Raw genomic sequence first — 143,226 nt, forward strand, 5'->3', positions numbered from 1 at the left:
CGTGAATTGAAGAGAGATGCTTGTAAAATTAATAGTCGAGAAGTAGTTTTTTGAAGTAGCATTCAACAACTTTTGGCCAAAGCTCATTCCATTCAATTTTATGCATTAAAAAATAGTAAATTTTTTAGTAAGTAATTAATTGATATTGTATTTGGCCTAACTTTTCCTTAAAAATGTAAAGAAGTTGAAAAAAAATTGGGTCAAACGCTATCTTAATCTCCCACAACGGCAGTGTAGAAGCAACTGAATTTGGGAGAAAAAATTGGAAAATATTTAAAAAATAAAAAAAATTGGAAAATAGTTAAAAGTTTTTAAAAATATAAAAATTGGAAAATAGTTAAAAAAAATCGGTGAGGTAGCACTCAACCAAGCAACACTAAAAAAAATTATATGCATTAGCGTAAGAAAAAAAGACAGACGGACATAAAATATTACTCTAAACGTTAATGTGCGTGTGTGTATATTTGCGAGGTTGAAGAAAGGAAATAAAAATATTTGGTATCATTAAATGACAGCGTGAATAAAAATATTTGTGAAGTTGTGATGATTAAACGATATTGAAATTAAATATATAAGTGATAAAAAGATAATAAAATTCCCTTGAAAAAAAAATTAAATGGAACCTCCTTAAAAAATTAAATGGAACGGTTCAAAAAAATAAAATAAAATAAAGTCAAATGGAAGAAAAAAACATATTGAAATATAATATTAAAAAATAAAAGAAAAGGTTCCCGGGTGAGTTGAAAAGAGGTGCTTGTGAAATAAATTATTGAGAAATAGTTTTTTAAAGTAACATTCAACAACTTTTGCCTAAAGTTCATTCCATTCAATTTTAGGCATTCAATAAAAGTATTTTTTTTAGTAAGTACTTAACTGATATTGTGTTTGGCATAACTTCTCCTTAAAAATGTAGAGAAATTGGAAAAAAGTCTGGTCAAACGATACCTGAATCTCCGACAACGGCAATGTAGAAGCAACTGAATTTAGGATTATTTTTATTCTTATAAAATAAATATAAAATAAAAAAGAAAATAATATAAAATAAATAAAAAAGAAAATAATTAGAAAATAATTTGGATGAGGTGGCATTCTCCAAAGTTAAGGAATTATGGAATTACCAAATTGCCCCTCCTAGGGGCAAAATTGGAAATTCATATGGCATTAATTTTATTAAATTGTTAATAGAGAAATCAAATCAAACAAAACCAAAAACTTACACCGCGCGCTATCCAAAATATTTGTATCAACTTTTTTTTATTCATATTTTCTATCAAGCTTGTATTCTAAAAGATCAAGTTGTATTCTAAGTTCCCTTAAATATGATGAAAGTAGTGACCACACTTTGTCTATTCTGTAAATTAGTGTGGCCATGCTAAAAGCGCAATAATAGGGACCAGTTGTACCTTTGGGGAACAACGATATTTAAAACTTTACCTGTAAATACAACAAAAGAACCATGCATTTCATTTGCATATGTTAGTTAGCATGGTCAAGTTAATCAGTATATCATGATCACAGGTCGCGAGGTAGATTTGTAGCTAGAGGACATATCAGCTTTGGAGATATCGATTGCTTCTTATCTCTTTTTCCTTTTTAGTACCTTTTCCATAATAATATTTTGAATAACATATACTGAATTTTCGTGTAGCATGGTAATTCTAATTTAGAAAATTATATACTTATCTATATATACTATTTATTAAAATTGATGCCATGTGAAATTCCAATTTTGCCCCTATGAGGGCAATTTGGTAATTCCATAATTCCATACCCTTGGAGAGTGCCACCTCATTATCCAAATATTTTATTTTTTATAATTTCATTTTTTATTTTATATTTATTTTATAAGAATTAAAATAATCCTAAATTCAGTTGCTTCTACATTGCCGTTGTGGGAGATAAAGGTATCGTTTGACCCGGCTTTTTTTCAACTTCTCTACATTTTTAAGGAGAAATTAGGTCAAACACAATATCAATTAAGTACTTACTAAAAAAAATACTTTTTTTGAATGCATAAATTGAATGGAATGAGCTTTGGCCAAAAGTTGTTGAATGGTACTTTATAAAACTACTTCTCGACAATTTATTTCACAAGCACCTTTTTTCAACTCACGCTAGGAACCTTTTCTTTTATTTTTTAATATTATATTTCAATATGTTTTTTTTCTTCCATTTAACTTTTTTTTTGAACCGATCCATTTAATTTCATTATCTTTTTTTCAAAGGAATTTTATTATCTTTTTATCACTTATATATTTAATTTCAATATCGTTTAATCATCACAACCTCACAAATATTTTTATTCACGCTGTCATTTAATGATACCAAATATTTTTATTTCCTTTCTTCAACCTCACGAATATATACACATACACATTAACATTTAGAGTAATATTTTATGTCCGTCTGTCTGTTTTTTTGTTACGCTAATGCATATAATTTTTTTAGTGTTGCTTGGTTGAGTGCTACCTCACCGATTTTTTTTAACTATTTTCCAATTTTTTTATTTTTAACTATTTTCCAATTTTTTCTCCCAAATTCAGTTGCTTCTACACTGCCGTTGTGGGAGATTAAGATACGGATTGACCCGGGTTTTTTTTTCAACTTCTCTACTTTTTTAAGGAGAAGTTAGGCCAAATACAATATCAATTAAGTACTTACTAAAGAAGACACTTTTTTTTAATGCATAAAACTGAATGGAATGAACTTTGGCCAAAAGTTGTTGAATGCTACTTCAAAAAACTACTTCTCGACAATTTATTTCACAAGCATCTCTCTTCAATTTACGTTGGGAACCTTTTCTTTTATTTTTTAATATTATATTTCAATATATTTTTTTCTTCCTTTTAATTTTTTTTTGAACCGTTTCATTTATTTTTTTTAAGGATGTTCCATTTAATTTTATTACCTTTTTTTCAAAGGAATTTTATTATCTTTTTATCACTTATATATTTAATTTCAATATCGTTTAATCATCACAACCTCACAAATATTTTTATTCACGCTGTCATTTAATGATACCAAATATTTTTATTTTCTTTCTTCAACCTCGCTAATATATACACACACACACCTTAGCGTTTAGAGCAATGTTTTATGTGTGTCTGTTTTTTTGTTACGCTAATGCGTATAATTTTTTTTGACGTTAAATAATGTGTATGATTATTTTTACAAAATTTTGATTTTAATTAAAAGTAAAATTGTAGATGTCTTTTCTTCAAAAAAGGTATAGATGCCTAAAAAAATTATACTTATACATATATATATATATATATATATATATATATATATATTGCACCTTTATATTGTAACAAACTATGCATATCTTTTTCTTATTCAAAAAAATTAAACATATTTGTTTCCATGACACCAACAATGTAACAAATATAATATCATATAATATAAATTCTTATATTTTTGAAAGACACCAAAACTATGGTATTCTTATAACGAAATTTGTTATTGAGTATAATTGAAATAGAAAAAATCAACTATTTTGATATTATTTATGTTATTATTCCAGGCTCCTTAAATTGTTTCTCCTATTCAAATATTTAACAAGTCATTTATATGATGATACAAATTTGTATTCATGTTACACAAAATAAACGTTATTGAGTAGATATAGTATTTGTAAAATTTAACATTTTTAGCCTTCAGAAAATATTTTAAACATCTTTTTATTTATTATGTTAATTCATAATAAATTCAAAGTTTTGTCCTCGTGAGCTTAGCTCAGTTGATAGGAACAATGCATAAATATATGCCAAGTCCGGGGTTCGAACCCCCGGACACCATAAAAAAATAATAAATTCAAAGTTTGTAGAATATTTTGCCAAACAACATTTAACTTAAAAATAGCTTTAAAACTAAAGAAACCAAACAATTTTAGCTTCTTTCTTAAAGGCCTTTATTTTAAATTTGTTTTGAAGTAACTTTTAGACCGTAAAAAACTTTCGCCAAACGGTATCTAAGTTCAGCGGGGAACACTCTTTCACTTTCTTCTTCATAAGAGGTCATTTTCTTCCTTTTTTTCATAGTTCTGAGACCATGCATGACTTGAGTTGATTGATTTTTATGGTTTGAGGGGTTCATTTTTCGACATTGGTTTAGTTTTTGCTTCATCATAGGTGGTTTTTTTTTCATTTTTTTCACGATTCTGCATTTTAAGGGTTTTTTTTTTGTTTTTTTTTTCAATTGTTAGTGGATTATGTACCAGAAATTGTTATGTTGCTTGGCTGTAGAAAAATCTTCCTTTGTTATGTGGAGTATAGTAGAGGTCATGATGATTGAATTTTAGCTCATGATAAGGTTTTGACACAATTGTTATTTTAGCTTCTGGTACTGTAGTTGAAAAAAATTGATGCATGTGGGTTATTGTAATATTTGCGAGTAATCCTAAAGCTGTTTTCTTATTTGGTTTATTCTTTCCTATATCATTGAGCCGTACGAAAGTTGATTGGTGTAAATTTGTTTTGGTCATATCATTGAGGTCCAAAAAGTTGATGATACAGAAATTTGTGCATTTAAGATCAGGTTGATTTGATGATACAAAAATTGATCACATAGAAATATGTTAACTTCTTTCGATATCAGAATGAACAAAGAGAATAAAATTAAATGATGTATTATTGTATTTCTATATAGGACTTTCAATATCAAGGAATTATGACTACATTAAGGATCTCAAAAATGATTTGGACATTTGGAAAATTGGATTTGGAGTGCTGGATTCTTGGAACATATGAAGCTCATTATTTATGATGCAAATGTTAGATGAGTTAGTTAAGATTTGTTGTAATTTCCTTTATGATTTACCAATGTTACTTATTAGTGTACATTTTGATTTATTTATATTTTTTGGTTTCTTTCTCGGATTTAGGGTGATCGAGATCATGTAATAATTCGATATAGAGAATTGGAGCATTGGAAGGCTTTGATTGAGGAAAACAAGACTTATACTTTGTATAATTGTCATGTGTTTGATAATGACATTGCATTTAATCCCTTTAAGGTTGTTTTTGGTTCTGGTACAAAGGTGCCGAAGTATGACAAGTTAACTATCGTTCTTACTTGTGAATTTCGCTTTAAGTCATTTAAGGAAATTCAAGATGGAAAATTCAAAACTGACGCTTTATATGGTATAGTTATGTGCTTTAATTTATTTCTATGTTTTTTCCGATTATAATGTTCTTATAGATGTAATTTTTTTTAAGAAATCATCGAGATTGAGACTAGAAAGAAACCGTGTACGAACATTGTGTTGAAAGATAAAAGGTATTATTTTCTAATTTGTCAGCATCAGATGATAGGATTTTGTATAAGTTTGATAATGACCTGAAAGATGTATTTCCTTATGCAGTGGGAATATGGTTGATGTAACACTATGGGAAAAATACTTCGTAGCTTTATCATTTACCATCTACTTACCTTGAGTTCTTTGCTTCCATTTTGTAGTCAATGGCAACCCAAATATATGTAACAATTGGTCAGGTTCGATGCTGCTCATCAACCTACATCATCCGGTTGTTGAGAAGTTTAAGACTTAGTAAGTTTGCATTATGATTTCACAATACAGTGTTAGAGTAACTTATTATTTCACAATCTGATTTGATTGTTTTTTGACCATGTTTCTTGAATTGTTGTCGTGACCTTAACACTTCTCAAGCTCTTCAGTCATAACTTAAGTCAGAGTTCGGCTTCTTCTCAACGTACTTCGTACAACGATTTTTCCAATCTGTCTCAAGTTAGGCCAATTGTTGAATTTATAAACTTAGTCAAGGTCTGCTTTTTTTATGCACAAACATGATTTGAAATTTTTTACGGACAAATTAAAAATACATATTGCATTATTCTTTATTTCATGTGCATAATTTTTGTTAGGAAACATATTGCATCACTATTTGGAAACACAACTAAATTCAATCCTAACCAGTTTAGATGGTATTATGAGAGTTGCACCAAATGTTCGAAGACATCAATGTCAAATGGTGCTAGCTATAAATTCACATGCAGGAGCGATGCTTAACTTCCGTTTGTTTCAACAATGTTAATTGGCCAACGGAGTACATATATACCACATGCATGCATTTATCTAGACTTTATAAGAAGATAATAGGAAGATAAATTAGAAGTCATGGTACATTTTCTTTAGCTTAAAATCAGTTATGCTACCTTCATTTTATAAATTATATGTAACTATATTCGCATACATTTTATCCATGTTAATATGCATTAGACTAATATTGCAGTTATTTCCCTGTTTAGCATTTCCCAAACGAGGTGTCAAGAACAATTTTAAAAGAAAAGCGCAAAACAATCACTATCATTGATGACCAGACACAGAGAAAGTATAAGTGTCGCCTCATTACCACCGAAAAAGCAAGCTATGAAAAATACTTGGGTGGGCAGTGGTTCAATTTCTGCAGAGAACGTGTGATGGAAGAAGGTGGTAAGCTCATCTTTGATCTCGAAAAATCACCGAAGAACTTGCATGTTCGAGTTGTTCCAAAGTAGATCTTTGCAGCTGAACTATTTGAACTTCTACTATTTTGGCGTATCGCTTTGGACTGTAATCGTAAACTATCTTGACTTTGGGATGTCATTTGTTCTTTTCATTTTGTCTGATGTAAATATTGGCAAAAATCCCTTTTTGGTTAGTCTATGACACTTGCAGTCTCTTTTATAAACCTAACTATTATGTAACGTTAATATGCATATTGTTGGTTTCTTCATTGGTTCCAATTAGTATCATGTTAATTATAATGTTGTTTTCCTAATCTCTTGAACAAAATGAGATTTGTGCAATATGCTTGCTTGATTTTCACATTTATGAACGACAACAATTTCTTAGAAAGATGCAGCTATTTCCCTTAATTTTCTCATTTCTCCTTTATAACAAAGTTTTTTAAAAATATAGTAAAAGTGATTTATTTAGAATATCCGAGTTTGTGCAATATTTATTAATTTGCTCATTTTTCCTTTGGATTTTTTTTTACATGATACGTTATTCAACCCGTGCGAAGCACGGGTTTGTAACTAGTTTACCTATTACTCCCTCCGTTTCAAAATGAGTGTCGTTTTAGGTGTTTACACACATATTAAGAAATGCAATGATTAAAAGAAAGAGAATGGTTATTTTACCAAATTATCCTTATTAACTATTGGTTAGTTTTAAAAGTAATACTTTGGAAGTAGCGTGCAGAGTATTAATTGGAGGGTACAATTGAAAAGAAAAAGTTATTATTGCATTGAAAACAGAAAGTGACATTCATTTTGAAACAATTTTTTTTGGCTAAAGCGACACTCATTTTGAAACGGAGGGAGTAAAAAAGAATGGCATGATCTTCCCTCAAAAAAAAAAAAACAGAAGACGTGTGTTATTTCTTTTAACTCAGAGACGTCCGGAAGTAATCTCTCAAGATATCGACATCAATTTAGAGGATTAATGTTTCATACATTATTTCACACATACATATATGTAATCGACTCCTAATCGCATGCTAAAAGGAATCAATTATCATAGTTGTACGTCTTTAGAACTGCCATAGGATGAAGCCGGTGTATCACTAAGTATGTGTTCAAAACCGCGGTAGGATGAAGCCGAGATGCGTGTTTCTCAAACTCTAGAAATTGTAACTTCACTTTTTCACATCTAAAGACCTTCTAAACGTGCGATAACATCAAAAAGAATCGAAACCAAACAGACAATAAGAGATATCATCTGATTGAAAGTCAGAGCATAACCATCTCCAAGACATAGATCGTGGAAGTGAAAATTACTTCTCCAACAAGACATTTTTCATGCACAAGGCCGAGATCGGCCGAACTATGTATCAATTATGTTAACCACCCCATGCACACCCCTAGTTATTAGATATGATATTTCAATGGAATGAATGCTATTGTCAATGACATTTAACATTTTTACAGCCATTAAAATGACGGCTTATTTAACAGACATAAAATGATAATTCTAATTAAGATTCTTGCTATACAATTAAATTGATAATGATTAACTTTTGTATGAAATTTCGATTCCAGTAAAAGATGTTGCTATTTGATTAGCTATTGAATACTTCATTTTCGATTTAAATAATTTTGAGGAATTTTGTTGCTGTCTTTGCCGATCTAGATTAACTGCTCAGTAGCCAACATGAAGAGAAACCCAATCCAACCCTGACAACAGTTTTCAGTAGATTGTGGCGGGTGAAGCTATGATGGTCCATATTATTCTTCAACAGGTTTTACCTTGTAAGGCACGGCTAGCATTCCTATTTGTATTTAAGGCTCTTAAAAAAGGTCATTTAATTCACAGGTTTAATGGTTAGGCAAAAAAAAAAAGAATTTCCTCTGCATTAAAAATCAGGATGTCAGCCTGAGTTACTGAGTAACATAGTAAAGATAAAACAAGGAAGGAGAATCACATGTTTTGAAGAGAAAATCACAAGGATTGTTGCTCATAGATAGAACCTGCCTAATTATTAACTCAATTCCTGCAACTCATCTTGCTACTTGTTGCATTATTGACATTGCCATTATTAGTGGTCTGCAGCAATGCACCAGTAAACTTATGAGGAAACATAAAAAGAACTGAAACTGTATACTTCATTACATCTCCACGTACCACAATAACCATTTATTTAAACCAACAACTCAATACTTCCATTATTGGTGCTAGTAACAACAAACACAGCCAAGGGCTGTAAGTGAAGAAACCTGTATAGCTGATCCTAAAGTACTTCTATTTCGACCAAGCAAATCTGCTGCAGTCAATTATTTTCTCATCAAACATTATTTAGATCTTTCACAAGTTTCAACTATATTCTTAGGATTTTGGAGAAAGAAAGGGGAAAAGAACACTTGATTAAGTAGTCATGTAATGCACTATTAGTATCCTACATCCGTGACTTAGCTTGCTCCACTGAGGCTCCCTGCAATAAACACAACAAATTCCATTAGAGAGCAACAGACCGTTTACTAGTATACAATTATCCATAGTGAAAGTGATATGATTTGTCTATAAAACAAAGTTCTCTGAGTTAAAAAAACCACACAGTAACCCCTTATTTTCTTATGTTATCTTTGTTTTCAAAAGGTCTCACTTGAAACAATAATTATCTTAAACTTGTATGCAGATTAATCATACATAAAGGAAAAATTAAACAAATTAATCTTACTACTAGCATGTTATTCAAGGTCTTTTAAAATAAAGATACTAAATAAAAATAAGCTATCTTTACTAGTCAGAAGAATGAGTGTGCTGTTAAGATGAAAACAAGGAGTGGTTATTTACTTTATCCCTCGAAGGGTCGAAGGCATGTAAACATTTGTATACAAGGTCTCACATGTGCAGATGCCCCACCCCACCCATTGGGAGATCCTAATTCAAATGAAAGGGAGTGACTAAATTTATATGCTCGCAAAGTATCTTGTCCGTAATTCATGTCGGAATGGGTAACAATGCTTCATGCTTCTATGGCTCTTCTCAACACACATCAGATCTCTTAAGACAAGGCTCTATCACCTTTTCTACAATAGGAGCTATCCCAACTTTTCCTTTGACGAATGTTTCCTATCTTATCTCTTGTAGCTATCCATTTATCGTCGTAACATTTAATACAAGGATAATAAGACAAATTAAACTAAGCCTTATAATTAGAGGGATTTGGTCGACATCAATTCTACTTGCCAAGGATTTAAAGAATCATTAATTTAAATAAAGGAAATGGATTTAGCCTTTATTTTAATCAATACTATAGAATAATAGTACCAAGCATAGCTGTATGTTTTATCAGACAAATTTCATCAATACAAGTGCGGTTTGTCAGTGAAGTGTCTTGTCGGTCGGAAAATTACTTTGCTAAACAAGAGTATATTTGCTTGAGTTAAATATTAGCATATCACTCTAGCAAGATCCGCAGTTGAAAATTACAATTAGTAGGTAGTCCTACCCAGCCAGTGACCAATTGATAATATAGTTGGCTAATGAATCCTAGAATAGCACGACAAGCATGTATGCATAAACTGAAATAAACAAGCATAGGTTACTAACCAGAGGAATTCCTTTCGCAGCTCTTGCAGCCAAGTAGGCACAAGGCTTGAAGAACGGTCCATACAACTCTGACCATTTCTCCAATCTTGAATATATGTATTTAGATCCAAGAGAGTCGGCCCAGAATATGATACCTCCCCTGGAGAATTTCAATCCCAAAATTATGAACAATTATGAAGTTTAGGAAAACATGCCAAATAATTTCCAAGACAAACCTGTAAGGTGGAAAACCCATTCCCATGATAGCAGCAATATCAAGATCTGCTGCTTTGACTACAATACCTTCATCGAGGACACGACAAGCCTCATTCACCACAGGAAAGAAGATCATCTCAATGATGTCCTTCTCTTGTAACTTGACAAGCTGTCCATATTCAGATCCACAGCATCAGATCCGGTGGAATTTACCGTTAAAATTTACTTTAAATTTTGTTTCCTCACTAGTCACTAGCCAAAAAATATGGCACGGATTATGAAAAGAAGAATGAAAATACCATTGGATCAACGGAGACACCGGAAATGCTCCTAGCTTTCTCAATAAATTTCTTTAATTCAGGGTCAGGACTGGCCTTGCGTCTATCATCATACAAATAAAAGCCTTTTCGAGTTGTTTCGCCTGTTAGAAGCAAGTGTTATATAATGTGAGTCAGTGAATTATTTAGTAGAAAAACACCAGGGAATTTATTTTAACAGGTTATATTCCACAGTTATATCTTCAAACTAATGCAGAGTTTATCTTCTTTACCAGCCCTCTTATCCTCTTGCAAAAGAGGGATAAGCATTGATTTATAAGTTCGCTCAGGAAAGTTCTGAACAAATTGGGAGCCGGTTGCAACCGCCACACCGAAACCAACAAGGTCACACAATCTGCATTAGTAAATATGTTACAAACTAGACCTTTCAGGAAGTAGCTGTGGGTATCAAGAACTTATCCAGGCATTAATACCTTAAAGGCCCCATGGGCATTCCAAATTTGGTTACTGCTTTATCAATTTGGTAAACATCTGCGCCACGTTCAACAAGCAAGAGAGTTGCTTGTGTATATGGGAAGAACACCCTATTAACAGCAAATCCTGTACAGTTTCCAACCACCACCGGAGTTTTCTTTATCTTCTTTGAAATATCTAACAAGTCAACTATTACTTGAGGAGATGTCCGCTTGGTACGTACAATCTCCAGAAGTGGCATAACATGTGCAGGACTGCAGAAACACAAGTCAAATTCAGTTAGAAAGACACAGCAGCGGGAAAAATATTTAACAAATACAGGATACCACCTGAAGAAATGGGCTCCAATAATTCGATCTTGAGACTTGGTCTTTTCTCCGATCAGGTCCAAGTCAATTGTGGAAGTGTTACTACCAAGTATACAATGAGGTGGACAGTACTTTTCAAGATCAGCAAAGATTTGTTGCTTCAAGGAAACATTCTCAATAACAGCCTGCCCAAATATGAAGCACAAACAGATTATACTCTGCTGAAGATTTAGATAACATATAACCATGACGTAAATGAATGTCAAACTCAATAGGCAAATTTATATGCGAGTTCATTCTAGCACCTCTATCACCATGTCTACATCTCTGAAGCTATCATAGTCGAGGGAACCTTTGACAAGAGAGAATGCCTTTTCAAATCTTTCCTGGGTTAAATTACCTTTCTTAACACGGCTCTGTAGGTTTGCTGCACAAAAAGGAAAAAACACTACATGAGAAAAGCACAACTTATTTCTTAATCAAAGGTAAAGTGTGATAGTGACTAGGGAAAGCCATCTGATGTAGTTTGTTCTCACCTTTAATCCTATTGATACCAGCATCCAAGAATTTTTCATTTACTTCTTTCAATATGACAGAATAATTACTAAGTATTAAAGCTGTTGCTATTCCAGAGCCCATTAGTCCTCCACCAAGGATGGCAACCTTCTTCACGGATCTTGGAACCAGACCACGATCAGTAACCCCAGGCACCTGTTCAAGCCAAGAAGTATTGAGAAATTCATATCTACAGAATATATACAAAAACTCAGTACACAAAATCAGGCTAGTGCTTATTTAAAAACACTACTTTGAAATTTAGATATGCATTATAGGCACAGATTCAAGATGGGATTCACAAATTTCAATATTTAAAATTGTAAACAGAATTATAGAAATGGTGCAAACATTACCATTTTGAAACGAGATACAGCCTATTCACACCAGGCCTAAGCATTGCAATCATTAATTATAAACTAATAAGTTACAAAAATTTATGAAGTTCATGAACAATTCTAAATCTTATTACTCAAATGATCTCACTTTCAACAGAAAACAAAATTTCATTCCTTTATATCAACTACCGTACAATTTAATATAGAAGGTCCTTTATGGGAAATAAAAGGCCAAATTCAGTTCTTGGCCATAACTCTCCTATATATCCACCTGGTTTTATAGCCCCAAGTTAAGAGATCAGACTCAGTCCCAAGTATATTCCCTACATATATAATCTGGTGTTAAAGTAACCACAGCTCAATAAGAAGCTAAACTGAAGGCTTCAAAATATAGAAGAACAAAAATTCCCTGTGGCTTAATTTGCAAATTGTGCTCCACAGGGGCTAGGGGTGACCTTTACCTGCAGTGCAGGGATTTGAAATCCACCAGAAGCACTTTGTGGTCAGGCTAATCCAAACCTTAGGCAGAGACTAGTTCCACAGTCAACGGGGGTGGTGGGAATTCATCATATCTTTATTTAACATAAGTAAAAGTAAAAGGATTGAAAAACGAGTTAAATATTATTTCTTTCCAAAACTCCTATGTATAAGTTCATATTGTTTTTTAAGCTAGAACAATAAACACCATATTCTTCTTTATTGCAGAGATATTTTCCCACTTGAAGGGGAAGAAATGTGTAAAATTAAGACACAACTTCAACAAACCTTAGATGTTCCTCTTTGAGCAAAAAATATGTGAATTAAGCTTTTGCAAGTATCTGATTGTACCAGTGCGTCAAATGCTTCAGCTTCCTTCAAAGATCAAAAACAATGTCATGCATGTTTCTGAAAAGTAATATGAAATGAAAAATTATATACTAGAGACAGATATAACCTTCCAGAGACCAGCACGGGGACCAGACACTATTCCTGCTTCAATAACATCAATGCAAACCAGAGGATGCTTGAGATTGGGAGCTTGTTTTCGAGCTTGGGCACGTGCGAATTTCAAAATCTCTCTAGCCTCCCCAAGTGGTTCTATTTTTTCAGTCTTGTAAAGACTGGCAATCCATGGTCGTCGACAGTCCAAAATATCCAGGGCCCACTGGCGTGCAGTGTTCAACAACTGATCAGGTGACACCAAACCATCTACAAGCCCCGAACTAAAAGCATCCTTCCCTTTCACTGGCTTGGAAGTCTTAATTTAGAGAAAGAAAGAGGAAAAAATTAATTGAAAATTGTTGGACAGCCATGTCTTAGTCACAACTCTCAAATATTTTCTGTAAAATGAAAAATGCAACTGCATTCCAAATGGAGAACTGAACCAAAAACCTGTCCTGTTTAATGAAATTTGAACATAGAACAGTCAATATATGGTTTGGTTTATTGCCAAGTCCAACCACGAAATTGGATAGATCCGGTTTTATTTCAGTTCTTCATATTCAACAGAATCACAAAATTATATTTAAAGAGAGTAAAAATTGTGGCATACCAACATCATTTCAAGTGCCTTTGTCAGACCAACAAGACGAGGAAGTCGCTGTGTTCCTAAGACAATTTACAACCCAAGGTTAACATTACTAGGGAAAAAAATAAATAAAAAAACAGTTATCCATAGGACATCCACTGCTACTCATGGTCAAACTTCTCTCTGTTTTTATTGCTTTTTTCAAATTATTTGATGTCTATTTAACATAAGAATCATGGTATCAAGCCATCACCTCAGGTACGAACTTTGACTTAGTATAATAATCAAAATTTAAAAGCATATGCCTATAAAATTCGAACATCAAATGAGTTTCCTCGGTGACCCGGTCATTCAACACATCATCCAGTAGCAGTTTACATGTAAGTTCATAAAACAAGGAATAAACAAAAGGAAAAAGTCATATGTATAGAGACTAATGCAAAATAAGTCATAAAAGTTGATCATGATTTTTCATAGTTACCTTAAATCGTTAAGGATTAAACTTAAAGATTTATGATGTGCTGTTCTGGAAAAATATCCCTCCTTATAAAAACATTGCTAATAGCGTAAATGACGATTAAGTGATAAGATCTCATTTCAATTGTTTGCTCAATATCTTAATACACTCAATTTAAATTTGCACACAAAAATATAAGTAGACTTGATGAAAATAGAGAGTAATGAGTTCAATCTATTACCTCCAAATCCAGGAATTATCCCAAGCTGAAGTTCAGGCAGACCTAGTTGAGCAGTTGCAGTTGATAATCGTGCGTTGCATGCCTATATTAGAGAGAACTGGTAATATTTTGTTGAAAATAATGAAAGAAGTTTTTTTTTCTTAACAGTTAGTGATTCTTACCATTGCAACTTCTAAGCCCCCACCCAAGGCAAGGCCATCAATGGCAGCAACTGAGGGTTTCTTTGCCGCTAAAAAATGAAATAAATTGATTCAATGATTCAGCATAGCACAAAATGTTAAATGAATTGTAAATAAAAAATTGATGAAAATCAAATACCTTCTATTGTATCAGTGATGATTTCGATCGATATCCACCCAGGTTTTGGACGCTCTGTATGAATGTAGGGGAAAGAGTTAGTATGAGCTTAACTACATTTGAAAGACACCACTCCACTCGAAAATAAATTGAAGTACCTTTTGACTCTTGAAGACCACCAAATGCAGAAATATCAAAACCTCCAGAAAATTTTCCCTTTGCACCTAATAAAGGAATACAAGATTCAGCTATACGCTACAGCTATAAACAAGTTGACCGAGATTATCTCTGGAGAAGCACACAAGTAACTAGATGTTTCATTTTCTTTTCCTTCTTAATATATCATCTTAGTTCTTATCTAATTACTAAGTCGATCTCATAAAATTGAATATATTTAAATGCAATCCCTTCGCAATTTTTTGAACAGTATCCAACTTGAAAGTTGTTCAATTCAAAAGCACATCGCAATACCTGTAACAACAATTGCCTTGACGTCATCTCTTTGTATAGCCTGATCAAAACTCTCCTTTAAACTTCGCAATACTGGCAAGAGACATGAACATAAATGAGCAACATAGTATAATCCTAAGTAATAAAAAGCAACGTATGAAGAAAATAGAAAATGACACTGAAAATTCTGGACAATGAAATATTGTGGTTTCACGGCATACTGCGGTATTTGGAATTTCACACTATCACATGCTCAAAATTTAGAAACATCAAAACTGAAAGCGACAATGTAATCACCAAAGTTAACTTCAATGGACATTATTAGAGAAAGAACAAATTGAATAAACTACAATTTACTGTAGCCGTGATTATATTTGGATATAAATGTGAGACACACAAAAATTCAACTCTACATCCTCTGTTGTCAATCGCCATCCACCTCATTCATTAAATAATAGAATTACACAAACGAGCAAAAGAAAATGAACAAACAAAAATGTTTCTTAATTTCGATGCTATAAACAAGAAAAACAACATCAGTGTATTGTTGGAAATTGGAATTAGCATCATTAATCTATTTATAACTAATTGACTTTTTATGCAAGGAAGCCAAAAACACATCAAGTTGTATAGTATCTTATAATACTCTTAGGCCCTGTTTGGATAAACAACTTATTTGCAGGTTATAACACAGACGCTTATCATGATAAGCACTTATGTATAAGTTATTTCTATAGCAAAAGATAAAATGAAGTTAAATTGTTTTCACGTAAGCTGTATGTTTTCATAAGCTTTCTTGGAGAACTTAAGACAATAAGCTGAAAACAGGCAATGAACAATGTCATAAGTTGCTTTCATAAGTGATTCCGATAAAACTTATGTAACCAGATCCATTCAAGCTCATCTTTTCCTTTTAATTTTTTGAACCTTTTACATGAAAACCAAAGGGAATACCTGTGTAGCATTTTCTTATATCTATAATAAAATAATGATTTTCTTCATTCATAATAATATCATTTCTTTCTTTTGAGATCAATTCAATATCATATTATTGTTGTGTATAATATCCGTTCTGCAAAATTCAAATTAAAAGAATGATGAATTTCACCTCAGCGACATAGATGGATGATAAACACCGCCTCAATTATTCATGATAATTTGCACGTGAAGAAGAAAATGGAAGAAGGAAAATGAGGAATGAAAAGTAGTATACCATCAAAGGAGAGAGAATTGACGGGAGGATTGATGATGGTGATGATGGCAACTCCATCAGCTCCAACATTCATAACCGTGTGCCCTTTTCTGCTACTCATTTTGATTTTGATTTTGATTTTGATTTTTGATCTAAGATGCAAGTACGTAACTAATAAGAATTGAATGCGATGAAAATGCTTTTGTTTTGGTTTTTAGAGATTCAAGTTTGATTTGAAGGAAGAGAACAAGTGTCGTGAACGGACCATTCACAGTGACTATTATCAACTACAATTCAGGAACAACGTATACACATATAACATCATATTTATATTACTATAATTCCATTTTTCGAAACTCGGTATTATCTTAATATCCGTTATTACAATTTGCCCATACTTTGTTCATCCGCAACTCTACACGCGCTTCTCACCCCGTGTTGTCCACTCTATCCATTTTCTTCTTCTTTTATGGGTTTCTAAACTGAACATAGATACTCCTTCAAAAAAAAAAAAACTGAACATAGATACATTTTTTTACTGTCAATGTTAGTATTGTTATTTTAGATTAACGTGTTTTAAATCCATTTGAGTGAAATTTGATCGAAGATTGAGCTGTGAACGCATGGTGGAGGGTGGAGGGCGGAGGGAAATCTTTTAAAAAGAGTGATGTATCTACTAGAAACACATGTATTTCACAACCTAACGGTAATTTATAAGTAATATTGCATTGCTTAGAAATAAAGATAATGGTAGTTTATAAACAACATTCATACCTCTCAATCTAATTGTGCATCTTTTATAAACAATAATGATAGTTTATAAATTCTATGGTGAAGTTATGATAATTAATGACCTTTTTAATGAAGTTAAATAGTCTATCATTGAGTATTTGTGTATTTAATACATGTCACGTCAGATTATATGGTCTATTGAGCATTTGCCCATAAGGTGTATCATTATATCTTTACTTATTACAACTGTTTCCCTGATTAAATCAAAATTAAACAGATTCTCATTTGTGCACTAAGATTGAAATTCCCCTTAATTTTTTGTATGATGACTGATTTATAATATGGTAAAGTTTAGTTTTAGAGTGGTCCACCAGCAGGTCATTAGCTGACATGACATCGACAATTATACTAATGGCTAAACAAAGTGTCTTTTATTCTGCGCTTGTGTTTAAAAAGAAGAAAGAAAGGAAAGAATAAAAAACAAAAGAATAGATGAAGACAACCGAGAGATTAGAGCAATAGTTGACGTTCCTCGTCTAATTTCAAACGAGCAATTAATGTAAGACTTAATAGCAGTTTTAGCCCCCTATGTCTTAAGAAGTTACGATTTTGGCACCCTAACAAAATAAAATACAAAACCGCCCCCTAAGTATTGTCCCATTTGCAGTTTTGGCCCTGTTTTATCTTGGTTTTTCGGGTGTCAAACATTGATTACGTTTGAACCTTTTAAACCGGTGATATCTTATTTTTTCTTGGGAAGGGAAAAAGTAAGCAAAACCCTTGAGAATCGAGGTCCGGGAGTTGTTTTCGCTACGGGAAGGTGTTAGGCACCCATAACGACTATAGTATCCTATAGGAACCGTCTTTAATTTCTACGCGCGCGCTTTATTTTTAAATGCTATTTTGAAAGTGATATTTAAACCTAAAGTTTGCTAAGTGAAGAATTGGAGGGAGGAGAATGTGTTTGAATTTTTATTTTATTTGAATTGAAGGAATTTTGATTCCTTGCCTACGTACCCGTTTAAGGGATCAAATCCACCGTAGTTCTCTTCCAAAAATGTTTTTGTTTTTGTTGGTTGATTTTAAGTTTGAAAATTGGAATTTTGAAGAATAGAAAGAGAGGCCTCAAGGGCATGAGATTGTAAAAGGTGGGGGTTGAATTAGTCATTTGCAAAAGAAGTCAAATATGATTATTTTCATTGAATTTTTTATTAAGAAAATAAAGAGAAAATGCAAAGGAGTTCTGACTCCTATATTTTTTGGAAAAGGTTTTCAAGTGATGTTGTTCAAGTTTTTTGGAAAATTGATTTTCTCTAAGTATGAATCCTAGGCATACATCTAAACATACAATCCTAAACATACATCTAAACATGCATATTCTAGCTATATACCTAAAGTGAGGTGTGTGCATGTGTCGGTGCTTGTGTCGGTGTACATTATTAGAGTCCATAGTCCTTTACATCATTGGCCTAGATACATTCTATGGTCTTGCAAGAAATTAAAATTGCATAAAGGAAAATATTACAAAACTCCTAAGTATTACATTCTAGTTTTGGTGAAACTTAAAATGCAAGAAATAAGAGTGTAAGAAATAAAAGATGAAAATATGATATGAAATGCTATGGAAATGAGACATGAAACAAGAAAAGGTTAGTAACACATGATAATATCAAAAGAAATAAAGCAAGAAAGACACTATAGCACAAAGCATAGAAAATAACCCAACATAAAGGCAAAATGAGTGCAAACATGACTAAAATTTGCTCATAGAATGTAAGAGCCATATGACCTATAATTCTCACATTCCAATACATTTTTAAAGGTTTAGAATCAAATTTTGGAATAGGAATTAAGGCAACATGGTTAACTTGACATTTTGGAAGCAAGCTTAAGCATATTTGCATTATTTAACTACACCTCTAACTTGTAAGCTAAGTAACTAATCAAGATTCATACTCATGCATTAATACCAAACACAAACAGTAGCTAACACTCTATGAAATCAAGTGGTACAGGTCACAAATATTCATCAAGCAATTGGGATTAAAATCAAGCAAATTTTCATTCATTTTTAGCACAAAATATCACAAAAATAGTAAGAGAACCACCACATTATCTTTTACCAGTTTTTATTATGTAAAATTAACACTACAAGGTCACAAAATTACCAAGAAACACTCATGAATTTTTTTGGAATTTTTAAAGAATTTTTAGACACAAAACATATGAAACTTCACAATTTTTTTAGCAAAAATAGTAAACGATTAACAAGAAAATACCACACACTTTTTAATCAAAATTTAACATATGACAATATCACAAAAAAATATCAAGAAAATGATCAAGAACACATAGGAAATTTTTTAGGAATTTTTGCTAGAATTTTTAGGCAAGGCAGTGGTGCAAAAAGCAAAACACAGTGTTAGAATAGTAAAAAAACAAGAAACAATGAAGTTGTAACGAAATAAAGGCCCAAGCCCAAGGTTAATGCTGGGTTTGGATCATCCAAGTGCCTCAGAGGCGTTGGATTGATCCAACACCACCAAAACCCTAGATCTAAGGGCTAAAAACACGCAGATCATGGTAAGGGAAAGCAGGCACACTGAACAGGCAAATCTGCGCCGTACACGTCATCATCAAGTGAATCAAACGGTCAAGATCAAGGAAAAGGTTGAACCAAGGGTGAACCAGACTGGTTTATATGAACCGGTCCGGTTCACCTCTTATATATACTAGAAGCCGGTTTATTCATCACAATCCACCTCTCTTTCTCTTTCTACACCCAAGGCTCTCTCTTCTCTCTAGTTGCAGACCGATCAGAGAAGGATCGGAGAAGACGATCGGAGCGAGCTCTGGTGCGGTGGTTCGCCGGTGGCGCCACCGTACCGGAGCGTTTTCTTATAACTTTTCTACATCAAACTGCTCCTCGTGTTCTCCTCTATCCATTTCTGAAGCTAGTTTTTCGAAATAAACGAAGCAACGCCCTAGATCTACAAGAATCCAACCGAACAAAAATTTCCAGTAAACAAAGAGAGAATAGGAAAGGACTTACCTCGAATTTGATTTGGAGACTGGAGATGAAACGAGAAGAAAACGTCAAGGATCCTTTGGATCTTGCGAAGTGTAGACCGATCTCTTTCTTCTTCGTGCTTCTAGCTTTTGTATGATTCACGAATTACCGTTTTGACTTGGTTCTGATTCTTTCTTTCCCCTATTCCTTCGATTCGAAGTTGTTCCGTTGTTTTTGCTTCGATTTGTTGGAGTTCTGGTGCTTGATTTTGTGGCCGCAGAAACTGAGATTGGAGTTCGTGAATTGTTGTTGTGTATGGACGATTCACGAATTGTTTTGGTGTTGATGTGACTTCTGTGAATTCGGTGATGATGATTTGTGTTCTTGAATTTGTTACTGCTTGTGATTTTGTGCAGGTGACGTGAATCTGAAACTAGAATTCTGGAACTTTTGGTTGAGCTTGAAGATGAAGATTCATCTTCATCCTTCAATGTTCTTCGATTTTTCCAGAATTTGTTATTGGATCTTGCGGTTTTGATTCGTTTTGGGTGGAGAGAGAAAAAGTAAAGGTGTTTTTGATGAGTTGTAATGTGATGAATGGATCTGTTGAATGTTGACCATTGAGTCAGCTTTTATAGCTGATGTGTAACTGCTTGGACCTGTTAGATGATGACATGTGGCATAACTTTGTAACAAACTTTTGTGGACAAATGAGAGCTTGACACGTGGCACCTGGACTAATGACTTGGACAATTAAGGACTAAAATGCAAATTTTAGGAATTTAGGACTAAAAAATAAAAAGTAAAAATAAAATGAATTAAAATTGGTAATTTGGAAAATAACGTAAAGTGAAACGATTAAAATTGACAAAACGGACTAAAACGAACCAATGGCCTAAATGAGGTACTTTAAAGTAACCTCTCTCTGCCGAAATTTCGTGTGAAATGACCAAAATGCCCCTGGGGCTAAAACGACTAAAAAATGACTTAGATGCAATTTTAAAATGGATTTTTAACAGGGAATCGAAACAAAAGTTTATTTAAACCAACTTGAAAGACTCAGAGGCAATTTTTAAGATTTGAACAGAGCTTTGACACTTGAAAAGACTAAAATGCCCCTAGGGGCAAAACTGACTCAAAATGACTTCAAATGCAATTTTTAAAATGGATTTTGACATAGAATGAAACAGAGACTTATGCAAACCAATTTAAAAGACTCAAACAATTTTTCAAGGCTTAAAATGAGTTGAATGCAGGAAATGACTAAAATACCCTTCTATGTGAATTTTGCAAATAGAATTGAAATAAAATGCAGAGAAAGATGCAATTGATCAGAGACAGTTCACATGACTTGTAATAAAAGAAAAGAAGAATTGAACAAGTATTTTTAGGTCCAAAATTAGGGTATAACAACTGCCCCTATTTAAGTTTCTTTGCCCGGAGAGTCAAGAGACGAAGTCTTAGAGTTGACGGGACGAAGATACTTAAATATTAACATTTGCACTGCTTTTGGACATAAAAATACGCTTTCAGATTTTCAAAAACATGAATGCCATGCAGTACTTTGATTATGAATGCAAGACAAACGACTGGAGTCTATGGAACATGTCATGTCACTGGGGATTCAAGTGGACATTGACAGGGTAGACAAACCAGGGGATAGAAAATAAGGTACAAGCTGTTCTTTGGGTCGAACTAGCCACTTGACCAAGGGATGCAAGACAAGAGATAGGTTCAAGCTATTCTTGGGATCGAACTTGGCACTTGACCAGAAACATAGACATATAGGCAGATACAAGCTGCTCTTTGGATCGAACTTGACACTTGATTGAAGATACAAACAGATAGGCAGACACAAACTGTTCTTTGGATTGAACTGGCCGTTTGGCTGGAGACATAGACAAAAGGGTAGATACAAACTGTTCTTTGGATCGAACTTGCTTGTTGGATTATCACCACATCATGTCAGTAGGTGCAAACTGTTCTTTCAGATCGAACTTGCCGTTTGACCGATAACAAAGCATAAGCTGGGTACAAACTGTTCTTCAGATCGAACTTGTCGTTTGTCCGGAAGTATAGGTATATAAGCAGGTACATGCTGTTCTTTTTGATCGAACTAGCCACTTGACCAGTAACAAGATATGTTGGAAGTCTGATTTGTCAAGATACCTATTGAGGATAAATTGTCATTGACTTGGTTTGAAGATAAACATGACCATTTTTGTTGGCCCAAAAGCAAATTGAGAGTAAATTGACGTTGATTTGAATTGAAAGTTGACATTGAAAGAGAGATTGAGAATTGAGATTGATCAGAAACATAGACATTGGATTGGAGATTGGAAATTGGAAGAGACATTGGAAATTGAAATTGGATTGAGACATAGACATTGACATTGGATTGGAGAGTTGCACTTGACATTGAGATTGGACTGGAATTGAATTGAGAATTGAAATTGACATTGACATTGAGATTGGATTGAAATTGGAGATTGACATTGAAATTGAAACTGAGATTGCTTCGAATTTGACATTAAATTGAAATTGAGATTGGAAATTGCTTCGAATTGACAATTGAAATTGAAATTGAGATTGGAGATTGCATCGAATTTGACAGTTGAAATTGAAATTGAGATTGGAGATTGCATCGAATTTGACAGTTGAAATTGAAATTGAGATTGGAGATTGCATCGAATTTGACAGTTGAATTTGAATTTGACAGTTGGAATTGAAATTGAAATTGAAATTGAGTTTGACAGTTGACATTTGGATTGAATTTGACAGTTGGGAGTTGGATATGCAACATGTATGTATGGTATAGCAAGATTATTGGATGTATGAGCACATAAAAATGCATGATCATGCATGTATGAATGCTTGAAATGCATGATTGGTTTGTAATTTGACAGAGAAATTTCACAAGGGCAGATGAGACATTGGAAGATTGGGCACGTAGTAGCTCGTGCTGCAACATATTCACAGGGGAAAACCTCTTTGGAGAGACCGTCGTTGAGGGACGTATCGAAACCATAGCTGAGGGCAATATAAACTTATAGAGGAGGGGAACCTTGGAAGATTCTTGGATACAGGTCGCCGTTGCTAGGCGTGTCAGTGCTGGGTAAACATTGGATGTTCGCATCTGTGGTCAATGCTTTTATTTCGTTTTCATTCTTTCATTTTTCATTTTCAAACCCCATTTTTGCCTGAACCGCCCTTTCGGGTTTTCGATTCACCGGGGAGTAAGATTCTTTTCATTGCCCCATTTTTGCCTGAATTGCCTTCATAGGTTGTCGATCAGCGGGGTGCTCATTTTTTGCCTAAGCCGCCCTTTCGGGTTTTCAACTTAGCGAGCTTTTCATTTGTATTTTTTCATTTTTCATTTTCATTCTGTTTTTTCATTCTTGCCATTGACCACAGATCATCCTGGGGAGTAACCTGCTTGTAACATGTATTGAAATAGACATTGACATTCATTTGTTCATGCATGTTTCATTGAGATGTACCCTATTGCTCAGGTTTGTTTTCAAAATAGACAGAAAGAGATTTTTCAATTTTCAAAAATGCTTGTTTCAGATATTGACATTATCAAATGGAAAAGAAATATTTTGTATATATATTATTGAAAATAGAAAGAAAAATGGAGTTTCAAACAATAGCACATGCTCAAATTGATGTAGAAGAGTGAAAGTCAGCCAAAGGCATGACTTCACGGATTTACAAAGCTTGGAAAATGGTAATTTTATTGGTTGATGATACATTGAACACGATGACCGCTACATTTCATAGAAATTTTGAATTCACAAGCACAGAAGCTTCTGATGAAGATGATCATTGACAGTTGCAGATGCCCAAAGGGGTGATGGTGATTTGCCAGATATAGTTACTTGTCTTTTATCAACCTCATTTTTGCATGAACCGCCCTTTCGGGTTTTCGGCTCATCGAGGCGCTCATTCTTGCCTGAGTTGCGTACATTCTCAGCGAGCTTTTTCATACTCATTTTTTTTTGTCCCTAACTTTTGCCTGGATCGCCCTTTCGGGTTTTCGATCCACCGGGAAGCGTATTTTTGCCTAGGCCGCCCTTTCGGGTTTTCGACCTACCACGCTGTTCTTTTCTTTCTAGACAAAGTATTTCTTGACTATATCGGCATTAACAGGATTTGGAAGCTCAACACCATCCATGTGTGTAAGAATCAAAGCACCTCCAGAGAAAGCCTTCTTGACAACATAAGGACCTTCATAGTTAGGAGTCCACTTGCCCCTTGGGTCGGGTTGCTGGCTTATCCTTCTTTTCAATACAAGTTCGCCTTCCTTGAATTCTCGAGGTCGGACTTTCTTGTCAAAAGCATTCTTCATCCGCACTTGGTACAACTGTCCATGAGCCATAGCATCCATACGTTTCTCTTCAATCAGATTCAATTGATCGTACCGACTTTGGCATCATTCAGCCTCAGTTAACTTTGCCTCCATGATCACTCGAAGAGATGGAATCTCCACTTCCAGAGGGAGAACTGCTTCCATACCATATACCAAAGAGAAAGGAGTTGCTCCGGTTGAACTGCGCACTGTAGTACGGTAACCATGCAAGGCAAACGGTAGCATTTCATGCCAGTCTTTGTAAGTAGTGACCATTTCTTCTGAACAATCTTCTTGATGTTCTTGTTAGCGGCCTCAACGGCACCATTCATCTGAGGTCTATAAGGAGAAGAGTTGTGATGTTCAATCTTGAATTCTTCACATAAAGCTTGCATCATGCTATTGTTCAGATTGGAACCATTGTCAGTGATGATCTTGTTGGGAACACCATATCGACAGATGATGTTATTCTTGATAAACTTGACAACCACTTGCTTGGTCACATTTGCATAGGAGGCAGCCTCAACCCACTTGGTGAAATAGTCAATTGCCACTAGAATGAAACAATGTCCATTGGAAGCTTTTGGTTCAATTCTTCCGATCATGTCAATGCCCCACATAGAGAAGGGCCATGGGGAAGATATAACATTGAGGGCATGTGGAGGCACATGAATCTTGTCAGCATAGATTTGACATTTGTGGCATCTTTTGGCATGTTTGTGGCAGTCACGCTCCATAGTTATCCAGTAATAGCCAGCTCTTAACAACTTCCTTGACATGGTGTGACCCGAAGCATGGGTCCCAAAAGTACCGTCATGTACATCATGCATCAATTTCTCAGCTTCTTGTTTGTCAACACACCTCAACAAGACCATGTCATAGTTCCTCTTGTATAGGATTTCTCCGTCCAGAAGGAATCTACTAGCCCATCTTCTCAAAGTCTTTTTATCCCTGTTGGAAGCACCAGGTGGATATTCATGATTTTGCAAGAACTGCTTGATGTTGTGATACCAAGGCTTTTTATCATTCACATCTTGATCAGCCTGATCTGGCATATTTTCAATAGTAAACACATGAGCGGGTCTGTCAAGACACTGTACTTTGATTACGGGCACGTCGTTCCAGTGATTCACACGAAACATGGAAGACAGAGTAGCAAGAGCGTCAGCCATCTGATTTTCATCCCGAGGGATGTGGTGCAGCTCGACCTTTGTAAAGTATGTCAACAGACGTCTTGCATAGTCACGGTAAGGGATCAGCTTCTCATGATGAGTCTCCCATTCACCTTTTATCTGATTGATAACAAGTGCAGAATCTCCATAGATGTCAAGGTGCTTAATTCTCAGGTCAAGGGCTTCTTCAATGCCCAAGATGCATGCTTCATATTCAGCTATGTTGTTTGTGCATTCAAAGGTTATTCGAGCGGTGAAAGGAATGTGGTGCCCCTGCGGAGTTACAATGATGGCCCCAATTCCTTTACCATAAGCATTAACAGCACCACCAAACACCAATCCCCATTTGCTATTGGGGTCCGGCCCTTCATTGATCAGTGGTTCTTCACAGTCTTTTGCTTTCAGATACATAATCTCTTCATCAGGGAAGTCAAATTTAATTGGCTGGTAATCATCAAGAGGCTGACAAGCAAGATGCTCAGCAAGGACACTTCCTTTGATTGCTTTCTGAGCTTTGTACACAATATCATATTCAGACAACAACATTTGCCAACGCGCAATCTTTCCAGTAACAGCAGGCTTTTCAAAGATGTACTTGATTGGATCCATTCGGGATATCAACCAAGTTGTATGATTCACCATATAATGACGCAGGCGTTTGGCAGCCCAAGCTAAAACACAACAAGTCTTTTCAAGCATCGTATACCGAGTCTCACAGTCGGTGAACTTCTTGCTCAGATAGTAGATAGCATGTTCTTTCTTACCAGTCTCATCCTGTTGACCGAGAACACAACCCACTGAATCATCTAACACTGACAGATACATAATCAAAGGCCTTCCTTCCACGGGCGGGACAAGGATAGGTGGTTCCAACAGGTATTCTTTAATGCTATCAAAAGCTTCCTGACATTCATCATTCCATACAACAGGCTGATTCTTTCTGAGCAATTTGAAAATTGGTCCACAAGTAGTGGTCATGTGAGATATAAATCTTGAAATGTAATTCAGACGTCCGAGGAAACCTCTGATTTGCTTCTCAGTTTGAGGGGCCGACATCTCTCTGATGGCTCGGACTTTGTCAGGATCAACTTCAATGCCTCTTTGACTGACAATGAAGCCTAGCAACTTTCCCGATCTTACACCGAATGTACACTTGTTAGGATTCAATCGCAGCTTGTACTTTCTCAATCTTTCAAACATCTTTTTCAAATACACCACATGTTGATCTTCATCACTTGACTTCACAATTATATCATCAACATATACTTCAATCTCTTTGTGAATCATATCATGAAATAGAGTTGTCATACCTCTTTGATAGGTAGCACCAGCATTTATCAAGCCAAACGGCATCACTTTATAACAGAATGTTCCCCACGGAGTGATGAAGGACGTCTTTTCCCTATCTTCGGGAGACATTCGTATCTGGTTATAGCCAGAAAAACCATCCATGAAGGAGAACACTTTGGATTGAGCAGTACTGTCAACAAGCACATCAATATGAGGCAATGGGAAGTTGTCTTTTGGACTGGCTTTATTCAAATCTCTGTAATCAACACACATTCGAACTTTCCCATCTTTCTTTGGTACTGGTACAATGTTGGCAATCCACTCGGGATATTCAGCTGTCATGAGGAAACCCGCATCAATTTGCTTCTGTACTTCAGCCTTGATCTTAAGAGCCATGTCTGGACGAACCCTTCTCAATTTCTGTTTGACAGGAGGACATTCAGGTCTTGTCGGTATCCGATGTTCCACAATCTTGGGATCTAGACCCGGCATATCTTCATAGGACCATGCAAAGACATCTGGATAATCATGGAGAAGCTGAGTGATCTTCTTTTTCACCTCTGGCTCAAGTGCAGCACCAATCTTGATCTCTCGCTTGTTCTCTTCAGTACCCAGGTTGATAAGTTCAATCTCTTCCTGGTGAGGCTGAATGGCTCTCCTTTCTTGCTCAAGCAGTCGAGTGATCTCATACGGTATTTCTTCATTATCTTCCTCATCTTCAGCTTCATATACAGGGAATTCAAAATTTGGAGGAACCATAGGGTCACTGTGTTCAACGGGTTTATTATGGTTCAATATGCATAATATGATTGGGATGATTTTAGAAAAAATGTTTTTTCTATGCAGATTTTTTGAAATTAATAAGAAAATATAGATGTTTTGGTTTTTTCTGGCATTACCATTATTTCCAAGGAAAAGGCACTAAAAAGTGAAAAACAAAGAGTCGCGGAAAAGACGACAATTTTTTATTGATAACGGCAATGCCGAAACAAACACGCCCTTACAATGATATCACTTTCGCCTTGGGTAGAGCGAAAGGATTGTTATTTTGAAAACAAAGAAAACATGAGCAACAAGACACATTACATGGAAGCATGCATGACTAAAGGAACATCAATGGCCTTCCAATTTCTCACAGTGCCTCCTGATATAACAAATGTAGGCACGTAACTACTCTCATCAGTATCTTCAGCAATAGCATTGATGAACCCAGCACTGTAGAAAGTTCCTGTTGAAACGCCTGAAGTTGGGGAGAATCCAAGGCCCTCTTTACGCTTGTTTTCCAAGATCTGAATCACTTTGCCCCAGCCAGCAGCTTGCCCTGCTTGAACAGCCTTCTGGGCGTCCTTCAGTGAAGCCATAGCAGTACCAGCTCTTCGAGGCTCTGTTCCTTCAACAGTCAAGCCTTGAAATGACGTCCCTTCAGCGGACCCTGCTTCAACACAAGAGAAAGATGACACTTGGCTAACCAGATATGCTTCTTCACCATGCACAGTGACAATCTTACCGTTCTTCATGAACTTGAGTTTCTGATGCAAAGTAGAAGTAACTGCCCCAGCGTCGTGAATCCACGGCCTTCCGAGGAGACAGCTGTAAGACGCATTGATGTCCATGACCTGGAAAGTGATCTGAAATGTCTCGGGACCAATGGTAATTGGCAAGTCTACTTCCCCGAGAACATCTTTGCGAGATCCGTCAAAAGCTTTAACCAAGTAGCTGCTTCCCCTCAGAGAGATTCCATGATGGCTCAATTGTCTTAGTGTAGACTCGGGCATTACATTCAAGGAGGATCCAGTGTCCACCAGCACATTGGATATCATGTCAGACTTGCAGTGTACCGAGATATGCAGAGCCAAGTTGTGGTGTTTCCCTGCTTTGGGGAGTTCATCATCACCAAACCCCAAGTTGTTGCAGGCAGTAATATTACTCACTATCCCATCAAACTGATCCACAGAGACTTCATGATCAACATAGGCCTGTTCCAGTACCTTCATCAACACTTTCCTATGAGCTTCTGAGCTCAAGAGCAGAGACGAGATGGATATTTTTGACGGAGTTTGCAGCAGCTGGTCAACAATTTTATAGTCACTCTTTTTAATAAGCCTTAGAATTTCGTCCAGATTAGACTCTTCAATAGATGGGCCTGATGGGCCGGGGTTCTTGTCAATGGGAGGAGCAACTGGTGGAGTTATTGTGGCAATGGGTGTAACCACTTTCTTCTGGAATAAGGGTGGACGGACTTTTCCGCTTCTCAGGGTTGTAATTTCACTAGCAACGTTATCAACTGTAGCTGGGGATACCAGAGGCACCTCCACTCCATTCTCAATCATGGTTGCATTGTATTTGTAAGGAATTGCTTTGGTAGAGGCATAAGATACCGGGCCAGGTAATCTGATCACTAAAGGTTCAACATTCCTTGTATGAGATACACTTTCAACAGGAGAGTCATGAAACACTGGCACAATCACACATACATCACTGGCAATCAAGTGCTTGTCATCCATCAGGCTCTGAATATCATCTTGCACCAGACAACAACCCATAGGATTTTGGAGACATTCTGAACAAGAAGCATGATCGTGATTGAACAAAGAAGCTTGACAAAGCTTGGCATGTAGTGGTACCAAGGGAGTAACGACATTGCGGACATCCAGCATGGGATCCTCTTGAGGAACAGGGACTTTTTCGAAAGCCTCGATCATATTGACAGCAGCATGGTTTGGAAGTGGATTGTCAAGAATATGAGGAACACTATTTTCAAAAGTCAACCGTCCCTTTTCTATCAGATCTTTCACAATATACTTCAAAGCATAGCAACCTTCAGTATCATGTCTTTGAGCGCCTTGATGGAATTCACATGTAAGATCGTGCCGGAACCTGGGAGGCAAAGGATTAGGCGGAGGTTTGCCTGATCTAGTGACACAGTGTCCCTTAGCAAGTAAAGTTGGGAGCAGCTCAGCATACCGCATAGGTATTTGTGGGAAAGGAGGTTTGGGTCGGGGACCCTGTTGTTGCTGCTGTTGCTGTTGAGCAGGAGGCTGTTGTTGTACTTGTTGAGCAATGGCATTGACGGGTACTGGTGGTTGACCCGGTGGCAGAGGATATTGCTGGTAGAATGGCGGGAAGAAAGGATGTTGAGAGTACTGCATGTATTGATAGGGCAAAGGCATCTGAGTAGCAGCTACAGATGGGTTGGCAGATACCATCCCAACTTCAGATTCTTTCCTCTTATGGTGGCCATTACCGTACTTCTTTGGTGCACTGGCCGAGGATTCACCTTTCTCAAGAACAAAGATGCCTTCTCTGACAGCCTCCTCTAGACGAGTTCCCATAGTGACCATGTCGGAGAAGTTGTTTGGAGCAGAGACTATCATTCTTTCTTTATATTCTTTCTTCAGAGTCTTCAGGAATGTCTGTGTTAATTCTTCCTCATCAAGCCGAGGAGAAACACGGGCAGCTGCCCCTCTCCACCTCTGAGCATATTCACGGAAAGTTTCACCTGATTTCTGAGACAAAGACTTAAGAGAGTCCCTGTTTGGCTTCAGACGGGTATTGAACTCATAATGACTTTCAAAAGCAGCATCAAGTTCCTCAAAAGTATGAATATTGTCTTTGCTCAAACCAGTGTACCAATCTGCTGCATCTTCTGCTAGGCTGTCTTGGAAGCAGTGTATCATCAGTGCATCATTATCTGCATAATTGGCCATCTTTCGGACGTACCGAATGACATGGCTATGTGGACAGGAAGATCCGTTGTATTTGTCAAAATCTGGCACCTTAAACTTCTTGGGAATCTCAAATCGGGATACCAAGTGTAGATCACGAGCTTTAGCAGGAGCACCATTGTTTCCTCGGCTAGCCTTGACCTCACGGAGTTCTCCAGCCAATTCCCTTAACTGTCTTTTCATAGCTTCCATTGCGGGATCTTGTCCACGCGGAGTATCGACATCAATCACCTGTCGCACAGTGTGGACAATAGGGTCGGTAACAACAGTAGTCACCTGAGGCATAGCAGTGGATACGGGGATCTGTCCCTGACCGGCGACACCAGAGACACCAGCGGCAATATTAGGAGAATAGTAAGCCGAGAGGCCATAAGGACGGCCATTGGGCATAACAAACCGAGCATCGGTAACCACAGTAGACAGTGGGATAGATGGAATTGTTTCAGTAGCAGCTGGAATAGATGTGGCTGGTTGTTCTTGTGCAGCCAACAGAGCAGACATAGTGTCATGAGCCTTAGCCAAGTCTTCTTTCATAGCAGCCAATTCGGCACGGAGCTGAGCATTTTCTTCTTCAAAGTTAGCCATAATCCTTCTCTTGTGAAATCTTGTTTGATGAACTCTATCTGGTTGATAAACTTTGCGAACACGAGCCACTTTTCAGACTGCGGCGGACAAAACCAGGAGGCAATGAGCACGAGGGAAGTTTTTTGTGACCAATGAATGCATATGATGCATGAAATGTGTTAATGCGTATGCAAAAAAGACTCTTTTTGTGTTATCAAAGGGTTTTTAGACAAATTAGAAGTTTGTAAACATTACTAAACAACGATTAACATAAACGGGAAACAGACAACCAACATATAGTTTTACAAGACGATTCCCTTTGAAATGCTAAGCCAAGGGACAGACTTTGAAATGTAAAACAACATAGATAACTGGAAATAACAACAGGAAAAAGAAATCCTCAAGCATAGGAAATGGAAGCGTCATCCTCAGACTCAGACTCATAGCTGCAGTATCGTGCATAGAAGTCACGGGCACCCCTAGCCCTCTTGGAGTCTCTCATAAGCAACCTATCTTTCTCTTCAATCTCTCTCCTAGCCTTAGCTAACTCTTTCTTCAGTGTCAGGACCTCATGAGTCTGATGCTCATCCTTTCCATCCAAAGTCATGATCAAGTTCTCAGCCTCATAGTATCTAGCCCTCCACTGATGCTTCTCCCGACTCTCCATAGCTAGATGCTCCTGATACATCCCCTGGGTAGGTGGGAGTAGAGGCAAAGGCATGGTGGGAACAGATGCAGACACATATCTCATAGGGGGGTAAGGCATACCAATCTCCACAGCTTGGTTTATCACCCACTGTGTATAGGCCTCATGAGCAACACCGGACCTTACACCCATATGCTTCACCTCTTTCTTCCGAAGCTTGGACCAAGCTCCTATGAAATCCTCTCTTATGCCTGTGGGAGCATTGGAGTAGTGAAAGAAGTAAGGAGCTGTAGCAAAATTGATGGGCTTATCTTTCATCGGGAAACCAAATTGTCGCAAAGCAAGTTCCGGGTTATAGTTGATTCCACCCCGGGTACCAAGAAGAGGTACATTAAGAAACTTACCACCACCCAAGATGATTTCCTTAACTCTAGAAGCGAGAGTGAGCCAAATCACTTCATTAGGAGTGAGAGCCATAATCCTCTGTGAAATAGACCAATTCTCCGGATTGTCGTGGAAAGACTGCGGAAGGTGCGAAATAAACCACCTATAGAGGAGAGGCACACAACAAAGAATGTATCCACGACCTTTGTCGGAACGATCGTGAATAGCATGGTATGTGTCAGCCAGCAAAGTAGGAACCGAATTCTTGGAGTGGAAGATCATAATAGCATTCATGTCTACGAAGCCATCAAGATTGGGAAAGAGAATAAGCCCATAGATGAGAAGTGCAAGAATAGCCTCAAGAGTGTCCTGACAAGTGGTATTGAGGTTGGCTTTCCCAAGAAGGTACTCTGAAGTGAACCCTCGGCTGCGTGCCTTAGTGACAAGATTCTTGGAGACATCGGTGGTCTTGAGATAGAGATCTTTAGCAATAACCAATGGAGTAGGAGGATTTTCAGGTCCTGAGAAGGGTACCCCCTTAGAAATAGATAGACCCATCAAATGAGAATAAGCCTCTAGAGTAGGCACCAGCTGAAAGTCGGGAAAAGTGAAGCACCGATGCTCCTGATCATAGAATTGCACTAGAGTGTGCACAAGCTTCTCATCCACATTCGTCTGGAGAATAGTAAGTAAAGCCCCGTAACGACGTCGGAAACCAGTCGGATCCTCAACCTTGAGTGCCAAATCTCTCAAACTAGCCAAATCCACTTCCTTGAACTTGTAGGAATTAGTCCTCTTCATTCCTACAATGTTTACAAATTCAATTTGTCTAAGCCCTTCGATAACAATGCATGGAAAAAGGTTTATGCATGTATGCATGAATGCATGAATGCATGATTATGTTCAAGTTCAGAGAAAACATGGTGGGTTTGAAGTTCAAAGTCGAGGAGTCATGGGTGGACACGGCGTCCGGTGAAACTAGGGCTTTAGGATAATAGTAACCGGGTTCTAAAAAGGTTCCCAAGTTGCAACCTCTCCGACGTATATCATGGTGTCACGAGACAACACTCGCTCCAAGATTATCCGCGGAAGGTCTAACTTGAGTGTAGTATCGCGTGACGACTAAAACTCGAGACAACACTCGGTTTAGCCTCCGCACTACATCCTAGAAAATGGCCATGGATGGGTTCGGTTATCTACGGTTCATAGCGTCATAGAACAATTAGAAGTAAAGTGCCTAAACGCGACAACACGCGCCGACAACATCACCCCCAAAATGCCTTAGCTATGTGGGATTGATCGCATAATCCAAAACACGAGGCAACCCCCGGAATGAATTGTCGATTATATCCCTCCTAAATCCTAAGTTCACTCAGCCCGGGTGCAGGACTTTTGATATTCTCACCCCACACGTTTGCAAGAATTTAAACATTTATCCACATAAGGAAGCAAGTAAAAGAAGCGAGTAAAAATACAAGCGCAAGCGTGGAAATAAAGACTAGGCGTAACTCTCGAATCTCCCCAGTGAAGTCGCCAGCTGTTTTATCTTGGTTTTTCGGGTGTCAAACATTGATTACGTTTGAACCTTTTAAACCGGTGATATCTTATTTTTTCTTGGGAAGGGAAAAAGTAAGCAAAACCCTTGAGAATCGAGGTCCGGGAGTTGTTTTCGCTACGGGAAGGTGTTAGGCACCCATAACGACTATAGTATCCTATAGGAACCGTCTTTAATTTCTACGCGCGCGCTTTATTTTTAAATGCTATTTTGAAAGTGATATTTAAACCTAAAGTTTGCTAAGTGAAGAATTGGAGGGAGGAGAATGTGTTTGAATTTTTATTTTATTTGAATTGAAGGAATTTTGATTCCTTGCCTACGTACCCGTTTAAGGGATCAAATCCACCGTAGTTCTCTTCCAAAAATGTTTTTGTTTTTGTTGGTTGATTTTAAGTTTGAAAATTGGAATTTTGAAGAATAGAAAGAGAGGCCTCAAGGGCATGAGATTGTAAAAGGTGGGGGTTGAATTAGTCATTTGCAAAAGAAGTCAAATATGATTATTTTCATTGAATTTTTGATTAAGAAAATAAAGAGAAAATGCAAAGGAGTTTTGACTCCTATATTTTTTGGAAAAGGTTTTCAAGTGATGTTGTTCAAGTTTTTTGGAAAATTGATTTTCTCAAAGTATGAATCCTAGGCATACATCTAAACATACAATCCTAAACATACATCTAAACATGCATATTCTAGCTATATACCTAAAGTGAGGTGTGTGCATGTGTCGGTGCTTGTGTCGGTGTACATTATTAGAGTCCATAGTCCTTTACATCATTGGCCTAGATACATTCTATGGTCTTGCAAGAAATTAAAATTGCATAAAGGAAAATATTACAAAACTCCTAAGTATTACATTCTAATTTTGGTGAAACTTAAAATGCAAGAAATAAGAGTGTAAGAAATAAAAGATGAAAATATGATATGAAATGCTATGGAAATGAGACATGAAACAAGAAAAGGTTAGTAACACATGATAATATCAAAAGAAATAAAGCAAGAAAGACACTATAGCACAAAGCATAGAAAATAACCCAACATAAAGGCAAAATGAGTGCAAACATGACTAAAATTTGCTCATAGAATGTAAGAGCCATATGACCTATAATTCTCACATTCCAATACATTTTTAAAGGTTTAGAATCAAATTTTGGAATAGGAATTAAGGCAACATGGTTAACTTGACATTTTGGAAGCAAGCTTAAGCATATTTGCATTATTTAACTACACCTCTAACTTGTAAGCTAAGTAACTAATCAAGATTCATACTCATGCATTAATACCAAACACAAACAGTAGCTAACACTCTATGAAATCAAGTGGTACAGGTCACAAATATTCATCAAGCAATTGGGATTAAAATCAAGCAAATTTTCATTCATTTTTAGCACAAAATATCACAAAAATAGTAAGAGAACCACCACATTATCTTTTACCAGTTTTTATTATGTAAAATTAACATTACAAGGTCACAAAATTACCAAGAAACACTCATGAATTTTTTTGGAATTTTTAAAGAATTTTTAGACACAAAACATATGAAACTTCACAATTTTTTTAGCAAAAATAGTAAACGATTAACAAGAAAATACCACACACTTTTTAATAAAAATTTAACATATGACAATATCACAAAAAAATATCAAGAAAATGATCAAGAACACATAGGAAATTTTTTAGGAATTTTTGCTAGAATTTTTAGGCAAGGTAGTGGTGCAAAAAGCAAAACACAGTGTTAGAATAGTAAAAAAACAAGAAACAATGAAGCTGTAACGAAATAAAGGCCCAAGCCCAAGGTTAATGCTGGGTTTGGATCATCCAAGTGCCTCAGAGGCGTTGGATTGATCCAACACCACCAAAACCCTAGATCTAAGGGCTAAAAACACGCAGATCATGGTAAGGGAAAGCAGGCACACTGAACAGGCAAATCTGCGCCGTACACGTCATCATCAAGTGAATCAAACGGTCAAGATCAAGGAAAAGGTTGAACCAAGGGTGAACCAGACTGGTTTATGTGAACCGGTCCGGTTCACCTCTTATATATACTAGAAGCCGGTTTATTCATCACAATCCACCTCTCTTTCTCTTTCTACACCCAAGGCTCTCTCTTCTCTCTAGTTGCAGACCGATCAGAGAAGGATCGGAGAAGACGATCGGAGCGAGCTCTGGTGCGGTGGTTCGCCGGTGGCGCCATCGTACCGGAGCGTTTTCTTATAACTTTTCTACATCAAACTGCTCCTCGTGTTCTCCTCTATCCATTTCTGAAGCTAGTTTTTCGAAATAAACGAAGCAACGCCCTAGATCTACAAGAATCCAACCGAACAAAAATTTCCAGTAAACAAAGAGAGAATAGGAAAGGACTTACCTCGAATTTGATTTGGAGACTGGAGATGAAACGAGAAGAAAACGTCAAGGATCCTTTGGATCTTGCGAAGTGTAGACCGATCTCTTTCTTCTTCGTGCTTCTAGCTTTTGTATGATTCACGAATTACCGTTTTGACTTGGTTCTGATTCTTTCTTTCCCCTATTCCTTCGATTCGAAGTTGTTCCGTTGTTTTTGCTTCGATTTGTTGGAGTTCTGGTGCTTGATTTTGTGGCCGCAGAAACTGAGATTGGAGTTCGTGAATTGTTGTTGTGTATGGACGATTCACGAATTGTTTTGGTGTTGATGTGACTTCTGTGAATTCGGTGATGATGATTTGTGTTCTTGAATTTGTTACTGCTTGTGATTTTGTGCAGGTGACGTGAATCTGAAACTAGAATTCTGGAACTTTTGGTTGAGCTTGAAGATGAAGATTCATCTTCATCCTTCAATGTTCTTCGATTTTTCCAGAATTTGTTATTGGATCTTGCGGTTTTGATTCGTTTTGGGTGGAGAGAGAAAAAGTAAAGGTGTTTTTGATGAGTTGTAATGTGATGAATGGATCTGTTGAATGTTGACCATTGAGTCAGCTTTTATAGCTGATGTGTAACTGCTTGGACCTGTTAGATGATGACATGTGGCATAACTTTGTAACAAACTTTTGTGGACAAATGAGAGCTTGACACGTGGCACCTGGACTAATGACTTGGACAATTAAGGACTAAAATGCAAATTTTAGGAATTTAGGACTAAAAAATAAAAAGTAAAAATAAAATGAATTAAAATTGGTAATTTGGAAAATAACGTAAAGTGAAACGATTAAAATTGACAAAACGGACTAAAACGAACCAATGGCCTAAATGAGGTACTTTAAAGTAACCTCTCTCTGCCGAAATTTCATGTGAAATGACCAAAATGCCCCTGGGGCTAAAACGACTAAAAAATGACTTAGATGCAATTTTAAAATGGATTTTTAACAGGGAATCGAAACAAAAGTTTATTTAAACCAACTTGAAAGACTCAGAGGCAATTTTTAAGATTTGAACAGAGCTTTGACACTTGAAAAGACTAAAATGCCCCTAGGGGCAAAACTGACTCAAAATGACTTCAAATGCAATTTTTAAAATGGATTTTGACATAGAATGAAACAGAGACTTATGCAAACCAATTTAAAAGACTCAAACAATTTTTCAAGGCTTAAAATGAGTTGAATGCAGGAAATGACTAAAATACCCTTCTATGTGAATTTTGCAAATAGAATTGAAATAAAATGCAGAGAAAGATGCAATTGATCAGAGACAGTTCACATGACTTGTAATAAAAGAAAAGAAGAATTGAACAAGTATTTTTAGGTCCAAAATTAGGGTATAACAGGCCCCAGACCAGTTTTGACCAAGTCAAAGCTGACGTAGATGCCACGTTTGTAATTTTTTTATTTTTTTAGTTATTAAATTTAATAAAAAAAATACACACATGATGTCCACGTGTGCATTGACTTTGTCAAAATTGGTCTGGAGGGGCAATACTTAGAAGGCGGTTTTGTATTTTATTTTGTTAGGGGATCAAAATCGCAACTTCTTGAAACATAGGGGTCAAAACTGCTATTAAGTCTTAATGTAATTTATAATTTGTCCTTAAACTGATTTAATATTACAAATTTTTATGTAATTATTTAAACAAAAATAGTCATTTGATAGATAATAGATATATATAATATATAAATGTAAAAGAGGTTGAAATTTACGATCACTTTGTATTTCTAACATATACTATAATAATATTCATTCTCACACAACTTGCATGAATCAAAAAGTCACAATACATGAATAACGAGAAAAATATGTATTTTTTTGTAAAATATAGTTGTGATTTGTTTGTGCAGTGAAGAATGACAGAGATATGATTTATTTATTTTTTTGAAAGAAGAGATATGAACTTTTTGTAAGATATAGTTGTTGTTCGACGTGTAGTAGTATTAGTTGTTGTTGTTGTTGTTGTCTGTAATTAAATGGATGACTCCAAGAGCCGTTTCATGTCTAATTCATAAGAATGTGTAATAAAAAATATCAGAATGAGAGAAAATACATTATGTGATTTATCTAATATTTAATTTTTTTTTTAATTTTACATAGATGATACGTTAATTGTGTTTTTATATTTTATTTAACTAATAAAATATGCATTTACTAAGGTCTGGTAGTTTTTTTTAGGCAAATGAGGTGCAAATTAGAAGCCTTCTCATCTGCAACACCCTAAATAGATCAAAACAAAATAGAATACAAATATTGGGGGATATAAATATGAACAGTCAAACCATGTAAAAATATAGTAATCGATCTAAACATGTATACAAATAGTCCAACTACATCAAAACTGGTCAAAAAACCCTGAAGCCAACACACACATCACAAGCACTGTCAGGCTAACTTATATATTGGCACGAAACCAGATAGAAAAGAAAGCGACATGTGAGCATTAAGACATTTTGAGGACTAGAACGAACCTAACCGCCATAGTGAAAACCCTTGAAACACCAACAAATCATTGCAAAATAGTAAGCATTAATGACCACAAATCTACCTGAAACACGAAAGCACATGTATGTGAAATCCAAGACTCTTTCAAGCAAAGTGGCTGATGAGAGAGTAATGACAGTTGCTAATTGTTTATCTCTATTCGGTTTCGAAAATGATTCTCTTTGTAATTGATTCAAGCAAGTTCTGAATCAATTCACAACAACATTAAATGTTGTAATGAGCAATTTCTTAACAAAATTTAAGTTGATTACTTTTTAGGTTATTCTATATTATTTTTTTTTAAAAATAAACTACCTCACCAAAATTGACATCGGGGAGAATCAAATTTTAAAATGAGCAAACTCCAAGGTCCCAAACCAACACTATCATATCAACTTAAATAGGTTTATGTCATTTTGTCTATCAAAAAACCAACTTAATTGTATTATTATTAATAAAAATAATAATACAATTAGTTGTGTATCCGACTGAGAGTCAGTCAATTTTGAGAAAAAGAATGGTTGACACTGTTACCTTGTGTTGTGTGTTGTGATGTTTGTTAAAGTCATGTCTTTTATGAAGTTAAGTTTCTTTATTTATTTTGTCTATTGAACATGTAGCCCTAATGTTATTAAACATTAATAAATTTACTTTTATAGTATTTTTTTTTAGTTATTTGTAAATTTGCAACTTAAACTTTTTATCGTCGCCTTGACACAATTTTATGTTTTTTGTTCAAGCTTTGCCACTGCGTACAAACGAAACAATTTTATACTCCCTTCATTTCTAAATATAAGTAAAATCGACTTTTTAGGTTCATTTAATTAATGATGTATGTGGTTCATAATAAGATTAAGAGGGCCCACCGTTATTGTAGTTGGACCAGAACATCAAAATTCCTCAAGATCGGTTGTGTTGTCATTATGTAATACCAGCGGAAAGATAAGCATGTTGCGCTAACGCGTCTAACTTATGAATGATATTATTATTTATTTTTATGAAATTTTAATTTTGATTAAAAATATAGGGTTAATTATTTAAATTGACCATGTAATGTATGCGATGTTCGAGAAAATATAGGATTTTTTAATTTAAAAAACAACCTTTTCATTAAAACAAAAAAGATGAAGAAAAACAAACTTAAGGCATGTTGTCATTTGAAGTATAAAACAAAAAAAAAATGGCATGTTCGCCATTTGAAGTATAGAACATAAAAAAATATTAAAAAAAGGTATGTTCTCCATTTCATTTGTAGAACACACAGGAGAGATGCAGGACAAGAATTTTTTTTTCTGCCCCTATCACAAAAAAAAATGATATATCTGCCCCTAGTTGAAAATTATTGTTGTAAATACCCTTGTTCTTCAGAGCACTTGGCGAGCATGTCATTTTTCCAACCATCCTCTGCAAGCTTGCAGGCTTTCTCTTAAAGAAGCTTATGTGTTCAAAGCCTCTCATTCTCAGAAGGTTAAGTGGTCAAAAGCTATTTGGTCTTCTGACATTCCTCCCTCTAAATCTTTGGTAGCTTGGAGATTTATGCATGGAAAGACTCCCACCGACGACCAACTTGTTTTGAGGGGAATGTCTTTAGCCTCTATGTGTAGTTGTTGCTTTAAGGCTCATGAAACTGCCACCCATCTTTTCTTTCATTGCAGTTTTGCCCTTAATTTATGGAGTTGGCTAGCTTCTGTTCTTAATAAGAGGCTTCAATTCAACTCTTTTGAGGATGTTTGCCATTTGACGGATGGAAGATGGTCCCCACAGTGCAAAGTTGTTATTCAAGCCATTCTTGTCAATATCTTTCATGTTATTTGGTTTGTGAGGAATCAATCAAGATTCTCAAACAAGAAAATTCACTGGAGAGTGGCTATTAATTTGATTGTTGCTAATGTTTCTTTGTCTGGTAACAATACAAGCAAAGCTGCTTGTAATTCTATAACTGAGTTTAGTATTCTTAAAACTTTTAATATTGCTATTCATCCCCCTAAGGCCCCAAAGATCATTGAAGTCTTATGGCATCCACCTATTTTTGATTGGATTAAATGTAATACAGATGGTGCAGCCGGTGGTACCCCATCGAAGGCTGCGTGTGGTGGTATCTTCAGAAACAACGAAGCTGAATGTATAGGTTGTTTTGCTCAAAACTTGGGTTTAGGATCCTCTTTATTTGCTGAATTATCAGGAGCCATGCAGGCTATTGAGATTGCTCATAGTAAAGGCTGGCTTAATTTTTGGTTAGAGACTGATTCTATGTTAGTCCTGCTGGCCTTCAAATCTATCTCTTTAGTTCCCTGGAGAATCAGAACTAGATGGGATAATTGCCTTTCTCTATCAAGGCAGATGAACTTTTTGGTCACACATATTTTTAGGGAAGGCAATTGTTGTGCTGATAGATTAGCAAATATTGGTATGTCGTGTAATTCTATTTTATGGATGAATGAGATTCACTTACAAGTTAGAGCTGATTACATTAGGGATAGGTTAGGCTTACCCTGTTATAGGTTTGTAAATGGTTGAAAGGTTAAGGCTTTTTGTCCCCCTTTCTTTTTGGTTTCTTTTTTAATATATAGTTGATGCTTTTTGCATCAACAGCCTTATAAAAAAAAAGTTGGCGAGCATGAATTATTTAAGGTTTTTTCTTGTTCTTTCTTTGAAATGGCGAGCATGTTAATTTTTTTTCCATGTTCCATGTCTGAAATGGCGAGCATGCCATCATTGTTTTTTTGAGTATTTTTTCTTGCTAGTCCTTTGAACATATTAAACATCACTGAATTAACAACCATGTAAAAAAATTAATGCTCGCCATCATTATATATGGAACATATTGAACATATTTTTTGAGTATTTTTTCTTGCCATCATTATATATTAAACATACTGCTCTTTATTTATATATGGAACAGCATGCTGGCCATCTGAATTAACAACCATGGAAAAAAACTTAATGCTCGCCAAATTAAATACATCACCCATGCTCGCCATTTCAGACATGGAACATGGAAAAAAAAAATTAACATGTTCGCCATTTCAAAGAAAGAACAAGAAAAAACCTTAAATAATTCGTGCTCGCCAACTTAAATTAGGAACACACAGTTGTACAGAGAAAGCCTGCAAGCTTGCAGAGGATGGTTGAAAAAATGACATGCTCGCCAAGTGCTATGAAGAACAAGGGCATTTACAACAATAATTTTCAACTAGGGGGCAGATATATCATTTTTTTGGTGATAGGGGCAGAAGAAAAAAAAATCGCAGGACAAAGCCTGCATGTTTGCCATTTTATAATCAGAACATGTAGAAAAAGTTGAAAAAAAAGGTTACGTTCACCAAATCAAATGAAGAACAAGGGCATTTGTATCAATAATTTTGAATTAGGGGTAGGCATATCAATTTTTTTGGTGATAGGGGTAGAAAAAAATTCTCTAGCTCAGTTGGTAGGAAGAATACACAAAGTTAGAGTTCGAACCTCAACTACCAAAAAAAAGAAACTCTGAATATTTAAGTAGAATCAATTGTAAAGACAAAATCAATTTTATTCGACAACAATCAAAATATGTGGAATCATTTCTAATCCCTTGTAAGTGGAACTAAAGATTTACAAAGGTGGTCCTGTAAGTATAGCTCAGTTGGTAGCTACAGGGATAATTTGTTCAGGGGTCGGGGTTCGAACCCAAGATTTCTCACTTCTCCACACATAATGTGTGTGAATCTAGCTACTAACTACTCACTTTACAAAAAATTAATTACAAATGTGGTTTTTAAAAATAAAAAAAAAAGATTTACAAAGGTGTGTGAGTGAGTGCCCACGTCCCATCCAATTTAAGCTACCATACACTTTACTTGACCTACTATCAATTCAGTGACAGTGAAGAGAAGGGTAAAAAGTAAAACAACAATTTTATTCTATTCTCTCCGAGTTAAAATCCAAGAACCAACAGCAAGGAGAATCTAATTCTTCTTCTTTCTCCACACACACACACAGTCACCTGCAAGAGAGAGAATTAGGTAAAGAAAGATGAGCGAGGAGGCGAAGAAGCACAGCGCAGGTGGAGGAGCAGCTCTAATGGCGAAATCCCTCACCGAAGATCGAAAACCACTCGTTACATCTCCACTCTCTGCATCCGCTTCTCCTGCAACACCCGCAACGAAGAAGGTCATTATCAAGAGTGCCGATATGCTCCCTGACATGCAAAAGGAAGCCGTTGATATCGCTGTCGTTGTTAGTCTCTCTTACTCTTCAACATTCACTTCTTCTTCCTTCTTCAATTTTTTCTAATTTTCATTTTTTTTTATTTTTTGCTAATATTGTTTTGAAATTGAATTAGGCATTTGAGAGGCACAGCGTAGAGAAAGATGTTGCAGAGACTATAAAGAAGGAGTTTGACAAGAGGCATGGTCCTACTTGGCATTGTATTGTTGGTCGCAATTTCGGTATTTCTTATTCCCCTTAATTAGATCTATAATCTATTTGTCTATGCTTAACTTACTCACTTTTTACTTCAATTTATTGTTTTCGTGTTGTGAATGCTGTTGATTTTTACCAATTTCTAACTCATAGTTATGATTTTGAAAACCTAGATTTTTTCTATTTACTACTGTTTTCTTATTGTGGTGTGTAGTTAACAAAATGGAAGGTCTAAGTGATCTCATTTTTTAATGTAAAAAATTAAATTCTAAGGCGTGTCTGGTGTCTGACTTTTCAAATTATATGCACTCCATTTTTTAAAATTGTTATTAGTGTATATGTGTTAGTGTCGTGCATGTGTATCCGTGTATGTGTTTTATAGATTGAATTTTGGAGTTGTAAACTTTTCGAGTTATTTCTACCTGGAGATGAGTAATTCTTGAGTGGGGTACTTAGGGATGACAATGGAACACAAACCAACTGAGTTTGATCGTAGTGGTATAGGACCACTTTGTATTCTTTGTTCTTTGCAGGGGGTTTTGGTGTCCTTTTCCTCTTCCACGGAATAGCTGCCTGTGTCAGTTTATCATTCCAATTTAACGACATACCTGTTTGGTTTCCCCTCAGTGAAAAAACAGTATTTAGTTTGTTAACTTTGGGTCGGATTGAGTGTGTGTGCTTGGGATAGAATAGGCTTGATAGGGAAGAACCTGAAGAACTCTTAATAGTGTTATGAAATTGAGTAGTAGCTATGACTAGTACACCAAAACATTTTTCTGTTCACAGTTTACTAGATTGTCCCTTTTCGACATCCAACATCTTGCTGTTCCCAATTCTATCTTTATGAGAATATCCATAGTCCAAACGCCATGCTAAATTGTGTAAATGTTAGTATGCTAAAGATTTCAAGTTGAGTTAATCCGTGGCACTTTGTTATTTACTGCATTTTTATGTTTTCTTCTCTCATATGGTCTAAATTTCTTTATGAAAGCAAATGTATATGAAATTTATGATTTGAATTTCAACTTATGCCTGCGATATTGCTGAGCAGAACAAACATGTGTGTCGATTTTCTGTATGAAGTCTAATACATCTGAGAGGAGGGTTTAGATTTTTCATATATTTTATACTGAAGATTTTTTGCTGCTCTGCATTGACCAATATACTATTTTTTTTTGTGATGTGGAAAAGGAAGTCAACTCTGAATCTCTTAACGTCTTTACTAGTGTGAATGTGTATATAAAATCACTGCCCGCACTGTTGAGTCTCAAATTTGTGTTATCTGCCTATGTGATTTCTACTCCTGTCATTCTGCACATCTTAACCATGCAAAAGCGACTTAAGCTTAACTTATATAAGTTTGATATTATGAACGGAGTTGTTTGCTGAACTTAGGAGTCCGATTGTATTATGAATAAGTCAATACAGTATTATTAGTTAGCATCTCACCTCAATACATTTTGTGTGTGTCAAGAGTCCTCTGGCTCCCTGGTATTTTGAAACTGGAACGGCTAATAACGGTAATCACATAGACTCATTACTCTAAGTATATTACTTCTAGAAAAGAAGGGTCAAGGGAGTGTGATCTCTGGTATGGCAATTAATATTCAGATCTTCCAAACATATGTTTTCTTTTGATGTCAGCCTTAGGGAATTTATGGCAATTGTATACCATGAAGTGTAGAATGAAAGATATAAATATTTGATGGGTTTGATAGGGATGGAGAGACTGCAAAGGTTAGCAGCCCAGCACAATCAAAGCTTGGACTAAGCTCGGGTTTCAGATACCATGGTGATGTTCCAGAAGCCATAAAGTTTTAATGCAAATTTGATGTCATTTGTGTTGCACAGCCAAACCATCACAAATATCATGCCATTTATGTATAAGATCACTTTTAGTTATCTTCTTTTTTTGACAAAATTCAGACTGCTATATCAAATGAGGATATGATTGTCTGGTCCTGCTAAGCCTAATAATATAATTCTATATGGTGTTTTCATTCTTCGAACGACAAACCTAGTTAATGATTGAATTGTGTTCATGGAAATTTCTTTCTTTTTGCAGGTTCCTATGTGACTCATGAAACAAACCACTTTGTTTATTTCTATTTGGATCAGAAAGCAGTTTTGCTTTTCAAGTCTGGCTAGCCTTATTCTGATGGAGGCAAAAATGTTGACAGCTATGAGAATTGTCTTGTGATTATGCTGCTATATTAGCTCTTGTATGTATTAAATCCACTAGCACAAACTCTTTACAAGACATTCTTGTGCTTGTATATCTAATTTCATGCAAACTGGGTTCTCAAGTTTGGATATGAATCAAATTGTCGATGTTCTTTCTGTTTCCCTTTGTGTTCCATTCCATTCACATGTATTGGGAATTCTTTTCTGTTACTTCTATAATTTTGTTTCCATTCAACATAAATTATTATCTTGCAACTATTTATGGTTTTCCAGATTCTAAAACCTGTGTTGACAGTCAAATTGACATGGACACACTCTAGTTTATGTGAAATGGTTTGACCTTGATCCTTACCTTCTTTGAATAATATGATCTAATGAAAAAAATTGCAAGTGATTTTCACAAAAGCTGAATTTCAACAAAATCACCGTGCCACAGTGGTTTTGGCAAATCACAACAAATCTAAACATGAGTAGCAAATCTAAACATGAGTTTTACTATTTTATGTATGTTTGGGGTCTAAATTTACATTTGCTCCAAATACAACAGCACAATTATTCACGAGAATACACATATACCGTAAAAGACAGAGGCATTTCGGTTCCCACACTGTAGAACCTTTGTATTTTTGTCTTAGGTACGAAGACGAGAGAAAATAAATAATGAATGGCAAATGTTAACTTATGCCCTTAAAGCACAAGTTAAAAGATTAAATATAGAAACATTTTATTGGAGATTGTGCATTCTATGTTTTAGAAATTTAAAATCTTATGTTTTCAAGATAGAAATTATGTTTTACTTCCATTTTTAGTTTCTTAACTTGTGCCCTAAGGGCACAAGTTAACACAACCCATAATGAATTGCTAGTATTTTGAATGAGAGTGGATTTAAGGACTCGTGCAGAGAATAATGATAAACAGCATCAGATTCCAAAATGCTTAATTAGATTTATCTCTGGTTGGTTCTCTTTCTGTGGTTCGCAGAATCCCAGCTTCAAATTTCAAGAACTGATTTGGCATGCACAACAGTATTATTCTAAGTTTCATAATTTAATTGGCACATATGAAAGTATTATTCCAAGGTTTTTATTCCTGGTTAGTACTGTACTCCCTCCGTTTTAAAATGAGTGTCGCTTTAGCCAGAAAAATTTGTTTCAAAATGAATGTCACTTTCAGTTTCCAATGCAATAATAACTTTTTCTTTTCAATTGTACCCTCCAATTAATACTTTGCACACTACTTCCAAAGTATTACTTTTAAAACTAACCAATAGTTAACAAGGATAATTTGGTAAAATAATCATTCTTTTTCTTTTAATCATTGCATTTCTTAATATGTGTGTAAACACCTAAAACGACATTCATTTTGAAACGGAGGGAGTAGTATTTTAAAAATGAAGAATGAATTTTGAAACTGAATATTTGTGTGTGAATGTTATGGTACATTGAATTCACAGTTACTATTACTATAATATACATTTACATACAAAGTAAAAATGGATAACGAAACTCTCCCAATTCCAATTAAACGGCTTTCTTAGAACACTCATGCTACTTCAAAGTTATATCATACCTTTTCCATACCATGAGCAACTCCCTGGTCTACCTCAAAAATGTCTCTCACACACCCTCCATTTATTTTGTCAAATGGAGAGGATCCTATCCCCATATAAATATATATATGGTGCTGTTTTTTAATTCTCCTCTTCTCATCTCATCATCTGTTAATCGTAGAACCCATCTTTGTTCTCTTCTCTTCATCTATTGAATGCATAATTTGTTAATTTGTTAGTTGTTAATTGTTTATTTGTTAATTTGTTAATTGGGAGGATGAACTTGTTAATTGTTACTCCCTCCATCCCGCAATAGATGACCTATTTGAAAATTTGCAATTTTGACCTAACTTAGTTTGACCATATTTTTCTACTAATATACAAATATAAATAATATCATATAAGATGTTGTTAGATTCGTCTCGATGAGTATTTTCAAAATATCAAATTTTTATAATTTCTTCTAACATATTATTCAAGATATTTAAGCTCAAAATTATGCATTGACATTCGTAATAGGGTCAACCGTGTCATGTATTATGGGACGGAGGGAGTAATGTTTTGCACTTTTGTTACTTTAAGCTTTAGATGCTTAAAGTGTTAGGTTTCCTTGAATTTTATTAGTATTTTTTGCAAGTATGTTTTATGTTTTGCTTAAGACTTGTGACTTTTATTTCAAATTAGGTGTACTTCATGAATTTTGAGTAATGTTTAAGGTATTTTAGTATTTTTTTTTTCCAACAGTATAATATATAAATATTAAATATATTAGTGTCCCCGCTCGAGCTGCGCCGCATCTCCGCTTTGACAACAAAGATATGAGGTCAAAACGAAGTGTAATTTAGAACAAATAATATTGAGTCGTAATTTTTTTCTCTTCCTCTTCCTGATGTTAGAGTCTGAATGCATGAAGTATCTCTCAAACAGAATCTTAAACACACTTATTAATTTAAACATGTCTGACAAACTTCACTAAAATTAAAATTCTATTTCCTTTCCCTAAACAAGAGTTTCAAGATTTCGTCAGGCTCCCAAAATGGGATCCAAATGTCATGAATTTGTTCTATTGGCACAGTTGATGGTACTTTATTTAGCTAAAGGACAACCGACCGTAGTATTGCCAACTCGCTGTTCAGGATTAATCACTATATTGAAGCCAACTAATACTTACACTAACGTAAATTCTATTGCCACTTGAAACTAGTATTTTATGATATTTAGAACAACGAATTAACATCTACATGCATGTCGGTAAACCACTATAATATCATATATTTAAGATAATAAAACAGTAAACAATTATAGTTCTATCAGGTACACCTGTGAGATATAAATATCACAAATATATGTACTATATAGCCAAATTGCAAACATTGTATGCATTTACCGCGGCAAAAACTTGTGATCTGTGTGTTGTGCATGTGGACTGTCATTTTGGTTCAAAACAAACACCTCTATCAACTATGAAGTTTGATGTAACTTTAAAGAATCGTCACCATTCACCAAGGGCACAAACATCTCCTAAATTTTCCTATCTTTAATTAAACCATAAAAATTAACCAATGGTACGTAAAAATATATAAACATGGACAAAATAAATCACATTTCAACGAAGCAAATACCATAAATACCCTCAATTCTAACAGTCAACACAACTTAAAAAATAAATAAATAAATAAGCATTTCTCTATTATTTAAGCAAATAAAGTGAAAGCATAATAATTAAAAAAGAAAGTAAAAACATAGCATGAACCAGTACCATACCATAGAGAAAGCCCCTCATCTTACAAATAGATGGACCCAAAAAAATTAAAAGCTGAAAGGACACTTTGGCTTCATACTAGGAAGCAAAATAAAGGACAAAGGGTGCTGAGGTCATTACAAAAATTAAACCATGGGTAAAACTGGAATATGATCCATAGCAACAAAAAAAAAAAAATCCCCCACCCCAACATTTCCAGTGTCACTACTCTTCAAAAATGTTCTGTTTCTTCATAGCCTCTTCCTCGTCCGCTAAAATATGCTTGCACCTACAATCCACGCTACAAAAGGCTCTGTCTCCTCTGCAATAAATAGGTGCCATTAAGACAAAAAAAATAACTCCACATATACTAATACAAAATTCAATTAACATCAAAAGATCTGGGTATTTTTTCTGTAAGGAACATAAACCAAGAAGAAAAAAAAAATGCATTGTAAGATCTATATATACTATAGGAGATAAAATTAAAAGTGAAAATGTAATAAGATGAAAATGCATGCTACACTTATTTTGGTTCCGAGAACTCACTTGTACATGTAGATATCTTTCCCAGGTAAGAGCTTCCTGCTGCATAGAAAGCATTGGTCAAGAAAAGTTGAAACCTTAAAAGGAGAATGATAGGAAAGTGGAGAAGAAGTTTTGTTGTTGATTGTGCTAAGCATCATGGTAGTTTTGTTAATAACTTGACAAGTGTTATTGTTGTTGTTGACGCTGATATTACTCTTTTTCTTATGTGGTTGTTGTTCTTCAAGCACAATACCAAGACCAACCATATTTCATTCTCTGATTTTTCTCTGTTGTGGTGTCACTATTAAATTGTTCACTATGTTTTAGGTTGGTAGTGAAATGAATAATGTAATAACATAAATAGGAAAAGAAAAAAGAAGGAGAAGATGAAATAGTACGTAGAGAGAGTATAGTGGGGCCCACTATAGCTATGGAGCAGTAATAAAGGACGATTAGCCAAAGATTTGACTGTTTTTGCTATTTAACTGCCACGTACACACTTTTCTTTAGTTTCACATTCATTTTGCAATTAAATTTTGGGTTGGAAATTTGAGCCAATTTGTCGTGTAGTGAAATTGATGAGTTTGGTTTGGTGTGTAGCAGTTATTTTTTGCTTTGGTGTGTATTTATCCATCTATCGATCTCTTTCATGGTTAAAAAGAATGAGTGAGTAGTGCCCAGTCGCATTTAAATTTTGTGTGAGGTTTTAATTAGGTGAAAGGAAACACTGCATGGTTTGTGTGAGCTAGTGACTGAGTGTGACTGCATTTTTTTTGGATTATGTGGGCATATTAATATGATGACTAATTGTACTATTGAATTTTTGAACGTTTGCGGAGATAATAATTCTAGTACTTCTCTCAAAAAAAAAAAAATCTAGTACCATTTTAGGGTTTTTGTCCTTTTCCCTCATACACTTTTCATTCAACCAGGCATTTGGACTCCATCTATTAAAATATTAAAGTAAATGAATGATGTCATTTGAAGAGATATATATAAGATAGTGGATCGCACCAATAAGTGAGATATATAATTATTAAGTTTTTTAATAATTTTTAATTTTTTGTGTGTGTCTTTCTCATTTTAAATAGAAGAAATGGATTTTTTTTATAAATGAAGATGATTCTAACTCATTTGAACCCTACCCATCCTTCTAGCGTAGCTTACGTGTCATGGGTGAAAAATGATGACTAGGAAAATGTGCATCCATCATTTTTTTTCAAGGAAAAAAACCAATGGGAAAGTGAGATGGGATTTTGTGTGACATTGAGAACAAATAAAATATAACAAATGTAAATGTGAAGAGATGTAGAGATGGAAGTAGAATCAACATGTGAAATAGGAGGACAATTATGGTTTGCAATTTGAAGATTGTCGGTGCCATGATGTCCCTAATAAAAAGAGAGTGCAAATCATTTGTGATATGGTCGGTGGCGGATCTTGCTCAAAATATTGGAGTAGCGATAAATATTAACTAAAATACTATAATCGAAATTCATAAAAGTCATATACAATTTTATTCAAAAATTATCACCAAATAACTCCAACATAAAACTAAAGCTCCAAATATATTATCTTCCAACTAGATAGCCTATCACAACCTTAGAGAATCAAAACTAGCCTACTAAAATGCTTGCATGTGTGAAGGGAAGGGGTACTAAAAAGAGACTATGTTGTAAAATAAAATTGTATCAAGAGTATTTCGATAATATCCGATACACACAAAAAATAATAATCGGGGGTATCATGCTACCTATGGGTCTCAAAAGAGATCTACCATTGGATATGGTGTGATGCATCTGAATCAAAGAGTTATAATGGTGGATGGGGTAAGAAGGACTTGCAACTTGAGCAACATGAGCAATGAATTTTCGTGGCTTATTTGAGAATGAAAAATGATATATGTACAATAAATTTGTGACAACTTTTTCTCATATCTACATTATGTTTTTACTTTTTCTATCTATTGTTTTGGTTTTCGTGTTAATATTTATTTTTCTTTGTAAATCTATTGTTGTTCCATAAATTGTCATGCAAATGGTTCTTCAAACACGTCTCTTTTGGGAATTCATGAATTTTGTAGTAGGTGTGGCCTAAATGACCCGGTTAAGCACAATATTCCTACATCATGACTCGAGAGGCTTCTTGTTATTGGTGGCGTGTTGGCATGTAGGGAACACGTACATTATTTACGTTGTAAAAATAAGTCAAAGTCAATCAACTTATCTTACAACTCTTGGAAGAGTATGAGAGAATTGTGTGTATGGTTCGAGGCCGAAAGTTCTCAAAAGAATTATCCTAGACCGTTAGAGCATAAATGACCAATTTAAGGTCGAGGGTGCCCAATCAATGAGAGATAATTCATCGTCAATGGACGTGATGGATTAAAGGTAGGATGAAACAAATGAGGTGTCATACTAATGGAGCTAAGTCGCTCCTTCAAAGACATAATTCTAGAACGAGACTTGTTGCTAAAGACTCGATGAAGTGAAAATTGTGCATCACAAACTTCGGGATCACACGAGCCAAGAAAGGCTATGTAGAGAAGTTTGTACTGTCACAATTAGAGTTTCTTTATCCTTTCATGACATGGTAACAAGATGTCGAGCAACAAGGAGATGGTGGATCTGTTTGTACGTACCAAACAAAATAGTTGATAGAGTTAAGATTGATAGGTAGTTGAGTGGTACGAAGTGAGATGAAGTGAGATGTTTTTGTGCGGAAGAGGTTGGAGTTGTAAGATGTGTTTGATCAACCACGTACGGTGGATTGGTGAAATAATGTAGGCTTTAGAGAAAACCGGTTGATACCATAAAGATGATTTGAAGCACACCATTTCCATTGATCAAGTAGTGTATAAATACAACAATGACTGTATGTAACAAAACACTGACTAATAATAAAAAATGAGCAGCAAAGAGTATTTTACAAATCAAATATTGAATGTGAATGGTATATGCAGTTGAATATGATCAGACATTTGCTAAAATGGATCAGCTGAGTTATGGAGTAATTGCTCCTTTAGACGGGAGGAAGTCAATTCAACAAAGCAAAGAACACAATCCTATTGTGAAAAATACGACAATTAGAAGAGTAAACTTTAGGATTTTACATACCATAAATTGATTTTATAACTAAAAAATCTGAAAAAGAAGAAGAAAAAAACCCGAATAAATAAATAATATAAAATTAAATTTTAATTATGGGTTTATTTTTACCAAGTATTGATATTTTATATGTTAAAAGCATGAAAGAATAAACAAACAAAAAACAAAAGATGTTTATTTTTAATATCGGTAAAGCATGATATTTTTACCGATAGAAAACTGAATATTAATATAATACTCGGATATCATACAATTTTAATAAAGATGTTTTAAAAATGATTATTCAATATTTGTTTTTGTTCCACCGCGAAAACTTCGTCGACACCGCACCAGAGCACTTCACCGTTACCGTTGCTTCCATCCGTCTTCGGCGGACATATCAGTTTTAATAGTAATAATAATATATTTAAAATTGAGAGAAAAAAAAGATATATATATATATATATATATATATATATATATATATATATATATATATATATATATATAAAATTGAGAAAGAAAAAGGGGTTTGGTGAGGTGGCGGCAGTTAACAACGGTCAACACCGTGAATCCATCGTACCTTTCGTCGTTCTGCTATCAAAACCCCACTATCCTCTATCGTGTGTTGTTGAAGCTTTGTAGTGGATAGGAAGGAAAACCATTATTCAATAAACTTACTACAACTTGAGAATCTGATTCAACAAGATTCTTTGGACTCCTCTCTCTGAAGCTAATTTGACACCTACATAAATTTCCCAAAGTCCAGCAAGTGTAACATAGCATAAACTCAAATTGAAAGCAAAAGCATAGATATAACTCTTTCAAAACTGTCATGAAGCACGCCTCCACAAGATGTTATGCCTCATTGTTGCACTTAGATGAGTAGAGATGACATGACTTTTATGCATATGAATTATGAAGTTGATCTAAATAAGTTCTCTTGATGTTAGCACAAACCTCATGCATGCACAATGAAACAACTTATCCAATATCCATCCATCTATTATTATCAAAATCCATCTAATTCATTCATTCATTTTGTCATCACTAATAGTCTCCTACCCATTATATGTGACATAAAAATTTAACAATTTATTAGGTCTACGGTATCCTCGGTTAAGGTGTTCTCATTTACCATATGTTTTATGCCTTCTCGTACTACTCATCCCACCACCATCATAATGACCCTACTACTATGGTGGTCGGAGCTCTTACACGCTAATAAAAGTGAGGAGAACCTTTGGTGGTTCACGATAGATTCAACAACTTACCTGCAAAGATTTTGTTTCAGATGAGATCTCGTTGATTGAGGGTTTTGGCTGGATGGTGTGTCAAGTTTTACTTACGAGAGTGACATTTATATGACGTGGATTAACATGTATTTATTTGGGTTCACGTAGCATCAATGGGTGTATGTGGCGTGTATTTTTTCAACAACTCTGGTTTGAAAAAATTCATTGCTCTTTTTTGTTGCATTCTTTAAGAATACCCTACTGTGAATGAAGTGCTCGCATTCTTGCATGTTGCATGATGTTTCGAGATATACTTATGGAGGAAATTTGGTGTTTGGTATCTTATTGAGTTTGAAGGGTGTGTTTTTTAGTGTCTCTTTTGCCTTTTTGACTCGTGAATAGTTTTAAGGTTGATGTTTATTAGAGGTGTTGGATTGCTGTCGTGATCCACATGGAGACTCAATTGAAGGAATGCATAGTATGAATCATGATCTGAAAAAATATGTTCAAATATAAGAGTTTAGATGTTTATGGGTCAATCATTCAAGAAAGAAGAAGAATGTTGATTTGAAAATAAGAATGAAGTATTGTGTAATTAAGAATATAATAAAGAAGATTTTTTTGTCTAAACAAAATGAAATTTATTGACTTAACTCCACTTACTAATTTTAAAAGCGAAGGACCAAAAATGCACTCCATCAACTTTAAATTGGGTGACCATAATTAAATGGTTGTTAAAAAAAACCTTAATTAAACGCGATAGAAACTTAATTATAACACTTTTACTCGATTTAGAGTGACCAAAATGGTACTCCATCAACTTTAAATTGATGGCCGATTGAAGTTTCCACGTACCGATTAAAAAATGCAATGAAACTGTTAAAATATACGACACTTTTATTAGTTTAACCTATTGTTATATTTTTTTTCTTTCTTTTTTTAGAGAACTGTTTTTTTTGACAAAAGTAAACGATATTCATTCATTCAAATTGATAGAGTACATTGATACAATACAAATTCAAATTCGCTAAAAACAAAAAGGATGAATCTGTGAACAAACTCACAACATCCATGTTAATAGCATAAAACGGCACAATATTTATGCCTACAAATATGACTAATATGACTATATTCAAGTCTCCGGAATACTCATGTCTCCGGATCTGCAACGTTGACGACGCCAAAGTCATTGTCATTGATCGGATCTGCACTTGCTCAAAACTAATCTTTCAACCTGAATCAAATAAACACCACACTAAGACGGGAAATCAAAAACACACCGCACAAAGACGGGAAATCAAAACAAACAGAGCCGTTCAGAGATTACGAAATCACAAAAACAAACGAAAGAAAACAGAAAATATGTGAAATCACTTATTTAATTAGGATTGAAGGAAAAACAACTCGGAGGGATGATTTTTGGGTCAAAATTGATCTTAAATCACCCATCTGACAAGAAGAAGAAAAAAGGGGTGACGATTTGGGGTTGAGAAGGAGAGGAGAGAGAAAGGAAGAAAGGGATTTTCTAGAGAATTGTTGATGTGTTTTTTTTTTGGGTCAAGTATAGTTTAGTGGCTAGAATTCACCTTATAAGGTGAATAAGTGGGGTGCCCGGGGTTCGAACCCCGACCCCTGCATATAACTTGTTGATGTGTTTTACATCATCATAAATAGAAAATAACAAAATTGTTTCCGTGAATTTAAATCAAAATTGATAGAGGTCGAAATTCAAACATGAACAATCCACTTATTCTTGCATGATGTTTGGACATTGCTTTTCTAGCTACTAGACAAAAAAAAAAAACGCAATACATGTATAATCAATCTCATAATTAATTAATATACACTGAAAAATGAAAATGATATTCGTTTTGAATTTTTTTTAGGGGTTTTGAAATAAATTTAGTCGTTAAGAAATAATTAAGTAAAATAAACGCAATACATGTATAATCAATCTCATAATTAATTAATATACACTGAAAAATGAAAATGATATTCGTTTTGAATTTTTTTTAGGGGTTTTGAAATAAATTTAGTCGTTAAGAAATAATTAAGTAAAATATTATGATTAATTCATGATTTTCATGTATAAGTTGTTTATCTTATCTTTTTAGATTGGAATTGTTTAATCCAATCTGTGTAACTCATGGTTCCCTCCTAACAGGATAAGTGACGTGCTTGTATATTTTAATCAGTGTCCTTATCTATCCATCCCAATTCCATGATGACCCATTTCAAGTTTGAACCAACACGACATTATTACCAGTCAGCATCTTGTCAGCATGCAATGCACTGCTAAATCCCATAAACACAACACATTTCTTCATTTCTTGTTTCACTTCCAAACGTCTCTTCCTCCTTTTCAAACTCAAACTCCCCTGTTTTCATCTTCACAATATTAACACAATTAAATTAAACAGACACAGAACATATAATAAAACAAAACAAAAGATCCATTTTTGTCTACCTTGATCGTTGCAAAGATGCTGAGCCGTCGGATTTGCCAGAGAAGAGCTTTGATCTACGGCCAGAGATTGTTCCGTCTCTCTGCTTCTGATACTTTCTCTTCTGGGTGCTCCTCCTCTTACCATTCCTCTGTTTCACACTCTTTTCTGCTACCTAAACCCAATTCTCGCATAGATGTGAGTTTTCTTCTTCTTCTTTTTTTTTTTAATCAGTAACAAACAACTGCATAATCATAACAAATTTCATGTATTAAATTTGTGTTTTGTAGTTTAATTTGAAGCATGTTAAGGGATATTGTTTTTCTGCTCAACCTGTTTTGGACATTCCTGCGGGGAACATAGTTGATGTCCCTTTGGCACAGACTGGTGAAGGTATTGCAGAATGTGAACTTCTCAAATGGTATGTTCAAGAGGTGAGTCTAGTAGTAGTAGTACTGAGATTTTCATTTGATTATGCATTTTTCAATAAAATTTATTATTTATGATTATGAATGATTTATTATGTTATATTGGTAGGGGGATTATGTTGATGATTTTCAACCACTCTGTGAAGTTCAAAGTGATAAAGCTACTATAGAAATTACGAGTCGCTACAAAGGAAAAGTTTCTAATATTCTGCATGGTCCTGGCGACATTGTAAAGGTTAGATATGAAATTTCATTCTGTCGGTAATGGTATTATTCAGTAAGACAATGGTTACAGTTATAAATTTAGAAATTAGTAGGGTACATACATTGGTGTGAGAGGGGTTGGGAGGATTTGATTAAAACATAACTCATATCAGATTAGACTTAATTCAATGCTGTATTTTTAAACATGTTTGAGGGAATGGGAACTTAATAGCAGTGTTGTTAAATGGCCACAATGGTGCCGCCATGGAGGAATGGCGTGACAGCTTTTCTGTCAACCACCATAGGCAATTTGTGAAGGGATGCTGGCCATGGTGGCGCCATAGGCCACAATGATGTGTTTATATGGCATTTATTTGGGCCTCCGCCATCAGCAATACTACTTAAGAGGGTTAGTTAGTTAGGTTGAGACGCGTAGAAGAAATAAACAAGACAAGTTGCGTATGTTAAGAGTTCCACATTTGCTGAGATAAGACCTGAAAATGAGTTTATAAGTGGAATGCATTCTTCACTCTACAAACCGGTTTTGTAATGTTGAGTTAGGCCAAACCCAAATTATAAGTATAAATAGGAATAATTGTTGAGAAGGAGAGGGGTTCATTTGGGTAGAGTCTTGGATCTCAAATATCTAGGGGTTTTGTGCATTCTTGTTGTTCATTAATACCAATGCATTATTTCCATCAAATATATTTGAGCTTCTTTTGGGTAAAATTTCAGGTTGGAGCAACCCTATTAAAGATATTGATTGATGAGCCTGCATGTCCTTCAACGACTTTTGGTGACTCAGAAAATGCGAAGTCACCTGATTCTGATCCGATATTTGTTAATGAGTCTGCATTCACTACAGTAAATTTTGACGATTCAGAAAATGTAAAGAACCTAGATTCTGATATTGGAAAGGGGAAACAAGCAGGAGTTCTATCAACACCTGCTGTAAGGAGTCTAGCAAAGGAGCATGGTATTGATATAAATGAAGTCTGTGGAACTGGAAAAGATGGAAGGGTTTTAAAAGAAGATGTGCTCAATTTTGCTGTCAAGAAAGGGATCAATAAAACTCCACCTGCTGTTTTGCATGCTGATTTTGGAGAACAGCTTCAGGGAGAAGAAGGATACAGCTGTGATGCGAAAAATAAATATGATAGGCCTTCTGAGGACACGATACTTCCCCTTAGGTAAAAATGAATGCATACATGAATTTGAAGCCACTCGGTAGCAGGGATAAGAGAGACAACATAGATAAGTTATCATATTCTGTCTCAATCAAGTATTTGATGAGTCAGTAGAATATGATAAGCTAATCCTGTCCCCTTATCATATTCGGCCTCTCTAGTTAAAATCTTGTCATGGAGGTGAGGCTGGTTTAAAAATCAGCAGGACAGGATAAGAAAATAATATTCTTATTAGGTGCACATCAAACACAAGATATGAATACGACCTTATCATATTCATATTATATGTTATCCTTATCCAACTCTTTTATATTATGTGTGTCTATCATTTTCTGACCATCAAACAGACCCTTTACTAAGTCTTATGAGAAGGGGATGGATGCATGTTAGTTGTTTATGTTAACTTTTATAAAATTGTGATGAACTTAAGTATTTCAATAGTTTGAAGTTGTTTTCCTTTACTCTCAGTTGTAGAACTTGAATTATAAAGACCTTGGTCATGAGAAGGTTAACTATATTTTGCTTTCTATTCTTTTTGTAGGGGATTCCAAAGAGCGATGGTAAAATCAATGTCTCTGGCTGCAAAAGTCCCACATTTTCATTATGTAGACGAGATAAATTGTGATGCCCTGGTGGAGCTTAAAACGTCGTTTCAAAAGAATAATCCTTATACAGATGTCAAGCACACTTTCCTTCCAATATTAATCAAATCACTATCAATGGCACTCATCAAGTACCCCTCTGTGAACAGTTGCTTCAAAGAAGATGCATTTGAAGTCATTCTCAAAGGTTTGGTTCGTCTACATAATTGGATGAATGTTGATAAATTTACTTTGCTCTTCCTTGAAGTTTGATAGTTCTGAATTTTTGCAGAGTGAATATAAGGTTTCTTTCTTAGTCAAAATATGTATTCAAGAAAAAAGAAAATATTCTTTAAAAATCATGGTGAGGTTAAACAGGTTGCACTCATTAGCCTATTGGCTCTTTGGTCCTTGTCATGTATGCAAATTAACCTTCAAATTGAATTACTATGCTAATATGTATATTGATTTCTGGCACATAAACTTTAGTGTTCTAGAAGTTTTTTTTTTTTCCTTCTGTTTTTTTATCATAGAATTCACAAGGATAATAGTTACATTTTCCTATCACAATATAAATTTGACACGGTAGGCTAATTTGATATAGGTTCACACAACATTGGAATTGCGATGGCAACACCACATGGTCTAGTTGTGCCGAATATAAAAAATGTTCAGTCTCTTTCCATATTGGAGGTTAGCTTACAATCTTATTATTGTTAAAATATATGCACATCGCCTGTATGGTTATTTATGGTTTTGTTTTGTTTATACAGATAACCAAAGATCTAGCAAGGTTGCAACAATTGGCTTCAGATAACAAGTTAAGTTCCGAGGATATATGTGGTGGGACAATCACTTTGAGTAACATTGGAGCAATTGGTGGAAAGTTTGGTTCCCCACTTCTTAATCTGCCCGAAGTCGCTATTATTGCCATGGGACGAATTCAGAAAGTTCCGCAGTTTACTGATGATGGAAATGTGTATCCTGCATCACTCATGACTGTAAGTCTTGCATATTTACATTCATAAAATAGATGTATGAACAATTCAAAATCCACATTAAAAAAAACAACAATAGTCTTCAATGATTATAGTTAATGGTTTAGCATTTCCGCCTTATAGATGATTGCTGAATCTATGTTGGTTATTGTATATTTATTATGATGATTTGAGTGGGTTAGAAGATGAAATAAACTGCATTATCTGATTCTTTTTTCTGCTTTCAGGTTAATATTGGTGCAGATCACAGAGTCTTGGACGGAGCAACAGTTGCAAGATTTTGCAACGAGTGGAAGAAATTAATTGAAAATCCAGAGTTACTCGTGTTGCATTTGAAATGAAATTTGATTATAAAGGACACTTGTTGTAATTGTAATTTGGATGGTTAATCTTTATATTGACCATGATGATAAAAAATAAATTAACTTTTAACCTATAGAAACTTGTCAGATTTTTCTGGGAAAGAAATTGGTCATTGCCATTCTCAGTTTCTCACTGTATGTACTTATTACAACATAGATTAAAAAAGAAAGTAAAAAGACATGACATTTAAAATATGCATTCTATTTGTTGTAAATCAGTTCACAATTGATGAATAAACCAGAATTGTGCTGGCATTTATGCAGCCCGAAAACCAACTTGAGTTCAGACCAAAAATACTGAACAGAAATTAAGTAAAAAAGGATTAGAAGAAGAAAGAAAACAACACCAAAAATTGTTTATTCAGTTCAGAGATATACTCCTACATCTAGAATACTGAATCCGACCTATGAAGTTTTCACTATATTCTTTGAGTATTAAAAAGTACAAGATTTTCGCTCAAGGACTTGATCTTTGAAACTGGTCAAGTAAACTTTTCTCGAGTTTCTCTTTAATTTTCTCTCAAGTGTATGAAGAATGAATCACTCTCTCACAACAAAGATGAAACTACATACAGTAGATTCATTTACAACCAATTTCCAACTACATACAACAAAAACGGTTAGGAAGATGTAAATAACCTTCCCAGCACAAGTACAACGTTCCTCAGCTTGATGACACAAAACAAAAGAAAACAAAATGCTCAACCATTTAGCACCACAGCCCAACAATTCTCCACCTTGGCACTAAGGATGTTTGCTCAATAGGTCTATCAAATTGTTAAACGGATTGGGTCGTAACTCCTATCGTAACTTCCGATCGACTTTTTTTCTTCAGAAATATGAACAATTTTGAGGTGTATATTGAACAGCCATCGACGCTAAGAGTTTGGCAAACAAGGAACATTTTCACAAGTGCAGATTTCGAACAATCCAATCATCAACATCCATCACCTATAAACTCTGGCTACTAGTTAAGGTTTGAGATATAGAAATGTGCTTCTTTCTAGGTCTTAAATTCGAATCCCTCAAGTATTAACAATCTTCTGTTGGATCAGTCTATAGTTTTGCTTTGACTTCAACCGATTCTCGATAGAGAACAATGAAATTGGTCCCAAATTAGTCGATCCCCATATTTAAACAAAATATTCATGATCTTATATTTCACTGGTATGAATTTTCTTGACCTTTTTTAATGAGAATTTTGTGTTTTATAGTGTTTCTTTTTTCTTCTTTTCAGAATATGATTATGATAGCAACATCATGAGTTATCATTCCATATCAGCTAACATTGAAAATTTTGGATAATAATATTCTCAAAAGCATTATTTGCATATTGTCAAAAGAGTCGTATTAATATGTCATTTTCAAAGTTTCAAAAAATAAAATGACACAATTTTTTTTTGACAGAATAAATTTGACACAATTTAAAATACATAATTTTATATATTTGATATAAGACACATGTTAGTGTTTTCAACTCATTAATTTTTTTTTGAAGAAAACTCATTAATCTATTTTCCTCTCAAAAAAAAATATTTTATTTTAATTTAACGATTAACGACGTAGCGCGCGTGACTTGAGAGTTGAGTGAGACAGAGAAATGTCGACGGCGTCTTCTTGTCAGAAACTCTTTGATTTGGGCACGAAGATCATCGGCGTCGGTAGAAACTACGCTGCTCATGCTAAAGAACTAGGCAACGCCGTTCCCAAGGTCACAAACACACTCTTCTCCCAAATCAAATCAATTCAATTCAATTCATTCCTTTCTCAAATTTCCTAATCTGATCCGTGTACTGTAGTAATTGATTCACTAATTTTCAGGCACCAGTGTTGTTTCTCAAACCAACATCGTCTTACTTGAAAAATGGCGGAACAATCGAAATTCCACACAACGAGAGTTCTCTCCATCACGAAGTCGAACTCGCCGTCGTCATCGCCAAGAAAGCTCGTGATGTTTCTGAATCCTCTGCCATGGATTACGTTGCTGGTATAACTCGTTCCTTTCAAATTTCAAATTTGATTGATTTTATTATCTTTAATTTATTATCTTTGTATATCAGGTTATGCTTTGGCACTGGATATGACTGCTAGGGACCTTCAATCTGCTGCTAAGGTAAAAAATAAAACTGTATAACAATTACACTTGAACCACTGGGATGTACATAAGTATGAAATGATTTGTGTATTAATTATCTTTTGCTTTAGCAATGTGTTATATTTAAGGTGATTGATATTTTCGTGATCTAATACTTGATGTTGTTTCTTTTTCCCTTTTGTTGTTAGTCTGCAGGTCTTCCATGGAGTTTGGCAAAAGGCCAGGATACGTTCACACCAATTAGTCCTATTGTAAGAAAGTGTATGCTGTGATGCTTATTATATGCTATAACTCTATTTTCTAAATGAAATATTAGAGAAATGATTCCACTTTGTCTTGGATTGTTTCAAGTATGAAGAACTACAGATAATGATAATATATATTAAGACGTTGATCGCCTTTACAAGGACTTGGTCTACATACACTCGCATTACCCGTGTGCATGTCATATGGAATTAATATAATATATTACTTGCTCCTAAATTTGCGAGATATGTTTGACATGTATCAAGTATTAAAGAACCCTCTTAAAAGCTAGCTATCAAGGGGGAAGAACCAAGTCACGTGGATACTCTACCGAGCATTCCATACTACTTAGCAATATATGTCTACAAGTATCAAGTATCAAGTCACGTGGATACTCGGGTATTACCGCGTAATACCCGAGTTCCTATTAGTGTCTTTTTCAACAAAATAATAATAATTGTACTAGCTTCCCACAGCATATAGTATTGTAGTTCTGTAGTTCAATTAGACTCATTCTTCTTACCACAAGCAATGAGTCATGGTCCCCCATAGATGTTATTGATATGAGAACACAATTATTTTTTACGTCTACTTATTTGATGAGCTATGTTCTTCAAGTGTAATTGTTTTTAATTATATGCAGTTACCCAAGACTGCAGTACCAAACCCTGATGATCTAGAATTATGGCTAAAGGTTTGAGTTTTTTTGCACTTCTTCTTGGATACTTTGGTCTATTGTAATGCATTATCTACCTAAACTAATTGCATAGAGATGGGTTTGCTTTGTTGTAGGTAGATGAGGAAATTCGGCAGAAGGGCTCAACCAAGGACATGATATTCAAACTTCCATTTTTAATTAGCTTCATAAGCTCTTACATGACATTGTTTGAAGGAGATGTCATTCTAACTGGTATTATCTTTATACTTCATCTGCTTATTTATATTTGTGCTATATTTTAGATGATGAATGTTTGGGCCATCAAGTGTTGGTTCAGTTGATTGGATCGAGTACCCTCGATAATAAGGTCTTGGGGTTCTCGACCTATGTTGATAGACATATATTGCTAAGTTTATATGTAAGTATACGAGCCTTTGCAAAGGATCATGGCTTGTCGCGCTCTTGGAAAGGGGTAACCTCCCTTCTCCCCGAAACCGTTCTTGGAAAAAAATAAAGTTTGGAACTGTTTGTGTTTTTTATTTCAATTTGATAACAATGAAGAGTTAGCCACGTCTAATGGTAGTGATATTGGATTGCCTTATTTGCTTCGAGATCATGCTTGGGGATGGGGCCGAAAGTGAGTCAAGTTAGCTCCTGTGCCCACTTGGCAGCTCATATCATTATCAGTTCAATGAATTGAGAATTTCATCTTTATAAAATATAGGCTAACCTTGAGTTTTCAAATGTTTGAGTTACTGTTTAACAAAGTACTTAAAAAAGGATTTTACTATTAATTTACAGATTCTAGCTTAACAAATGGAGCCTAAAATATTCAATTAATATGAGGCTTGTTATTGATTCATTAAGCTGAAATACCTTGTGACTTAGGTAAGTTGAACTAAGCAAATAAGTTTGATACTTACAAGTTAGCCGAGCTTGATCTTAGGCTTAGGTTGACTTACTACGAGCATTACTTGTGGAACTGTTTTGCACTTAATCAGTTTCCTTCATAGGTTAAATATAATGCATGCATTACATGATGTCCAGTTAACATTGATTATGATGATGTGCAGGCACTCCCCCGGGTGTTGGCCCTGTGAAAGAAGGTCAAAAGATAACTGCTGGTATTACAGGCCTCGTGGACGTGGAATTTAATGTTAGAAAAAGGAAAATATCCGGAACTTAATGATATTGGTATCGCTTGCCAAGGTGAAACAAAATAGAGGAGTACATCATAAAAACTCCATTATTTGGAGCCCGAGTATGTACTCTACTTGTCATCATGTTTTATATTCCTAGAACTAGAATCAGTACTCTGGACCTCAGTGGAAGTGTTATTTTAAGCATCATCATGAAAATGGTGATAACTATTTGTTACCATAGAAAAGAATGATTATGATGCGCTCAATAAGACACCACTTGATTTATGATGATGAATGATAGATACATAGTTGTAATAATAGTACAATGTAACTTGCCATTTTTACCAAGAAAAATCCGATTATACTGTTTGCAAATCTAGCATTACAGAAAAAAGAAACAAGCTATGGAAGACATCAATACATTTGGCTCATCTACGCCTTAAATAGACAAAAATGTCCTTTTAATTACATTTCTAATTTTCAACCATTGCTATTTTTTTTTTTTTTTTAAATTCTCTTGCTATTTCTCTCATGACATCCCCTGGTGTCTTCCTTCCACTTCCTCTTCCTTTGAATTTCCTCTTCATATGTCTCTAACGATAAAAATAAAGAATGATTCAATATGAAACTCGGTAAATACAAAACAGTGCTACATTTAAAACGAGTAACTAAACTAACCCGAATGAGACGAGAGTTTGAAAGAGCACTCAGTGATTATAAACGCCAAAATAAAAATTAGCAAAAAATGGTAAGATGTCACTTGTATATACAATGGTGTGTTAATGGAAGGCACCCTCCTTCAATCTTTTACATCATCAAACTTGGTAAACTTCAACGTATGTTTGTGAGAGACGAAAAAATTTATACGAACAAGGAAGTTTTTGGTATTACATTACGATAAAATTTTAAATAAAGTTGGGTGTATCTAAACATTTTTTCGGTGTCGTTAGAAAAAAATCGTACTTTTGCTTTGTGATGACGAACCAGCTGGAATAAAAAGTCCGACCAGCATAATGAAAACCTTTGTTCATACGTGTTGAGTGATGTTGCTGTCTCACTTACGCTGGAAACAAGTAAAATATTTGTATTGCATGTTTGGAAATGAGTGTTAAACGTAGGTTTTTCCTCTCATTGTTAACCGTGATTTTAATGAAATTCAACATGTCTGGTTGTTTGAATTAAAGGATTGTATAACAATGATGTATCATAAAAGTATGCCAACTTAAAATCATGTTTGAGAAACCTTATGAAACTATTCAGATCATTCTTAATAATACAGGACCATGAAGAGTTTTGAAGCATGTGCCATGTACATTGACAGTACATTAATACATTATTCATATCACCCTTAATAAACCTTGAGCATTAGAATTTGATAATAAAGACACACATAACATTTACATTGACATTATTCTTGTCACTCTTATCGAAACCTGAGCAGGAAGAGTTCATAAACATGCACACACATTCCATTTTGATAATAAACACTCAGCAAGAATGCAGAACAAAGATGCCATCTGAGCAGGAACAGATTAAGAGACAGATGCAAACCCCGAGCAAATTAGAATTTTTTGAAGAAATCGTAGATGTATTTGTTGATCTTATCAGCCCTTTCTTGATGGATGAAGTGCCCTGCCCCTTCGATTACTACCACATCCTCCAGAAGTGGCACATCTCTCTTCATCCCACCTTTGTGAATGTAATCTCTTGCGCCAGGTGCATTATAGGTAAGGTCAAGATCACCCACTATAAACTTCACTGGAACTTTGACTTGAGCACCAGTCCATGGAGCATTGAGCTCCCAGTTTCTACAAATGCAAGAGAAGCAATATGGTAAATAAACTTAACTTTAGCTTAGAAAACCTATGAAACATTGATAGAGACACAAATATTGTGCAGCACAACAAAAATCAAATTTATCTCATTGGTCGATGCTATAATGTTCTATAATATACCATATTTCTTACTAACTCATTAATCTCTAGACTTTTTTAATAGTTTCTCTAATATTGTTTCTAAGTATTTCTCTGCTTCTAGTGATTAGACTACCCTCCATAGATTTTACTGTAAAAAAATGTGTTGATTGATTTAGTGATAATACAAATAAGCATTGAAATATGTACAATAGCCTAGAGTTGAAGATAAACTTACAGATCTATATTTCTGTAGTAATTCAATGCCCCTGTGAATCCAGTCTTGTTAAATTTAGAGGCATAGTAATTACATTCTTGTTGCAATAGCCATGGGGGCAACACTATAGGAGAATCATTTGGATGTCCAAAACCTTTACCCTTAGGTAGATAAAGTGGACCAGGGTTGCGGTAAGTCAGAAATTCCTTCAGGACTCTTTCAGTTCCAATCTCAGCAAACTCTGCTTCTATATCACCAGGCTCCTGTAATATTGCAATTGACAGAAATAACCACTTAGAACAATATATCTTTGAGTACCAAAATAACTACACCAATCCACAAAAACTCAGCATGGATTGCAACTTTATCCACTCCACATTTCGAAAATTCCGATCATGATTTTCAAAGTAAACTTCTAAACAGAAGAACCATGTTTGATCAGTAAGTGCCGGTTTGCTCAATTAAAAAATTATATATATTTTTTCAGATGTCTACTTTCGGAATAAATTTGACAGTGAGAAAAGTAACTCAGATCATTTTACTTATTAATTCACTGTAAATATCAAATTTTAAAAGTTCATCTGTTTTTCTTTTAAGTAGATCAGCTCCAAAAAATTCAAAACTATTTAGTATTTGATCAAGTAAATACTAAGGGAGCTTATAAGATTTTGTATGTACAAACCTTAAATCTAAGGGAGCTTATCTATAGGGACTGAGGGAATAAAGGATACCTGAAATCTGGAGATATAGTAGTCATTACCATAAACTGCTCTAAGGGTATCAAGAGGCTTTCTTTTGGGGTTTCTAGGAGTAAAAGCAACACTCAAGTTAACAAGAGCCTTGATTCTTTCAGGGCGATAGAGGGAAAGATACCAAGCAGTAAGGGCACCCCAATCATGGCCCACAACAAACACCTTCTCTTGATCACCAGCAATGGCGTCAAGAAGTCCGATGATATCACCAACGATATGGAGGCTCGTGTAGGATGTCGGTGAGGCTGGTATATCAGTGTCTCCGTATCCGCGGAGATCCGGGGCCACACAACGGTAACCATGGCAAGCTAGATATGTGATCTGGTGGCGCCATGAATACCATAGGTCAGGGAAGCCATGGATGAAGAGGATGAGGGGACCTTGACCCTTTTCAGCTATGTGTATATTGATGCCATTGACGGTTACAATTCGGTGTTCTATGCCCTCCAATTCCATTTCTGTGTGTGAATCTATTGAGTCGTGGAAAATATTTATGAGAGTGTGCGTCGCTTTGTTGCTTAATACTCCCTCCGTTTCAAAATACATGTCCAATTTTTGCAATGTGCACTATTCACTTGACTTGCTTTGACCATATTTTTTTACTAATGTATAAATACAAATATTAGCATGTAAGATGTTGTTTGATTTGTCTCGACAAATATTTTTAAAACATTAAATCTTTATAATTTTTTTACTTTAGATAATTAAAGATATTAACGGTCAAAATTGTGCATTGGCATATGTGAAGTTGTTGACTTGGACATGTATTTTGAAACGGATGGAGTAATAGGGTGCGCAACTTAGAAAAGAATGTACCCATATCATGGGAATATGACCTACTGTAAGAGGCCACGGTTACCCAAATAGAATTGATATTTAGTCCTGTATATATATTTTTTTTTACAGGAAATGTTAACTAGTGCCCCTGGGCACAAGTTAAGAAAAACTAACATAGAAACTTTGCATAGTGATGAAAAGTAGAATGTTCAACTTTATAAAAGTCAAAAAGTCATTGTTTTTATGAAAAATTTCTATTTTTACTTCCTTAACTAGTGCCTCGGGACACCGGTTAACATGACCCTTTTTTTATTATGTAAATCGGATATTCTCTACCGGCAACTGCATAACCTAATGCCTTGAGTCATATAAGTTCGATTCCACTTTTCAAAAACATGAAATTGATCATAAGTGTATCGATTGAGTATAATTTATTTACCAACATTAAATTTACTTTAGACAAAACTTGGATCTATTTTTTTTTATGGACCAAATTAAGTGTCAGTTGAGTCTGTGGCTTTTACATGTGAGTTTTTTTTGTTAGGATAAAAGAATCCATTTTGTACATTCAACTGTTTTTTTTTTTTGTAGAGATTAATGACGGTTAAACGGTAATTGTATCTATAGCATGGTGTCATTGAAGAATTTTTTTAGTATGTCGACGAGGAATTAATGTTTTGAAAATCGAAATATTTGACTTTTTTTAAAAGAATAACTTCTTATTTTAGATAGCTTAAAGAGTGTCTCAGAAGCACTCGTTAACAAGACTCTATCTTTTTTCCTTTTTCTTTTCAGTTGCATTTCTACCACTTTTTAGTCAGAGAATCGTCCCATTATGTGAACCTCTAATAACCAATTGTTGTTATATATGTCACTCAACTCAAATGTTATGAAAAATCAAAGAGTATTCTTAGTTGCTCTTAAATTTTAGAAAACTATTGAAGTTGCTCTAATCTTTTCGGTTCCTTGAGTGTACAATGTCTTTTCCTTGTGTTGCATGTTACTCCAACTAACACGCCTCCATATCTTTTTGCTTGGCTACGTGGTTTTTAACCACCAATGATCTTATTCTTCTTGCATGAGAAGATATGGCGGAATAAAGGGAGTTTAAACTCCTTTGCTTTTTGCTTTTTGCTTTAATTGTTTGGATATAAAATTATTGATAGTTGATTAGTGTAGTATCATTTAAGAAATTTATGTGAAATGTTGGGTTGAAGAGGTTGAGTGTTTTTTAGGTACTATTATTATTAAAAGATTATAAATAAGTGATATGTACGTATAACGTATTTAAGTACCAAAAAATTAATATCCCGATTGTGGATGCTCTAATTTTTTTTGTCAAAGCATCATCATTAATATGCCTAGCGTGTTGCTTTTGCATTTGTGGCATTTGGACATTCTTATGTCTGGCTTGCTTTGTCGGTCATATTCACCCAATCACCATTGTCAAGTGAGTTGTGAAAATAGCCCTACCACCTAATTTTTGTCATTGACTTAATTTAAGTCAGGTTTTAAACTTACGGGATTTTAGGGCACTTGGATTCAAAAAGTAATAGTAATACTGTGTAAAAAAAATTGTTTTTTAATATTTCAATTTTAAATTCATTTGAGTTGGTTTGATAGTGTGTTCATCTTCAAAGTCTCAAATTCGATTATCTCATGTACCAATTTGAGTACACTAATTTAGGCTTCTTTAAAAAAATCAATTTTGAAATAAAGTTTTTACTTTGAACTTCTTAACAAATGCTTTAGGACACTTATATTACTAATATTTTCTAATAAGCATTAAATAAGATATAAAAAGTATAAATATAATAACTTAATAATGAAATTTTTTAAGTTTGTGGATTATTGCGGGTTGGACTCTTAGGAAAATCCTGTTTGGTGGGAGAAGTAGTCATAACAAGTCCAAATGTTGAAGAAGTTACTTCTAATTGTATGGTAGTAATGAAGTTGGCTACAATTATTTATTGTGTGTAGACTTTTTAATCTTGGGTTTGTGGGAAGATGTCACGGTGATAGATTTTCTCTAAAATCTCAAGCCTTGTTGCTTTGTTTTTTAGCTTTTAACTTGGTGCTTTTAAAATTGTTGGATATGATTATTTGTGTTTGGCTAATCAAGGTGACAATTGATATTAGCATAACAAGATTTAACAATCATTTAGTTATAATCAAACATTTTTAAGGGAATTGAACAACCATAACATTATAATTCATAATTTGAGGGATCAATCTTTGTTGAAAGACAAAGGTAGATGGTAGATCTATAAGATAAAACAAACATTTCATAACATTAATTTGCATAGCAACATAGGAGCTTGGGATAGAAAATTCTATTTTGTGATGGAAATCCAACTCAATCTAAAAATTCAATTTTTTAGTTAATTAACTTAGTAAAGGAGATTGGTTAATGGTTATTAACACTAGTATATGAGGGATCAATACCTTTTGGGAAATGATGAAATGCACTATAGAATTTGTCGTCAAATTTGTACGAATAACTTTATAGTTGTTATTTAGTTTTTTTCTCTTAAATTTGCTTTGACCTAAAATGATAAATGTCAACCCTCCTAGATTTTTCTTATGATAAATCACAGAAAACACCTTTTCATGCGGTGGTGTATATCCTAACAACTTCTGCATGTATATTATAACTAAGACGGTGTATTATCTATGTATATCTCTGGTAACAATATTTTTTTAATATATACTACTTACAAAAACACTGAAATATATATATATATATATATATATGCATATAATAAGCTAGAAGGAAGTCACTAATAAAGTAAATAACCTTCAAATGAACATGTCGTGCCGTTTCGTGTGTTGAATCCGTCGTGCTATATAGCAGCACTCATATCTTTTATTACACAATAAAACTGTGCAATTATAGGCTTATCAGCAACCAATGAGAATTGATCAATTAGAGTTTTTCTATGGTAAGAATTGCTCCCTTATGCTTAAGAATGACTATGTTCATCAGGAACCAGAAGGAAGTATGCGTAGTCACCTTGTCTTAATATTAAGAATGTATATTCTTAATCAAGAATGACAAATGTTCATCATTTAATATTATGATAATTCCTCTTGATTAAAGCATGACAAATGATAATTCTTGTCAGACAGTCAATTAATATTATGATAATTCCTCTTGATTAAAGCATGTATATTCTTGTCTTAATATTAATATTAATGAAAGAGGTGACTATTACAAATACTTGTTCAAAGGATGAACAAGGATTGTAACCAAAAAAAAAGGATGAACAAGGATAGGTAAAATTCTACAAAGAGTTTATCATCTGCCCGCCTATTTTACAAATATGCAATAAAACTATCTTCCTCTTTTGTTACTATATTACATTATTTTCGATATATTTAAATGTTTATTATAAATGTAATTAAAAGAGGTTATCATGTAAATTCATAATCTAAAAATCACGTTAAATTATTATGAAAAAAATCACGTTAAATCTAAAAATATAATTTAATCCTATTGACTTATTAGCTCATTAATTAATCTATTTAAGTATGAATCATATTACTTATTTAAAGATATTAATACGAAATAAGCTTTTAAGTATGCACATGCAATAACAAACTTTTAAGTTTTAAGATAACCAAACTCAAACAAAAAAAAAAAAACTTACGACATAAACATACCAGACTAAGGCTTTAAATTTTGAGTGTTACTTTTCCCACCCTACTGCCTTCTCGCGCGCCCTGCAAAAATTCCAAAAATACCCCTGGTCCGGATTATGCTTTCCGGACCAGATTGTTAGTAACTTCCGGAATATAAAATCCGGACCATTTGTTGTGCACTTTTTGTGTCTTTCTTTGATGTCAATGGTCTCTGTTGACCGTTATATGAACCCCACACAAGCTGAAATGCTATTGCAGGGTTCATAGGAACGGTCAACAATGACCATGCCACCACCGAGACCCCTAAAAAACTAAAAACATTTGAAGAAAATTGCAGAAAAGAGGTGAAGAGAGTTCCGGAAAATATAATCCGAACAAAGACGATATGAATATTTTGTGTCTTTCTTTGATGTCAAAGGTCTCTGTTGACCGTTATATGAACCCTACACAAGCTGAAATGTTATTGCAGGGTTCATAGGAACGGTCAACAATGACCATGACACCACCGACACTCCTACAATACTTAAAAAATTTGAAGAAAATGGAAGGAAAGAGGTGAAGTGAAGAATGAATGTATTTGTTGAAGATGGAAGCCTATTTATAGCCTTAAACAAGTCCTAGGTCATTAATACAGTCAATGAAAACGTGTTAGTAGTTGTAACCGTCCAACCACTAATTGATGGCACTCTTTCAAAAGAAGCCAAGCTCTCTTTCAAAAGAATCCAATGTTGAAGCATTCTGGATTATACATTCCGGAATGTCCTTAGCCCTACAAAGAAGTGCAAACGTTCCTCTCGTTCACCATAAGAGCACCATAATCGCACTAATCCGGAAAATATATTCCAGAACTAAAAGGTGCATTCCGGATTGTATATTCTGGAACGCTTCAGTGCCATGGCCGGTGGTCTGCACCACACGCATTTGTCGGTGGTCAAGTCAAAAAACGTGTTTTACCACGTTTTTTGACTGCATTAATGGTTTCCCAACCATTTTTCACCCACCCCTCCCTATAAATACCCTTCCAAACCCCACCTTTTCTCACACCATCGCTCTCCTCCTCTTCTTCCTTCTACAACCATGGTTTTCCATCGTCGGCCTTTCATAGATAAGGGCCTCGTTGAAAACTTTCAGGGGTTGAACGGTCAATGAGGATGGAACCGCGCTGCAATGAAGGGCGGTTCATCTGAGGGTCATGTGAGTCAGTGTGGTTATTAGCTTCGCCTGTCGGGGCGTAAGTCTGAGCACCCCCCACCTCCCTCAGGGGCATTTGTTTCTTCTTCCCGCCCTCCTCTTCCTTCCTCCTCCGGTTTTCCTCCAATAGCCAAGCTACTGCTATGTCCTATCACATAGCAGTGGTTAAGCTCTTAGGAGATTAGAATTAGGCTCTTAGGAGATTAGAAATAGATTTAGGATGTTATGTAATAAGCTTAAAAAGCTTGAAAATTATTGTAATGTATTGTTCATATATTAATAAAATGAGTTGTTTTTATGTTTGTGTCTTTTTATTTATGTTTTTTATTTTATTCGCATTTTATTTTACGAATTGTAGAGCTTAAAATTGCAAAAGTTCTGCTAAAATACTAATCCGGATTTTAAAATCTGGAGACATCTGAAAATTACTAACAATACATTCCGGATTACGAAATCCGGACTAGGGGTAAAATTGGAAAAAAAATAGGGCGCGCGAGGAAAGCCATAGGATGGGAAAAGTAACACTCTTAAATTTTTTGAATAGATTGAACATAAGCCTTGCAATTTACAAAACCTAACTCAAGTCTATTTCCACATCTAGCCCTATCCCACTCTTCAAAGTGTACGCATAAAACAATATATAGAAAAATATTTACATTGTTTTTTTTTATGTTATATAAAACTTTATGAATATAATTGGTTTGTTTATTCCATACATAATTTTATTACTTTTAATTTTAATTTTTTTAACGGATTTTACTATTTGATTTTATAAATAAATACTCATTTGTGTTAGCTAAAAAGAGATGATAATAGAACGATCATCCTTTATCAATTTCAATTTAAATGTTTAGATTTTCTGTTTTTAACGAGATAATTTTTTTACAGGGATAAACCAGAAACCACTAATATTACAAGGGAAAAACATATATTAACCCTTTTTCATAATATGATGATTATGATCAATTGACGATGTGAAAAATATTTACATTGATGACCTATATAAAATGAAGATAAAATTACTCATGTTATCCCTTAACTTAATTTCATATAACAATTTAATCATTTAACCTTTTTCATGTCATTTTGGTTCTTTTCCGCTATTTGCATATGAATTTTCAAATTCAAATATATGGTTTTATTTCTTCATGAGTTTTCCATTTTTAAATTATGATCATTCACTCGTATTTGCATATGAATTTTACATTTAAAGTTTAAAAATTCATACACAAATAGATAAAAAGACCAAATAACGTAAAAAAAAAAAAAAAACCTCGTTATAAGATTTATTTTTTTTTGAACAAATCAAAATGAGATTTCAATTAAACCAGAGTGCTTCAACCTGCACAAGGTGTGCAAAGGGAGAAGCACCAAGAAGTATTTACAGAGTCATAGTGCCACTAATAACAACAGCAACAACAACATAAAAATTACACCTGAACACCCATACAAAGACTCGGATGTTTCCACCGGTCAGTAAAACTGTAACAAAAGGAAGCTTGCTTCGATTTAAGCCAAAGGAACGTATTCAGCTTAACCTTTTCTAAAAGGACATCAGGCGTAGAGACCAAATTTTGGAAAATACGGTAATTCCTTTCCTTCCATAAAATCCAAACTGTTGCAAACCAAATTGTCGTAAAGAATAAATAAGATTACCTAAATTTAAAATCTGTAATTTTAATTATTTTTTTTTTGAAGGAATAATTTTAATTATTTATTCATTTAATAAATAAATTAAAAAAAAAATTTTGGTACAGTAGATGCATTAAAAGAGTCAATCAAACGTATAGACGGGGATGATATTATCTGTATATAGACTGATAGTAACTGGTCGCATTAAGAATAAATGCATTGACCACATCACAGCAAAATTCCACAGTTTCATAAATTCATTCATTTCATTCACCCCAAATGGAAATTGGAAATAAAACTGGGGGTGCACTATTCAGCAGACTTAACTGCAATACAATTTCCACAACATTTCTTACACGAAAACTATACAAACCAAAACTTAACGTGGTTGTAAATTCAAACTCCACTAGGAAACAAAGGGTAGAAATGACATTTCATTAATTAAAACCGCGTCAACCGTAAAATGAAACCTCTGTTCCCAAAACCTTGTAAAAAGGATTAAGAAACCGATCAAGTACAGTAACAGTAGCTTCAGCTTCACAAATAAATAAACCGAAACCTACTCACTCCAACCAACCAACCAAACCAATAATCGAAGAAACCTTCCCATTCTCAATTCCAACAACATTTTACTGTACCATTCATTTATTCTATCATTCTATCTCTCAGACATGTCTCAAATGAATTCGAACATGGAGAATGAAAGAGAAATCGAAAACAACTATGCACTCAGCGGCAAGATAATGCTAACCGCCATTATCATCCTCTTCGCCGTTATCATAATAATGCTCTGTCTCCATTTCCTAATTCGATACTACCTTCTACGTGATCGCACACGTCAACACCTCCGCCGTAACCGCCGTCTCCGTCGTCAACCTTTCATCTTTTACGTGGACCCGTCTGCCCCTGCTTCACTGACACTCGCCGTCTCTCGGGGCCTTGATGCCTCCGTGATCTCGTCGCTCCCAGTTTTCAAATTTTCCTCCAAGACGGATCAGGTGGTGGAATGCGCCGTTTGTTTATCGGAGTTTGAAGATGGAGAAACGGGTCGGGTTTTACCCAAATGTAATCATAGTTTTCATATTGATTGTATTGATATGTGGTTTCAGTCTCATTCTACATGTCCGCTTTGTAGAGCGCCCGTGGAAGCTGCGCCGGTTCAAGCGACCAGACAAGAAGTGACAATTGATGTGTGTGAACCGGAACTTGTTTTGGGTTCGAGTTCTGGTGATGAAATGAACCGGTCTGAACCGGAATTTTCTTCGTCTTGTTCTAATGAGAAGCAATCTTCATTTGTTGACATTACCATTGAGATTCCGAGAAGGAGTGAATCCGATGGCAAGAGCTTTGCCGTGGGAGAGTCGAGTTGTGATTCACCATCATCGTTTCGGTCGCCAATGAGTCGTGTGTTGTCGTTCACGAGAATCCTTAGCAGAGAAAGGAAACCAAGCATTTCTCCGTCGTTGGATTGTGCCGCAGATATTGCAGAACGAGGTGAAAAGGAGGAGACTCAGTGAGTTGATTGATGACATCCGCTTCATTTATGTGTGTTCCATCTAATCCATTTAAGTGCAACACAAATTACAAAGTCAACGGTGGTGAGGAATGACCATCCATGTCGCTCAAACACCGCTTCTGTCTCGTCATAATTCCCCCATGGGGTCAAAACGAGCAAATAATTGAACTGACGACTGTAGCAATATTCGAGTGACATGGCATGCCGATGAGCCAAAGACAATGGTCATTTCTCGATGGGTTTACACGTGACATTAAACAAATACTATTTTTTTTTTCTTCTTTATTTGATGAATAAATGAATAGTTAAATGCTCTCTCGTTTTTGCAAATTTGGAGCTTTATTCTTAACCTACATTAGATAAGTCATAGAAGATGAACTCAAGATAAGATTGTTTATGTGAATCTCTTGAAATACATTACTTTGAGGCCATTCATTCAATTTTTATTCAAATGATCAATTATTAAATAAACTCTACACATATTTTTAAAAAATTAAACGATATTGTATTTCACATTTCTGATAATGAGTACCACAGTTTATTTCACATAACTTGTTTTTCACTATGACAAACTCCAATGGCGAGCAATTTGTCACGCTCATAGTGTATTGGGGACATATGTGATACTCCATCTGCGGCGGACGGAGTTTGAAGTCGTACATCTCGTGTATGTTTAAGACGTGAAGGACAAAAATAAAATAATTTTCATAGAGTAATCTACACGAAGAAACAAGAAAATTTCTAGAGTACCGCCAAAAATCAAAGACAAATGAGTGTTTTGGGAGAACGCATTTGAGACAACAACTATTACATAGAAAAGTGTAGCACAAGGGCATAAACAGAAGGAATCCTTGTCCACCATTAGGGATTTACAATCTCTATTGCATCTCATCAAACACCAAGCCTCACTCAAAACTCCAAATTATTCACCTGGAATGCTTATTACCGTGAGAATCTTTATAGCGAACAGTTCACGAATGATGGTAATTGGTCAGCCAACCTATAACCCCCCATGTATTCCAAAAAAACCGGAAATGTATAAGGCTCTCTTTTATTAAACATTAAACACGTATGCATCGTGAAATTTCAAGAAGGTAGCGCTCGCTATATATAGCAGTGCTCTTATTCACCACCATCTTATTCACCTGCCACTCCATGTTTTTCGCTTCTCTCTAATCTCTCCCACAAGATCTCATACTTTTGAAAGTTTCAATTTATGGGTTTCAAACACATTTTTGGGCTGCAAAAATTCTATGGTTATAATTTTTGGTTTTGAAGGACCTTAACAACCATGTTGACCTATACATTATGACTTTGCGTATGTTTGGTTCTATTTTGAAAAATGAAAAATTGGTTCTAAGTTCTAGAATTAATTTAGATATGTTTGGTTGTTCTTAACAAGAATTGATTTTTCTTTTGAAATTAATTCCAAATCAATGATAGAATATTTAATAGCAGATAAAAAAAATTAATAACTACATATCATTAAAAAATGTCAAAATTGACATAATGCTTTTTACATAAAAAATGTCAAAATGTCAAAATTGTTTGCATTCAGCATGCATGCATGCATGCAGGGATGGCTACATAAGTGTATTAAAAGAGGTATCTTTGATGTTGGTTTAAATTAATTAAGCAGCTCTTGGAAGGGGTCCCGTTGGCTGTGCTCCAATTGAATAAGGAATTCCAGATTCAGTAATCCAATCATCACGAGCAGTTGCGTTAGCAATTTCGTAAAACTTTCCTGGATAGTATTTAGCAGCTTCACCGGCAGAGATAGTTTTAACACCTGGCCATTTCACTCTAAGATTAGTGGCAGCACCAGCACCCTTGTTGTTGTATTCCAAATAAGTGCATGTATCCTTGAAAAGACTTCCCATCCATGGCATATAACCCTCTGGTACAAAGAGACCATCAATGAGGGAATCCATGATAACAACCTTGGAGAAATTCCTCCATGGTCTTCCCAAATATGCTATCTTGGGTTCCAAGGTAAGAACTTCGGGTTCTCCGGTGAAATGACAGTTTTGGAAAACAAGGGCAGATACACTGTCAACTTTGGTTCTTCCTCCTGCTGTCACCATGCATTGTTGAGTTGCCATTGGTTTTCTAACGACGAGCTTGCAGTTTTGGAAAACTCCAACGGCGTCACCAAAGACAAAGTCAATTGTTCCGGTAATGGTGCAGTCGCGGTAGAATTGTCTCTTGGATTGTGTGTAGAGTGTGTCTTGGTAACCGTCCATTTGACAGTTGTAGAATAGTGCTTTGTCTGCTGTTACACGGAGGGCCACTGCTTGATGCTTTGCGGCACCGGCAGAGTTCTCGAATCCGACGTTCATGGCCGTGAAATGGGCAGAGTTCACACCTGTCAATTAATAACAACTCGATCGTTACAACTTACAACTTAGGAACAGACGCTAAATAAAAACTTACAATTTTTTAGAGATCCATATTAAACATTGCATTAAAATTTAGTAGTAACTTACTGAATGTTGCGGTATTGTAAGTTTGCACACCATCACCATAGCTTTTGCTACCAGTAAATATGGTCTTTGTGGGACCATCGCCAATAATAGTAACATGGTCCTTATGTTTATCCACAGAAACATACTCCTTATAGATACCAGCCTTAACATGAATAACAAAAGGTTCTTTGTTCTTCGTGGGAACAAGTGCAAGTGCCTCAGTCAAAGTCTTAAATTGACCACTACCATCTTGAGCAACAACAACGTTAGGTTTAACGTTCTCAGGAGCCACAAGAAGTTTCCTTTGGCTTTGAGTAACCCATGATGGAAAACCATCTTCAGACAAAAGCTTCCTATTAATATTCAAAACACTTGTTAAAGAGCCCAAGTTAAGGTCTTTCACAAATCCTGAAAGTCCATTAATTATATCCAAAGCATTGTTACTTAGCTCCAATGAAGCATGAAGAACCTTAGCCATGGTTTGTCCTGCATGGGTAGTTGTGTTCTCAAATCCATCTAAACATGTTTGTTGATTCGCAAGTGTACCTGAGAGCCAAACTTTAAGATCATAAGCAATCTCATCAATTTTGCTAAGATCAAATTTATCCAATGTGTGAATAGATTGATGAACATCATCAACTGCATAACCAAGGACTTCTTTGCAAATATCCATAGCCTGTTTTGTCATGTCATCGGTAGCTAATTCGTTGTAGAGTGTTGAGTTATGGATTTGTTTCATGAGTTCTTTAGCTGTTGCATCGAATACTGCTTTGATCAATTCCTTCGGGTCTGTTTTTTCTGTTATTGCAAGACTCTTTTCGCATGTTTGTTTGTATGTTGTTGTTCCACAAAGTACTTGAACGTTTTTTTGTGATTTTGCAATGTGGTTATCACTTTCCGATTCAACTTGGCCACCGTTGTTTACACCAACAACGACCGCGGCTACCATGGCAATAAGTACGATTGAAGATACACCTAGAATGGCGAACTTCTTCTTGATAGCATGGTTTTGGGTTTCAATGGCTCCTGCTGCCATCCCTGCAATTTTTTTTTTTCTGTATTTGTTTTTTTTCCAGACAATTGATCAAAATGAATGTTAACCCACTAGGCACTGTTTATTGCAATGCCTAGGGTCACTATGATTTTGATTTATGAATTGTGTTGAGATATGTAAAGGTATTTATACATACACGAATTCTAAAAATATGGTTTCTGTTGTTAAATGAAAGGTGGATAATTTCTACCCAATTACTAAAATTGGCTTGCAATGTTAACCAGAAATAGTTAATTGACTAAAGACCCATTTGTTTGAGATTTTTTTTACTAAAAAATCACTTTATTTTATTTTTATTTTTGTAGTGTTTGTTTAAGATTTTTTAAAAATTCATTTTGTAAAAAAACCATTTTTAGGGTCCGTTTGTTACGGATTAAAATAAAAGTGATTTTGACATAAAATAATTTATAGATTATTTTTTTTGAGATTTTGGGTGTGTTTGTTTTAGCTTTAAAAAAAAGATTTTGTCTTAAAAGAATCTAGAGATTAATTTTTAGAGATTTTTAAAAAAATCTGAAGTCATTTTTGTTTGCCTGCTACCCATAAAAATCTATTTTTTTTTTAAAGAAAATGAGTTTTAACATGTACATTTGTTACCTCATTGTTTTTGAAAAAAAAAATAGATTTTGAGAAAAACTAATCCTAATAACTTTTCATTTTAGGGTCAAAATAGATTGTTTTGATAAAATGATTTATCTGAAAATCTAAAATAAACACTTAAAAATGAAAAAATTGATTTTTTTAAGGAAAAAAATAGATTTTTTTTGGAAAAAATCCAAAAGAAACGGGGCCTTTATGAAAATTCAGAATCTATTTTGCGTTTGTTTATCGTAATAAAAAAATTTTTTTGAAAAAATAATTTAGTTTGTTTGGATACAACCATATAAACGCGATTTTTTTGTTACAAAATTAGTTCAATCTTTAGATCCATATTTTCTCTCTCCTCTAAAAAAATCTATTTTTTGAGAAGCTGCTCTCAACAGCTTCTCATTTGTAGCTGTTTTTAGATTTTTTCTAAATTCTTATTTTTTTAAAAATATGTAACAAACGGATGCAATATTCTTAAAAGCGATTATTTTCTTAAAAAAGTGATTTTTTTTTCCTAAAAAAAGCTATAACAAACGGGCTCTTAGCCTAAAAATGAAAAGCTATTCCAAGTAGTTTTTCCAAATTCTATTTTTTTTTTAAATACAAGGAACTCAAGTGTAAGTGTTTCAAATCTTAAAAAAATGATTTTTATGTTAGTAAACAAACAGAAATAAGTTTAGATTTTTTTTAAAAATCTCTAAAAAAAATCTTTTGATTCTTTTAACCCAAAATCTATTTTTTTAAACTGAAACAAACGCACCCTAATTTTGATCCATTTAATGATGTGCAAACTGTGCTGTATTGGTTTGAAATTTAGAGGAGCTCCTTGAATCATGGACTTGTAAAGGGTCAATATCAAAATGGAGAAAAGGCAGGTCGGGAAATTCGGATCATGTGATATTTGCTTGCTAGCATTTGCAATATTATTTTTGGGTTAATAATATCATAGGTGCATGAAATTCAGGTTATATACATGACCCATTCTCGAAGACAGTCAAAATTATCTTTAACCAAACAAGGTGCAGTTCAAATATTCAAATCCTAGTGGAATTGGCGATTAGAAAATAATAGAGTAAATTACATTCCCCTCCCCTCAAAGATGCTTGAAATACACTCCCCTCCCTTCTTATGTTAAAATATACACTCATCTCCCTTGAAAAATAAAATTTATACTCCCATCCCTTATAAGATACTTGAATTACAACTCCCTCCCTTAATAATTAAATATGCACTACACTTTAATCTATTTTAACATAAATAAATATTTTTATGATATATATTAATTTTGAACCATCATTTAAGAAAAATTAATTCATTTCTTTATAATTTAAATGTCAATGATAATTAAATTTAAATATTTTGCTATTGATTTGATAATTTAGAGTATAAAATTAACTTTTAAATAACCATGTTTTATTGTCATTAGTAATTTTTCACATATTTTAATTTTATTTTGTGTTGTTTCATTTTTATAATAGGGTTTAAAACTACATGTTAATGAAATTGTGAATAGAAAATAGCAAAAATATGTATTCAATTTTTCATTATATTAAAATAGACCGCAATACTATTTTTTTTCGAAGTGTGTTAGATTATTATTATTTTTTTAGATTAATAGAAATAAAAAATAAATATTGAGGGAGTAAAGTGTAAATTTTAACATAAGGGGGAGGGGAATGTAATTCAAGCTTCTCTTAAGGGAGGGGAGTGAGAAGTTTTCTAATATGTTTTGAATGAGAGGGGAGGGGAGTGTAATTCAAGCATCTTTGAGGGGATGAGAATGTAATTTACTCAAAATAATAATATGTACTTCAAATACATCAGTACACCCTTGGGAATTTATTATAAGTCGTTTTAATATTAATTATCAAAAGTTTAGTTTATTATTACTAATAGTAGTGCTTAATAATTTTTTTTTACCAATAGCAGTGAATGTTAAAGAAATATAGAAAACTGATGACATAATGCTTTTAGACAATTAAATCATTTTTTTAACCAAATGATTTTTCTTAGATTAGTAGAAGAGTTTACAAATTAAATAACTCTTTTTTTTTTTGAAGGAAAATTAAATAACTCTTTTGTTTCGCAGATTTAATCAAAAAATAATTTATTAGCAAAGAAAGCAAAGCAATACTTTATCGAATAGATAGAAAGAAGCCGTATACATTGCACCTGGAAGCAATATTCATATGGAGCTAACAATGAAAATCAAATTATAGTGAGAATTAAGAACCACGATCGGTCATTTCAATTTCTCTATATAATTTGAAGCATCCAACTTATTTTTTAATGGCAAACAAAACTTCATTATTGGTAAATTCCGAACAAGAGATGTACAATCAAAAGTGTGAAAATCAAAGAAGAACTTTAATAATTAACAAGCACGAATACTGTACGACTTTCATTGATTAGAGACATTATTATTACATATAAAATGTCAAAATGGTTTGCATTCAGCATGCATGCATGCAGGGATGGCTACATAAATATATAAAAAGAGGTAACATTGATTTTGATTTAAATTAATTAAGCAGCTCTTGGAAGGGGTCCAGCTGGCTGTGCTCCCATTGCATAAGGAATTCCAGATTCAGTAATCCAATCATCACGAGCAGTTGCGTTAGCAATTTCGTAAAACTTTCCTGGATAGTATTTAGCAGCCTCACCGGCAGAGATGGTTTTAACACCTGGCCATTTCACTCTAAGATTAGTGGCAGCACCAGCACCCTTGTTGTTGTATTCCAAATAAGTGCATGTATCCTTGAAAAGACTTCCCATCCATGGCATATAACCCTCTGGTACAAAGAGACCATCAATGAGAGAATCTATGATAACAACCTTGGAGAAATTTCTCCACGGTCTTCCCAAAAATGCTATCTTGGGTTCCAAGGTAAGAACTTCGGGTTCCCCGGTGAAGTGGCAGTTTTGGAAAACAAGGGCGGATACACTGTCAACTTTGGTTCTTCCTCCTGCTGTCACCATGCATTGTTGAGTTGCCAATGGTTTTCTGACGACGAGCTTGCAGTTTTGGAAAACTCCAACGGCGTCACCAAAGACAAAGTCGATTGTTCCGGTAATGGTGCAGTCACGATAGAATTGTCTTTTGGATTGTGTGTAGAGTGTATCTTGGTAACCGTTCATTTCACAGTTATAGAACAGTGCTTTGTCTGCTGTTACACGGAGGGCCACTGCTTGATGCTTTGCGGCACCGGCTGAGTTCTCGAATCCGACGTTAAGGGCGGTGAAATGGGCAGAGTTCACACCTGTCAATTAATAACAAATATATCATTATAACTTACAACTTAGGAACAGATGCTAAATAAAAACTTTTAATTTTTTAGAGATCCATATTAAACATTGCATTAAAATTTAGTAGTAACTTACTGAATGTTGCGGTGTTGTAAGTCTGCACACCATCACCATAGCTTTTGCTACCAGTAAATATGGTCTTTTTGGGACCATCACCAATAATAGTAACATGGTCCCTATGTTTATCCACAGCAACATACTCCTTATAGATACCAGCCTTAACATGAATAACATAAGGAACTTTGTTCTTCTTGGGAACAAGTGCAAGTGCCTCAGTCAAAGTCTTGAATTGACCACTACCATCTTGAGCAACAACAGCATTAGGCTTAACGTTCTGAGGAGCCGCAAGAAGTTTCCTTTGGCTTTGAGAAACCCATGATGGAAGACCATCTTCAGACAAAAGCTTCCTATTATTATTCAAAACACTTGCCAAAGAGCTCAAGTTAAGATCTTTCACAAATCCTGAAAGACCATTGATTATATCCAAAGCATTGTTACTTAGCTCCAAAGAAGCGTTAAGAACCTTAGCCATGGTTTGTCCGGCATGGGTAGTTGTGTTCTCAAATCCATCTAAACATGTTTGTTGATTGGCAAGTGTACCTGAGAGCCAAACTTTAAGATCATAAGCAATCTCATCAATTTTGCTAAGATCAAATTTATCCAATGAGTGAATAGATTGATGAACATCATCAACTGCATAACCAAGGACTTCTTTGCAAATATCCATAGCTTGCTTTGTCATGTCATTGGTAGCCAATTCCTTGTAGAGTGTTGAGTTGTGGATTTGTTTAACGAGTTCTTCAGCTGTTGCATTGAATGCTTGTTTGATCAATTCCTTCATGTCTTTGTTTCCTGTTTTTGCAAGACTCTTTTCACATGTTTGTTTGTACTCTGTTGTTCCACAAAGCACTTGAACGTTTTTTTGTGATTTTGCAATTTGGTTATCACCTTCCGGTTCAACTTGGCCGCCGTCTTTTACACCAACAGCCACCGCGGCTACCATGGCAATAAGTAAGATTGAAGATACACCAAGAATGGCGAACTTCTTCTTGCTGGCATGGTTTTGGGTTTCAATGGCTCCTCCTGCCATCCCTGCAATTTATTATTTTTTTTGTATTTTTTTTTTTTTCAGACAATTGATCAAAATGAATGTTAACCCACTAGGCACTGTTTATTGCAATGCCCAGGGTCAAGATGATTTTGATTTGTGAGTTCTGTTGAGATATGTAAAGGTATTTATACAGACACGAATTCTAAAAATATGGTTTCTGTTGTTAAATGAAAGGTGGATAATTTCTACCCAATTACTAAAATTGGCTTGCAATGTTAACCGAAATTAGTAATTGACTAAATTTTGATCCGTTTAATGTTGAGCAAACTATGCTTTATTGGTTTGCAATTTAGAGGAGCTCCTTGAATCATGGACTTGTAAAGAGTCAATATCAAAATGGAGAAAAGGGAGGTCGGGAAAATCGGATCATGTGATATTTGCTTGCTAACATTTGCAATATTATTTTTGGGTTAATAAAATCACAGGTGCATGAAATTCAGGTTATATATGACCCATTCTTGAAGACAGCCAAAATTATCTTTAACCAAACAAGGTTTAGTTCAAAATATTCAAATCCTAGCAGAATTAGCGATTAGAAAATAATATGTACTATTTTAGCCTCTTCAAAAAAAATAAAAATAATATGTACTTCAAATATCATCCAGATTTTATTATAAGTCGTTTACCCTAATATTTTCGTATATATTATAAGATAATCTTGTTCGTCGTAGTATTATTCATTTAGGAGATAATATTTGTGTGGGTGGGTGTGGCTTACTGGAGACTGCAGACCATCTCCTTTTTTACTATCACTTTACAAAAATAAATCAATTTTTTTATAATTTTAATGTCGATGATTATATTTAAATATTTTAATATTAATTCTATAATGTAGAATATAGAATTCATTTTTAACTAGTCATAGTTTATTGACTTTAGTAATGGTCACATATCTTAATTTTATTGTGTTTTTTCATATGGTTTTTTTATAATATGGTTTAAAACTATATGTTAATTTTTTTTAACGGCCAAGTAAATTATATATAAACGAAAGAGGGAATTACAAATGCTTTGACCCAACCTAAGCGGGAAAAAGTACAAAGGATACTCATCCCAACTAGATACAAAGCAGCTTACCAAAGCAGCTTTCTGCCTGGTAGGGGAACAACTGACAATTCAATTGTTTTGCAGGAAATTGTCCACTTCATGCGGAGGTCAAAAAGGAAGAAGGGATATGTCGCCTTTAAACTTGATCTAGAGAAAGCTTTTGATAATGTCAACTGGGATTTCCTTAACTCTTGCCTCCACGATTTTGGTTTTCCAGACATCACCATCAAGCTCATCATGCATTGTGTTTCGTCATCCACATTTTCTCTCTTATGGAATGGTAACAAATTGGCCCCTTTTAAGCCATCCCATGGTCTTCGACAAGGTGACCCGCTTTCTCCCTACCTCTTCATCTTATGCATGGAAAAGCTCTCTACCGCTATCAACAATGCGGTGATTCAAGGTAATTGGGACCCTATTCATATCACTAATGGAGGACCCCAGATTTCACACCTCCTTTTTGCAGATGATGTTCTTCTCTTCACTAAGGCTACGAACTCCCAATTTCGCTTCATCATTGATTTATTTGATAGATTCAGCAAGGCTTCGGGTTTGAAGATTAATATTTCTAAGTCTAGAGCCTATTACTCTTCAGGGATTCCTCACCAGAAAGTCAATAATCTCACCGCTCTCACTGGCATCCGAAGCACAACTTCTCTTGGTAAGTACCTCGGCTTCCCCATGCTCAAAGGCCGCCCTAAGAGAAGTGATTTCCATTTCATTATTGAAAAACTGCAAACCAGGTTGGCATCATGGAAGAATCGGCTCCTAAATAGAACAGGAAGACTAGCTTTAGCCTCATCTGTTTTATCCTCCATTCCATCTTACTACATGCAAATCAATTGGCTTCCTCAAAACATTTGTGATAGTATTGACCAAAATACTAGGAATTTTATTTGGAGAGGCTCTAGTAACAAGGGAGTTCATCTAGTGAATTGGAAGAAAGTCACTACCCCTAAGCGTTTCGGCGGCCTGGGCATTCGAACAGCTCGGGATGCTAATACTTGTCTCCTTGGTAAATTAGTCTGGGACATGGTTCAGTCCACCAACAAACTATGGGTGAATCTTCTCTCTACCAAATATTCGGCGGGGCCTAACATCCTTCATGCCAACGCCACTAGCACCAGCTCTCCTTCTTGGGCATCTATCATCCGTGCAAAAAATGTTCTCAAAGATGGGTATACTTGGCGAGCCAGTTCGGGCTCCTCCTCTTTTTGGTTTAGCATTTGGTGCTCTCATGGTTTTCTTGGCTCTCTGGTTCCTATAATTGACATTCATGACATTCACCTCACAATTAAAGATGTGTTAACCTTCCCTGGCCAGCACACTCAAGCTATCTGCACTACCCTCCCCCAAACAATTGCTGACACCGTTAATAATTTCCATACCAATTTCAATCCAACGGTTGAAGATACTTTCATTTGGAAACACAACAAGAATGGTGTCTACTCCACAAAAAGTGGCTACTCTTGGCTACGGTCCATCATGGATTCTTCGGACAATGAATCTCTACAAACTTCCTGGTCGTGGATTTGGAAGCTACAGGCACCGGAGAAATACAAATTCTTCATCTGGCTAGCTTGTCATGACGCGGTCCCAACGCTATCTTTGCTCCATCACAGACATATAGCTACTTCCGCAACTTGTGGGAGATGCGGTGAGGCGGAGGAAACGTTCATGCATTGTATCCGGGATTGTCGTTACTCTTGCAGCATATGGCCGAATATTGGTTACATTCACCCAGATTTTTTCACTGCAACTTGTGTTTATGATTGGCTTAAGACCGGCACCAAAGGCCCTCGTTCCTTTATCTTCCTCGCAGGTCTTTGGTGGATATGGAAGCACCGCAACCAGATGTGTTTCAACAACGAAACTTGGTCAATTACTCGGCTGTGCATCAACATCAGGAATTCTGCTGACATCATTAAGCACAGCTTCATTTCTGACGGCATAGAGGCTGCCCCAGCTCGTGTTGTCAGCTGGAACAGCAGCAATCAACACAGTTACGTTCTTAATGTCGACGGGAGCTATTTGGGGTCACCTGCGCGTGCTGGCTTTGGTGGCTTGATTCGTAACAATGCGGGTTCATTTATTTCAGGCTTCTCTGGCTACCTTCCGAACTTGAATTGTATTTTACAGGCTGAGCTCTCGGCCATTCTAGCAGGCTTACGTCTAGCTGTGAGCATGGGGCTGGAAGACTTGATTTGCTATTCAGACTCTCAACTGTCCGTCAAGCTCATCACAGGGGATGTTTCAAAGTATCACGCCTATGCGGTGCTCGTTCAAGACATCAAAGATATCATAGCCTCCTACAATGTCTCTATCCAACACACGCTTCGTGAGGGTAATCAATGTGCGGATTATTTCGCAAAACTAGGAGCAACTTCTGATAACAGGTTCTTGGTTCATTCTTCCGCTCCCGAGGATCTCCGAGACATGCTGCGAAATGATGCCATGGGAGTTTTATTCCCAAGAGCTTGAGTTTCTTTTTCTTGTTTCCCCCCTGTTTCTTTTTTTTGTTTAACTGTTAGCTTTTACACCAAAAAAAAAAAAAAACTAGATACAAACTTAGAAACTAAGAAAATGAGACAAAGGAGAGGGTTCAAAAACAACTCAAAATACATGCAAGGCCCCCTTTTCTTTTCTCCTAGAAGGAAGCCACCTCCAAAAGGTAACTTTGATAATGTCTACTATTTCCTCAATAATTGAATTGTCGGAAAAAATGATGATATTCCTTTCTTCCCAAATTTTCTACGTGGTTGTATGCCAAATTGACATTTTCCCTTTCTGATGCTCAAGGTTTGAAGAAGAGGAGTAGAAATGATCAAAAAGAGTTATAAAGTTCCCGGTCAAGATCACATGTGTACCCACCCACTTAAAAATATGATACCAAACCTAATCAGCAAAACCACGCCTACAAAAAAATGATCTTCCTATTGTGTCAATCCTACACACCAAACACGTCGGATTAAAATTAACTACGTTAGACTTCTCTTCCCCCATATTTAGCTTTTAACATGTCCTTCCATGTAGTTACTTCTCCATTCAAACATCTCCACCACCATTTTGCTATAAGAGCCAAAAAAAAAACTATACGTAATGATATTGTGAATCAAAAATAGAGAAAAATATGCATCCAAATTTTGATTATATTAAAAATGAACATGCAATACTATTTTTCTTTGCACTTTGTGTGTTAGATTTATGTCGCTAATTTTTTTTAAAAAATTATTAAGAAAATTGTAGATTTAACATAATATGTGAGGGGAGGTGTAATTCAAACTTCTCTCGCACATGATGAGAATGTTGCCAAAAACAACCCTCAAAGAAAAATTTAGGTTTAATAGCAGTTTTAGCCCCCCAACTTTCCCAAAGTTGCGATTTTAGCCCCCTAAGAGAAAAAACTATAAAACCGCCCCCTAAGTTTTACATCTGCGGCAGTTTTGGTCCCCAAGGCCAATTTTGACTCGGTCTACGCTGACGTGGCACCCTAAATGAGGTGCCACGTGTTTTTTTTTTACCAAAAATTGGCCTTGAGGGCCAAAACTGCTACAGTTGCAAAACTTATGGGCGGTTTTGTAGTTTTTTTTCCTAGTGGGCCAAAATCGCAACTTCGTGAAAGTTAGGGGGCGAAAACTACTATTAAGCCAAAAATTTAATCAGTATGCATGGTTGTGAAGTCTCGAAGAGTTAAGAGTTAATTGACAACCTTACCCCGTATATGGGAATGAATTCAAGGGGAAAGAAAGTATAACACATCTTACCTTTAAGCCTCTAACTCATCTTCAAACTCTCCTTATCTTCGTGATTTCTCCATGACTTCTTCCAAGAAATCTACCTCAGATATATGTTGTTGGATCTTCTTCATCAATGACCTAGCTTTTTTATGAAATCTCCCTTAAATTTGAGGATGGATTTACTAATTCATGAAATATTTAAATTCAAACATTTATAATTGAGTACCAAATTTCATCACCATTGGACTTATAGGGACATTATATATATATATAAAATTAATTAATTAATTAATTACTACTCCCTCCGTCCCGGAATAACTGACAAATTTTCTAAAAAAAAGTGTCCCAAAATAACTGACCCATTTCAATTTTCAATACAACTTTCATCATTCCCAATACAATATAACACTAAATAATACTACTTTTTTCATTCCCAATACAATATATTCCACTTTCCCCTTTATTTATACATTTTTCTTAATATGTGTGAAAAACAAAATTGTGTCAATTAAATTGGGATGGAGGTAGTAGCTGATATGGAATGATAACATTTATCATTAAAAAAAAACTACATATATGTTCCCAAAAAAACACTACATATATATTCCTTTTGGCTTGTAACAAACAAGTTAACAATCTACGTCACAATGTTTACGTAGGCAAGAGAACGTAATATTTAGACATGCAATGAGAGATAGCGTGTTTGACACTGAGATATCCCTTAAAAATTTAAAAGACACCGATTGCTATGTAAAATATATAGTTATGGAATAATTTTGAAGAAGCAGATTTCTAGTACCTTTGATGAAATATCTACTACGGTACCAGCCTTCCTTCATTGAATATTTTCCCTTTTAATCCAACCATATATTTGACAAAAATAGTATTATGTTTTTTTTATAAGAAAGATAACCATTTCTTTGCTGAGATTTTTGTTGCTTTGCTAGCTATTGAGAGCTCTGCCAAAATAATCTGCCATAGTATTTAGTAGAAAATCATGGCTCTGAGTCGTTTCGGAAGGAAAAAATTGTACTCAAATTATATATAAATCGTTCTACAATATCAATGAAGTATTAATGTTAATTTTTCTATTATACACTTAACTATTTGTTGTTGTCTCTTCTTTGAATTCTTGAATTTATTTTTCTCGTACAATTTATCATGGACAATTTTGTAATACAACTCATAATATCTCTTTACATACAAAATTAATTATGTTTATTCTAATAGGTTTGAGTTTCCTAATTATCAATTTCTTTAACTTTCTCTTTTGAAACTTGGTTTATGTCCAACTCTCGTTTGTACTCTTCTTCTTTTCCTTATGATTCTTCTTTTTATTTTCAATATAGGAATCATATTCACCCCATGACTTTTTTTCTTTTTCCTGACATACCAAATAATTTGAGTTGAAAAGAATCTTTCCGGCCCAGATTGTATCGCCAACCTTCGGTATTATACCCCAAATCAAGCTAATTATAAATGGAGAAAGAATCCTTCATATAGAAGAATATTTCATTTTCTGCAATAAAAGGAACACCGAAAGTATACGAAACACAATTAAGTTAATTCAATAGAGTTTTCCTACCGTTTCGGTCATAAATATGGATATATTCCAAGGTAAATTCCTATGTATCTTTAAGTTTGATTGAATTCCTACTCATTCAAAATTTAAGAAAAATATATTATAATTCATAAGATTTAGGTAGACTGAAAATGATTGATATTGTAGGTTGGACGTTTTTGAATTTGAACAATGTTAACCACTTTGATTTAAAAAAAAATATATGCATAAATAAAAGAAAGAAGTAACCGACAAGAGTTGGGTCTAGCCGAAGATGCTAGATTCTCAAACACACCGCGTACCAAAGTTGTTAGAAGAGACTGGATTCTCAAAATATAACGTAATTAAGATATGTGTCTATATTTAGTGGCTCACACATCTCAAAAATAACTACTTCAAGTAGAAGAAATCTATGAGAAACCAAAAAATAAGTAATAATTTTACTAAGTCATAATGACTTGAGAGATGCATATAATATTAGTTAGATTATACGATAAAAACAGTAATTAATATTACGTTAAAAATTGAAATTTACATTCAGTTTGAGAGAGAGAGAGACTACTATTTATTATTCCCCTCAACATCTATACTTGCATTTGAGAGACTACTTATTTATTATTGGGTTAATTATGTTTCTAGTCCCTATAAAATAGCGACCTTGTAAGTTTAGTCCTTACTTAATTTTAATAGCATTTTTAGTCCCTATAAAAAAAAATTACTTATAATTTTAGTCCCTGCTAAAACAAAGTTTGATTAATTATCCTTAAACTCTTAAATTTTTGAACGATTTTTTTGAGACAAGATTAGAACACTATGAAAGGTTCGTTTACTAAAATTTAGAATTTTCAGACATGAAATGAATTAAATATGAATTTTTTAAAACGACAAAAGTTAAAGATAAAAAGTAATAAAATCTGGATGTAGAAATCAAATTTTGCGATAATTTTTTGCGGAGGAACTTTTAGTAATGTTCTAAACATGTCTGCAAAAAATTGTTCAAAAATTTAAGAGTTTAAGCATAAATTAAACAAATTTGAATTGAGTAGGGACTAATACTCAGGGCAAAAAAACAAAATTAGGGACTAAAAATGCTATTAAAATTAAGTAAGGACTAAACTTACAAGGTCGCTATTTTATAGGGACTAGAAACATAATTAACCCTTTATTATTTGATCATATAACGATCTTATTTTTCTCATTAAATTAAAAAGATAAGTTTATTTTAATTCATCCCATCCCATAATTAAGAAAGAAATATTCTTGGTTCCGCTTATTTGGACATAGGGTGCTGCATTGCAGGGGAAGTTTAAAGAACCATTTTTCTTTTCTATATAAGGAGGAGACAGGATTCTATTGAAGCAACCACAAAACACACACAAAGCATAATAACTATTCCCTCAACTTCAACTTCAACATCAATTAATGGCACCTCAAACAAACCTGAGAGAGATAGGTTTAGAAGGGTTTGATCTGATAGAGAAGTTCTATGGAGCACCAAGAATGGCCAAGAACAACAGGGTATTTCCTGAAAGACAAGGACGTTGGGTGGTTCAAGTTCCCAATGATGAAATGGAAGAGCCTGTTGTCATGAACAGCAAAGAGGTAGCTGCTCGTTTTGGTGGGATACTTGTTGTTGATTACTTCATGGGAAAACAACAAGTTCATTGTGGTAGACCAATTCGAACTTAATATCACTTTTCTAATTCATACATACTCACTATAATTTGCATAAATAGTTCTGTTATATATATATATATATATATATATATATATATATATATATATATATATATATATATATATATATATATATATATACACACACACACACACACACAAGATGATGTAATATATATATATATATATAATATGAGTATGTAGATGACCTTCAAATTATATATATTATGAAGGTCTTCTGCAGCTGTAGCTATATCATATGGGACTTTTATATATTTTCAGTCCATGTATATGTTTTTGATGTACTAAAATTTGAGTGCAAGTTAAGGAAACTGAGCGTGTGCCGTTTCTTTTCTTCCACTACCTATATGGACCCTTTTCCCATTTTTGCCACTCTCCAATGGTGAGTTATTTTTATCTCTTTAGGTTTCATCCAAAAGTTTAATCTTCGTATTCAACTTAATATCATATATAAGAATTCTCTTAAAATAAAATAGTAAAAAAAAACTATCAAAATCATATGCACAATTGTTTTGTTTTTTATAGTCAGTGTGCCAATTGCCAAATATTTAATTGTCCCTTCTCGTCGATTAGGATTAGGAATACCTAATGTTACATTGAAACGTGGAGTGAATCTTATTTGTTTCATCATATAATCTGATTTTATTGCAAAACAGAGTATCACCGTGAAATAAAAATCTGCCTAAAGAGAACGAAATGAATATAATCAGTCAAAAGTTAATAACTTACTTTACACTAAATGGGAGAAAACAAAATTAGAGGACAAGATATTGGGGAGTGAGTGATGGGAAACACATTACGCAACAACGGTATATGGAGATTTAGAGATTATAAGAATTTAAATCTCAATTTGTTATGGAAGACGTTGAATTTATAGTTCATGAGCATCCACAATGGAGACTTTCATCTTTAAGGTCTTAAATGAGTCCCACATTGACACGTCACTTTTTAATAATTTTTTAATAATAATACCTAATAGGTACTCAACCACTCCAATGGAGACTCTCTAACAAAAGGTCTAATTGGGTCCCACTAATATTATTTATTTAATACACTATCTATTTTAATACACTTTTTAATTATTATTTTAATAAAAAGGTGATGTGGGCCCATTTAAGAATGAAGTCTTAATTTAGACCTTGCATATTTTAAGAGCATCCACAATGGAGACTCTCATCTTTGAGGTCTTAAATGGGTCCCACATTGACACATCATTTTTTAATAATTTTTTAATAATAATACCTAATAGGTACTCAACCACTCTAATTGAGACCCTCTAACAAAAGGTCTAATTGGGTCCCACCAATATTATTTATTTAATACACTATCTATTTTAATACACTTTTTAATTATTATTTTAATAAAAAGGTGATGTGGGCACATTTAAGAATGAGGTCTTAATTTAGACCTTGTATCTTTTAAGACCCTCACTTTTTTTTCCACGGTGGATGCTCTAAGACCCTCACTTTTTTTTCCACAATGGGGGTATCTATTAGGTATCATGTCTTAAATGTTTAAGAATCTCTCATTCCCATTGTGGATGCTATTATGGGGCACTAGGATAACTGGATAAGGATCTTGATCTATTCAAAAGAAAAAAGGATGAGGATCTTTACAAAATGGGAACTTTATAACATGACTCTCTCTTTAAAAAAACGAATGTTCTGTTGCCGACTCGGTGATTAATTTTATAGTAGATATATCCAAATGTTTTTAAGTCATGGAAATACTCTCAATTAATGTGGTACTAACATATCAACTCTTCTTTTTAACTCCTTGAGTAATTAAGAAATGAAACATCAAGTAGATTTTTCAAAGATTGGCCAGCAGAAAATAGACAAGTTCAATGTGTGGCAAAAGAAGAGCTTTGGGAGCTTTCCTTCACAGACTCAAATTCTCTGTCAACGCAAATTAAATCCAACCTACTTGACTGCAGCAGGGGAGATCCAGATGAAGGATTTTTATCAACGCATACATACCTTCTTCTTTTTTATGTATCTCGTACTTATACTTGTGAAAATTGATAGCAAAAATTGACTAGGAAAAATTGGTTCTCAATGAGAGTGTGATGTTAAATGATGAGACATTCTTTATTATATATTATTCAATGCTCGTTTGTAAAAATAAATTGGTAGCAAAAATTGACTAGAAAAGTTTGATTAACTACACACATCTTTGAAGATATAAGACTAATTTGACATGGACAACAAATAAAAGAATTTGTTTCAAATTTTAAATAAAGTTTTTCTTTCTTTCAATACTCACTGTCAAGCTTAAGGACCGACACTGACTAATCTGAAAGGTTCAATCTCACCGTCTACTTGCTTGTAGCGAACGAAATTTTAAATAAAGTTAAAAAACAACTGGCATAACTTTGTCTTATATTTGAGTAAAGATGTAATCGTTGACCCTTAAACGGTGTTATTTTTGTTGATACTTTTTATCAGAATAGCTACAAATTTAGAGAAAGACAAATGAAATATAAAAGCACCGATTCAACTTCAAACACAATACGTATAAGATAAACCTTAATTTGTATAATAATATTCCATTTTTATCAGAATAGCTACAAATTTAGAGAAAGACAAATGAAGTATCAAATTATGCTTTATATATGTGTGTTTAGTCCGCGGCTAAAAAAAAAAAATTAAGCGATGTATTTTTTGGACAATAGTTACTATTTTCCAACCAATGAAGAGACCATTCAAAAAACCAAGAGAAGAAAATTGTGCTTTTGCTGCTATTAGAATGTGGCAGTTAAGGGATGGGAGGAAATTGAACCCGAAAGCAGGGGCTCAATTAATGCACACAATGCATCACTAAATTTAGCTAAACTAAATAAGTCATAAAAGCTATTAGTCTCCGTTGATTTAGATGAACCATTTATTTTTTCCGTTAAGAAACATGTTATATTATATAGTAGATAAGCTGTGAATGAGGTATCATTTCCCCATTTCCTATAAGCCTCCTCGGAGGCCCCTAATCTCTCAAAATTGTTAAAAAATAATTACTTCATAACAAGCATTGAAGCACAATGGCCATTGCAAAGAGTGTTGTTATTCTTATTCTGTTCTTTGCATTGGCCAGTTATGCAGATGCTGCTGTTAAACCAAGGCCCCCCGTTGGTCGTGATGTTTTCGGGGTTAGAAAAAGCTCTAAGGATGTTCTCCTTCCCGGGGAGAAACTAGTTAATGTCTTGAGTTTTGGCGCCAAAGGTGATGGTGTGACTGATTGCACTCAGGTAAAATCATCTCAAGTTTCTACATCGTGGTTGCAAAATCAGATTATAAGATGCGAAGAAATATTATTTTCTTCTCATACAAGTTATGTTAACTTTCAAGATTTAAACTATAAAATTGAGGATTATAGCTCCTTCAATATTGCTAGGCTCGAGTTATCTACTTGAGACATGATGTCATTTTTATAAACAATTTTTTAAATTTTATCTCTTATTAACGCATGATTTGTGTTTTGTCCATGCAGGCTTTCATGCAGACATGGCAAGCAGTCTGCAAAAAACCAGGACAAAACCGGTTTTATGTTCCTGCTGGTAGATTTTTGGTTTCGGAAATAGTTTTTGCAGGACCATGTCTTGCTCCAAAGCCAGTAACAATTCAAGTGGTAGGAACTATTTTGGCTACCACTGATATTTCTGAGTATGTAAACGGAAGATGGTTCGAGTTTCAAGACTTGAATGGCCTAAAAATTCTCGGTGGAGGTACTTTTGATGGACAAGGTCAAGAATCATGGAAATTCGCTGAGGATTGTAAATCTGGCAAAGGAGATACTGCTTGTGTGCCAAATCCACCCGTAAGTTTAACACTAATTAATTAATTAATTAACATATATATGATCTCATTAATATATGCTCTTCTTCGCTGATATAATGTTATTAATAATTTGGGAATGCAGACTTTGTATTTCACAAAAGTGCAAAATGCAATTATAATGGGCATTAAATCTGTGAATCCCAAAGGATTTCACGTATTCGTTACTCAATGTTCAAACATTAGGTTGCAAAGACTTAGGCTCACTGCACCTGATACCAGCCCAAACACTGATGGCATTCATATTAGCACCTCCTACGGTGTGAAAATAAATAGATGCACCATTGGAACCGGAGATGATTGTGTCGGTATGATAGACGGTTCTGAACAAATTGCAATCAACAAACTCAAATGTGGACCTGGACATGGTATCAGGTAATTAACTAACTAGTGTAACAAAGTTTAACATCCAATACACAAGAATCATCTTTTTGCATGATTTTGATATATACATTTTATGAAAGCCATCTGTTTAAGCTATATATCGTAAATTTGATTTATGATAAATTTCCTTTGTTTTGATTTATTTATGCATGACAGTATCGGTAGTCTTGGAAGGAGAGCAGATGAGCGAGAGGTGAAAGGTGTGACTGTAAAGAACAGTGAATTGATTGGCACAGACAACGGTTTGAGAATAAAATCATTTCCAGAGAGATTTGCTGGTGGAGCATCGGAGATATTTTTCAATAACATTAACATGACAAATGTTAAAAATCCAATCATTATTGACCAGGAGTATGAATGTGATGATATTTGTAAAAAGAAGGTACTTATTTACACTACAAAAAAAAAAAAACTATTTTAACGGCAAGATATTAATAATTGTGATACTTATGTATTTATTTATGTGCAGCCTTCATTGGTGAAGATTGCAAATATTCATTTTATAAATATAAGGGGAACTTCAGCTACACCAATGGTAGTGGATATGAGATGCAGCAAGATGCATACATGCCCCGGTGTTACATTTCATAACGTCGACCTAAAGTTTGGATCAGCCCCTACCACAGCTAGATGTGTCAATGTTAAGCCTGTCTATACTGGCTTGGTAAAGCCACCAAGTTGCCCATAAAATTTCTTATTTTGTCAATGTTGCCAATTAACTAAGGAGGAGGGGAATGAGAGATTTTATATATGTGCCATGAGTGTCACCACAATTATGCATTTTGTAAAATGTGTAAATTGTATAATGAAAAAAAGGGGAAATGATCCTTGTTTTTTGAAGAATGTTTATGGATCCCAATTAAACTAATTAAAGATTGATGATATAGCCAATCAATCAACTATCCCTTAGCTGTTATACCAATTATTAACATGCAAGTCTAATTTCTATAATATTAATTTTCAATCTTATTATAAAAATATGAAGAAGTTACTGTGATTGAATCAGAATAAAGATTCAACTTAAGACTTCATACAATGTGAAGGTTGGTTGAATTTGCAAGAATTCAACTCATACTAGTGTTCATAAGAGTCCGAATCACATTGTGATTTGATAAACTTGTAAGTAAATAATATGTAAGTAAATTGTATATTGTGATTTTTCTTGATCATGCGGAATAGACTCAACTAATGACTTCAACATTTATTTATAAGGTTGTGGAAAATTAGACAGCTTGCAATGCAAGTAAGTGTAACATCATATCTCACCACCCTTAAACGTTATCATAGAACACTAAATATCATGGAAAATAACGATGTAACCAATCACTAATGGAAGGAACTTCTTTTAGGATTTAAGAATTCGTCGTGTTGGGATCAATAGCCTGAAAATTGAAAATAAAAATGACGAGTAATTCAACTACACTGCAAAAGTTGAAATCTTATTTAATGTGTCATTTTTACTGAAACCAAACCCAACAAACACATTTCCACTCCAAACATTCCTTCAACAAAAAAATCGCTCCAAACATATTTTTGATACAAAATAATTTTTTTTTTAAGAAAGCAGAGAAACAATCACACATAAATTTATTCCTAATAACAATATGAGAGTTTTCCAAAACACCACCGACCAACCTAGCATTCTTTACGTTTATCCTCAAGATTCGATAAACATATCAAAAAAAAAAAAACATTTCAAAACTATTTTAAAGAAAAAAACATATTTTGTGATTTACTTTTAGAACTATTATAAAAAAACGCTCCAGACCATTTGAAAAGTTTTCTTTAGAATGTATATTGTGATTTTTTTGTGAAATGTTATGATTATAATTATTATTTTTTTTGTGATCTGATTATAATTTATGATCAACCGTCCTTTCAAAAAAAAAAATTATCAGCCGTATAAATAAATGAGAGCTACAGACTAATGTGAGAATGCCATCGGGAAGTTGTTTGAACAAAAAACGGGTGTCATTTTATAATGCTCCCTTCAATTAAGAGAAAAATCAGTGATAAAAGTTAATGTATTTGGTTCAAAATTCAGTCAAGATACATCAATTTTTCTTAACACAACTTTATCTTATAAACAGGACAGGAGGGAGTAGTGTAGATAGATTATAAATTCCTTTAAAATGATTATAAAATTTAGCATTAAATAATTTTTTTATCTCTAAAATTTTCAAACTTCAATCTCTGTGAGTTTAAATTAGTTGACAGGGACATGCATTATATATGCAGGGGTTGGATACCCCACTTATTTACCTTTAACATAAGTGACTATTTTGAATAATACATTGCACAATCAATGACTACTTTAAAATTTTGATACATTGAGAGACTATCATGTCTACTTTCAAGGACCAAAATGATTGTTACCCCCTTTAAAAATGTAAGGATTGCAAAACTATTTCAGACATCGTCGTCTACTAATGATGTACGTCGCTACCAGGATATATCTCACAAGCTTGCAACATATGAAGCACGAACACAAACATCGGACACGACACTGACAATGACATGCCGACATCGATAAAATTTTGAAGAAATAACATAATTAAATGTAATTATATAAATGTTGGTGTAGAACACGACATATACTAAAGGGTTAATTATGTTTCTAATCCCTATAAAATAGCGACCTTGTAAATTTAGTCCTTACTTAATTTTAATAGCATTTTTAGTCCCTATAAAAAAAATTTACTTATAATTTTAGTCCCTGCTAAAACAAAGTTTGATTAATTATCATTAAACTCTTAAATTTTTGAACGATTTTTTTAAGACAAGATTAGAACACTATGAAAGGTTCGTTTACTAAAATTTAGAATTTTCTGACATGAAATGAATTAAATATGAATTTTTTAAAACGACAAAAGTTAAAGATAAAAAGTAATAAAATCTGGATGTAGAAATCAAATTTTGCGATAATTTTTTGCGGAGGAACTTTTAGTAATGTTCTAAACATGTCTGCAAAAAAATTGTTCAAAAATTTAAGAGTTTAAGCATAAATTAAACAAATTTGAATTGAGTAGGGACTAATACTCAGTGCAGAAAAACAAAATTAGGGACTAAAAATGCTATTAAAATTAAGTAAGGACTAAACTCACAAGGTCGCTATTTTATAGGGACTAGAAACATAATTAACCCTATACTAAATACTGAAACACATCTTCAATAAAATAAATTCGGTACAACAAAGCTTGCAACAAGAGTTTGCCTTTTCAACCAGGTAATTAGAGGGAAATTAGTTGAGGAATATATGAAACTAAGAATGAATTGAAACAAAAAAGAATTGATTCCGTAAATTTAAAAATGAATTAAAAAAAAATAGACGACTCTTTAGTTGTTTTATACCATTTTTTTAAAGGGAAATTGAAATCTGAAACAAATTTTATCATCCCAATTTATTGATTTAGATCTAAAAATTGATATGTTCTTTCTTACTAAATCAATGAAAATATGAGGCTTAATTATATCATAAATTTTTTATGTTTTTTTGTTATAACAAATAAGCCTTTTAAATTATTTTTTTCCTGTAATCATCCTTTTAACTATGAAATTCTTTGCAAAGTTAGTCTTCTATTAACTTTTTGTTGATAAAAAAAAAACTGAGTTGGCATATGACATGGCAGTTAAGTCGGAGTTGGCAAATCCAAATAAACAAATTTTTGGGTTCATCATAAGTTCATAACCTTCATGACCTTCATATTAGTCTTAAAAAAAAAATGCCGCCAAACATGGTTTAGAGATAGTTACCCTATACCTTTTAGGATTGAAGATGCTACCCATTTCTTATTCTTAAGTTCACTAGATTTGTTAAATTTCTTTTACTTCTCATAAAAAAAAAAACATAAAATTTCTTTTCTCAACCAAACAAAACAGGAAGATCAAAATTATTATTAGTACTTGAGTAGATTTGGAGGTAAAGACCTTGGCTGTGTTTGGTAACACAAATAAGCTAGCTTATAGCTTGTTGGATTAGCTTATAAGCTTGTTTTGATAGAATGTGATGTGTTTGGTAAAAAGCTTTTCTCACTAGCTTATAGCGTTTTTTAAAAAGCTAATCCAAGTAGCTTTTTACCTTATAGCTTGTAGCTTTTTATACTTTCTTCCAATTTTAACCTTTTCTTTATTTTATTTTATTTTATTTCTTTATAATAAAAATAACTACCTATGTTCTCATGGGCAACCCACGTTTACCATATCACATTTAACTTTTTTTTTTTGTTTTTTTTACCTTGCTCATAATTTATATAATATATCACTACCAAAAAAAATTTATATAATATATAATTTTTAAAAAATTTACAATAAATAGTGAAGAAATTTTAGTTGGATTAAATTCATAAAAATAAAATAAAAATTGTTAAATAAAAAAAGTCGATTGAATTCATAAATACATTTATCATTTTGGAGATGAAAGTAATTTGAAATATATTTAAATATTTAAAAGTAAATGCGATAAGTAATAAAAATTCTATATATGATATTAAAAAAATTAAACAAGCATGTCCTTTTATGTCATTTTATATTTATCAGCTACTTTAACCGCTAATTTTACCAAACACTTTTAATTTTAATAAGTTAACTTTTCAGCTATAAGCTATCAGTCATCAGCCACCAGCCACCAGCTATAAGCTAGTTTTTCAGCTATCAGCTATCAGTTAGCTTATAACTTATTTTTACCAAACACACCCCTAATTGACTAAATGAGAGAGAGCATCGCATACGATACGAGGTAACTTTGCACTCTCTCTAAAATCACAATTGTTTCTCTCTCTCTCTCTCTCCCTCCCTCTCTCTCTCTCTCTCTCTATTGCAATCCATCCAAATTCCAAACCCTCTCCGTACTCTGTTAAATTATATGAATTATATTTGTTTGTTAGTTATCTGCTTTATATAAAGATATTTTTTTCATCTTCTGTTAGTATAATTTTCTTTTAGGTGTCAGAGATTTCTTTCATCTCAGTCATGGAAAATACTTATTGCTTAATACATCTATTGCTGCAATGATCACAATGTTATATGTCTCCTGCAGGACTTCTGTTTGACGACGACAGCACTGAAATTGGATTCTTTTGTAAACTCACCAAGGCCTATTGCTTGGTTGCCACTGGAGGTTCCAATAACTTCTACAGGTTTTCAATCTTTTCATGTACTAATCGAATATATTTCCTATTGGAATTCCGAATTTGGTTTCAAATGGATTGGAATTCCGTACCAGTTCTCCAGATGAATAAATGGATGTGTTTTTGGTACAGTGCAATTGAGGCTGAACTAGAAGATGCAATCCCTATCATCAAAACCTCCATTGGTGGCACTTCTTGTGTTGGTCGTCTTTGTATTGGTAAAGTTTTTTTCTTTAAACTTTTATATCTTAATGAGTATTGCCGAAGTTGTGGGGTTTTAAATAAAAGGAGGAGAGAAATAATCAATTTGAATATATTTTTATTTTATTTTATAATTGCTTGATACAAAAGCCAACAATGTAAAATTCTTATATTTTTGAATGACACCTTTAATATAGAATTCTTATATGCAAATTTGTTTAAGGGTATAATTGGAAGTGAAAAAACCAGCACAAAACCATGAATTCCCTTTACATATAGTTTAGATATTACAATAAATAGATGGTAACATCAGCTTTTCCTGTTTATTGTTTTGTTTATGCTCATGGGACCTTATAAGTTTACCTTTCTATTTATTATTTTGCAGGAAACAGAAATGGGCTTCTCTTGCCCCATACAACCACATACGAAGGTGATTTCAGCTGTTAGGCTATCCATTTAGTTTATTCTTAGTACAATTGAATGCTTATGTTAATGTAGTGGGTCATTGTTTGTCAAAACATATTCAGTCCCCCTTCCACCAAGAAACAACTCACCCAATTGTTTAGGTCACTAAAGAACCTCAACTATTCTTTTAAATAGCATTGTCAAGCTTATCTAACCTCTATTTCCAGACATTGTAGATAGTAAAATACATGTGGAAAAGACTTTGCATTGCTCTCTTATTTTATAAAGGAAAGTCAGTTAGTATGAGGTTCTCTTAGTTAATGATTGATGGTTCACGTGTCATACTAATATCGTCCATGTTTTTTTTTAATGGGAGTGAGAGTGATTAAAAATTAAAAATATGTTGAAACAGTGCTGTCAAATATCTGTCATGGCGTTGCCATGGAGGATTGTGGGGGCTGACTTTTTGACAACTGCCATGCCATTTTGTGAAGGATGGTGGCGCCATTTTATGGCGGATTTTTGGATTTCTGCCATCGACAACACTATTGAAAGCACACCAATTAAAAGTAGCACCGACTAAGTCACTCCTATGTACCACATATTTGGTAAAAAAAATGAAGTACCATTTTTACTTGCACTGAAGAATATTTTGAGCTAGGAAACTATGGTTTAGTGTTATTAGCATCAATGAGGTGAACAATTATACACGACCAAGACTATTTTTATGGTTTTGTCAGTTGTCAACAGAAAAACATAAATATACCAGATTGTTTAAAATATTTTTTTTAACAAAAGGGTGTTTCATGATGATTGTCTAGACTCAAAGGGTTATCTAACTATCAAGTATCCAAAAGATACTGTAAGTTTTGTCTGCATACAAGTATCTGGGATCTTTTATCAGCAGTCTTGGCCTTTCACATTTTGTTTCTTCCATTTTTTTGTTGGGGCGTGGTCTGCTTATTTGTCTTTATTAGAACGCAAAAATACTCAGAAGTGTTGCCTTTCCTTAATTATCACTTATTACTTTCTTTATATATGGCATTTATATATACTGTTTCATCTTTGTTGTGGAATAGAACTCCACACCATTTGTGATATTGCAGTACTTGATATTTTTGCCATGGTTATCTAAAGAATTGCAGCATATAAAAAGAAGTCTGCCTGATGGAGTTGCTGTTCAGCTCATGCAAAAAGAATGGTCTGCTTTTGGAAGATTTATAGCATGTAATGACTATGTGGCCCTTGCGCACACCGATCTTCACTGGGTATCGTCTTAATTGTACATCATAGATTTCTTTTCCAGGCCACTATCTCATTCTTGTTTAAGACAGGTTGATTTTGATAGAAACTTGTTTTCGTCTTAATCATGGATAATGAATAAAGAAATGGATAAATTATAGAAAATTGCTTTTTTGACATAGAATACTTCCTATTGGCACAAGTAAATGACCAAATTACCCCCAGCGGTAGTTAACTACCGTTGGTTAAAATGCCGGTAGTTAACTGCCGCTGGACTCAGCGGTAGTTAACTACCGCTGGAAAATTGTTTTCTTTACTATCCCACTTGCTTTTCTTTACTCTGCCACTTTTCCACTTGTTTCTGGAAAATGGGTTGTCTCTGTTAAAATTTCCTGCACCGTCGCCTGGTGTTTCTGCCCTTGATCCCTGTTCAGTGTTCATTCACAAAGAATAATCGTCATAGTCCAAAACAGATTCTTATCAGATAAAGTCATGTTTGAATAAACAACTTAATTAAGGTTTTGTAAAATAAGTATTTATCATATAAATGCTTATAAACAACCTACTTTTATAGAAAATAACTTATAGACATGTTTGAAACTGTATTCATAATTAAGTTCTTCCAAATAGTCACACATCACTGATTGTTCAACTCAGATAAATAAATTCAAAGATACCCAAATCAGATTAGATTGTTCAAATCAAACACAGCACCAATTAGGATTACCCATTGTTTGTTTATTTTTTATTTTATTTTTTTGAAGAAAGATGGTCAATTGTTATTGTTAAGTTTGATAGCATTTCATTTCACACGGAAGATTTTCCCTTTTGATTCCAATGTGGCGTAATTGGATGGATAGAACATAGACACCTACCTTAAATTGGACAAAGCAGCAAGAATATTTCACTCTTGAAAAAACTGGAAAAGTGAAAAAGTGGCAGAGTAAAGAAAAACAAGTGGGATAGTAAAGAAAACAATTTTCCAGCGGTAGTTAACTACCGCTGAGTCCAGCGGCAGTTAACTACCGGCATTTTAACCAACGGTAGTTAACTACCGCTGGGGGTAATTTGGTCATTTACTTGTGTCAATAGGAAGTATTCTATGTCAAAAAAGCAATTTTCTAAATTATAACATATATGCTTCTTGTCATTCTGAACATAATCACCTAAAATATTTAACTTTTGGCCATAATTAGCTCAATTGCAAATAGTTTCTTGAAGATAATAGACAAATTTTCATTGAAAAGTTTGCTGTCTTGTATGGTAAGACCAGGTGATTTGACCATGCCACCTGTGCAGGTTATTTTATTTTTGTGGGTTTTGGTTCAGAGTTGTGCAATATATTATTTAGTTCAAGTACTTCAGTTTGTTATGGTGCAACTGCATTTTACTATAAATACTCTTGTACTCTTTGATCTATTCAATAACAAGATTCTATTTTTCTAGTTATATAATATGGTATCAGAGCCTGGTTGTGACAATCAGAGTGCCCTTCACATTGCTGCTAATCCAGTTTTTCTAGTTTCATAATATGGTACCAAAAAGACTGATTCATCTTTCACTGTTTTATTAGTCTATGTGGATGACATTATTTTGGCAGGCAACTCTCTTGCTGAATTTCAGCATATAAAGTCCATTCTGCACTCTTCCTTCAAGATTAAAGATTTGGGACAATTGAAGTATTTTCTTGGTCTTGAAGTTGCTCACTCTAAGCAAGGCATTTCATTATGTCAAAGAAAATATTGCTTAGACTTGTTATCTGATTCAAATACAATTAGCTCCAAACCAGTCTCTACACCTTCTGATGCCTCTCTGAAGCTTCATAATGATTCTTCTCCACCATATGAAGACATTCCTTCTTATAGAAGATTGGTTGGGAGACTTCTCTATCTTAATTCCACCAGGCCAGACATCACTTTCATAACACAACAATTAAGTCAGTTTCTATCTAAACCTACACAATCTCATCATCATGCAGCTCTGAGAGTTCTTAAATATCTCAAGGGATGCCCAGGCAAAGGCTTATTCTTCCCCAGGAACTCCTCTCTTCATCTTCAGGGTTTTTCAGATGCTGACTGGGCTGGTTGTGTGGATAGCAGACGTTCTATCTCTGGCCAATGTTTCTTCATAGGTTCATCTTTGATATCATGGAGAACCAAGAAACAAACCACTGTCTCTAGATCCTCTTCTGAAGCTGAGTATCGTGCTTTAGCATCAGCCACCTGTGAGCTTCAATGGCTTCTTTACCTACTCAAGGATCTTCATGTTCAGTGTTCCAAGCTTCCTGCGTTGTTTTGTGACAATCAGAGTGCCCTTCACATTGCTGCTAATCCAGTTTTTCATGAGCGCACCAAACACTTGGAGATTGATTGTCATCTTGTCAGAGAGAAACTTCAATCTGGGATCCTGAAGCTTCTGCCAGTTTCATCTCAGAATCAACTTGCTGATTTTTTTACTAAGTCCTTATTGCCACAGCCCTTTACTATCCTCTTATCCAAGTTAGGGTTGTTAGATTTATACCAACCTCTAACTTGTGGGGGGCTATTACATGATAATACTAATAAAGATATCTTAGAATCCAAGCAAGTTAGGTTAGCTTAGTTTCTTGTATTATAAGCTACTGCAGCTCCATAGTTTGTTATGGTGCAACTGCATTTTACTATAAATACTCTTGTACTCTTTGATCTATTCAATAACAAGATTCTATTTTTCTAGTTTCATAATAATCATTAAAATGACGAGGAAATTGAAGGTTATGTAGATGAGTAACTAATGGTGGTCTGTGCATTGTATTATATAATCCAAGTACTTCACTCTTGTTGACGTCAAATTAAAATGACGAGAAAAATTGAAGGTTATGTAGTTGGGTAACTAATACTGGTCTGTGAATTGAACAGATCATTTTAACTAAATATTTTATATAAGAGGGCTCTGATTTTGTCAAGGGTGCTATTACCTTTGTTTGTCCAGCCATTTGTATGGTGATTGCACACATATCAGTGAAGCTAGGAGAGTCGTTATTAACATATTTCTTTTTATCCAAAAAATTAAAATAGATAAAATAGAGTATCATTTATCTTCTGAATTTTTAAATGATTCTTAGTTTGATCTAGTATTTAATGCCATATATTGTTCAGGATGCTAAGGAGTTAATCACAGATGTCCTTGGGATAGAAGTTTTCATGCCGGAAGATTATTATAGTTTTTTTTTCTGGAAGTTACTGTGCCTTATCCAACAGAGGTGGTTTGGTTAGTGCACAAGACATGTTCTCTTGAACAGTTAAAATTTGTAATTCAGGTACGAGTACTTTCTTTTGACGATATACTTGCTGCAGGTCCACCCTCATGCTTCCAAAGAAGTCTTGGATGAACTTTCTGCAGCTCTTGAAGTTCCTTTGGAAACTGGGACCGTCAACCGGGGCAGCCAAGCTATAGCTCCTGGCATGACCGTAAATGATTGGACAGCCTTTTGTGGTTCAAGCACTACAAGAGCAGAGCTCTGTGTGATTGATAGAGTTTTCAATCTGAGGGAACCCCCCCTAGCCTCACCATTATGAATGCCGGATGAGATGAGAAAAAAATGCTCATTGGTAACTACATTTGAGTTTTGGTTTTAATATTACTCTTCATACGATGTTGAACTGTTCATTTAATCATTTCTAAGATGTTAGTATAGGTTTTTATTAGAGTTTTTTATGTTCTTCGTTGCTAAGTAGTTTTTATTAATTTAAGGTAAGATACCTTTTTTCTTCGTATATACTTTAAGGTAAGTAGTTTAGGGGTTGTATTCATGAATCTAAAAGACGAATTGCGGGTGCCATAAGGTTACATGGTAAAAATTTCGATTACTTTTTACCTTATCCAACTTTTATATGATTGTCTACCTATATTAAGTGCTCCAATAATAAACAAAAATCATTAGAAGCAATTATGATTTTACATAGATGAATGAATAATTCAAAAGAGTACGATGTTCAAAATGAATCTGAACCGGAAACTGTGGTTTGTGGGCTGGAAAATTGCACATAAAAAAAGCAACAAAAGTGCAATGTAATAACAAAAGTGCAATTCAGGCGGGGTTGCAAGGCAGTATTGGTTGAACCAAGCCTCAAGTTGAAAGGTATAAATGTAATATTGATGCATCATCATTCTCCACGTTACAAATAAAGGTTGGTATTGGAATTTGTATTAGGGATGATCAAGGTAGGTTTTACTTTTCAAGATGGAATGATTTTCGTCCATTCTTGACGTTGCCACTAGGGAAGCATTAGGCCTACTTCTGGTGCTAAATTGGGCTAGAGAGTTGCATTTGGACGAGAAAGTTGCATGACATTCTCAAAGCAAGAAAGAGAATGTATCTGAATTGGTGATATATTTATATCGGGACAAGTCAATGTGTTAGCTCATGGTCTTGCAAATGCGGTCACATTTTTAACTAATTTCCACATTTGTATTGATATATCCACATATGTCCGCAATATTATTATAAATGCTTTAAACTTTTTACATTAAAAAAAAGGTTCAAAAGAAATGCCGAAACTTTTAACGAAATATCAAATAAATGTGAGAATTTATATTAATTTCAATTTGATTTCCAGAAATTGAGAAATTGATAATTGAATTACCGATGTTACAGTGGATATATGTCGCGTGCTTAAATCAACTTTAACAACTTTTTTTTGGTACAATAGAGGGTTAAAGGTCGAACAGAAAAATTAAGAAATGAATCGAACATTCATAGGTAAGGAAGCCTCAGAGATGTCAGAAAAAAGAAGTTTATGGAGCTCATTTTTTTTTCTTCAAACAACAAAATTTATTCATGGCAAACTCAACACAATATGTGAATAGGCAACAATCAAAGAAGTTTATGGAGCTCATTAAAAGGAGTCTCCATTATAGTACAATTTAAATAGTCTAGAGAAAAGCTAAAGTTAGTCAGCCAGTCAACACAGTGATTGCCCTCCCTCCAGGTATGACAAAATTGGACTCACTAGTTCAAATCCAAGAGGTCGCGAATGTGTCGCACCAATGTGGGAACCAATCCACTAAACTTGCAGTTATCTGTAACCATGTTATTTAGAATTTGAAATCACTCTTCATAACGAGTTGCGTAATACCTTCTCACCAAACCATATCTAAACCAATATACATTCCCCGTAGTTCAATATGAAGTGTGTTAGACACTCCTCTTTCAATTGTATCTTTATAACCATCTCTCCTCAAAGTTGCAGAAAAGGCAACCACCTCTTGAATACTCTCCACCTCATTTGCAAGCACCATCATTGTTGAGTTTTATTCGACCATTAGGGTGTTTATTCCAACCTATGTAGAACATCTTCTTTTTTTAAAAAGATTGTGATGAGAAGGTTGGGTCAAACACAAGTCTATCTCTGTGGTCTAATTTTGGACCGCCAAGACAAGGTTATTCAGTGTTTGAAAATCCTCTTCATAAATAGCTTTGTTTCTACATGCCCACATAAACTAACAAGTGGTTATGAAAGCTTCCTCCAGCTCGTACCAGTATCACCATTTCCCTGCTTGTTGATGTTATTAAAAATCCAGTTTCTACAATCAAAAGTAAAGATATAAGTTTTTTTTTGAAGCGGAAGTTAAGATAAAAGTTATAAAGTTAGATGAAACCAAGTGGACCCATACATGAGTAGCGTAGACACAATCCCGAAGTGAAGGTATAACCACTCACTACTTTCTTCTCCACTACTTTCTTCTCCAAAAACTGTTAAAGATGTGCTCCGAAGATGCTAGCCAAAAGAAAGTTTGGATGCAGTGAAGTTATTTTCAGTACCTCAAAGACTTTTAATCCCTCTCCGGGACATGGATATCCCCATGTTGCAACATATAAACATTTTGAATGGTAAACCGGTGAATATTAATGTATTTCCAATGTTTAACATCCCAATTTGAATTATAAGAGTTTTAAAAAAAAATATTTCAAAAGATAAATAACTTTAAAATTGAAGCTTGAAATCTTCCATTAGAATCATTTAGAATAATATTCATTACAATAAAAGTTTATAAAATATTTACAAGTACATAAATGACACTTTTGAAAATACAACAAATGAATAAACCCTAAACTAGATTATGACTATGATCCGATTTCTGATGATACTTTAAATTGTTCATACATGAAAAAATTAAATCAAGGTGGGGTGAGATATTAATTATCCTAGCGAGCTTTCCAAGTGGAAGAAAACACTAACTTGCCATTGAACAATATTTTTTTATTAAAACATAAACATTATAAATATTAACAGTTCCATAAATTATCGGTTAATTATTCTCACTCAAAATGTTCTAATATATTCTTCTTTAGCGTAGAACGCACCTCGTATATCTAACATCCCATGATACTTATTAGGGTAATCTCACCTCACGTGCATAAAAACATTCATATATAAAGGTATGTCTCAATTGCCAAACTCGTTTTCACAGTCATTGAACATTAACTATCTTTCAAGTGTAATTAACCTAACATTCGTCTTTTCATCACTTTAGTATTACTACAATTCATTAACATAGATCAACCATCATTCTAGTTCATATCCAACATAACATTAATAATCACATGTCATCCATCTTAAGTAATCCCTTCTTATGATACACACACACACACACACACACACACACACACACACACACACACATGTTTAGAAAGCAATATAATAAGTCAAAGATGATCATTCTACTACAAGCATGATTGGTGACCATCAAAATCAATTGATATGTAACAACAACGTAATAAAACATTGTATAAAAAGTTACATCCAGAATACTACAGCAGCAACAACAACGCAAAAAAATTAATCATTGACTGAACTTGCAATTTAATTTTTTCAATCTTTAACATAACCAAAACGAGTCATTTCAAAGTCTGTCTCATGTTCAATTTTGTCATATTTCCAAGGGTACAAAAATCAGTTATAAACAATTTATGAGCAGAAAGTTATAAGCAAATTACTACATGTTGTCAAAAACAGGTTGTAGGATTTAACACAAAATTGAACAACTTTCACGAAACATGAGAAAATCATAAAATCAATCAATTTCTAGGTTCAATTACTTATAAATACAATATTTAACATCATAACTACTCTCTATCCAAAAACATGAGAAAACCCTAATTCACCTTTTTTCCCCAATAACCATAAATAGTTCGTAAGGTATGAAACCATACATTATTATGAAGAGTTGAACGGTTTCACCCATCATGGATTCATTCAACTATAGGCTACACTATTCAAGCATGTTAACCATTTGATGTCCAATATTCATTGATCACATTAATATTTTAAAATGTTTCAAGATATCATTTAACCAATGTTTAATAAATCAATAGAAGACCAACACTTTGACATAAAATTTCTAACATTCTCCCACCTGAGCGATATTGATTTATAAAATAAAACATAAAAAAATAAGCATTTGATAATAAAATTGAAAAACAAAAATCAAAATAAACTTAAAACTCATTGATTGAATGATAGTGGTCAATTTCTTATCTTGATTCTAATCATAAATAAACATGATCTTCACCGACCAACAAGAATCATCAATTACAGCTATAGGTGAAAATAAACTATGAAAAGTTTATGTCATTCATAACCACGTAACCATAAATTTTAGTTGTCATGATCATCAAATAAGTGAACTAGTGTAATACACATCGTAGTATAGATTGTGATCACTATATACTACTATGTATAAGTCGTCAATGCGTCTTCACTGGAAAACACGACAAATCTAACATAAGAGATATGTGCTTCTCATGAAATTATACTATTTCATGTGAAACACCATTTCCACAAGGGAAATTAGATATTAACATCTCAAAATAACATTTCCATTAAGAAAACTAGAGATCTCAAATATTGTTTTCAAATTGAAGCAAATATATTTCCCATGAAAGAAAATTTATCGATTTTTTGCATGAAAACATTCACATCTCGAAATATTTCAATGGTATATACTAAAACACAATTATAACATTATGCAAGTCATTATGTGCATAAATTACATCATGAGAGTATCAATTGCAGGGACATGTAATCACACATAATTACAAACTCCTATAAAAATGTTATATCATTGAACATAAACTATCAATGTTTCAATGAATGATTAGATAACAATATAAACAATTAAACACATAACTTCGATGTATAACAAAATAATATATAAAATACCTGATTAATTATTTTTTAATCATAAATAAATCATGCCCTCACATCTCATCGGAAAGCAAACAATAATGTTTTATATATCCCTCCAAAACAACGATTAAGAGAAATATATACACAAATAATAACATTTTGATATTTTGCAAGACAAATCAATAAATCATTAATCACATATGTCAATATATTTTAAAATCATTGTGAATAAGCATAATCAAGGAATTATATGATATGAAGTTGAGAATAAAAGTAATCAACATTTGGATAATCCAAAGAACTAAATTAATGAAGAAAAAATATTGATTTAATTTTGTAAAAGGAAGTAATATTTTATCATAGAACTATATTCATATCTCACCTAAAATCAAAAGACTATCCCCAAAAAAGGTGCAATGAAATCAATACATCATAACCAAACATTTTTTTCTATTTTGAGAACTTGAGTTAACGACTAAGCTAGATCAACACTTGAATCTTTGAATATTAAAAAAAAAACATTTTAAATCTACTGTAATTTATACTATATATAAAGAAAATAGTTTTTTTAGCTTATTTTTTTTGTCCTTTCAAAATTACCCTTAACTTTCAACGCAGATAGAACGTGTAACAAATAGATGAGAGTAAAATCAAATATTAAAACAAAAAATAACAAATTGTATATGTCCATTTTTTCCATTTTAAAAAGATAATGGATGAGTGAATTCAAATATTAAAAAAAAAATGTAACAAACACAATTTTTTTGTTACCACACATAAATATATCATGTAACAAACACGATATGAGCATATGTCCAGTTTTTTTCGGTCATTCTGCTAAGGCACAACCAATCTCATTAGGTGTCATCTTAAACCAAAAAATTTAAGGAATTCCTGTGATTTTAACTTCGAAGAAATGTAGTATTTTTTTCCATTAAAAAGTGTCAAATCATATGCGGCACAAGATTCATACCCTTCATTAACCCAACGAACCTCATGACATTTGTTTTTGCCATTGTATTTTTTTATTAAGTAGGCATTAGCCCAACTTTATATTGGTAAATTATTGGTGTTTTTCAGCCAAACACCATGTGTATACATCATTTTTCATTTACTAATGGCAATAAAGAGATCAAGATAGATGGGCCCACATGGTATAGTAGCATGCATGGGGAGTAATTTTATATTGATTGAAATTAATAGAAACTAATTCCTAATTGTTTTTGATGGGATAATACTTTGGTGACATAATGTCACCGTGACATTAAATCTGGGCCACACATTAAATCTGGGGCACACAAAGGTGTGTGTTGTGTGGCCCAGATTTAATGTCACGGTGACATTATGTCACCAAAGTGCCACCCTTTTTGATGCATGCCTTAACAAGGAAGATACTCCATCCGTCTTACAATAGGTGTCTTTGTTCTTAATTTTTTTTTCTCAAGTTATTTGTCACTTTTACGATATCAATACAACACTTATTACTTTGTTCTACTAACATATCTTATTTATTGCATTTCAACCATCTATGATTATTCCACTAACCATAATTAATAAGTGTGTTTTACTAAAAATACACATTTTACCATTAAAATCAACATCATTAGTCATTTCTTTAATAACCGTGTAAAACTCAAACATGACATGTATTGTGAGACGATAGAGTAGTAGTAAAAACATGGAATGATCACAGATAGGGCAATTGGTTTTAATATTATTGAATTTTAAATCAATTGATAATATAAATGTGAGCACTCTTCCAATCCACCTCCAAACTCTCTCGCCTAATAAACAGGCCTCGCTCCTCACACTGAGACTACTAACACATCAATAGTATTACTTTCTGTTTTTTCTCACATGGATCTTCCACACTTTGGACCCACTATGCTATTCAATATTCCAGTTTAACAACAATTATTAATGTGTTACTATAAATATATACGTGTGTGTATATATATATATATATATATATATATATATATATATATATACATTCAACTAAAATCAAATGAATATCCCCAAACAAAGAGGGGGCAAAGGAATCAATATATCTTACCCTTCCATTTTTAGAAATTGGATCAAACTAACACTTGAATATGTGAATATACAAAATAAAAAATTGTTATTAGAGTTCAAACAAACACAACAATCATCATCATCATCGCTGTTGTTGTTGTTGTTGTTATTATTATTATTATTATTATTATTATTATTATTATTATTATAACAATCGTTGCAGAAAAGTTCACCTACGTCGATTTGTGAATCGTGCCTTTCGAGCTGCTTCTCCGCTTCTCTTTTCCTTCTAACTTCTAAGTAGTGACCGACAAACAAGAACGCAAAATGATCAAATCAACACAAAAAGGAGGACACTCACAAAAATAAAATCACAGAAAAAAAAAGTTTGTGAAAATGATAGAAAGTACGGTTACGGAAACAAGAAAAACGGTCAAAATCACAAAATGTGCAAAGTGCAAAAAGAACTGAAATGCAAGATAATGTGTGTGTGAAGTACTAACTGAAGCACTAAACAAGAACACAGAGAAACAAGGCCGTGTGTGTATATGTGTGTGTGAAGAACTACCGAAGCACTAAGCAAAAACACAAAGAAAAGATGGTGTGTGTGTGGGTGGGTGTGTGTGTATGTGTACGTGTGAAGAACGTACCGAAGAATTAAGCAACAACGAAAAGGGTGAAGGCGAGAAGAAGGGATGCAGACGAGAATATGAATCTTACAGTTGTTACTCTCTCCCTCTCTCTAGATGATGAAATGTGGTTGCAAGAAAGAGAATTGAAAAACTTTTGAATGTTGTTGCTCAAAAAAGTTTGTTGCAGACTCAAAAAGCAGTCCTGCGTGGGACTTTTGGTTGTGTAATATTTTGTCTTTATTACGGGTTTTTATTAAAATTAAGAGTTTTATTTTGCTAAGTAGTGTTTTAATGGCATCCAATCGATTGTTTATTTTCGACATATTGCGGTAATAGTAAAAAGAATTTTCAATTTTACACAAAAAGTAATTTATCTATGTTTTAGAAATTCTATAGTTGACTCAATATTCAACTAATCGAAAAGACTGATCTTATGTTCTATTAATAGAAGACTCGATTAAAGTCAAAACAAAGTTTTGTATGGATTCAAGATCTACAACTTTTTTAACACTTAGTTTAAAATTAGTTGAGTTACCCTGACCCCTCAACAAAAGTTGAACGTGTGTTTGATTAAGAGATACAATTAAATAATTTTTCATTTCATAAAAATATCATTAATATAAATATATGTGTGTGTGTGACAAAATTACACAATTTATCTCTTAATTTAATTTTAAGTAACGCTTTTGTCCTTTATTTTTTTTGTCACGATTTAGTTTTCTATGTTATAAAATGTCAACATAGTTATCATTTTTATAAAAAAAAAAATCAAAAACTCAAAAACAAAAAATCACATCAAACTTGTAAACAATCTCAAATCTTCATGATATAAACTTTTTTTTTAGGGAATTCATATAAACTTAGATACTCGGATTTCATTGAAAAAATCTCATAAAAAATGTTAAGATATTCTCATTATATAACATAAAGGATTAAATTGGGACAAAAATTATAAATGACGAAAATGTTACTTGAAATTAAGTTAAGATACAATTTTATTTTTTTTTGACAAGAAGTTAAGAGACAAATTGTATAATTTTATAATGGGTTTTTCTATCATGTCCAAATTTACACATGTTAAAAAATTTAAAATGGTAAGTTTGTCTTTTATAAATTGTGTTTATATTGCAACTTAAATTTTGGACAATAAAATGATAATATCTTTTGTCAAAAAATAATGATAATATGTTCTCTAAAAAAGATTGATAATATCTTTAATAGAAAAAATTAATTTGTAATAAACCAAAAAAAATTAAAAGGTACATGATATACCACAAGAAAGTAACGCTGCAACAGGCAACACACCACAAAAACAATCCCCAACCAATAAGAACAATGCACCTACCTACGTAATCAGTGGAAGCAGTAAAAAATAACCCTGCAATCGAAATTTGCCACCTTCTCTACTGTATTTCATATCGTCCTTCCATTCTCCATTTGCAAAGACATATTTCAAATGTGTAAACAATTGTCAGATTTCTTTACTCTTGCTAACTATTGGGTTACTTTTATTCTCACCCCAAAATCAAACATGAACACTTGAATTTTGCTCTCCACCCTGCACATTTTGGTCGCGTCCTGCAGCCGTTCCAAATTTACCCTTGCGCAAGTTAACTAACGCAAGTGTAAAACAATGCGTTAGTTAAGTAACGATGCGTTACTTAAGATGCACAAGTGTAAAACACTGCGTGAGTTAACTAACGTATAGTCACGTATAGTATAAAACACTACGTGAGTTAACTCACGCATTGTTTTACACATGCGCGAGTTAACTCACACACTACTATTATATCAGTAAGCATTAAATGTTGTCTGATATGCATTAAATGCAATATTGTGTCATCAAAGACCCATGACCTTAAGATGCTCGTAATTGAACCTACTTACGCCAGTTTAACAATATTATTGGATAATACGACACAATCGATCAAAATTACACTAAAACATCGTTTTTTTCACAATCACATAATCACACATAACGATCCAAACGGTCACGATAAGTGTTTTTGGGTTGTCACGACCCAAAAACACTTATCGTGACCCAAACGGTCCTAATTATACAAAATTTCCGATAATGACCCGTAATCATTTAAACACACTTAATGACACGTAAACGATCCAAATTACACAAATTTGTCCATAAATTTATAAAATTACATAATCTCACATAAACGGTCAAACATTACACTATTACACTTAAATAATGATTACACTTCAACGGATCGGACAAAAAGATACAAAGTATTATTCTCAACCATTACCCTAAACATGAAATTAACGTCGCTATCATATTTGAGAAGTTGTGGATAATACACGGTCTTCCAGAAGTCCTCTTCCTTATCCTCCCCCAAGTCCAGGCCTAGCACATATACTATCACATCACGTGTTCTATGATTCGTCAAGTTTTGTCTTCAACTCGTCCAACTTGTCGGTGGGGTTTATAGTGAACCAATCCCTCTTTTTCACATCTACATAACGGACTTCAAGTTTAACCGGATCTTGTGCATCTTCAGACATGTTTCACCTCACAAACTTCACAAAAATATATTGAAAAACAAATATGAGAGAAATGAGAGAAAATAAGCAGTTGAATAATTATTGACAAAGTAAGTAATGCGAGCAATAATTGGTGTGACATAACCGGCCACCAAAAAAATAATTCATTTCATTTAATATATATATAATATTAGTTACATATTGGCCACAAATATCCAAATTACATAACCGGCCACCAAAAAATACGTCGGGGTGTAATACCACCAAAAAATAGGACGAACACCGATCGACCTATAAATGTCCTAACCTATAATAACCTATCTAAGAGGTCTAGTGACATTCCTAAATTGTCGTCTTCTTCCATGTCTTCCGTCCATTCAAATTCTTGTTCCTTTTTTTTTGCGGGGTGGGAGTATTTGTTGATGTAAGCCCTAGAGGCCAATAGTTTATGTTAAACATTATCTTATGTATCATGACTTCTTCTATTATTGAATAATATTGGGCACTCTTTATTATATTTGTGTAATGTTAACAAAGTCCTTAGAATAGATAGTTCGTGTAATAATATATTAAATGTGACTTAATCATGAGATTGCATTATCATAAAGAACGCTATTCTTAAATGTATCCGTAATCAAAGCATTAATATGAATAAAGGATAATATTAAAGCGTCGAGACTATTATGTATGTAGACTGATGACCGCATCTCATGGGTCATCTCATTAGGAGTAATATTTATACTGGATTGACCCACCGTGAGAATACTACATAGTAAGTTATGAAATTGTCATAAGATATTCTCACAATGATAATAGTGTATATCGCTCTTAGACCTGAAACCACTATGATCCCTAGATGTGGACTCAAGTGCTTTGTTGCCATTCTAACGTTGTCTGTAAAAGGATAACCATAACGTTGGTTGATGGGTACTTGATGAATCATGCCGAGGGACATGAGTGTCCTAGATGGGATTTGTCCCTCCTCATAAACAAAAGATATATCTTTAGGCCTCTTGATGAAATATGACTGTAAAACTGCATGGCCATGCCGAACTAAGTCAATATAAGATATTGGACTTATTCGTTATTTAGTATATTTCGGAATCAAGAAATATAAACATTGATATATACAAGGGTGACAATATCTATGCCTTGGGATCAATAAAGATATCGAGACAAAGGAGTAATTGTGCACATGAGTATTATCATGGAAAGGTTTCGTCAGATCACTTGACATTCTTGTCACTTGGGTAGCAATGATGTGTTGCTAGATACCGCTCATTGTTTATAGTATTAAATATTAGATTTAATATTATTTCCAACGTGACTAGAACCTATAGGGTCACACACAAAGAACAGTCAAAAGAGAAATATATAAGTATGACTTATATAAGGGGTGCGTTTAGTAAATAACACTAATTAGTTAGCAAAGTTACTAAACTCGTTGTTGGGCTTACTAAAGCCCAATAGTGATTTCTGACTTGCAGAGCACACTAGAAATTTTATAAATAGAACTCTAGTGCTGAAGTTTTTGGTTACACGTTTTGGAGCAACCCTTTTTCTCTGCACTTTTGATTCATTGGCTAGCACCGAGTTTTGGAGGAGCACTGTTCGTGTGGACTTGCTAGAGGTTTTGCTGCTTGCTGCTTGCTTGGCTGTGATCGAGATTCCAGTTTTCAGCTTTCAGATTCCACACTTCGAGGTAACAATCGAATCACTGATTCATGTTTGAATTTTGTAATGATCCAAGGAAAGAAAATCGAAATTTTTCCGTTGCTTCTACTTCGTTCTTGTATTCGATTTTCCTTCAGTATCATCACAGACAATTGGACTGTGCTCATTTGTTGGTTTCTTTGGCGGCTTCGGCTCCTTAGACATAAGTTCGTTGAAAGCGTTTTGTCTATCCAAAAACGCAAAATGCCAATTCTCCGCCTCACCAATCTTGTTGTTCATCCACTCCTTACAACTCGGTGGTAACGGACAACCTTCCTTCAAAATCACATGAAGATAGTGGTCGGGAATTAAGCAAAGACACATGATGTTGGAATGTGGATTAAGTGGAGGAGCACTTCGGATTGGGAAATATGTCTCACATACACCACCCGTTTCGGGCAAAGTCAATAGAACAACGAGTCTTTTGTAGCAAGAAGCAATAATGTGACCCATATCCAGAGTGGTCATCAACTTATCTACCGGCGCAACACCAATTGTACGTTTTGGAGGGTATAAACCATTCAAGATTTTGTTATAACGCTCCTCCGTGTCATATATCGGCATGTAGTCACTCTTGTGATTTTTCAACTCATTAATAAGTGCATACCGAACCAAAACATGATCTTCCTCATCCTTCCCCAAGTGCTAGCTATCACCGGAATCCACAATGACCATCCCTTTAACATTCACAATTTGTTCAACAAAAGGCCTCATGATATTTGGAATTTGTGAAATGTATGGGATATTCCAAAACGGTTTTGAAGTAGGGGATGAAGCTTGTGAGCGAGAGTAAGTGCCAAGGCGTGCATCTTTCCTCTTTGGAAGTGACCTCTTTGGTTGTGATGGTTGACTATCCGGATTTTGAGAATCAATGGTCTCCCACCTAGAGGGGATTCGACCCGTTGATGACACTTTGAGTGTAGTCCTCTTCCTTTTAGGTGCTCCCTTGGTTACTGCCTTTTTCAAAGGCGGAGACAAAATTGTGGTTTCCAGAAATGCAATTTGACGCATCATCTCTTTGATGTGGAGCTTCATATTGTAAGGACTTTTCTTGAGAAGTTCTTGAATGCCATTCCACTCCTCCATCACGGAAAAATCATCATCAATCTTTTCTCCTTGTACACACAACCTTTTCCAATGAGGGTATATATCATCCAAGACAAGAGGCAATTTTTGCTTGCTCTTCATGGCAATAATACACGCACAAGGCAACCCGTACGATGTCTTTTGCACACAACCACAATCTTCCTCACCAAATCTGAATGTCTTGGAGCGTTTCAATTCATCATAGATAAATCTCAATGCTTTTCTAGAAACATAACCCTCCAACTCTTTCATCATCTTGATTTTTTTGTATTTATGCTCAAAGACTGTTTTGTTCCTCCCAAAACTTCCTTGTATCTCACCAAATTGCACGGCCAACATCTTGTGAATTTCATCCCAACATGATGCCAAATCACTCACGCTACTCCTCAAATATTTTTTCAAAACTCCATGAGCGGATTCAACAATGTTGGTGGTTCTACACCCTAGATGCAAGACTTTATCCGTCCATGCCGTCACAAATTTTTCCTTAAGGTTCAAAACTGTTTCTTCGACATATTTAATGAATTTCGGAAATGGCATGCATACCTCTTTGAATTTCAATAAATTACTTGCATATGATTCCTCCGTAGGAGATTCGACCAACTCTCTCCAAGCATTCACCACTTTCTCAACAACATCGCTATTCGTCACCTTGTTCTTCTTCAATTCTTTCTTGTCAACTTTTGCACCCTTAGGAGGCTTTGGGTGAACTTTACAATCCGTGATGCACTTAGACCTTACATTCTTCCCAATATGAAAATAACAAAGCATGGTGTATGTTTCAGGGAAAACTGTGCCAACGGCCTTCATCAAAACACAATCCCTATCAGTGACAATCACCTTAGGCATGTTGTCTTTTGAGTACAAGAGACCTTTCAACATCGTAAGTGCCCAAGCAAAGTTATCCTCTAGTTCAAAGTGAAGAAAGGCGAAACCAACGGAATATGTCATTTTTGTAGAGGTGCAACCAACTATCTCAAACAACGGCATTCGGTAGTTGTTGGTTTTGTATGTAGAGTCCATGACCAAAACGGTCGAAAAGGTGTTGAGCAATTTAATTGACTCCAAATGAGCAAAAAAGATGTCTTCAAGAGTGGTTTCCTCACTATTGCATCTTGTGTAATAGACGTATTTATGCCCCACCAACTTCGAAATCAAGAATTGCAACACCGTCATGTCACCTCTTTCCCCCTTGCGCCATCTTGTTCGCACATTGTACACTTGCTTGATTGTTGTCACACTTTCGTTGTTATTTTCCTTCAAATTGGTGAGAATATTCCGAGGCACCGTTAAGCTCTTTGTCATTTCGATAACTTTTTTCTTCTCCTCCGCACTAAGTCTACCCGCAATTAGGTGTCCTTGTAACTTTCCCTCCTCCAAGTCATGGTTGTGCATTCCACAAAGCATTGCAAGTCACCAATCATTTGTATCTTTATCAAAGAAACCTTTCAACCTAAACGGACAATTACATTTCCTTGAGCCGATGCCTTCAAGGTTCGGTTTCTTCCTTGTCTTAGGTGGCTTGCATATCCCACTCCTTTCACATTGCATCGTCAAGTACGGCCTTTTTATAACGGATTTATCTATACAAACACCAAATCCGGCCTTTACCCCTTGTCCGCGAACCCAAGTAAGTAACTCTTCTCGCTCTCTCCATCTTGTATTTGTTGTAAATAATGAGGCGGTGTCACGAGCTTCACAAATAACACCGGTAGGTACCGGTTTAGGTTCTTCAATTTTACCAATTCGAGCTTGAATTGGAATTTGGACTTTAAACGGTTTCAAATTAAAGGTTGGTTTGACATCGTCGGAACCTTCTTTTTTGGCCGGTTTCGGTTCAACGTCATCATCCGCGACTTTGTGAACCATCTCCCTATATATCTATTGAATCAAAAAAATTACAAAGGAAGAATAAATAAATTACTTGCGGAACAAGCTAACCAAGAACAAAAGTGGCGCAAAAAATACAAAAAACATGACTGCACAGTGGCGTGACTTAAGTCACGCAACACTTTAACACTTGCGACAGTTAAGTCGCGCAGCCAAGTTAACTTGCGCAAGTTAACTTGCGTAGCTAGCCCTATTGCCTACGAAAACCAGACGAACCAAGCACAAAAAACCAGCAAAATGAGATGAGTTTTGATGATACAATACCTGATATTTGATGCTTGATGAGCGTAGAAACTTGCTTCATGACGATTTGCAATGATTTGGGATGAGGATTTTGACCCAAAAAATTGCACTTTTTGGGTTTTTGAAGGTGAAGGGAAAGTAAATGGTGGTTGGAGTTCGGACTGATGGGTTTTGTGCGAAAACAGGAACACTGCGTTAGTTAACTTGCGCGGTGTCACTTAACTTGCGCAGCGTGAGTTAACGTACGCTGCGTTACTTAACATGCGCAAGGGCAATTTTGGTATGGCTGCAGGGCGCGAGCAAAATGTGCTGGGTGGAGAGCAAAATTCTGAACACTTTAGTGTATTCACCTACGGTTCATAGCTGCTAACCCTAACCTCTATTTGCCCAATTGTACAATCGTGATCTTCCACTTTTAATCTCCCTCCACTCTCAAATTATTTTTCATTTGCCTCTTTTTGGACATAACATTGCATCTTTACTTTTCTTTTTTTTACTTTTCTTTTTACTAGTAAGTTTATTGCACTTTGTCTTATTTATCACATTTTTTCAACCAATTAATCATAAATTTAATCCTTATATGACATATGTTAATTAATCCTTAAAATATATAAATATATCGACTTAGTCTTTGCTATATATTTTGGAGACTATATTTTTTTTTTGGTTAAGTAGTCTAGTGGATAGAACTCACACAATTTAATTGTGAAGAAGTGGAGTATCCGGTGTTCAAACCCTGACCCCTGCATATAAAATGCAATATCCATATATACCAACTGAGTTAAGCTCTCGGAAATGGAGACTGTATATATTTATATGGTTTAAGGAGTAAATTGAACAAAGTTATAGTTTATGGACTAAACTAATATTTTATTTTTTCTTAACTAACTTTTCTACTCTCTCCGTTTCACAATACTTGTCTATTTTAAAGAAATTACACATACTAAGGAATCAAATAAATGTTGTCATATTTTATTTTTTACTCATTTATTATTTCATTCTATTATTTCTCTCTACAATAAATAACTAAGGGTATTATTGATAAACCAATAATTAATGTTACATTGAAACTTGAAAGTGACAAGTAAAGTGAAACAAAATTATTCTCTAAAATGGACAAGTGTTGTGAAACGGATGAAGTATATCCCTGGGATAAAACATTTTTGAACATGTACATTAAATTTGAATTAATAGCTCCATGGTATGAATTTATCAACTACTGACTCTGTATCTTTTTTATAAGAATAGTTTAGAAAATCGATATTAAGAAAAATGTTTAAAGTAATAAATTTGTCATGAATGCATGTTATTATTATTAAATTATACTATTTTGTCTATAGAGATATTTAATGTTAACTTTATCTTAAATACAAAACTTTTTTGTAAAATAGTCTTATAGTAAAAAAGAATGGATGTAGTATGTTCTTATGAGCATATCTCCCCCTTCATTTGAATCATAATTATCTCTTGGGAATGACATCATGTGTATAATTCAATTTTTCTAATAAAAAATTGTTAAAAATCAATTTTTCAATTTTTCTCTCTCTTTAAAAAAAACCAATTTTTCTAATAAAACATAAATATTTATCATAATTATCTCTTGGGAATGACATCATGTGTATAATTCAATTTTTCTAATAAAAAATTGTTAAAAATCAATTTTTCAATTTTTCTCTCTCTCTCTCTCTAAAAAAAAAATCAATTTTTCTAATAAAACATAAACTGTTTTTGCAAGAGGGAGGGAGGAAGTATTTCCTTAAAAATCAACTCAACTAATCGGACGTAGTATTTCATTTCGAGTAAATATGCAATTACCTTTCGAACGTTAGTCAATTTGCTCTGTTAGTCAACATGACGTGACATTTGACTGTCTACGTAGCACTGTCACGTGTCATGCCATTTTTTTTTGTAAAAAAACTGTTTTTTTTAAGATTACGAGCAAATGCCCCCTTAAATTTTGCACTTATGTGCAAAATGTCCCCTGAAATTGATAATAATCAAGCAAATTGGTCCCTGTGACAAAAAAATTATTCTTCTCCTCCCTATGACCAGGGCCGGCCTTGAGGGGGTGCAAACAGCTCAACCGAGCTGGGCCTCCCCCAAGGATGGGCCTCAAAAAAAAAATTATACCCAGTAGTATACTATCCTGCAATAAAGGGGGTGCAAACAGCGCATGACTTTTGATTGTTTTGTGCAGGTTTAATTTTCCTCTTGCTTTTGGTGTTAGGTGGGGATTCCTCATGTATACGGTAGTTATTTTCACCTATGGGTGTACCGCATATATACGGCACGTTGTATTTATCTTTTAAAAAATATAAATAGAGCATTGCTCTTTTAAAAAAAATACGTTTTGATTTTATCACTGGCCTCTTTTCATTCCCAGAGCCGAGCCTCCGAATTCTCAGGGACGGCCCTGCCTATGACATGCATCATTAGTGAATCTTTTTTGTTGACCCTTACACAAGTAGTAAATAATACAAGGAGCAGCAGAAGAAATCAAGAACCACCAATTAACACATGCATTAAGAAAATTCACTGTTATGGTGGTTCTTATGTTGGGTGACATGCAACATTGTGGTTTTCTTTAATACTACTATTCATGCAGGGTACAATTACATCTTTATCCACCAAGAGATACAAAATCATCTCTGATCTTCACCCAACATGCTTACTGTGCGAGAAATTAGGCAGTTTGCAAAATTGTGCAAAAATTGCATACTTAACAATTGAAGAAAACCAGATGCTCCATAAACTCACACCCTTCCTCTTCATCTTTACCAAAGTATCAACATTTCTTTACTTACCTTCAACAAATTTTAGCAACCTTGTGCTGAAAGTTTATTTATCTTTATTTCCTTCTTTAGTTTTATTTTTTATTTATACAACTTCTAGTAGTAACAATCAGTAAATATAGAGAATGTAGAAAATATCGTGTTACCTCTTTTTTTGATTTTTTATTTATACAACTTCTAGTAGTAACAATCAGTAAATATAGAATGTAGAAATTATCGTGTTACCTCTTTTTTTGGTCTTGTTTAAAATTGAAGTTTTTTTTTCAAAGTTCAAACAAGTATATCAGCTTATTATACACATGCATTAAGAAAATTCTCTATTGATGGTGGTTCTTATGTGTGAATGGTGGTTCTTAACTTCTTCTGCTGCTCCTTGTATTATTTCCTACTGTGGAAGGGCCAACAAATAAGGATTCACTATTAATGCATGTAATAGGGAGGGAGAAGAATAATTTTGTCACATGGACCAATTTGCTTGATTATTATCAATTTCAGTAGACATTTTGCACATAAGTGCAAAATTCCGGGGAAAATTAGGAATTTTTTACCACGTGTGACGTGGCATGCCAAATTATAAAGGGTGCCGCCAACACCCACACATAATAAAGGGTGCCGTCACCAGTCAGTGTAACTGAAAGCATAAGTGAGCAACTTAGCCTTTAACCAAGAAAATGACAGAAACTTGACCGTTTCTAATAAATGAGCCAAATCCTGAATTTTACTGTTGAAGATCCTGTTGTTTCTTTCCTTCCAAATCACCCAAACTGTAGCGTGCCAAATTACTTTGAGGAAAGGTATGAGTAAATCGAGGTAAACCCGCTAACTGACCGAAATGATTAAAATGATCGGCCACCGACTCTGGAGAAATAAAAGAAATACCAACCCACTGATAAATAAGGTGCCACAAGCCACCAAAGACATCGCATTTGAGAAGAAAGTGAGCCGATGTCTCCTGGCTGCCACACCCTCCAACGCAAGCGGTATCGTCATGATGAAAGACTCTCCTACGCACCAGATTATCTTTTGTGGGAAGTCTGTTGCGTAGGAGCCGCCAAACGAACACTGAAACTTTCAACGGTAGGGTGGTAGGTGGAGGTAATTTAAATGTTAATTATAAAAATTTAAAAGTTCTTCCTAAGAGTATAATTCAATTTGAATGCCACATACATCACTTCTCCACTACAAGTATAATAAAACTGAAAATACACATGAGTTTTCAAATTTTATCATTTTTACTTATATCGCTTCTGCATATATACACACATGAAATTTGCAATGTGTGAAAATATTTAATGTTGTTAATTTCTCTTCTCAAAAACAAAATTTAATGGGGAATTTCTAATTAAAAAAAGTAATTTAAAACTATAAAAATTAAAAAATTAGTCTTTAATGCTAAAACCGGAATAGGTTATTATAACTCATTGCTCGCTGGTTAAGCAGTAGCGAGAGTTCGAAAAATGGCGTACACGAATGCCAGGCGCACACTAGTATCCACTCTCACACGAGCACTTTCATCTTCTTCTTCATCATCATCTGGAATCGCTTCTCGCAATCGATCACGTTTCGCTTTTGCGTTAACCTCCGCTTCCAGACAAACCCTACCCATTCTTCACTCGTTCCCGGTCCGGTTCAAATCATCGGGTTCGGGTTATTCTCCATTGAACGATCCATCTCCAAATTGGAGCAATCGTCCTCCAAAGGAAACAATTCTTCTCGATGGATGTGATTACGAACACTGGCTCATTGTTATGGAGTTTCCTGATAACCCTAAACCCTCTGAAGATGAAATGGTTAATAGCTATGTTAAAACCCTAGCTCAAGTTCTCGGAAGGTTCCTAATTCTAATGCTTTCGCTTTTTATTTTCATAATTTATTAGGATTCTTCTTTTCTATTTTCTAATTTTTTTAATTTTCGTATTTGTATTTTTGTTTGTAGTGAGGAAGAGGCTAAGAAGAAGATATACTCTGTTTCTACTTCTACATATACAGGTTTTGGTGCTCTTGTTTCGGAAGAGCTTTCTTATAAAATCAATGGTGATTTATTTTGTTCTTTACGAAATCCCAATTTAGCTTATTTGAGTTTTTTTTTTTTTTTTAGTGATTACTTATTAGGGTTATAGGCCCTGTTGCTTAAACAACAATTAAGCGATGATAGCATAAATGCTTATCGTACAAGTATAAGGGTATTTCTTTAACAAAAAGATAAGCTAAAGTTGAACGTTTTTTGCATAAGTTATAAGCTGTTTTCATAAGCTATCTTCGGGAGCTTATGAAAATAATCTGAAAAGCAGTTTACAGACATGTCATAAGCTGTTTTCACAAGCTTCCTCAAACAGTTTTAGAAGTGTTTATGCCAGAAGTATGTCTCAAATAAGTCAAACCAAACAAGCTCTTTTTGTATAGTCCTCAAGCTCTTTTCATAAGCACTCGTGAGACTGTATGGGAGAACTTTTGGAAACAACTTATGACATGTTCGTAAGTTGGTTTAGGCTTATTTCCATAAGCTGTCTAGGATACCTTACGAAAATAACTTACAAGTTATATTAAAACAATTTTACTTTTATTTTATCTTTTGTTATGTAAGTAGCTTATACATAAGCAATGCTGTTGACGGTGTATGGCGGAATATCACAGAAGGCATAAAATCCGCTATATAAATAAACACGCCATTACGGCCCGTGGCGTTACCATGGCGGGCATTCATTCACAAATTTCCTATGGTGGTTGTCCAAAAATCCGCCACTCCATTCTGCCATGGCAGTATCATGACCGCAATTTAACAACACTCGCTGTACATAAGCACTTATCAAATAGGGCCTTATAAGTTATAACTATTTGGTTCTGGATAATTGGCAATTACCGTATATGTTTGACATTCCGTGGCATGTTTTACTGCCTTTGTAGATTTGCCGGGAGTTCTTTGGGTGCTGCCAGATTCATATCTTGATGTTCCTAACAAGGATTATGGAGGTGAGTGGAGTTGTTTAAATCAAGAGCTTGGTTAATTGTTGCATCATTGTTTGTTGTCTTGACCACTCTCAGGGAATTTCAGGTGATTTGTATGTTGATGGGAAAGTAATTCCTAGGCCACAATATAGATATGCTGAAAGGCCACCAAGTAGAAATAGACCTCGTCCGCGACATGATAGGCGACGCGAAACTATGCAAGTTGAAAGGAGAGATCCTAATCAAAGACAGAATTGGAACCAAGTTCAGGGAGAACATATGCAGCCATCATATCCAATGAATAGCCAAAACTCGGCTTCAGGTGGAGAAAGCCATGAAATGTTTAATAGGAGGAACTCTGGTTGAGAAATTGTCTCTCGTATAGATGATAGTACCAAGTTTTTCAGAGAGAATTTTGATTTAAGGTTCTGAGGTGATATTTTTTACTCTTTTTTTTTTTTTTTGTTTAGAAAATGCTTGTGGCAGAGTGTGTGACATTTGATCATCGTTTTTAGCACCATTATGAATTATTATAAAGTTGGGACTTGGGTATGCTGTGGGCTTTACTCATTGCTTTCAGTGTCGTTGTAGTCTTTTTCATCTATGTTTTGATCTGTAATACAGATCTCTGATTGTGAAAATTGATTAGTTGAAACAGTTATGTTGTTTTCTATAAGGCAGATATCCTTGCATCATCTGAAGTTCATTTATTTTTTTTGAGGGGATCTGAAGTTCTTCTTTACAAGTCCTCAATGTCTTGTCAATATACCTAACGTGTCACGAAACCTTGAAAATTGAAGTTACTTATTAAGTTCTTTTGTTTGGAACTGCCACTCTATGGAGGATTTTGATCCTTCTCCATAGAATTTTTTGCTTGATTGCATTTATCAATATTATTCCAATCATCTCATGTCTGCGTCCCATTCTTGACAATATAGTATAAATTTTGGACTGGATGCATCAGTCATATATCAGTACGTTTAAATTTCTCCAGAGACCAACTTATAGTGAGTTTATTTTTTAATTTGAGTATGACTTAAACACAGCACAAGAGACTTAGTTTATTGAGTTGAAAATGAACAAATCGACAGTAAGGCTCCCACTTAAGAGTTTAGATATTCTTGCACCGAGTCAGATTTAATTTTGAAATTACTGGGTTTGACTATTCATTCTAGTGTTATTTGGTCATTAATCCAGTATTTGCAATCATAGGTGAATTAAATATGAGAAATTCTTCACGAATATGTTTTCACAAAAAGTAATGTTCAATAACAATGTAATTTTTTTCTTCACAAATGTTTAATTTTATCTCATAAATCATCATAATATAGATACCATGATATAGATATCATAATATAAGAGGTTATATAACACTATAACAGTATATTTTTGATCTGTTCTATATATAAAAATAACTTTGGAGAACAATTGGATCAAGTAGTTCCCCCAATTTTATCATGCACAAGTTACCATAATTCTCTTTTGCACTTTTCCCCCTCTCTTACTATCGCTCAACCCGTGGCATTGAAATTCGTCGGCAGCGGATTCACCACCTTCGTCTATGATGGTCCGATGATGACAATACTCCTGTCCTGTGTATCCACTTATACATCTTTCTTAGCTTTGCCGCATATAGAGGCACAAATGCAATGAAAGTTTAAATTGTTGTTACTAGAACTCTAGAAGTGTCATTTCAACCGCATTGAGAGGAGTCAAGTTTGAGGTTACACTGATAAAGTTGTCACTGAGTTCATTTGTATCAACAGGGATTAAGGACACAAAGGAAAGGAAGTTGAACTGGAAATCTTTCCTTGAAATTGCGAACTACTTCGGGTGTTTTTGGAATTTGGATTAGCTTCTAATCAAAGCCGCAAGTCTGGCCTTGTTTCACCATAGAAAACAAGAAGCTACTATTTGTTGCTTTTGAAAAAAGGGTTAATTAAGTTTTTAGTCCCTATAAATATGACCAGTTTTGTTTTTAGTCCATACAAAATAAAATCACACTTTTTAGTCCCTGTGACATTTTCCTTAAACATTTTAGGGACCAAAATGTTGATGGAAATTTTTGACAAGGACTAAAATTGCTGATGGAAAATTTTTATAAGGACTAAAAATGCTGATGGAAAATTTTATAGGGACTAAAAAGTGTGATTTTATTTTATAGGAAGTAAAAACAAAATTCTGAATATTTAGAGGGAACATTTACTTAATTAACCCTTGAAAAAACGCCCATCCAAACCCTCCCAGAGTTCCAAACATAGATTTAAAGTATATTTAGCTCCACTTTTATAGGAGGTAAAATTGATTCTAAAGGTATTTTTTATTTTAACATGTATTGAATTATGGATATTTTTGATTAAAATTGATTATGTTTTCAAAATTAATTTTAACTTAAAATAAAATTTAAAGTTTTTGTCATTACAATTGGTTTCAAACCATGTATATATGAATGTATTTTTTTTTGGTAGATAAAGAGGGCCAAGGCCCAAAAAGAAAGAGAACTACAAGTTGAATTTTGCTCTTCACCCAGCACAAATCACTCGCACCCTGCAGCCGTTCCAATTATACCCTTGCGCATGTTAACTAACGTAAGTGTAAATGTATGTGTTAGTTAACATACGTCACGCAAGTTAAGTAACGCAAGTGTAAAACACTACGTGAGTTAACATGCGCAGCCATTAGCACCTGCATTAGCACATGCGTGAGTTAACATGCGCAACCATTAGCACATGCGTGAGTTAACTCACGCACATTCTGTGCATACAACCAGAAGAGGCAGAAAGCTCTATTTTCCCTGATTTTTCAATACTTCTTTCATACATTCATTCAAACATACTTTTTTCATCATTCATTTAATCAAGCATTAAATCATACTTATATTACAAAAAATAACATAATAAAACAACGAAATAAAATAACGCATAATGTTATAAAAGTGCCTAGGATTACAACCAAATCCTTCAAAATGTCAAACAAAAAAAAAAACTACACAAGTCATAAAAGCTACACAAGTCACGCAACGTCACTTAAGGTGCGCATAAAATATAACTTGCGCAAGTTAAGGTGCGCAACGTTACTTACCTTGCGCAGGGGTAAAAATGGAAAGGCTGCAGTTGTGTTGGGTGAATAGTAAAAATGGAAATCCCACTACAAGTTTACATTATTTCTATTGAACTCACTTTTAACTATAATTAATTTTTTTTGTCAAAAAAAAAAAACTAGAATTAAATTTTAAAATTATTTTTTAATACCACAAAACCAAACGCACATTCAGCGATTTTGTTAAAAATCTCTGAAAAACTAATCTGTAAATTATTTAATATCAAAATCAATCTTTTATTCCATTATCAAATCTTACCCAACAACAATTTGATTTGATTGTTACCTTTAGTTGAAAAATCACCGCCACACCCTTATGTAATTGGCTACTATTTTGGTACGTGCAATTATCTCAGTTTGTATAATTAACGAGTCATTTAGCTGTTAATTAGTTTATTTAATATCCTGGTCCATCATTAACACCTTTACTAGATTTCAGAAAGCTTAAAAAAACCCAAGTTTTTCATTTTAACGCGTAGATATTACAAGATCACAGAGATACCAAAAATAACGATCAATCATCAAGAACAGAACATATAACTTTTCCATACAAATTTCTTCATCTTCATCTTCCAGATCTTTCAAAGATGAATTCCAATTATGGCAAACCAAACCCTCAAAAACAATCCTCTGTTTCCCTCAACAACTTCAATTTCGATCTTGATCTTGGAATCGGATCCAATCGATCCAAATCCCTAAAAGATCAGAAAACCCCAAATCCTCCTTCAAATTCCTATTCAACTCCTCCTTCGTATTCATCAGCTCAACCCAAAAAATGGACCCACCAACCCGTTCAAACTCCGGCGGGGTTACCCGGTGCACCACCGTCGATGGTCGGTGATATATTCGGGAAAAGTTGGGGATCAACTCAACCTACGGGTCCTAGCATTGGTATCGTTAATAAAAACCCTAATTTGTTTGGGGATTTGGTTACCTCTGCATTGGGTCAAGGTTCATCTTCTTCCAACAACGTTCCTCTTAAAAATGCAACCCCAGCACCTAACAAACCCTCTTTTTCAATGTCAAATATGGCTAATTCTTTGCCTAAAACTTCAAATACGCCGCAAAGTGGTTCTTCTTTGGGATCATCTTCTGGGAGTGGTTTTAATTTGAATGCTAATAGAAGTCCCAATCTTGGAGGTCCTTCCATTCGAAGCGGTGTTGGTGTTGCTGCATCTGGTAGTGGAATTGGAATTGGAATTAGTTCTAGTAATAAAGATCCTTTTAGTTCATTGGCTGGTTTTGGATCTAAGCCATCTTCTAGTCTTAATTCAGCTGCTAAACCTTCAAAGATTGATTCACAAGATGATGGTTTTGGAGATTTTCAGAATGCTACAAAACCAAGCACTAATGCATTTCCATCAAGTGGTGGCAGTGTTGGAATTGATGTTGATTTTACTGGATCTTCGGCTTTTTCGAATCCAACACCGGTTCAAGCTTCTGGGGGTGATCCAATGGATATGTTTTTCACATCTACCACTCCATCATCTGGAGGTGGTGGTGGTGGAGGTGCGGCGGCATCTTCTGAAATTGACGATTGGGGTACTGAGTTTGGAGGAGGAAACCATGATGTTGGTGGAACAACCACTGAGCTTGATGGGCTTCCACCTCCTCCTGCTGGGATATCAGGTTCTTCTGCTAAAGGCAAAGGGATGGATAATTACAAACAGGGACAATTTGCTGATGCTATTAAATGGCTTTCATGGGCTCTTATTCTTCTAGAGAAAGCTGGGGATGGTGCTGGTACGGTGGAGGTTTTGTCCTGCAGAGCTTCTTGTTATAAAGAAGTTGGAGAGTATAAAAAAGCGGTGGCGGATTGTACCAAGGTACACTTTAGTATCTTATTAATGGCTGTTAATAGTTCTTTTGTAGACATAACTCATATGTAATGCATATATTTGTAGCACCGACACATGTTATTACATTCAACTAATTTGTTTTTTGAAATTCAAATTCTTAGCTATGTCAATGTGTCAGTGTTGTGTACCGTGTCTATGATTCGTGTGTATATATATATATATATATATATATATATATATATATATATATATATATATTATAGTATTTCTAATGGACATGGAACTTATATGGTAATGATGCGTTGCTCAATCACTACATACCAGCTGCTTATATGGTAATGTCGTGTTGTTCAATCACTACATACCAGCTGTGTTATTAAGGTTGAATTGTTGGATAAATTAAAGGATGGTTTTGCATTTTTTTTTTGGAGAGGGTGGGGGTGGGGGAATGCTTGCAGAAATATATTATGCAAAGGATTTGCATTTTCTGTATGTTCGAGACTACAAAGAGAGAAGATAGAAAGAAAAAAAAATCAAAAGGCTATCATAGGCTATTTTATGCTTTGAATTATCATTTTAAGCTTAAGTAAGTGTTTTACGTGTAACCTATTTTTATAACTAAAGATGAAATGTGGTTAAATTGTTTTATATAAGTTTTAAGTTGTTTTGATAGGCTATCATAGATAGCTTATTGAAATAAGCTTAGAATTTTTTATGAAATGACATTAGTTGTTTCTATTAGCTCTCTAAAACACTCACACAGGTGCTTTTGCCATAAGCTAAATCCAAATAAGTTTTAAATAAACTCTTCCAAACGCGCCCATAATGGCTTAAGGAAGCTGTTTCTAATTAGTGTAGTGCCATGTTTCTAGGAACTGGTGCGCTTCAATTTATGGAATGAAACAGCATCATGTGATCGATGATTCTTGAATCTCAAAATTAGTTTCTAACAACTATGCATGCTATCTCTGTGAAAAATACTTTCCAAACAGCTATAATATGTGTATCAGACTATCAGATACATATGGTATCCAATTTGGCGAAACAACTATTCTTGAAAAATATAGTAGACAATATATCTAGGATTTAAATTCACTATTGTCATAGCTTCATGTATCAGTAAATGTTGTTGGCTGTAGATTTCGTCATTAGATCATTACCTTGTCTTACATCTATCTTGATTGACACCCTGGGCCCTGAGTATAACATGTGTAATCAATTTAGTAATTGAAGCTTGAAAGATTAAGATGAATGGCTAGTCCATGAGTTCCATATTTAGGCTTCCTTTCTCACGAACGCAACCACACTGATTTCTTGATCAGTAATTCACCATGTAATTTTGAAGAAGAATGTAAACCATCTGCATTTTGTTGTCCAGGTTATTGGAAACGATGGAAAAAATGTATCTGTCCTGGTCCAGCGTGCACTCTTGTATGAGAGTATGGAAAAGTACAAACTTGGTGCTGAAGACCTGAGAACTGTGCTGAAGATTGATCCTACTAATAGAGTTGCTAGAAGTACTGTTCACAGGTTGGCTAAGATGGCTGAATAGGAAAAAAAATCCTATCATTTTTTCTTTTCATTACTACGATATATACCGGGTGATATAATATGTATGGACCGCCTGTGATTGCTGTCACCCTTCATATGATTTTCGATGTATGGCTTTTTCTTATTCTGCCTTATGTCTTGAAATTAATATTCTTGCTTCCTTTACCCAGATTTGAACTCAATATTGTTTGCCATATTCTTTTCCTGACTATATACTGTGATTCATTTAGATTGTTTACATATTAAGAAACATATTTGTCATTGCTGAAGGATAGCTCTGATCATCACAATGCCTGGACCACAACTGACCACAATTTTTAATCGTTTGATCAAGCAAGTTCTTATATGCTACCATGCATCATCCTTACCATATTACTATCCATTTCTTTCTACCCACCTAACCATTTGGGTCGGCTTAGAATGATTTTGTTAGAAGAGGGTTGCGTAAATTTAAATGGTGCTTTAAGTGGTGATAATTTGAAACTTCTTAACACTCCATCTAGGCTTTCGATCATTTTATCAAGTTTTCTGAGTAGACATCTGTCATTCTGATTTGTTCTCTAGGGATCACTGTTCTTTCTAATCTCACTATAGCAGATGTATTGACGCTCACCATTAATCATATACCTTAGAATTTTGTTTAGAAGGTTTGTTGTATATGTGTTTGTTCTCGCGGTGGCATTGAGTTTAGACATGTGGTGTAACTTTGTAATATCACAGTTCTAGCGATATTGGGACGTGAGTAAGATAGAAAATGCATAAACAAAATTTTAGGGTTCTAAACTTAGTATCATCTACTTGTTTTACCTTTTTTTTTAGAGGAAAATCCACTTGTTTTACTTAGGTTCTCAATATATCCAAGAGGAAAATGAGAGAAAAAGTGAATGAGATAGAAAATGCAAATGAAGAAAAATAAAATCTATTTACCTTGTCACCAATACATAGTTTTCTCTTATTGCTCATTTTATTTAATAAAGACACAAGGAAAAAAAATCAGAGAAAGTCACTCCTTCCTAACTTAAAAATGTTTGCATTATATTTACCTCTCCTTTGTGTTAAAATATACATTGTTCTTCCTCAACTATGTATTATACTTAGACCATTTTTATATAATTAATAATGTTTTTTTTAGCAAAATAATTAATAATGTTTTATACATATTGTTTCATCTATTTTTTTTATTAATGGGTGGATTTAATGTTTGAAAAAGACAACAATGGAGGAGCATAGGATGCATAAGAAAAAGAAGATGAAAGAAGACGTTAATATGGTGAAAGCTTTAAAAGAAACACTTCTTTCGATGTAATCCCCACATTTTGCCTAGGTAGATAGCGTCTTGATTTTTGATCCACATTTTGCGGGGAAAGTAAAGAGGTTTTTTTTTTTTTTTTCCTGCAGTGTTTGGGGTTCAAACCCAGACCTTGCATATATTATGAATCGTTCTTACCAACGGAGCTAAGCTCACAAGGACAAGGTAAAAAGGTTTGATTACTGAAATTCCATTTTAACTTCTTAAAAAAATAGTGGATCAAAATTTGTTGATATCATAAAAATCAATGAAAATGTAGTTCATAAATAATTCTTAGGGGAGAGAATTGTAATGCAAACATCTCTTAAGAAAGGAGAGTAAAATTTGTTTGGCTTAACTGCACTTTTGGTCATCGCATTTTGATCAGTTTACGAAAATGGTCATGCCTCTTTCAAATCGAACAGAACCGTCCTTAAACTATATGTTTTTTTTGCAGTTTTAGTCCTACCTTCTATTTTCAACTCCAGAAACGCAGAGAAATACTCCATCCGTTTCAAAATGAGTGTCGCTTTAGCCAAAAAAAATTGTTTCAAAATGAATGTCACTTTCGGTTTTCAATGCAATAATAACATTTTCTTTTCAATTGTACCCTTCAATTAATACTATGTTACACTACTTCCAAATTATTATTTTTTCTTTAATGAAAAACAAACCAATAGTTGATTAGGATAATTTGGTAAAATTGCTATGACATTTGACTACTTTATTCCATTCCTTAATCTGTGTGCAATTGGCTAAAGCGACACTCATTTTGAAACAGATAGAGTATTAGTTTTAGACCTACCCCTATGCTCAACCATGAAATAAACAAGGAATAAAACATATGTGGGTACAAGGAATCCACTTTATTCAGCACACTAACCAAAAAACCTTAATTTCTAAGATATGTTTCAAACATGTGATGAGTTTTTGGGTCGAGGAGCTTGGTTGGGATCCTTCGCTGCTCTTAGCTGAGCCGACACTTTTTGGGTACAGTATAGAGAAAGAGGGTGCTAGCTTATGTACACCATTTTATCTGACTGATGAGAATTTCCAGCGAAGGTACGTGAAACGCTTTGAGGAGAATCATCTAAGCTAGTAAACCTAAATCAAGGAGAATGCTAATATCACTGTTACAACCAGCCATATTATCTTCATGTCATTTTAGTTGCATTCTTCTGACATGTAGGTCGTAGTTCTAATTTTGCAAACAGCCTATCAGGTTTGGTTGGGGGATTCTAGTTTGGTTGTATTTTTTTCATTTCCTCATTTGGGAACTTGGAATCTTTTTCAGTTTAATTCTAGCCTATATCACTAGTTTATATTTTGTAAATAATTGTTCCAAGAGAACCATTGGTTTTTAAGTAACCAAATGTTAAATATGATTGTTTTATTCGACATGGATTGTCTTTTATTTGAATAACATGCATGGCTACATATCCTTCGGAATTATGAGATTAGTAAAATGTTGAATTTATAACATATATACCGGTGGCATTAGAGAGCAAGAAGGTAAACATATCAAAAATAATTTCCCTTGCGACTGCAAGTCGAGTAAGCCAAAGTAGAATTCATATAATATCGGAAATGCTTGTTTGGCCTAGGGAAACCGGAGTGGTTCAATAGTTATGCTTCTGATTGTTCGTATACAGATTTTGTTGTAAAAAAAAGCTTTTATACACTCTTTAGAGTGTCATTTACCTTATCTTTTATCTTGCCAAGTTACTGTGGCTGCTGTTATGAATTTGAAGGAAGGTTATTTTTCTTACCTGGCAAACTGGTTTTTGATTGTTTTGTGTGGAAGAACGGCATACTAATGCATATCATGTTTTTTCACTGAATAATTTCTATCAATTTCTCAAAATTATATCGATTGAACACACGCACACACACTCACATATTTGGCCATATAGCTTTCTGCTTGGTAATGAATGTCTGGCTATGAAATCCCAACAAGTAAACTCAGTGTCTCAAAAATGAGAATATTATTATGGATGGATGACTGCATAAGACAAATTAGGTTTAAAATCATAATTGTAATTGTCATAGATGAAGTCAAGGTAGTTCTCATTGTAGAAAAACGGTCTGTTTGGATTGGTTTATTTGAGCTTATCTATTGGCACAAGCACGTGTGAGAGTGCTTATGAAAATAACTTATGACTTGTCCGTAAGTTGTTTTCAGCTTATTTCTATAAGCTTTCTTGAATATCTTATGAAAATAGTTTGACTTTATTTTATTTTTTTGTCATAGAAATAACTTAACATAACCACTTATATAATATGTTTTTATGCTATAAACACTTAATTAAGTTGTTTATCCAAAAAAGATAAGATGGTAGAGTGTTGTTTTAGGTGATTTGGTTATGTGGGGAGAAAACATGTGGAAGCGATTAACAAAATATAGGATTGTCTATTAAATAGACGCAGAGAGATACCAAATAAAACAACCATTTAGAGTTAAGAGGTAAAGAGTCTACCCTTACACTTAATATGTGACAGGACATTATGATGATGTTTGATTCATGTAGCCGACTCTTGAGAAAAGCTTTATGTTGTGTCTGTTTGGTATGAATTAAGGTTTATAGCAGTAAGTGAGCAGATATGTCAAAATACCTTAAGGCCTTTGCTAACAAATAATACCGAATGAAGTTGCACAGTATGAATTGTTTGTTGTAATTAGGGATTATTCGAGACTCGAGACCTTATCTCTGATATTATAAACCCATGTTAATCGTGTTATTTGATTATCTAACTGTCATTTTTCCACTCTTAACTGTTATATTCAATTTTGCTTGAAGAATTTGTTTGCTTTCTGAAAAGAAAAATGCATCTGAGGTCTGGACTGAATCTGCCTGGTTGTGAGACTTGCAGCTCACTAGTTTCAGCATACTTGCAGGACAGAACCTGTACCCCATGACTGGTAAGATTGTAGCTCAGTGGTTTTGTTTTCCATTGTTTCAAGACGGGAGTTGCAACAACAAGAGGGATAGGAGTCCAAAAGACGACTTCCGTTCTGTAGTTTTTCTAAGGCTTCTTGTATTAGCATTGGAGCTCGTCACCGAGTTTGAACAGAGCTGCCTCTCACAAGTTTTTGGCAAAATATAGTCTTAGGTCTGTTTACTTCCATTTTCTCAAGTTCCCGTCCCAATAACAGCATAGTAAAAGGTATAGTTTTTATTTTTCTCAACCTGCAAGCATACATATATGTTATGGACGGATTTTAAATAGTTTTATGGAACTATGTATTTTTTTAGTTATTAATTTTATAATTTATCACGCAAAGTCACTCACGTTCGCTCGTTATCTCTCTAAAATCTTACACTTTCTCTAAATGGAGAGGATCCTAACTCCTTTTTATTTTAGGGTTCTAAAGAATTATTTGAGACAATTTGTTCTTTTAGCATAATCTATTATGCATTGCGGGGTCTTAAGAATTACATGAATATCTCTTTCATTATTGTCTAAAACTTAACTCATTGTTTGGACAAACCTATGTTGAAAATTTATGTGTCTTTAGAAGCATATTCCCAACTGATACGTAGCTAGAAATTAGAGATGTTTGTTTCGCAATTGAAAGAATTTTTAAACTAGTTCACTAACTATATAATAAATGAACTTTTTGTTAATGTTTTACCAGGATGACAGAAAATCGAGTGAATTTTTTTTTCTTTCTTTTATATATATAAATATCCTATTTTTCCTTCGAAAGAAATTCTCGTTGATTGATTTTTTTTTTCCTTCCAAAAAACTGATAATGCATTGTTATTGTCTTGAGACCTAATCCAATATTTTCTTTGTATTAGACCGAGTTAAAAGTCAGACTCAAGTGTGAAAAATTAATCTTGAGACCAATCCGATATTGTCTTTGTATTATCTGTCTTTAATAAACTCGTATCTCATCGGGTAGACCGAGTTAGAGATCAAACCCAAATCTAAAAATTAGTCTTTAATTTGGTTTGGTAAAAAATAACGGATAGTTGACAGTTTAATTTATAGCATATGAACTTATAAAGGATAAATTCATTGACTGAATTTGTAATATTTAGTAAAATTAACGGTTAGACTAACTTATAAATATGAAATGACATAAAAAAAATATTTTATTGAATAATTTTTTCAATTAAGAGGTGAAATTGAGAGAAAAATAATTATTTAATAATATGAGCTTATTATAAGTTATAAGCTCGTGAGTAAATGACTGTTATCAAATAAGTATTTTTTAAATAATATGAGCTTATTACTTCAAAAAAAAAAGAGCTTATAATATACCCCCTCCGTCCCAGATTAACCGAGTCATTTGCTCATTTACACAAAAATATATAAATGAAGGAGAGAGAAAAATGGTTTTAAATGATCTTGTTAAGTATTTGTGCATTCTCCAGTGTCATAAATGCAAAGAGAAATATATTGAATTGGGAGTGATGAAAGTAGTATTAATTAGAGCTATAAAGATAAACCAGCATGAATAATGTAGGACACATTTTTTTGTTTTTTTTTTTGGGAAAAGGACACATTTTTTTGTTGCAAATGACTCAGTTATTATGAGCTATAAGAGCATCCACAATGGAGACTCTCATCTTTAAGGTCTTAAATGGGTTCCACATTGACACATCACTTTTTAATAATTTTTTAATAATAGTACATAATAGGTACTCAACCACTCTAATGGAGACCCTCTAACAAAATGTCTAATTGGGTCCCACCAATATTATTTATTTAATACACTATCTATTTTATACTAATAAAAAAAAACATGAAAATTATTATTTTAATAAAAAGGTGATGTGTGCCCATTTAAGAATGAGGTCTTAATTTAGACCTTACATCTTTTAAGACCCTTAATTTTTTTCCCACGATGGGAGTACCTATTAAGTAACATGTTTTAAATGTTTAAGACTCTTCCATTGTGGATGCTCTAAGTCATAAACTCAAAAATGTGTTTGGCGAAACAAACAACACACACGCCTAACCCCATCATTTATATGTCGAAATCACTGCTACTCGCCCTTGAAATAAGTACAATACAATGTCATGTCCATCATGCTATGCCTTGGAAGAAGCTTGTTAATACTCCCTCCGTCCCGTAATAGATGACCCATTTGAAAATGTACAATTTTGACATAACTTATTTTGACCGTATTTTTCTACTAATATACAAAGATAAATAATATCATATAAGATGTCGTTAGATTCGTCTCGACAAGTATTTTCAAAATATCAAATTTTCATAATTTTTTCTAATATATTATTCAAGATATTTAAGCTCAAAGTTATGCATTGAAATGCGTAATAAGGTCAACTGTGTCAAGTATTGTGGGACGGAGAGGGTAACGAGCAACTTGAGACACGAGTGATCTAAGAACAGAAATTAATATAGATTTCATTTGATTTGATTTTGTAGAGTTTTGTGCATCAAAGGTATTTGCCGTGATAATTTCGTTGAATCTTCCTTAATGTTTCACTGTCATCGTCTCAGAACTCTTCTCTACCTTAACGATCTTCCCCAAACCCCAAAATGCTGTTACCTTCTTCTTCTCCGACCCCATTCTTTCAGTTCCAACTTCTCCACCACCACCACCATTTCTTCAGATTCAGATAAACAATCTTTCACAGTTTCATACCTCATTAACAATTGTGGGTTATCTCCACAAGATGCTCTCAAAGCTTCTAAACGATTTCATTTCACCACCCCCCACAAACCCGATTCTTTTATCTCCTTTTTCAAAACCCACGGTTTTTCCAACGATCAGATACAAACCATCATTCGCAGGATTCCACCCATCATCGTTTCAAATCCCATCGAAACCATTTTGCCAAAGTTTCAATTTTTAGCTTCCAAAGGTGCTTCTCCTCAAGACGTAGTTGTCACTGTCACTAAAAGCCCTCGTTTCCTTTGTTCAAGCCTTGACAAACAAATAATCCCTGCTTTTGATTTGGTAAGAAGTTTCTGTCCTTCCGATCAAAGAGCTATTACTATAATAAATTCTTATCCAACTTCAATTGCTAGATCTCGCATGAAACCAAATGTTCAATTTTTGCTTGATTTTGGAGTCAATCCCTCAAGTATTTACTATTTGCTTAGTAGTAGACCTTCTATATTCTGTATATCTGATTCTGATTTTAGGAAGGCTGTGGAGGAGATAAAGGGATTAGGGTTTCACCCTTCCAATGGATATTTTTGTGTGGCATTACGGGCTAAAATGGCTATCTCCAAATCCCATTGGGATGCAAAAGTTGATGCCTTCAAGAGTTGGGGTTGTTCTGAAGATGATATTTTGACTGCATTTAAAAGAAAGCCTAGCTTCATGCTACGGTCTAGGGACAAACTCAATGCCGTGATGCGTTTTTGGATCAAACAGCATGGTTGGGATCCTTTCGTGCTCTTGAAAGCTCCAGATATTTTCGGATTTAGTATAGAGAAAAGGCTTATTCCAAGGGCTTCTGTTGTCCAGTATCTTCTTTCCAAAGGTTTGATGAAGAAGAGTGCTAGCTTATATACACCATTTTCTTTGACTGATGAGTTGTTCCTGAAAAGGTATGTGAATTATTTTGAGGAGGAAGCATCTACACTGTTAAGGCTATATCAGGGAGGATGCTAGCATATTTTTGGGAAGTTATGAATGCATATATTTTCCATAACTGTATAAACCAACCATATTATGTTTATTCATCTTGTTCTAGTTTAATGTATTGTTTCATTTAATCAGTAGGTTGGAACTTGTTTTGCTTTTGGTCACAGTTTTGACTCATCCCTAATTTTTTTTTAATAATTGATGCAAGAGAATATATTTTTGTGGTTGGAGAATATGATTGTTTTATTCCATATAAATATTTTTTAAGAGGCGGATTGTTATTTATATACTTCAGTTTCTTAAATATACCCTGTAACAGAATTCATCTTTCTGGTTCACTGATTCAGTATCACTGCAGTTCAGTTTTCATTTACATATTTCGGGTCCTATCTATCAGTATCCTTATACTTAATTGATGACAGGACATTATGATCTGGTTCGACTCATGTAGCCGACTCTACTTAGTAGAAAAAGGCTTTATCTGTTGTATCTAAGGTTTTTTATATAGATATGTATGAATTATCACAAATTTATAGCATTGAGATGAACAAATAAGTTGAAATACCTTCAGGTAACACCTTTTAAATGAAGTTGTACTACTCTTCATAAAGAAGTTAAGACTGTTGATTGTTTCTTGGAACTTGACGATCTGTCCAGGTCCTTGCCGCTGATACTATAATTTGTGTTAAGTTGTGCCCTACAACATTTCGGACTATAGAATCCAAACAGTTTAAAACATCCTAAAACATTTCGTATTTCAGAATCCAAACCAGGTGAGAAAGGTGGGAAAAGAAACTCTCGTGTTATTTGCATATATGTGCATGCCATTTTTTCACCTTGAACTGTACAAGTCATTTTTGTTTTAAGATTCTGTTCGCTGTCTGAAATGAAAAACATATCTGAGGCCTTGATATGATTACAATTCTTATTCTTATATTTTTCTACTTCAAGAACAGATAGTGGATGATGCAAGTGGGTATTTTGTGATAACATTTCAAATTTGTTTTTCTTATTCTATTGAAGGAAATCAACATGTGTAAGTAATTATTCTTGTGTGTGGAATGGTTTCAATCTGATTGAGGTAGTGCACCTTTTATTTCTAGTGTTTTTGATTTTCACATGAATCTTTGAATCAGCTTATATTGCCCTATTTTTTTTATTTTATTGATATCACATAATAGAATAAAGTAAGTCTTCGATTCATATTTTTGAGTAATTATCTTGTTTTTATTTTAAGTAAATTCGCACTACCTTTCCTTTAGCAGCTCACTCAAGTTCGGATGACCGTTTGGCACACTGGTGTGGGTTGAATTTGTCATAATATCAAGAGTTAAGTAAGTTTAGTCCCTGTAAATATATCATTTTTTGTTTTTAGTCGTAAATTTTCTTTCAATGGTCCTCCAAATGTTTTCTGTCAGTAGATTTGGTCCCCGTTGTTAAATGTTACACATATTTACAGGGATATTAGAGATGAATATTCTTCTACTTGTGATGTAATTGTCTTTGATTTGCATGGATATGCTAATAAGTGATATGCAATATGCTTTATATAGTTAGACTATTTTTTATCTTTTAAGTGAACTTCTTTATCTTTATAGGTCATGTCCCCAGTTTTTTAACTATTGATATGCACTATGGAACATGCTGGAACAGTTGTACAATTCATAAAGATTATTTGAATAGATAAAAAGTGGATATGAGTTCTGTTCTTGTTTTTGGTAAAAAATAAATTTCACATAACCACCGAAGTTAAGATTATATGCAACTCTTGCGTAAGAAAGAATGTGTTATAGGCTTTGGCAGTTTATTTTTTTAACAGAGTTG

At 34.2% G+C, this 143,226-nt stretch overlaps 14 protein-coding genes and 2 pseudogenes across 19 annotated transcripts; 9 read left to right on the plus strand and 7 right to left on the minus strand.

Moving 5' to 3' along the window:
• Positions 1–8,590: 8,590 nt before the first annotated feature.
• MFP2 (multifunctional protein 2) lies at positions 8,591–16,648 on the minus strand. 2 transcript variants are annotated; one of them, XM_085737744.1, is made up of 18 exons: positions 16,368–16,648; positions 15,176–15,247; positions 14,863–14,928; positions 14,726–14,779; positions 14,569–14,636; positions 14,408–14,489; positions 13,734–13,789; positions 13,137–13,439; positions 12,968–13,054; positions 11,846–12,020; positions 11,615–11,736; positions 11,331–11,494; positions 11,001–11,255; positions 10,800–10,921; positions 10,549–10,670; positions 10,270–10,418; positions 10,055–10,193; positions 8,591–8,933 (listed from the first exon to the last, which is right to left on the minus strand). In XM_085737744.1, exons 1-18 carry the CDS (start codon positions 16,465–16,467, stop codon positions 8,898–8,900), a joined length of 2,172 nt encoding a protein of 723 aa, XP_085593870.1. In that variant the 5' UTR covers positions 16,468–16,648; the 3' UTR covers positions 8,591–8,897. The 2 variants fall into 2 exon arrangements, with proteins under 2 accessions (XP_085593870.1, XP_085593869.1); XM_085737743.1 differs by having other exon boundaries at positions 11,001–11,494.
• Positions 16,649–42,593: 25,945 nt separating this feature from the next.
• Positions 42,594–45,394, plus strand: LOC146902613 (Dynein light chain type 1 family protein). Of its 2 annotated transcripts, XM_085732503.1 has the most exons (4): positions 42,594–42,862; positions 42,969–43,074; positions 44,767–44,840; positions 45,114–45,394. In XM_085732503.1, the coding sequence occupies exons 1-3, from the start codon at positions 42,659–42,661 to the stop codon at positions 44,817–44,819; spliced, it is 363 nt and encodes a 120-aa protein (XP_085588629.1). In that variant the 5' UTR covers positions 42,594–42,658; the 3' UTR covers positions 44,820–44,840; positions 45,114–45,394. The 2 variants fall into 2 exon arrangements, with proteins under 2 accessions (XP_085588629.1, XP_085588628.1); XM_085732502.1 differs by lacking the exon at positions 44,767–44,840.
• A 3,130-nt stretch (positions 45,395–48,524) lies between these two features.
• LOC146902614 (FCS-Like Zinc finger 15-like) lies at positions 48,525–49,396 on the minus strand. Its single transcript, XM_085732504.1, has 2 exons — positions 49,072–49,396; positions 48,525–48,844 (listed from the first exon to the last, which is right to left on the minus strand). The coding sequence occupies exons 1-2, from the start codon at positions 49,314–49,316 to the stop codon at positions 48,748–48,750; spliced, it is 342 nt and encodes a 113-aa protein (XP_085588630.1). The 5' UTR covers positions 49,317–49,396; the 3' UTR covers positions 48,525–48,747.
• Positions 49,397–55,696: 6,300 nt separating this feature from the next.
• Positions 55,697–59,655, plus strand: BCE2 (2-oxoacid dehydrogenases acyltransferase family protein). Its single transcript, XM_085734596.1, has 8 exons — positions 55,697–56,013; positions 56,106–56,249; positions 56,353–56,478; positions 57,183–57,637; positions 58,176–58,423; positions 58,820–58,908; positions 58,989–59,216; positions 59,441–59,655. Exons 1-8 carry the CDS (start codon positions 55,855–55,857, stop codon positions 59,552–59,554), a joined length of 1,563 nt encoding a protein of 520 aa, XP_085590722.1. The 5' UTR covers positions 55,697–55,854; the 3' UTR covers positions 59,555–59,655.
• Positions 59,656–61,119: 1,464 nt separating this feature from the next.
• Positions 61,120–64,091, plus strand: LOC146902616 (Fumarylacetoacetate (FAA) hydrolase family). Of its 2 annotated transcripts, none has more exons than XR_015022330.1 (7): positions 61,120–61,286; positions 61,397–61,562; positions 61,636–61,688; positions 61,859–61,921; positions 62,560–62,610; positions 62,709–63,462; positions 63,648–64,091. XR_015022330.1 is itself a non-coding variant. In XM_085734599.1 (7 exons), the coding sequence occupies exons 1-7, from the start codon at positions 61,176–61,178 to the stop codon at positions 63,758–63,760; spliced, it is 675 nt and encodes a 224-aa protein (XP_085590725.1). In that variant the 5' UTR covers positions 61,120–61,175; the 3' UTR covers positions 63,761–64,091. The 2 variants fall into 2 exon arrangements, 1 of the variants encoding a protein (XP_085590725.1); XM_085734599.1 differs by having other exon boundaries at positions 62,709–62,826.
• An 858-nt stretch (positions 64,092–64,949) lies between these two features.
• Positions 64,950–67,064, minus strand: LOC146902617 (epoxide hydrolase 1-like). The gene is made up of 3 exons (XM_085734598.1): positions 66,578–67,064; positions 65,868–66,109; positions 64,950–65,524 (listed from the first exon to the last, which is right to left on the minus strand). Exons 1-3 carry the CDS (start codon positions 67,052–67,054, stop codon positions 65,278–65,280), a joined length of 966 nt encoding a protein of 321 aa, XP_085590724.1. The 5' UTR covers positions 67,055–67,064; the 3' UTR covers positions 64,950–65,277.
• A 7,260-nt stretch (positions 67,065–74,324) lies between these two features.
• On the plus strand, positions 74,325–75,686 carry LOC146902618 (RING-H2 finger protein ATL2-like). The gene has a single exon (XM_085734601.1). It carries the CDS (start codon positions 74,512–74,514, stop codon positions 75,355–75,357), a length of 846 nt encoding a protein of 281 aa, XP_085590727.1. The 5' UTR covers positions 74,325–74,511; the 3' UTR covers positions 75,358–75,686.
• Positions 75,687–76,841: 1,155 nt separating this feature from the next.
• Positions 76,842–78,977, minus strand: LOC146902619 (pectinesterase/pectinesterase inhibitor-like). The gene is made up of 2 exons (XM_085734600.1): positions 77,843–78,977; positions 76,842–77,721 (listed from the first exon to the last, which is right to left on the minus strand). Exons 1-2 carry the CDS (start codon positions 78,855–78,857, stop codon positions 76,988–76,990), a joined length of 1,749 nt encoding a protein of 582 aa, XP_085590726.1. The 5' UTR covers positions 78,858–78,977; the 3' UTR covers positions 76,842–76,987.
• Positions 78,978–81,837: 2,860 nt separating this feature from the next.
• On the minus strand, positions 81,838–83,980 carry LOC146902620 (pectinesterase/pectinesterase inhibitor-like). Its single transcript, XM_085734602.1, has 2 exons — positions 82,845–83,980; positions 81,838–82,723 (listed from the first exon to the last, which is right to left on the minus strand). Exons 1-2 carry the CDS (start codon positions 83,857–83,859, stop codon positions 81,990–81,992), a joined length of 1,749 nt encoding a protein of 582 aa, XP_085590728.1. The 5' UTR covers positions 83,860–83,980; the 3' UTR covers positions 81,838–81,989.
• Positions 83,981–94,848: 10,868 nt separating this feature from the next.
• On the plus strand, positions 94,849–96,977 carry LOC146902621 (exopolygalacturonase-like). The gene is made up of 5 exons (XM_085734603.1): positions 94,849–95,164; positions 95,407–95,733; positions 95,836–96,125; positions 96,291–96,516; positions 96,604–96,977. The coding sequence occupies exons 1-5, from the start codon at positions 94,958–94,960 to the stop codon at positions 96,820–96,822; spliced, it is 1,269 nt and encodes a 422-aa protein (XP_085590729.1). The 5' UTR covers positions 94,849–94,957; the 3' UTR covers positions 96,823–96,977.
• Positions 96,978–100,894: 3,917 nt separating this feature from the next.
• On the plus strand, positions 100,895–106,790 carry LOC146902622 (eukaryotic translation initiation factor 6-2-like; annotated as a pseudogene). Its single transcript, XR_015022331.1, has 6 exons — positions 100,895–101,269; positions 101,393–101,478; positions 101,847–101,891; positions 103,004–103,134; positions 106,246–106,357; positions 106,444–106,790. The product of XR_015022331.1 is annotated as a eukaryotic translation initiation factor 6-2-like (transcript).
• Positions 106,791–118,202: 11,412 nt separating this feature from the next.
• On the minus strand, positions 118,203–118,700 carry LOC146902623 (uncharacterized). The gene has a single exon (XM_085737152.1). It carries the CDS (start codon positions 118,698–118,700, stop codon positions 118,203–118,205), a length of 498 nt encoding a protein of 165 aa, XP_085593278.1.
• Positions 118,701–118,781: 81 nt separating this feature from the next.
• Positions 118,782–121,091, minus strand: LOC146902624 (PKS-NRPS hybrid synthetase cheA-like; annotated as a pseudogene).
• A 4,497-nt stretch (positions 121,092–125,588) lies between these two features.
• MORF3 (plastid developmental protein DAG) lies at positions 125,589–127,788 on the plus strand. 2 transcript variants are annotated; one of them, XM_085733219.1, is made up of 4 exons: positions 125,589–125,978; positions 126,084–126,181; positions 127,052–127,117; positions 127,200–127,788. In XM_085733219.1, the coding sequence occupies exons 1-4, from the start codon at positions 125,605–125,607 to the stop codon at positions 127,457–127,459; spliced, it is 798 nt and encodes a 265-aa protein (XP_085589345.1). In that variant the 5' UTR covers positions 125,589–125,604; the 3' UTR covers positions 127,460–127,788. The 2 variants fall into 2 exon arrangements, with proteins under 2 accessions (XP_085589345.1, XP_085589346.1); XM_085733220.1 differs by having other exon boundaries at positions 126,084–126,136.
• Positions 127,789–130,648: 2,860 nt separating this feature from the next.
• Positions 130,649–133,724, plus strand: LOC146902626 (Tetratricopeptide repeat (TPR)-like superfamily protein). The gene is made up of 2 exons (XM_085735763.1): positions 130,649–132,018; positions 133,370–133,724. The coding sequence occupies exons 1-2, from the start codon at positions 130,780–130,782 to the stop codon at positions 133,541–133,543; spliced, it is 1,413 nt and encodes a 470-aa protein (XP_085591889.1). The 5' UTR covers positions 130,649–130,779; the 3' UTR covers positions 133,544–133,724.
• A 6,507-nt stretch (positions 133,725–140,231) lies between these two features.
• LOC146902627 (uncharacterized) lies at positions 140,232–141,740 on the plus strand. The gene has a single exon (XM_085735765.1). It carries the CDS (start codon positions 140,284–140,286, stop codon positions 141,427–141,429), a length of 1,146 nt encoding a protein of 381 aa, XP_085591891.1. The 5' UTR covers positions 140,232–140,283; the 3' UTR covers positions 141,430–141,740.
• The last annotated feature ends 1,486 nt before the right edge of the window (positions 141,741–143,226 follow it).

Source organism: Medicago sativa, chromosome 8 (genome assembly GCF_051527215.1).
Source record: "Medicago sativa cultivar Bolivia chromosome 8, Bolivia_mono, whole genome shotgun sequence".
NCBI classification, from domain to species: Eukaryota; Viridiplantae; Streptophyta; class Magnoliopsida; order Fabales; family Fabaceae; genus Medicago; species Medicago sativa.

Bases quoted from the DNA above. Each gene is read 5' to 3' on its own strand.
- LOC146902623 (XM_085737152.1), bottom strand. From the start codon at position 118,700: ATGCCGATATATGACACGGAGGAGCGTTATAACAAAATCTTGAATGGT.
- LOC146902618 (XM_085734601.1), top strand. From the start codon at position 74,512: ATGTCTCAAATGAATTCGAACATGGAGAATGAAAGAGAAATCGAAAAC.
- LOC146902613 (XM_085732502.1), top strand. From the start codon at position 42,659: ATGAGCGAGGAGGCGAAGAAGCACAGCGCAGGTGGAGGAGCAGCTCTA. The intron at 42,863-42,968 runs GTTAGTCTCTCT...AAATTGAATTAG, and splicing joins CCGTTGATATCGCTGTCGTT to GCATTTGAGAGGCACAGCGT. The intron at 43,075-45,113 runs GTATTTCTTATT...TTCTTTTTGCAG, and splicing joins TATTGTTGGTCGCAATTTCG to GTTCCTATGTGACTCATGAA.
- LOC146902619 (XM_085734600.1), bottom strand. From the start codon at position 78,857: ATGGCAGCAGGAGCCATTGAAACCCAAAACCATGCTATCAAGAAGAAG. The intron at 77,722-77,842 runs GTAAGTTACTAC...ATTAATTGACAG, and splicing joins TTACAATACCGCAACATTCA to GTGTGAACTCTGCCCATTTC.
- LOC146902616 (XM_085734599.1), top strand. From the start codon at position 61,176: ATGTCGACGGCGTCTTCTTGTCAGAAACTCTTTGATTTGGGCACGAAG. The intron at 61,287-61,396 runs GTCACAAACACA...ACTAATTTTCAG, and splicing joins TAGGCAACGCCGTTCCCAAG to GCACCAGTGTTGTTTCTCAA. The intron at 61,922-62,559 runs GTAAGAAAGTGT...AATTATATGCAG, and splicing joins TCACACCAATTAGTCCTATT to TTACCCAAGACTGCAGTACC.
- BCE2 (XM_085734596.1), top strand. From the start codon at position 55,855: ATGCTGAGCCGTCGGATTTGCCAGAGAAGAGCTTTGATCTACGGCCAG. The intron at 56,014-56,105 runs GTGAGTTTTCTT...TGTGTTTTGTAG, and splicing joins AACCCAATTCTCGCATAGAT to TTTAATTTGAAGCATGTTAA. The intron at 58,909-58,988 runs GTTAGCTTACAA...TTGTTTATACAG, and splicing joins AGTCTCTTTCCATATTGGAG to ATAACCAAAGATCTAGCAAG.
- LOC146902627 (XM_085735765.1), top strand. From the start codon at position 140,284: ATGTTTCACTGTCATCGTCTCAGAACTCTTCTCTACCTTAACGATCTT.
- LOC146902621 (XM_085734603.1), top strand. From the start codon at position 94,958: ATGGCCATTGCAAAGAGTGTTGTTATTCTTATTCTGTTCTTTGCATTG. The intron at 95,165-95,406 runs GTAAAATCATCT...TTGTCCATGCAG, and splicing joins GTGTGACTGATTGCACTCAG to GCTTTCATGCAGACATGGCA. The intron at 95,734-95,835 runs GTAAGTTTAACA...TTGGGAATGCAG, and splicing joins CTTGTGTGCCAAATCCACCC to ACTTTGTATTTCACAAAAGT.
- LOC146902626 (XM_085735763.1), top strand. From the start codon at position 130,780: ATGAATTCCAATTATGGCAAACCAAACCCTCAAAAACAATCCTCTGTT. The intron at 132,019-133,369 runs GTACACTTTAGT...TTTGTTGTCCAG, and splicing joins CGGTGGCGGATTGTACCAAG to GTTATTGGAAACGATGGAAA.
- LOC146902614 (XM_085732504.1), bottom strand. From the start codon at position 49,316: ATGGTTGGTCTTGGTATTGTGCTTGAAGAACAACAACCACATAAGAAA. The intron at 48,845-49,071 runs GTGAGTTCTCGG...TATTTATTGCAG, and splicing joins AAAGATATCTACATGTACAA to AGGAGACAGAGCCTTTTGTA.
- LOC146902617 (XM_085734598.1), bottom strand. From the start codon at position 67,054: ATGGAATTGGAGGGCATAGAACACCGAATTGTAACCGTCAATGGCATC. The intron at 66,110-66,577 runs GTATCCTTTATT...GCAATATTACAG, and splicing joins ACTATATCTCCAGATTTCAG to GAGCCTGGTGATATAGAAGC. The intron at 65,525-65,867 runs GTAAGTTTATCT...TTGCATTTGTAG, and splicing joins TACTACAGAAATATAGATCT to AAACTGGGAGCTCAATGCTC.
- MORF3 (XM_085733219.1), top strand. From the start codon at position 125,605: ATGGCGTACACGAATGCCAGGCGCACACTAGTATCCACTCTCACACGA. The intron at 125,979-126,083 runs GTTCCTAATTCT...TTTTGTTTGTAG, and splicing joins CTAGCTCAAGTTCTCGGAAG to TGAGGAAGAGGCTAAGAAGA. The intron at 127,118-127,199 runs GTGAGTGGAGTT...AGGGAATTTCAG, and splicing joins TCCTAACAAGGATTATGGAG to GTGATTTGTATGTTGATGGG.
- LOC146902620 (XM_085734602.1), bottom strand. From the start codon at position 83,859: ATGGCAGGAGGAGCCATTGAAACCCAAAACCATGCCAGCAAGAAGAAG. The intron at 82,724-82,844 runs GTAAGTTACTAC...ATTAATTGACAG, and splicing joins TTACAACACCGCAACATTCA to GTGTGAACTCTGCCCATTTC.
- MFP2 (XM_085737743.1), bottom strand. From the start codon at position 16,467: ATGAGTAGCAGAAAAGGGCACACGGTTATGAATGTTGGAGCTGATGGA. The intron at 14,637-14,725 runs GTATTTGATTTT...TTCATTTTTTAG, and splicing joins CATCACTGATACAATAGAAG to CGGCAAAGAAACCCTCAGTT. The intron at 11,495-11,614 runs GTGCTAGAATGA...ATATTTGGGCAG, and splicing joins ATGTAGACATGGTGATAGAG to GCTGTTATTGAGAATGTTTC.